The sequence below is a fragment of the Ictidomys tridecemlineatus genome, unplaced genomic scaffold, assembly GCF_052094955.1.
Source record: "Ictidomys tridecemlineatus isolate mIctTri1 unplaced genomic scaffold, mIctTri1.hap1 Scaffold_54, whole genome shotgun sequence".
Classification (NCBI taxonomy): Eukaryota; Metazoa; Chordata; class Mammalia; order Rodentia; family Sciuridae; genus Ictidomys; species Ictidomys tridecemlineatus.
In genome coordinates, this window is record NW_027523576.1 from 2468106 (window position 1) to 2593522 (window position 125417).

Consider the following 125417-nt stretch of genomic DNA (forward strand, 5'->3'; position numbering starts at 1 on the left):
AGCACAGTTATATGGTAAGGTGAGCATGCCCAGAAACCTGCCTTGGGAGCATGTGCAAAACCTAGCCCCGCCCAACTCCTCCTTTGAAGGTGGAAATGGAGTTGCCCGCCCCTTGAGCCTGTACTGGTTAATGGAAGTGAACCAGGAACTAACAATAGGCTGCTAACTTTTCATTTGTTTGGCTAGCGATTTACATCATTCTGTCTCATCCAGAAGGTGTAAGATTTCCATTGCAAATAGAGATTGTGGAGAGGGGTCAGCAGCTGGACTAGGGGAGTAAGATGTTACTTTTCCTGGTGGTCCTTTGGATTTTGCTTCGCTTTCCAACGTCCTGTGCAAACGGAAGCATGGCTGATGGTTCTTAGGAGAAAAATACATGAATAGTCTTTTAATTGGTTCCTTGATCATTCTTTTTTATTACAATTTTAGCTTTTAAGTGACTCGGCTGCCTTCTCTACTATTTGGTCATGAATTTCTTTTTTTCCTTCTCAACAAGGATTGTTCTGGGGACCCAAGTGCTGTCAGCTTTTATAAGGAATGTTGATTACTTTATATGAAATAGGATGGAAGGAGGTTGATTAAACCCTGTGAAATGAGAGACAGTTGGGGAATTCTGTGAAAGATGGCCATGGACAAAGATTTGTGGGATCACAATGTACTTCTACAATATTTGTGAGAGGGATGTGTGAGATAAGGATCAGATTTTTTTTTTAATAGCATCAGGTATCAACCAGCATTAATGAGTGAAAGCTAAAGGGAGGCAGCTTGAAAGTCTTTGCAAGAAAGGATTTTGTTCATAACTATGACTTCACAAATAATGACTCTCCCAGGATTCTCTGAATTTTCCCTCTGAGAGTGGACCATTTGAGTAGAACCAGAGTATCAAAGAAGAAATTTTAAAGTCTAGTAAAAATTTATATGTGGATTTTTCAAAATGCTACAAAGAGTTGATTCTTTGCTGTCTTTAAACAATATACAGTAATCACAAGAAAAGTTCCTTCTGTTCTTTGTGTCATTAGTTCTTGGCCTCACTCAAACCTAAGTGATGATGTGGAGGAAGAGAGCACACAAGATAACATGGCTATTAGCTTCCAGTTTAGAGGCTTGCCCTGGCGAACATTTCTTCTCTTTTCATGAGGTATAAAAATATAACCAAAACCCATCAGGACAGATTTTATATGGCTAAAAATTCATGAAAATAGGAAAGAGTATTTCTGATTTTTCTTAAAGTTCTCAAATACATCTAAATAGTAGATAGAAAAGACAGTGGAATGAGATTACCATCATTACCCTAAGTACACATATAAAGACACAACTAGGGGCTGGGGATGTGGCTCAAGCAGTAGCTTGCTTGCCTGGCATGCATGCAGCCCGGGTTCGATGCTCAACACCACATACAAAAAAGATGTTGTGTCCGCCGAGAACTAAAAAATAAATATTTAAAAATCTCTCTCTCCCCTTCCTCCCTCCCTCCCTCCCTCCCTCCCTCTCCCTCTCCCTCTCCCTCCCCCCCTCTCTCTCTCTCTTCAAAAAAGACACAACTGATGTGACTCTGTATACAACCAGAGATATGAAAAATTGTGTACCATATGTGTAATATGAATTATAGTGCATTCTGCTGTCATATATAACAAATTAGAATTAAAAATAAATAATTTTTTTAAAAAAGATTTTAAAAAGTGGGAAAATCAGAAACTAATATCGTTCCATGCTGTACATATCACTTCCCTTTCTCAAGTACAATCTGGCACAAAATGTGTTGAGAAGAGATTCCCCTCCAAAAAAAAAAAAATCCACTGGGGCTGGGGATATAGCTTAGTTGGAAGAGTACTTGCCTCACACGCACAAGGCTCTGGGTTCAATCCCCAGCACCACCAAAAAAACCCCAAAATCTGATATTACATCCAATGGCATGAACAAGATTTAAAAAGCCACATAACCATAATGAGAGCACAAAGCACACAAAAGGCTTTCTAGATTCTAATCTAGAAAAAAAAAAACATATCCCAAGGAAGGAGAACAATGTTCTTGCAATTACTTTTCTCTAAGGAGTGTCTTAGTATGGTGATGAATGACCTTTTTTAACCCCCAGCACTGAGGATTGAACTGAGGAGTGCTCTACCACTGAGCTACATCTGCAGTCATTAATGTTTGTTTTCTTTTTATTTTTCTTGAGACAGAGTCTCACCAAGTTGCCCAGGCTCTCCTCAAACTTACCATTCTCCTACTTGTCAACCTCCTGAGTAGCTAGGATTATAGGCATGCACTATTGTACTGGCTACAAATTATTTGTTTTTAAATCAGGAAGTTGTCATTTAGAGAATATTATTCCCATAAGTTTTTTCTATATAAATTATTATAGAGCAAGCTTCACACAACCAATTGAAGAGACATTATCGTCAATAGATTATCCTATATTGTAGTTAATTGTATGGAAAAGAAACAATGTAGCAAAAATGAAATCATGAAAACAAAGACATTTCACATAGTAATGTAGATTAAAATGTCATCCAACTATAAATTCCCCCAAAATGCATGGACCAAGATCCTACCCAAGATTGAGACTTGAGGAAGGACTGACTGTATCCTTTAAAGGCACAAACTCATTTTTTCTTCTCTGTGGTACCCTGTGCCACACTGTAAAGAAGCCCAGGCTATCTTGCTGGAGGGAGAGTCCATTTGAAGAAAGCCCCTGACATATGAAAGACCACATGGAAAGGGAGACTACATAAAGCCAACAGTCAGCACCTTAGTTCCGGACATACAAAGCCATCTCAGACCTTGTAGTCTAAATCAGGCGTGTGCTGTATGGGTGAGCCTAGGTGACACTGGAGCAGAACCTTGGTTAAAGTCTTGACTTACAAAATTATGAGAAATAAAATGGTTGTTTGGTAGTGGGGATTGAACTCAGAGGCTCTCGACCACTGAGCCACATCCCTAGCCCTATTTTGTATTTTATTTAGAGACAGGGTGTCACTGAGTTGCTTAGTGCCTCGCCATTACTGAGGCTGGCTTTGAACTCTCGATCCTCCTACCTCAGCCTCCTGAGCCACTGGAATTACAGGTGTGCACCACCACTCCCGGCAAATGGTTATTTTTTAAAGCCACTAAATTTTGGAATTTTTAAAAATATAACAATAGATAACTAAAACACTGTTTATTGATGATTTGTAGGGCTTTTATTTAATGACCAGTTTTATTAAAGAATACCCCATTTATTTCTACTGTGATCAGCAAACAAACTGAAATTCAATATTTAAAATTTTTTGCCAAGAATATAACCTATCTTGCAAGTTTCCATGAGGACTAGAAAAGAATATATATTCTGGAGTTTTTGGGCATTGTCAGTCAATGTCAATAAGGTTAAGGTGGTTGATAGTTTTGTTCAGACTCTTGTGTATCATTAGTGATTTTTTTATAGTGTTACTATCAGTTGTTAAAAGGGTGTTAAAAATTCAAAGTATAGATTTGTCTCTTCAGTTTTGTCAGCTTTCATATATTTGGGGCATATAAATGTTTGGTTGTATGGTGTCGTGTTTCTGTGTTCTTAAAAACACATTATGGTATTATGAAATGTCTTTCTTATCTCTTATAAAACTCTTTATCTTGAATTAAATTCATCTGATGTTAGTATAGCATCTACATTCTTCTTGGCTTACTATTCATGATGTATTTTTATCTATTTCTTGTTTTCGTTCTATTCATATTTTTATTTAATGTAATTAAATAAAATTACATTAAATAAAAATTAAATTTTATTTAATTTATCCATTAGCGTTTAGCTTTATTGCTTTACATTATTGTTTTAGCAATGTTTCCAGGAATTATGAAATGCATTCTTCAATTTATCACAGTTTTCATAATTTAAATTGTGATACTTTCTCACATCTCCCCAAGTCCTTTGTGCTTTGTCGTCATACATATTACAGCTGTATGCCCTATGTTTTTTACCTTAGTCATGTTTCCAAGTAATTACAAGAATAAATATGTATACATATTGCCTTTTATATTTACCTACATTTTAGTATTTCTAGTACTTTTCATTTCTGTTTATGGTGCATTGTCTTTAAAAATATCTACCCCAAATTCTCCACATTCCTGTATCATGTTGCTTCTCTCATTATGAAGTAATATCTATTTTCCCACCCGCTGAGTCTGGGCTGGTCTTTTGTCTTGTTTTAATGAACAAAATATATTTTTGGTGAAAGTGATGCCATGCCAATCCTAGACCTAACACCTTGGGAAGGTATATACCTTCTACTTTTATCCTCTAGAAATCTAATCAACAAATAAAAAATTTTAGAATGACTGAATGACTAAAAGCATTTGAGGAGATAAGCCTGACCCAACCAGTTGAGCTAGCAGACATGTAAACAAAGCTATTTTGTCAGTTCTACCTTTGGTTAAACAATCCCTGCTAAAGGAAACCACATAAGCACTAATAAATACCTAGAGCAAAGGACCCATCAGGTTATGTAAAGCCAAATCATAGAATAAGGAGAAATAACAAAGAATTTTTATTTTAAACCATTAAGTTTATTACACAGTGAACTAAAACACACAGTGCATCTGTTTCTACCTGATGGATCATCTCCTTTTATCCTGAAGAGGTTCTTTTAGCATTGTTAATAGTAGAGATCTATTGGTATTGAATTTTCTTACTTTTTATTTATTTGAAAATGTCTATTCTGCTTTCAGTTTTGAAGAGTACTTATCCTGGATTAGCAGTTTTTGTCTTCTAGCACCTTAAACCTTTCCGTTAACTTTAATCTCTCATTTCTGATAAGAAGTCAGCTATCATTTTAGTCATTTTTACCTATGCGTAACACACCACTTTTTTCTAATTGCCTTCAAGACCTTTTTTCTCCTAATTGATTATTTACAGTTGACTCTGGTGCATCTAGATGTGATTTGCTTTGTAACTAACTTTAGTATTCACTGAGTTTCCTAAATCTGTTAACATCTTTTTTGTTAATTTGAGATAATTTTAGCCATCATTGTCTTAAATATTTTTTCTGTACAATTTATGCCTCTATTCTTCTAGAAATCTAATTATATGTATGTTAGGTCACTTTGTCCTGATAGTAACCAAGTCTCTATTTTTTTTCTTTCTGATTTTTATACCAGATAATTTTTATTGGTCTATCTCCAAGTTAACTTTTTGCTGTTTTTGCACTATATAATCTGATGATAGATTTGTTTCATGAATTTTTCATTTCAAATACTATACTTTTTAATTTCTTTTAAAAGAAATTTTTCATTTATATGTTGACACCCATATCTACTTATTCATTATGATTAAGCTTTTCTTTAATTCCTTGAAATTAGTTATAAAAACTTTTTAAATTTTTTTTCTGCTAATCCTAACATCTGGGTCAGTTCACGGAACTTTTTTTATATGTGACATTTTCTCTTGTGGTTCTCATTTTTCTATCTTCTTTGCATTCTGGCAAAATTTAATAATATTCTACATGCCTATAATCCCATCGACTCAGGAGGCTAAGGCAGGAGGATCAAGAGTTCAAAGCTAATAAATTATGCATGGCACACATTGTTTAATTTTGCATGTAACTTCTTTTTAGTGTGTCAATGAGGTTTTAGTGACATTGTCACCCAACACTTGGCCTTTGTTGTTCAGGGAATGCCTTCATGATTTTAATACTGGTTTTCCTATTCAGACTGTGGATTGGGTTTGAATATACTGTTATCAACCACCTGGTCTTTTAATTACTCATCCCAGTAAATTTATAGTTTGTGAAGCATTTGTTTCTCAGATTCATGACACTGTTAGAACCTGAAGTAGTAGCTGATGGGTATCTGTGAATTCTTTTTTTTTTTTTTTTTCTTGAAGTAGATTGTCTGAAATAGGCATATTCTCCTCTGTGTTTATCCAAACCTCCCTGTTATGTGCACTACAAGTTACAATTTGGAAGTTACTGTATTAAAATTCTGTCTGTTCATGGTTCTAGAAGAGTGATATTCTCTCCCAAACACTGGTTACTACAGCAGCATTTTTAATGTTGTAAAATAAGAATAAAGGCTCTGAAGGCCAAAGATTTTAAAAAGTCATTTTACAAATGTTACGTTAAATTAAACCTGAGCTTTGCTGTAATACTGTTTTCTCTTCAAAATGTGATGGTACAGGAAAGGTGTTATATGAAGGGGTGGTATTGCAGGGGAGCATTTTAAATTGCAGAAGTAAAAAAGTTATAATATTTATAATTTTGATGAGTTTATTTTTATAGGGAAGATTTTTCTCCCCTGAAATTTTTTCTGGAATAGCAAAATGTTTCCATTATTAAAAATTGAAATTGTTAAAAAAAAAAGAGTTCAAAGCTAGCCTCAGCAACTAAGGGATGCACTTAGCAACTCAATGAGAGCCTATATCTAAATAAAATGCAAAAAAGGGCTGAGGTTGTGGCTCAATGGTTAAGCACCCCTGGGTTCAATCCCTGGTACCAAAAAATAATTTTTAAATTATATTCTGGTCATTTATAGATGATACATCATAGGAAGTCTGGATTATATTGTCTTCCTATAAAGGATATTCTGTTTTATGTGTCATGCAGGCTAATTACTGGTGAATTGTTTTGATCATATTAGATTTGGTATTATTATTATTATTATTATTTGGTACCAGAGATTGAACTCAGGGTACTCAATTACTGAGCCACATCCCCAGACCTGTTTTGTATTTTATTGAGAGACAGGGTCTTGCTGAGCTGCTTTAGCACCTCGATTTACTAAGGCTGGCTTTGAGCTCGTGATCCTCTTGCTTCATCTACCTGAGTCACTGGGATTATAAGCATATTCCACCTCACCTCACTAGGTTTGGTATTTTTCTTTATTTCCATATTTCATGGTGCATTATACTTGTACATAATGGTGGGATTTGTTGTTATGTTTTCATACATATGTACAATATAGTGATAAAACAGCCAATATCATTCTCGAGTATTTCTCTTTTGCCTGCTTTCCTCTCTCCCCTGATCCCTTTCCTCTATTCTACTGATCTCCCTTTGATTGTCGTCAGATTCCTTTCACACACACACACCTTTCTTTTCCTTTTTTCTTTCTGGCTGCCACATACATTTTCAGCATGAATCAATTTTGATTTCAAATTTAGGTCTACCATTTTTCCTTTACTCTTTTGTGTGTGGTTCTTTTTGCTAAGGCTTATTCCTGAACTCTTAATTAAGTACCTGATATATTAATGAAGCTGCTGCAACCTGACTCTGCTGGAAACCATTTCTTCCAACATTGCCATTTAGCATCATCTTCAGTCTCCTTTATAGTAGTCAAACTCTGCTAAGCCTTAAAGAGTCTCATCTGGTACATTCATATCAAAAATGAATTTCCTCCAGGCTTTTAGTATTCTCTCTCTAACACACACATAATTACATTGCACCCACCATAAATAGCTCAGACATTCTTGTCCACAAAATTCCAACCACTATGATAATCTTGCACTTTGATAATTTTCTCCTTAACTCAGTATGACCCCCATCTTACTTGAGCTTCATCTCCCTAATTGTGTTTTGTGCACCAGGCCTACAGTCATGTCTGAAATTAATACCTGAAAATGTTTAGTTTTTCTAGTTTTATACTCTTTTGTGTCAGGAAAACAAATCAAGTACATTAGATCTATTACAGTTTCAAGTAAAAATACTAACTTACTTTTATCTTTGCCCATCAATAGTGGTAGAGACACTTAGGTCAACTTACATAGAAACTGCAACATCTTATATACATACCAAAGAACACATGTGTATGATTACACTGTATAAAGTAACAAAACAGGCAAATCTAATCCTTGTTATTAGAAGTTAAAATAGTGCCTAAGTCTGGGGGAGTGGAGGGAATAATTAGGGGAGCAATGAGAAAGGGCTCATGAAAGTGCATTTGATGTCCAATTTCTTGACCTGGGTTAGGGTTCAGTGGATATGTTTACTTTGTGATAATTCATTGTGCTATACGTGATTTTCTTTTGTCTGTTATATTTAATAAAAGAGAAGCTCTATTAACAGTAAAAAAATCAATCTCTACATTCATGTAAGAGTTAGTAATCAAATGTCTATTATATGGTTAATATGAGTATAAGGGTTCTGAGGCATGTAAGACAGACATGTTCCCACAGTCCAACATTGGAGATATTTTGACTATTACAAATAAAACCACCATGAATAGTTGTGCAAAAGTCTCAGTGTGGATGTATGCTTTTATTTCTCTGGAGTAAATATCTCGACAGATTTGATTTAATTTGTAAAGCAACTGCCAAACAGTTTTCTAACAGTTTGTGCCATTGTTTGTACTACATATTATAGTCTGCAGTTCTAAGAGATACCATAGTCTTCATCTTTGTCAACATTTGTTATGATGAGTCTTAAATTTTGTCCATCCTACTGTATGTGTAATAACATTGCAGTTTTTATTTACATTTCAACTTATGTTGGATATCCTTTCATGTGCACATTCACCATATTTGTGTCTACTTTGGTGAAGAAAAAAAGTCTTCTGCCCATCTTTTCAAATTGGGTGATTTTTCTTATTAATAAGTTATAAGAATCATTTGTATATCCTAGATATCATTCTCTTGAGAGAGATATGTTTTGCCAGTACTTTTTCGTAGTCTGTCAGCTTACCTTTCCATTTCCATAACAATGAATATACAATAGACAAAGTTTGTTGTTGTTGTTGTTTTTGGTACTGGGGATTGAACTCAGGGTCATACCACCACTGAGCCACATCCCCAGTCCTATTTAGTATTTTATTTAGAGACAGGGTCTCACTGAGTTGCTTAGTGCCTCACTTTTGCTGAGGCTGGCTTTGAACTTGCAATCCCCCTGCCTCAGCCTTTTGAGCCACTGGTATTACAGGTATGCACCACCACGCCCAGCATGAGACAAAGTTTTTGAGGAGAGGAAAAAAGAGAGCGTGAGGCAGAGAGAGCTAGTTAGTTTTAAAAGCCTCTGCCAAGCAGCTTTTTATATTTTCTTCCAGAAGTTGTATAGGTTTAGCTGCTACAATTAGGTCTGTAGTCTATTCCTACCAGTAGTGTGTGAGGGCTCCCATTGATCCACATCCTTGCCAACTTATTATTATCTTTTTGATTATAACAATCTTGATAGATGTGAAGTAGTATCTCACTGAGGTTGTACATTTCCCTAATGGTGCTGGGTATCCTTTCATTTGCTTATTTGCTTTTGCATATTTTCTTTGGAGAAATGTCTATTCTAATTTCTTGCCATTTGTCTTTTCATATTGAACAATAATAATTGCTTGTATATTCTAGGTAGTTATATATATTCTAACTATATGAATTGTAAATGTTTACTTCTATGATTGTATTTTCACTTTCTTCGATGGTAGCCTTTAAAAGTTTTAAATTTGATGAAGTTCATTACTTTATTATTTTTTCTTTTGGTACTTGGGCCTTTGGTGTCTTAAATACAAAGTCATTGTCTACCCCAAGATTTACCTATGCTTTCTTACATTTAGTTTTGGTTCTTACATATATATGTGTTGTCCATTTTGAATTCTTACATTTATGTCTGTGGTCCATTTTGAGGTAATTTTTATGTGGGGTAGGGCTTAACTTAATTCTTTTGCATTAAAGACTATATCATTTTGAAATAATATTTTCATTTGGAATGCAATTCTAGGATATCAGTTTTTTTTTTCTTTCAGAACTTGAAAATGTTGATGTACTGTTTTCTGGTTTGCATGGTTCTTGAATGAATTTTGACATTTTACTTTCACTCCTTTGTACATAATGGTATCTGTTTTCTGTAGATGCTTTTCAATTTTTTTCTTAGCACTGGTTTTAAGCATTTAGTGTAAATTTGTGTCATCTTTATCATTTTTCTTATTCATTGAGCTTTTTGAATCTGAGTGTTCATCAGATATAGAACATTTTTATTTATTATTTTTTCAAATGTGTTTTTCCCACCTTTTTAGGAACTACCATAACATATATATTGGACTGGTTGAAGCTGTGCATACTGATGCTTTGTTCAGTTCAGTCTCTTTCTCCGTGTTTGATTTTGGAGTCTTTATCACTGCATATTCAGTTTGCTGATATTGACTTCTTCAATGTTAAATCTGCTGTTAATCTCATTCAGTGTAATTTTCACCTTAGCCATTGTTTTATCTGATTTTATCTAATTTTATCTGTTTTATCTAATTCAGACATTTTTATATCTTCTTTTTCTCCTTTACATGCTTATGCTTTTCCATAGCATCTTGAACATATGGTATACAACTGTATTAATGTCCTTGTATAATAACTCTATCACAGTGTAATTAATGATCATTTTTATTAATTTTCTTTTCAACATGGGTTATATTTTCCTCGCTCTTTGCATGCCTCATACATTTTTATTGGATTCCAAACATTGTGAATTTACCTTGTTCTGTACTGGATATTTTGTATTCTTTTAAATATTCTTGAGCTGTGTACAGCTTTTTTTCTGAACTATCTTGGAAACATTTTTATCTTTTTAAGATTCTTCTAGACAGGAGTTACCTTAAATCTTGGGCTATTTTGTCCCTTTTACTGACTATGTTACTTGATGCCCTTTTATTATAGATTTTCCATTCTAGCTGGTGATTACAAAAATTGATCTGCATGCCAACAATCACCACCACCTTCCATTCTGTTCCTTTCTGAAGGTTCTTTCTCTGGCCTTACATGTGAGCCCATTGTTACATAGCCGCAGACTTCAGGGGAACCCTCCATAGATGTCTAGAGAGCTAGTGCATGTACACACTCTCCCTCCATCTGCAGTTCTCTACTCTCTCCTTTATTCTGCTCTGGGACTTCTAGCTGCGTCAGTCTCTTCAGACTTTAAAATCCATCTCTTCAACTCAGGAGATTTTCTATTTGAGTTTTCCTTCTCTGGATGTGGCCTGAAAAATTCTTTCCAGGGAGTAAATTGGGATAATCCTAGCACTCATCTCTCATGCCTAACTTTATCTTAGAGGTCACTCTTATGCTGCTTATTATCTAATATCTGAGAACTGTTGTTTGTATTTTGTCCACTTTTTTTCCAATGTTTCATATGCGAGGGTAAATCTGTTGCCCCTCTTGGAGAGATTTAGTCTTCCATAAATGTTTAACACTATTCTCTGGCACATCATTTACAATAGATGAGGTTCTTCCTGGTAACAGCAGCGGTAGGCCTACTGAATGCTCCTAGGCAAGTGCCTTCACAAATTTCCAATGGTATATGTTATTATGCTGCCAATTATTTGTTTCAGATATGTTTTTGTCTCATTTAGATTGTACTCTGACTTTAGGAACCCTTTATATCTTAGAATTTTATGTCCCCTCCACCCAAACTGGTCACATTTACCTTTAACAATTACTCAACCCTTACCCCGTAAGAATTCCCTTTGAGGTATTAAAGAATAATTCACTTGAGATTATTTATCTCCATGCCAACAATCACCACCACATTCTATCCTGTTCCTTTTCTGAAGGTTTTTAATATAACCTTATATTAAACATGTTAAACATCAATGCCACATATTTAAATGCTATGAGTAAAAGTGAATGCTGATTCATCCACTAATTGTATGTATCCTGGTAGAAAGAACCACCACTACTTTATTGTGGCCAGTTGAGAAATTTTCTTCTCATTATCCACCAGACTAGTTAATATGTCTTTAAGGCAATAAGTTTAAAAAATAATACTGATAAATCAAAATATTGAAAACTCTACAAACTAAGCAGCTAGTTCTTCAGTAACTGGAAGCACTGACTATGCATATAAAAGTATATCTGATTATGAGTCAAAGTAAATATCAAGAAGGTAATATGCAATTAGATCATTTTGGTCTTCTGATTTTTCCACCAATGAATTATCATTAATTTCTATTCTACAATAAGAAAAAATCTACAACATACCATATTCTATAATAAGAAAAATAAGAAAAAATTAAAACTAGTTTTAAAAGATCTACTTAAATATTCCAGTATCATGTAACCAAACAACTACTCTCCACACAAGTATGTTTTTATTCAACAAACACATTCAGGGGTACATTCCTGGAGTTGAGGATGCATGCTGCTGAGAGGTGGACCTTAAATGCCTTGTTCTCATAGCTTATTTCCTCTCAGTACTATTTATATATGGGGGCTTAATAGTTAATATATGTGTTTAGGTTAATAGTGTAGTATATTTATAATATTATTGGAACCATGAGTTTATCCATCAAATCATTTGTTAACTCTCTCATACATTCTAGGCATTTCCCTAGTCACTGATGTAACAGTAGTGAACAAAATAACTAATTTCCTGCTCCTGTTGGAAATTGTGTTTGAGGTTGGGTCAGAGCAGTCAAGTAGATAAACAAATGTAAGGCAAGTGGTAAGAGAAGTCTAAAGTGGTAAGGCAAGTCTTAAGAGAAAGAAAGGCAGGGTAATGGGCTTGATAGTCATGACAAGAGGCTATATTTTGTGTAGGATGACCAGGAAAAGTCTTTATCACATGAAATGCCACTGTTACAGAGACATGATAAAGTGAGGGGGTAGTTAGCTAGTTAGATGATTTGGGCAGTTAAGGTTGAGGCAAAGTTGCAAGTGTAAATGCTCTGAAGCAGGGGTGGGATTGGTGTATTTAAATGGAACTAACAGACAAGAGAAGAATGTTAGGAAATGGGGAGAAGAGGATGAGGGGAGTCACATTGAATAAGAACAGTCCATAATAAGGCAGGGCAATCCATAATAAAATCATGGCTTTTTTTTTTTCCTGATACCAGAGATTGAACCCCCAGGGGCACTTAAACACTGAGCAACACCCACAGTCCTTTTTAAAATATTTTATTTAGAGATAGGGTCTCACTGAGTTTCTTAGGGACTCACTACATTTCTGAGGCTGGCTTTGAACTCAGGATCCTCCTGACAGCCTCCTGAGCTGCTGGGATTACAGATGGGTACGACCAGGCCTGGCTAAAGTCATTGTCTTTTATTTGGAAATGGGAAGCTATAGGAAGATTTTGAGCAGAGAGACACAATCAAATTTATATTTAAGAATATCACTCTAGTTGCCATCAGGACAATAGATATTGGGGAAAATGAGGGCAGAAGCAAGGACAGAAGAAGGCTATGGGAATCATTCAGTTGACTTATGATGTGGGTTTGGCCTGTATATTGGCTTAGCAGATGCAGAGGAGTGGTCAGATTCTGGGCATGTTTCAAATGCTTATTTGGAAAGAAGGAAGTCAGAAAAATAAATAAATAAAATGCTTTATAATTTATATCAAATTCTAGAAAATGCAAAACAATCTATGATGACAGGAGATGTTTGGAGACAGCCCAGAAAAGGAGAGGGGAGGGATTACAAAGAAGGATGAAATACTTTTTTGATTTTGGTGATAGTCTCATGGGTATATTCATGTCAAAACATATCAAATCCTACACCTTAAATGTGCAATTTATTGTAGGTCAACTATATCTCAATAAAATTATAAAAATAAAGACATAATATTGTCTAATGGACTGGAGTTGGAATGTGAGAGAAAAGAGATCAAAGGTGGTTTGTAAGTTTTGGGCTTTGAGCACCTGGATAATGGGAATTAAATTGTCATTCTTATTTCTGAGATAGGGAAGACTGAAAGCAGATTTTGAGAGAAAAATGAGTTCAGTTTTCAACATGTTGTTAGAGATGCCTACTAGATACATTTTATAACATAATAAATACATGGTAGAAAAGAAATGAAGAATGACTCAGACAGACAGTTTCTCTGTATGATCCACTGGTTCTCCAGAAAGCGCAGAAGTACACTGGACCAACGGGGACCTCTCATGGCCCCTGTAGACAAATGTTTGTGCACACCTTTTTTTCCCATCGTTTTCTTTATTTAACATTGTGAACATGGTGGACTACATTCTTTTTTCTAAGTTTTAAAGATTCAGTTAATTTGGAGAAACAACTGATGGGTTCATTGTTGGAGGTTGATGAATAACCTTAGCAGAGACTATAGTAACAAGCCCTTGGTCACAGACAAACGAGAATGGCTCCACCCAGGATGGGAGCATTGCAGACACTCTTCCTTGGGCTGGCTAGCTTGTGCCTTTCCCCCCTTAACTGTACATATCAGTAATTCAGCTATATTATGATTTAAATCAGATTTTGCTCCTCTTGTCAGAAAGTACAATTGCTTGTTAGTTGATAGGTTGTGATGAAAAGGAGTCTACTCCTTGGGCTTGATACTTAGCTCCATTAATCACTGGATGTGTGACTGCCTCAATTTACTCTAAAATAAGGATTGGAATAGGACCTACTACTACTGTAAGGTACTATTGTTATGAAGATTAAATGAATTGATATGTATAAAACCTTCAGAATAACAACTGGACATAAAGAAAGCATTCAAGAAATGTTAGCTACTAGCTTTCTTCTCTGACAATCGGTTTTGTCAGTTGGTTCCCACTAAGTTGTGGACTTTTTTGGACCAGGACCAGATATCTTGTCTTTTGATTTTCATTCACTCCCACACCATGCTAGGGCTTTGTCCAGCGTCTGGCATGAATGGTAGCACAAAATGAGAGTTAAAAATATGCTTTTGAATTAAATAATTTCTTCCCTTACGGATAAAGATAAGAATCTCAAGATCTTAGCCTGAAGACTAATGTCCATCTCTCTGCCCCCACCTGTCCCCGCCTTAAAAAAAAGCAGGCCACTGTCTCCAGTTTACACCCTCACTCACAGTTCCATTCACCTTCCCCTTTCCTAATCAGAGGGATCTTGGGGTGGGGCTTCAAGGAACCTCTAGGAGTTTGAAGGGGAGGGAGCCTGGAACCATAGACTAGCTGTGACAAGTCAGGGGTGGGATTTGGTAGTTCAGAAAAGGAGGTACCAGACCAGGAATGGGGGATGGGAGTGATGGTGGAGTGGGCTAGTTCAGGATGAACCAGAAATGAGACGTTGAGGAAAGCCAGAAAGGACCAGTTGGCAGGGGGGGGGGATGGGTGGGTGACTACTAGAATCATGTGGAGGGTCGCTTGTGAGGGCACAGAAGCAAAGGCAGGTGATTGGACGAGAAGGAGAGTCCTAGTTGCCAAGGCAGCGACTAGAGGAGAAGGTCTTCAGTTGAGGAGAAGGTCTGGACTAGAGAAGGACGGAGCTCCAGCTCCGTGTGTTCTCCAGTAGAGTCTGTGGACTGACCCCCAGATATCCCTGCTGAAGTGTCACCCGGGAAAGGCGTAAGCCTTTCCTGGCGCCACCCCTCTGCGCTTGGCTACCCACACGCCCCCTGAGCCCCACCTCCTACGCGCCCACAGACACCCGCCGCAGCCTACTTCACCGGCTCACCCAGGTGACCACAACATGGCTGTGGCGCAGGTGCTGATCTTCTGTCTGTTCATGGTGCTCTTCTGGCTGTTCGTGCTGTGGCCGAACTGGCGAGTGCCGGGCCAACCGGACCCGAGCACCGGCCAGCGCTGGTCGAAACACAAACTCTGTGCAGACGACAAATGCAGCAGTGAGTGCACAGGCGGGTGGGCAGCCCAGGGTCTCCACTGTGGCTCTTTGGGGCCGCATGGGGCTCCGATCTTCCTCGTCCCCAGCCCCAAGGGCTGGGTGAGGGGGGTCGCAGGATGACGGGTGGGGAGCAGGAGTGACAGAGCCTCGGGACCCTGCGTGTGTCCCCTCTGGCTCTGCTGGCGCCCCAGCCAGCCCGCTCGGGTTGTGGGGGGCTTCGACTCCCACTTGTTGCCAGCGTTTTATTTTTCTCTACTGACTGAGGCGGGGGTTGGGAAACACGATTCCCCAAGGACAGCTCTCAGTTTATTCCCTTCCAGGACTCGCCTAGGATCTCAGTGGGTGATGGGGTTGTGCCCACGCTGTAGCAGAGCGCTTTTCTGCCCCCTCTACAGGGACCTGGGCCGGTGCAGTATCAGGGCAGATGCTCTCCAGGGCTCGGTGGCCCTAATTCCCGCGGCAGGTTGATGGTGGGGCTCCTTGGGAAAGGCTCACTGGCCCCTTTGTCCTTTTGCTGCACTGGGGATTGGGCTGGTTTTGCCTTTTAACAGGGACTAGAGTTTAGGCTTGGGAAGAGCACCGAGTCCAGGCACGCAATGTGTTTCGAGGTCTCGGCCCCGACTCTGCTTCAATCCTGTCATTTCTGTGCATAGAAGCCTCCCTTCATATTTGAGGTAGGGTAGCAGGTGGGCCAATAATCTTTTGCTTTTGAAAGAGGCCAAGGATCTGCACCAGCCACCTGGGAACTGCAGCCTCTTCTGTGTGCAGGAAGCGGACAGAATTCCTGGATTGGAGGTGGGCAGTGGGGAGGATGTAGCCATTCAGATTCAGATGAAGAGGTTTGTTGCAATAACAATAAAAAATACTCCAAGATTTTTATAAGCCAATTCAGTTTTAGACTCAGTCACTAGTGTTGTTGGAACCTCTTTCCTCTATATATTTACTAGCCCAGAATACTTCTTATGGACTCCCGCTTGGTTTCTAGTAACCTTGCAACTTGATGACTGTGTTGTCCATAAATTGTAAGCAGTACATATTTTAAAATATTCATGCTAAAAAGGCCAAGAAGTTTACCATTGAGCTCTTTATGTCTAAATTGGTGTTACCAAAACCAAATTTTGTAATTTGAATTATTTGTTCCACTCCAATAAAGAAAAAAGATGTCTCCAATATATGTTAAGAAGTTCCTAGAGGTAACCCTAAGGCTGGAATAAATAAACACTCAGAGAAGCAAAGCAGCTGCCATGATATTTTCTTTCATTTTTGCTATTCTTTGCTATTGAGCGCTATCCTACGTGGGATACCTGGACAATCTCATCACTGATGCTTCGTCAGTACTAAGACATGGTGTTGGTTAGGTTCAGTGGGGTAACATAACTTGAGAAATGGCCTGTGTCCAAACAGATGTGACCAAAAACAACAGGTGGGTCTGTGTTGCGTTGTAGGAAGTAGTGAGGTGTGTATGTAAGGTGTCCTTGTGTGCCTTCCAAATAAGTGCTCCAAAAAAAAAAAAAGAACTAAATAGGTGCTCCATAGTATGCATTATGTTGTCACCTAATATATTACTGATTTATAAATCCTCTATGACCTAAGGGGGAACAAGAGAAACATTGCCATTTCCACTTGTGATGAGAATTCCCCACCTTAAAGTGTCTCTCACTTTCAACTTGGCCTCTTAATTACATATGAATTAGGATGCTGACAGTTCTGAAAATAGTCCTATTTTAGCTTCAAAAAAACAAGTTACCCTCTCCAAATCTGTGTTTGTTCCTCAGACATATATTTTTATAAAACAAACATTCTCGTGTATTTTACTGCTAATTGGCTTTTAGAAAAAGTGTTATTTCCATTTCTTTGTGCTTTTTACATACATCTATTGTCCATTTCATCTTAAATCAGAAACTGTCTATTTGGTCAACCAAAAGAAAAATGTTGCTTCTACCAGTTTCTAGATCAATTGTGATCCTAGTCCTGCATTTTAAGCATGAAGGTATTGCCTGACCTTTTCTCGTGGTTAAACTTGTTCCTTGTCAGATAGGATACCCACTTTTGATTTTGTTTATTAAAAAAAATACGAATGAGGATGTTTTGAAACAATCTTAATGTTGGATATAGTCAACAATATTTGCTCAGAGAAAATATATTTCCTGGTTATTTACCCAGATCCTGAACCCAGAGACAGCAACTCTGCTGCAAATGAAATTGACAGTGTTTACGGCTGCATGGTAGCACTTGCAGCCACTTAAAGGTAATGTCTTTTAGCAGTTAGTTCAAGTTAATTAACCCCTTGGGGGTTCCTGGATATTCTAACCTCTTCCCTATTACCTCTGCATGAAGCCATACTTAAGCCTGTCCATGTCTACACTTGGATTTACATATTTGCAAAATGAAGCTTTCTATGATTATGAAACAGAAAAAAATTGAGGAGGCCTGCAAGAACCAAGAGTTTCACTGAAACCAGCTATGGTTGGTGGTAGCCACTTTGCTTTTTATTTCTCAGCACAGAGAAAAATAGAGAAGCTTCCTTTTCCCTCGTCTAATTGCAGGGAATATTGTATTTTATAGCAATAAAATCTCTAAGGATTTTAGATACTTTGAGCAGGTGAATTAAAAGTGATTCCAGAGAGTACTGGAAAAACTTGATTTTTGTTCATAGTGGGATTCATATTTCCTGATGAGTCAATATGGACTGTGAAAAATCAAATCCTAATGTTTGTTTTTTTCTTTTTTCAATGTTTATATACAGTGTTAATGTATCGAGGTGAAGCTGTTGAAGATTTCACAGGACCAGATTGTCGTTTTGTAAATTTTAAAAAAGGTGACCCTGTATTTGTCTACTATAAACTTGCAGAGGTATCACCAGAACTTTGGGCCGGAAGTGTAAGTAAAAGTTTGACAGGTGTTATATTCTTAATTTTGATGGGTAGCAGTGTAGATTTAAATGACTGATTTCTTGGGGTCTTTGTAGAGTTAACCTGACCTCTTTGCCAGGCCCTGTGCTCCTAACACACCTAAGGCCTGGCACAGCATAGAAAGTCAGGAGACTTTCTGAAACAGAACTGAACTGGTTGTGGTTGCTACCCCTCACATCAAGTTCCAGAAGGCTCTACACATCATAAAGGTCGTCATGGTGAAAACATGACAATTCTTAGCTTTGCTGTTTCAAAAGGGAAGGATTCATGGACATTAGAGTTAATCCTGTAAATTAAGTCAGAGATAGTAACTCAGGCATGCATATTTAAAGTTGATTTTTTGTGTATTTTACCTAATCAATTGTGCTGTTTTTACTCTAAAAAAGCAGAATATTATGTCCATTGTGTGCTTTTTTCCCCCCCTTTTTTTCTTTTTTGCAACTTCTGGGTCATCCATTTTCTGCTTTTCCTATATTCTATGCCTGAAGGTTCCCCCAGGGGTTCTACTTCCAGCCAGTTGTATGGATCTTCTGATGAAAGACATGACATTGTTTATATCATGCTTTGATATTTTAAATGGGGAGATTCACTAGGAGTGTCCTCCTAGTGGCTTATGAGTATTGTCCTTTTCATTTAAAAAAATGTGATATGTGTATTGTTTACGTAAAATAGTAGCAAGGGTCTTTGATGACTGTAGGAATGTTCTAGTTTAGAGACATTCCGGGTTGCATCCTTGAAAGTTCTCACCCTAAATAAAACACCACACAGCAGAAAATAAGACAGAAAATAAGAGTAATCCCTATGGAAAACTAGTTTCATTTTGTTGCCATTTCTGACTCTTAGGGAATGATCTTGAAACATGGTGCCTCTAGGTACAAACTTTATATTTAGACAGAGTCCCAGTTGCAGTACTCCATATAAAGAACCATCTATTGTTTCTTTCAAGTATACCAAATAGGATTGGTAACCTTTAAACTTGGAACTGTTTTTCCATGTACCTAAGTGGCATTTTTCATGTAGTAGTCGTCTTTCTTTCCTTCTTTGAGCTTTTGGATAAATGGGCTTGATTTGCATTTTCTCCTCTCACATTGTAGCCTGTTAACTCTGTTCATCCCTAGGACTCTTGCCATTCTGGGTGGCAGCACTCATCCTGTCTTCCTGAGGAGCCCTGCTTTCAGCACCTGACCAGAAAGGATCTTTGCCGACTGATGAGTGTTTGGGTGGCACCTTGTTTGCATTGCTCCTCTGGCATTCATTTGTCCTCTTTGCCTTCAGTCAGGTTGTGTTTTATCTTAGCTCCCTATAAAATGAAAAACTCAGTTAGGAAAGGACCCCTGTCTAATCCATCTTCCTTTTGAATATTTCCTTTCAGGGCAGTGGCACTTAAGTACATTTGTTCTGATAGTAGCTTATGCAGAATTTGTTCTCTTGTGGCAGTTCTTGGCTCCCCACCCACAAATCAAATCAGCAGCACCTTAGCAGGGATGATGTATGGAAGCAAAATTAGATATAAAAATTATTTCCAGTAATGAGCCTCCATGATTCTGCATCATTTTTTTCATATCACAAGAAATGGGATACCACCAAGTGTGTAATTATGGAGCTTTATATAATCTATGGTCTCATTTGACACAGATTAAGAAGAGATAAATGTGTTCCCTTTCTCCATACATCTCTGGTTTCTTTCCCTTTTCCAAATTTAACCTTAATAGAATTTTCATCAGAAGGGAAAAGTATATTTCCCCTCAGACTCGCCTCTCATGTCATAAGTGTTATACTTAAGAAATTAAAAACTCTTTAGTTTTCAAAATGATTCTCCTTTTGAGTTTTCAGTTTTCATTCTGCAATGTTGTTGGTTTTCTAGAGTCTCAGACTTTATCTGCAGTGATGAAACTTTTAATTGCTCCGTCTTATCTAATCTTCATGGCAGTATTCTACCACTAATACTGGCTCTCAGATGGTTTCTAGATATAACAAGAACATTCATGAATGGGGATATTTTAGAGGTAGTGATAAGATGCCTTTTTTAATTTTCTTTTTTGTGCATTTGATTTGCCTATCAGTTTCCTTTAATTATTGGCAAGAATCTTCTGTTCCTTTTAGTCAGTAGTTAGTAATAGGAGTGTCTTTCTCAAGGGGAACTTTATATACCTTTTGTACACTTTATGTAACTTCATATAATTTAACTGTTGGTGCTGAAAATAAATGGGGTTCTTTTCTGCAGAGGATTTATTTTGGGTGAAACTGAAGCTTGATATGTGGTTTCATATGCATTATATTGTAATTTTATTTTCTCCCCTGCTGAGGGCCATTAGGAATGAAGCTTCAAAATTTCCTTGCCAGCGTACCCCATGTTAAATGGATTTCACTGTTGACATTGCATGTAAGGTGACCTTGCTCAAGGACCAAGGCGGATCCGGGTTTAGAGCTGATCAGGTTTGAGGAAGTATCCCACTCCTTAGGGTGTTCCCGGTTTAAGACAAAAGGAGTTTTAGGGAAGTTGGAGGTTGAAGATTATTGCTGCTGGGAGTAGGGCGTGCCTGCAGCCTGAGTTCCCGCTGAGTTCTCCTGGAGAAAAAGTTTTTAGGAGGTGAATTGTTCGGGAGATTGGATTGCCCCCGAACCTGTGTGGAGGCGGTGTGAGTCGGGAATAAAGAATTTCTGTTTGAATCTACAAGGCTGTGAGTGCCTCCTGATTCTGTGCCCAGCCAAGACTGCAGCATTAATTTTCTCCCCCCTTCTGATTAATTAAACAACAAGCAATGTGGCTAAAGGACCGTGCCTGGTAGGTTGTCCAATTCAACATATGGTTCTTACCCGTCATGGGAGAACTGACCTTTAGACGTCAGTTTCCTGTCTTGGGTTGAATCCACTGCAACCAGATCAACCCGTCACTGACTACCGGTCCAGCATTCAGCCATGCTTGTGGATAGGCCTAAGCACCATTGTGGGTGGGTGAGGTTCTTGCCTCACCTCTGTTGGCCCCCAAATTTAACCTTGGTGCCAGTGGGGAGGTGAGGTTCTTGCCTCACCTCTGTTGGCCCCCAAATTTTAGACCATCACTAGTAGAAGGGAGGAGGATACAGAAATGCCACGACACCAAGCCAATTGACAGCTCCTTTGGAAAAATTGTGTCACTGGTGACACCATCAGCAAAGATGCCAGCATTACCACAATTAACATGGGGTGCGCTGGCAAGGAAATTGCATCACTAGTGACACCATCAGCAAGGATATGCCAGCAGTACCACAATTCGCTGCACCAGACGATAGTTCACAATGCATGCAACTCATATATAGTCCAAGCAAGTTCTGCAAGCAGTTCAAATCGGAGGAGTCTATCAATATGTTCATTTCCTTTCAAAGTAAATCAAGTCCTTGATTGAGCATTACTTGTTGAGTTATATTCATTGATGCATCAGTTTATACAGTTTACTGTGATAGCTATCATAGAAGCTGAAGTTTGGTTTTCTTAGTCTTCACTGGCACTGGGATGGAGATGGGAATTCTGGCAATGATGTTAAAGAGACATTATCCTGAAGAGAATTATTAAATATAATGAAAAGGAAAAGTGAAAGTAAACAAACAGATCTGTTAATCACCTTTAAAAACAATAGTAAGCAAACAGATCTGTTAACCACCTTTGAAAACAATCATTAACAGCTGTTTACCTAATTTAGATTAAACCACTTAAATCACGTGAATAAAAAAAAAGAAAATTCCGATCCATTTTTTCATGAGCACTCCTCATATAAAAATATGGACATACACACATACTGACATGCAACACAAAACAGTGCACTCATAACATACAACACGTAAGACAATAATAACAGCCTTGTAGCTTTACCTAGGTAAAATCTCCATTGCAATTTTTATAAACTCCACAGTCAAAAAATAAAACAGTCAAAAAACAAAGCTGATCAGAAAAACATTAACCTAGGTTTGTATGAGCTCAAAAAATAAAATAGAACTTTATGATGTGGGAAAAATGCAATAATAAAATAGATATTGAAAAAAGGCACCGTGGTTAATCACTGTTGCAGATGTAAGAATAGCCAAGCTGGAGCTCTGGATATCAGCTGTTATGGATTTGAGTCAAATTATCTTCTTTTTGGTCTGTAGAAATTGTTTTAGTTAGTGTCTCTCGAATCTAAATCGGCTGCTGTTCTCCCTGTGGAAACACAAAAACAGAACCCCGACTCCAGACAAACACTGGGTCAGGAGCTTTCCAATGTCCTGTTAGAATATCTTTCCAAAGTACCTTAGGCTTATGTACATTTTTTGGATACATATGTCTTTCCGCAGCATTAAGTCCTGATGAATCCAAATTTAAAAAGTTTAGAGTAAAAAAAGGGTTATTTTAAGTTTATCTTTGGGGGATATATACCCCTTTAAGATCCTTTTAAATTTAAGTCTTTCAAAAGCATTTTGCCTTAGTTTTTAGAATTACTTTAGTCCTTTTAATTTTTAGATGTGGTTTGAAACCATAGTTGTCTTAGCCCTTTGTATTTTCTATCTGAAATACCTTTACTTGACATTTTTAACCATTTTCCATCTTATTTCTATCTTCTAGTTTTCTTCTAAGGTTTTTATATTTACCCTTAGTTGCTTTCTTCTCTCCTAGTTTTCTTTCATTTCCTATATTGTGGGTATAAAATTCTTGTCTTTCTACATCTTTTTATCTTCCTATATCTTTATCTTTCTACATCTTCTCCCTTTTTTTTTCCTTTTTGTACTTCTGTTTTTGAAGTTTTCCACTTCAAATTTTTAATCTTCTTTATCTAAATCTTTTATCTTATTATCTTCCCATTTTCATGGGTTATATTTTTTTTCCTCCATCGTGAAGGCATCTTAACCACCTTCAATTTAACCTTTTAAAGCTTTTTGCAATGTACTTAGACATTTTACAACTTTTTACTTTACCAAACAAAGATTATCTCATCTCCTTCTTTTTAGTTTAATAAGTACATTTTAATAGTTTGATGAGTAAAGCAATCTTCCTTCAATTTAACCATTTAAAGCATTTCATTTATCATCTATACTGTACTATTAAATGTACTTTTTCACCACCTACAGCTTCACTCTTTTAAACGAGGCTTAGATTTTGTTTAAATCGCTTAATATTAGTTTACATGGCTGCCCTTCAACCAAAGGCTCTTTTTTACTCCATTAAGAAGCTTTGTCTCAATCTGCCATGTACAAATACCTTTTTTTTCTTTCTACCTTTCTCAAGCTTTTAAATTAAATCTAGTTTCCTCAAAATCTTTTTAAATGGCATTTTACAAATTTTCACTTTACCACACAGAGATTATCTCAACTAGAAACATTTCTTTTTCCTTTAACCTTTTATATTAAAATATATTTCCACATCTTGAATCTTTTTATACCTCTTTTTTAACCATTAACCCTTTTTATAAATTCACATTCTAAAACAACCCTTATAAAATTACTCCACTTTAATAAGATGAAATACTTTCATGTTTTTTAAGGTACTGTTATACTGTAATTGAAACCCAGCTGAAACTTCTTATACTCTCTGTATATAAATTACACATGATAGAATCTTAACACTTAGTAACCTTGTTTCAGCAAAGACACAGACCAAAGCAATATTAAACATTTTTCCATTTGCCAATTTATGAAAACACACATAATGTTTAAATATATTACCTTATGGAACTTAATAAGTAAAGAGTACTTGATTTCATATTTAGTGGTTGATATTTTAACATTTTAGCTTTGTAAATGAATCAGCTGTCTGTAAAAACCAAGACAAGTATAGTGAACAGAACTAGTCATCTCTTTCTTGTTGAAGAAAAATCCTTCTACAGGATACCATAATGGTCCCATTGATATACTTAATAACTCATCTTTATAAAGCCATGGGCTACATTTTTGTATTGTATCAACATATGCCATAGTTTTTCTTGGTCTTACTGGGGTACCTCCTTCCTCTTAACAATTTTTCTTCCTCAGAGGCGAACAACTTCAAACCTTGAGTCAACCATTTTCCTTAGTTTGCCTGAGAAAGTTCTAGGAACAGGCCACTTGAAATGAAAACAAAATAAATCAAAACAAGAACACATTGTTTTTTGAAATGGTCACCCATTTTTTTGCTCTCTTTCAGGAGCGAGCAAATTCACTTACCCCCAAGCTTCAGACATCCCACGTATGGGCCACCATAATGCCGCAGTCTTGGCTGGGCACAGAATCAGAAGGCACTCACAGCCTTGTAGATTCAAACAGAAATTCTTTATTCCCGACTCACACCGCCTCCACACAGGTTCGGGGGCAATCCAATCTCCCGAACAATTCACCTCCTAAAAACTTTTTCTCCAGGAGAACTCAGCGGGAACTCAGGCTGCAGGCACGCCCTACTCCCAGCAGCAATAATCTTCAACTTCCAACTTCCCTAAAACTTCTTTTGTCTTAAACCGGGAACACCCTAAGGAGTGGGATACTTCCTCAAACCTGATTAGCTCTAAACCCGGATCTGCCTTGGTCCTTGAGCAAGGTCACCTTACATGCAATGTCAACAGTGAAATCCATTTAACATGGGGTACGCTGGCAAGGAAATTTTGAAGCTTCATTCCTACTTGACAATGGCCCTCAGCACTCCCCAAGTACTTGTAAAAGTAGATTTGGACAAAGCTAGGAAAGCATATACTATCAATACATCTGCTATAGTGTAACATTTTAGAGATTTTTGTATTGTTTTTACTTATTAATTTTTATGACTGTTGTGTATTGGTTAAGAAAGACATAAATATTGGTTTATGAGCAATGCTACAAAATGTACAGGTAAATTCTTGCTAGAGGTTATTTGGAATTGCATTTATAACCAGCTTTGATTTACATAGTTTTAACCATATAGTATCCAATAATCTTCTATGCAGATCTTTTATTTACTTCAGAAGTCTTAACTTTATATGCTCTGTGTTGAGAATTAAGCTAAATGTTAAAAAGAAAACTTCAGTGGTTGGAAATGTTGCTTTTTAATAGTTCTGTACTTAATTTTTATTTGGAATAATAATCTCAGTGTAATTGTTATAGCAACTTTCTTTCTTGGTTATACCATATACCTATCTATTATGTGTATATTTCCTGCCACTTCTGAGAAATCTCTTATTTATATTCCTTGTACAGAATTTATTTGATATTTGTCTCTTTTGCACTATAGGTTGGCCGTATGTTTGGATACTTTCCAAAAGATTTCATCAAGGTAGTTCGTGAATATACTAAAGAAGAGCTACAAATTCCAACAGATGTAAGTTATGGATTTCTTTTTTGTTCTCAATTGTAAACTGGCTTATAAATCCATCAGTTATATTCAGTTAACTGCTTCTGAATGTTTTATAATGTGTTTGGGGGGCAATCTAACATTTGTGTGTCAGATTTTCATTTGAAATCAGACTACCTGTAAAAAAAAAAGTTTGAAAGGCATTCAAGGGTGATTATATTATAATCTGAGAGTTGTCTAATATATTGAAACAGATATTCTAAGAGGCAAATAATTTCATTTTACAGGCAAAACTCATTGGATAGTTATTAGACATTTTAAGTATATTTAGGTTAAATTAATAAACTCTAACTTTTATACTAGGCTAGAAATATGTACTTACAAAGGTTTCTTATTCTTAGTCATATACGGGATCATAGTCATGTTATAGATTTGGAAAAGGGGACCTGAGCGTTTCAGGTGATGTTCAGTCTCAGATCTTTTAAGGCCAGAACTGCTTCCTTTATACAACATTCCTGTATGGTGCTCTGACTTAAATTGATTTTGTGACTGAAAGGATTTCGTGTTCTAGAATTCTCACTTCAGCTGATTATTTTCTAGAGTTTTAAATTGTATAGTAATTGATGCCCACCAACACTGAAACATCTTTGGGCAGCTCTTTGTAGTGGCTGTAGAATATGCAAACTGCTAGGCTAGGACAGTTCTTAGATTAGATGGACTGAATGGATAAAGTCATCCTGTTTGTTGTTGCTGTTCCTAAAATTTCTTTATAATCTCAGGGGCCATAAAATCACTTCTGTTGCTTGTTGGACTTCATTGTTGGTAAAGAGAGTTCTTGGGATTTAAGCTGTGACAGCAGTTCACTGATTACAGAGAACTCATTTGTTTTGAACTCTGCCTTCTCATTGTATTTCCCATTACATGCATCCCTCATGGCTTAGAAATGCATGTGATGAGGAGAGGAAATCACTCATCCCTACTACATTGAACTGCCTCCCCCACCCCCGGAACCCCCGCAGAATATTATGAAGATTTAATTAGGAATGGAAATTTTTTAAAAACATGTCCATTCATACTATGGCTCCTTTTATATCAATTTGCTTACTAGTAGCAAGAAGGAAGACTAGATAATATACACATAATCCTGAGAGAGATCTTAGTGACTGTGAAACCCTGATGAAGAGAAAGGTGTATACCTTGTTGAATCTTGTTTTCAGTTTGTTCTTGTGGTAATAATAATGTGAGGAGCCTCCTTAATATCATTCTTTATTCCATCCAATGTACTTGTATCTCAGTAAGATACTTTAAAACTGATTCATTTTTCTCAATGCTGCAGGATCTTCCAGCTTCTCCCGAGCAAATGATTAAGAGTTAAATTTCTGAAACATAGGTGTAGATATTAAGAGCTGGAGGATCCTATAAGTGATACCTTGCCTTTCCCTACTTATGTTCAGAGCAAATTGAGAGAGACCCAAGAGTCAGGCAGTTGGAGACCAAATTGTCACCATTTTTACTCATTATGCTTTTTAAAGAATATGACCCATGTTAAAAAAAAGAAAGAAAGAAAGAATAGACTTTCTAACACTGTAGTCTAGAAAAAGACAGATTTACTCAGCCATAGATGGAGTTAGGCAGTGGGGGTTGGAGGAGGGTAATGTGGTTGACCTCAAAGATTCTTTAGAACCAATCCTGAATTTGGGAGCATGGATGAGTTTGCTTTTGTGATACTTTGTTATTGACACATTAATGGTTTTCTTTTCCTTACAGGAGAAAGATTTTGTTTGTTTTGATGTTGGAGGAGATGATTTTGATAATTATAACGTAGAAGAACTTCTAGGATTTTTGGAATTGTATGATTCTGCAAATGAAGATTCTGAGAAAGCTATAGAAAAAGTGGGACAATTTCCTGAAGTCTCCCAGGATGTTGAACCTGAACCTAAACCAGTAGTAGCAAACTCACAAGAAATTGAAAGTGCATTCTCAGAAAACACTGTGGATCTTGAGGAACAATTTTTGGCTCAGAAGAACCATCCTCATGCAGATAGTCAAACAGATAATGCTCAGGGTGAACAAACTTCACTTGAACTTTTTGAAGAAATACTACCAGATAAATTGAAAGTGCCAGAAAGTGAAAAAAACAAAACCAGCAACATTTCTCAGGTCTCAAACGAACAGGAGAAGACTGATGCTTATAAACTTTTGAAAAAAGAAATCAATCCTTATCTAGAAACCAAAGAAAACAAACAAGAAATGAGTATAATTTGGAAGATTTTAAAGAAAACTGAAACCACAGCCAAAAGGGTAGACATTTCTCAGGTCTCAAACGAACAGGAGAAGACTGATGCTTATAAACTTTTGAAAAAAGAAATCAATCCTTATCTAGAAACCAAAGAAAACAAACAAGAAATGAGTATAATTTGGAAGATTTTAAAGAAAACTGAAACCACAGCCAAAAGGGTAGACATGATGGACAAGGAACGAGGTGATATGGAAATGGGAAAGGAGGAAAGTTTTTTGGGGAAGAAAACAGTTGTACATTTAATCAAAGCAGATATATTTTGGATAAGAATGCAAAGTGCAAGTGAATGTTCAGGGTAGAATATGAACCTGTAAAGAGATAATCTTTGCTCTGGATCCTATTGGTCTATGTCCTGAGCTCAGGAAGGAGATAGGTTCACCATTTGGCTCCTAGGTTACTTTGAACATATTTGAAAGGCACATTAAGCAAGCTAGACTTATGGAATTCCCTTCTCTATACTGGCTCATTGAGACCAGCACACTTGTAGATGAAAGAGTTCCTGTTATTTCTGAGCAGAATAGACATTTTGCACTTTTGTTCTGGACCAGAATTCTCTTCTGCACATTTATTCATGTGAGTGTATGTTGGTTTGCCAAGGGAAGGTAAGTTATTGAAGCCTCTATCATAAATGTATTTGTTTATGAAATACTTTGGATTAAATACTTTGGATTAAAGGCTTCTTTATAAATTTGACTGTATAGTTCAGTCATCCTTTAAATGGGATGAAAACAATTAACCCTCCCGTATCCTTGCCCAGTTGTTCTCATGGGCTCATGCCAGGACATGGAGGGCAGTGTTGAGGTATCTGGAACTGTGTGCTGAGGGGGAGTGCTGATCATTGAGCTTAAGTGGGGGTAGATAGTGTCATCCATCTGGCTCAATGCATTCTTCTCCCTTGTAGAGATGCAGCCACCCCATGAAGATGATTTTCCTAAAGAGAACACAAATCGTCCTAATAGAAATCTTCATGAAGAGCCAAACCTCCTGCGTCATCATTTTAATATGAACCATCCTGAAGAGCCCAGCCTCTTGAATCAACCTGTGACTGAGGACATGGGTGTTTCAGAAGTGTCTCAGATCCCAAATACTGAGAAAGTAGACCCAGGTAAAGCTTGCCAATTTTTCTCTACAAAGTAGAGGCATTACCATAATGAAGGCTTTCAAGGATATTTGTTGCCAAAGGTACGAAATAGAGCAGAGAGTGATATAGGTACATGTGAGTTCAAAAAAAAAATATCTTAAGTGAGAGAAAAGCAAGAATAAAGATGACTAGAAATCAAAAATAGGCCAGAGACTGTAACTCACCTAAAAGCAAATGTTTAGGTATGACTAGCTTGTGTAACCATTTACAACTAAAATATTTTTCTTCAAAGGCCTTATGCTCTAAAACTGTAGTTTTCAACTAGACCAACAGCACCAGAAACTCTAGGGGTGGGACCCACAATCTGTGTTTAGCAGGCCTTCCAGGAAAGTCTGGCCTAGTACAAGTTAGCTTGAATAATCACTGTTCATAGTCTCATAAATTCTGTGTTTTTCTTCCCTTTTCTTCTAAATGGAATATAATATAGCTCAAGTCCTGTTTTTACTTGCTTCCTGGACATGGTAATTAAACTTTTTCAAATGCAATCAATGGTCCAGATCTTTATACTATATACTTACAGCAAACAGTACAGAACTGCAATCGATTTTAGATTGACACTTACGAATACTTCATCATAGTGCACAGTATCCAGTGGGAGATGAGAAACAATTTTTCAAAAAAATCCCCAATAATGGCATCAACAGCATTCTACTTTTGTGTTGCTCACTCTCATTTTATCAGTAAATTAGATGATGACTAATTGTTTATTTTAATCCATCCAGTATGGTGCTATGAAGCCATAATTACTGTATTTTGTGTTTTTAAAGGTTCTGGTCTGTAAGCATAGCTATAAGCATTATCCTGCACCAGTGCAGGGCTTGGCAGCACTGATCTGAACCTCCCCCCCACCATCTGCACACACAGAGTGTAGGAGAACTCATAGCAAGGGGGGATTCAGTTAATTTGAGAAGGAATAACATATGAGTTCTCCCATTTTCCAGAAGACATTGCATCTATATATGAACACTACTGACTTCTGAACTGTCTTTAACTCTATAAGGTTATGAAAATGAATCATGCACCATTACGATTTGTTATTTTCATGCTCCAAAACTTTCAAGAATAGGGAAAACTTGACTTACAAAATTAAGAATGAATTATTTCCCTGGCCTTTTAAGTTCCACCACAAAATGATGTCAATGACCTTTAATAGGTAAAATCTTCCCAAATGTCATTTAATGTGTCTCAGGTGCTGAGATGCTGAGCCAATGGGGCAGACTTCACCAGCAGTCAAATTCATAGACCAATAGTGAATGGAGGGCCTGGGGTTGTAGCTCAGTGGTAGAGTGCTTGTCTAACATATGAGGCACTGAGTTTGATTCTCAGCACTGCATACAAATAAATAAAATAAAGGTCCATCAAAAACTAAAAAAAAAATTAGGAAAAAGCTTAAAAAAATAGTAGTGAATAGAATCTCAGGGTTGAGAAAGACCTTAGAGGCAACTGGTCCAACTTCTTAATAACTGCATGCTGGACTCCTGCTGTTTAATCAAACATACCCCAGGCTCATGTAACTCATACTGAAATTCCACCCCTACAAGCTCTCAGGTCTAACTGGAATTCTACCTCATTCACAGAGCCTCAATGCAGGTCTGTACCCAATTCCCTTTAGTCTCTCTTGGTACTACTGTGTTCTTTTTAAATAGCTGTCATCTGTCCATTCAATAAATAATTGTTGAGTATCTCTGCCAGGTGCCAGATACTATGTTAAGCCTTGGCCCATTCCACCTGCAAATCTGCAAACCAAGACTCCATCTCTTTCAGCTTTCCTAAAATTTTAAACACAAAGTTTCACCAGCACTAAATCCATGTTTTTTGAATGTGACCCTGTCTATATATCTCTGGTTTTAAAAATTTTCCTTGAGTAAATATTGTTCTGGTAGCAGTTGTATGGCCATGGAAGTAGTGAAGAGTAGACTGGAGATTGTTCATTTTATAATTGAAGGGTTTGACAGCTCTAATTAGGATTTTGAAGTTTTCTTCTCTGTTGTGTTAATTGTCTTTAGGAGAGCCACATATTCTAGGCACTGTGACTCATATATTTAGTGAAACACTCGATGAATATTGAAACTGAAGAGAGACAATTCTTATTCTATAGCATAAAATAAAATAGCAATTTCCCCTTTCAATTTTAGAGCTACTTATAACAGAAGGTACTCCTGTTGATGCTGCTGATACAGAAAACCAACTAGAGATAAAGGTCGAAGAGCCAGCAGATGCCACCCTTTTGGACAACATACTTTTCTTGTTATATTCATTCTTGCTTTATTTGTCTAAGATGGTAAGTTTGACATAGTTTCTTCAATTAGAATGTTGATTATTTATTAGTTTTTAAGTGGCTTCTGGTCATGAAGTGAAAAACTTAAAATGTCTTTATGAAAATGACTCTTGACCCTTTGAGTAGATAGCTCCTGAAACAAAAGCCATAGGGGTGTGGCTTTAATGGTTACTTGGTTTAGCACATGAGGAAGATTTGCTGTCTACCAAGGCTAGACATTTGCACACCTGTAAAAACTTGGTTCTTCCCCTCAGAACCCTTCATTCTGGCAGGGAGATAACAGCATTCACTTGAAACACAGTAAGATAATGGCAGAAAGAGAGGTATTTATTCGATGGTAGAACATTATTGTCCATAAATGCATTTATTATGGTTGGAAGGGTGATCAGTAAGGTCAGAAAGTGGTTGAGATGTGTTTGAAGCACAGGCAAAGGGCAAACAGGAGTCTGACATGTGGTTTGTTGTTGATTAGACAGGCTGGGGTGGTGGGGGAAGCTGGCAGTCAGAAGAAATGTGTTCAGAGAAATGGAAACATGAAGAAAGGATATTTGGGGAGGGCAGGAGAATGTGAATAGTTGGTGTTGTAAAGTGTGAAGTTGGAGGGGGATGGGCCTGTTGGAGAGGCCAGCAAATCTTAAAGGAAGTCATGAGCCAAAGTAGCATTAGACCATTAATAGTGGGGATCCTTAGAAAGTTTTAAGAATGAAAGGAATTAGGTTAGATCTGTTTCTTAGAAAGAGTCACTTAAGGCTGATCTTTCTAAAGAAAATCATGATCCAAATAAGACATTTAATCTGTCTAGAAGCTTATCTAAGCATTTTAGGACTTACCTCCCCCCTATTGGTATTTGTTGATATTGGACATATAGAGTTTAATTATAGGAATGAGAAAGCTTTTAGAGGTTGGAGGATAAGATGGTCCTAGGGCCATTGTGACGGTAATCCTCCTCAACTGAAGTTGTTTCCTGTAGGTTGTATTATTTCAAGGCTTGTGTAAGAAAGATGATGTTGTTGTTTTCCTTGTAAAATGTATAGATTTTGAAGCCAGGTAGATCTGGTTTCAAATCCCAAGGTTATCATTTAGACGTTTGGGCAAATAACTAAACTTTTGAAAAAAGTTTTCCTCATCTGAAAAATGTAGATAATGCTTACTCCAATCATAAGAATTAAATGATTTGACAAGGTAAAATGTCTGGTGAGGTGTCTGGCATTTTGAAGGGTTTTACCCCTACACATGCCCTAATTCTTATGTAGACAGTCAGAGGTGGTATAAAGACAATGAATACCTGGGGAGGAAAGACCACCAGGGTGGAAAAGATGTGGTGGGGAGAAACTATTTTTCAGTTGGCTCCATGTTTGTTCATGATGGTGGCAGCCACCTGGGTAAGGGGTATATACGAGCCAGGCAGTTAGAATAATTATATTTCCAGTGATTAAAGCAGTCTTCCACAGTCATAATTTGATTATCAGAATGAATCAGCATCACTTGGAAAGTTAACAGCCTCACGATATGGGAAGGATTTCTTTATTCATATTTTTAGGTATGCACAGAGCCCTCCTCTAGGTCTAGGTCAGGGGACATGAATGTGGTGCAGGTATGGTCAGTGATTGTACGGTGATAGGTAAGACATAGACGTGAGTGGCAAAGAAGAGGCACAATGTTAGGAGACTGATTTGAAAGGAGATTTCAAAGAGGCATTTTGATGGCCCAGTATGTACAGGACATTGTGCGAGGACTAAAAGAGTCTAACAGGTGTAAGGCATGATTGTGATTTTTGAAAGCCTTAAGAAAAGGACTTAACAAATATATGCAAAAATTATGAACAAGTCAATGTAAAATCTTAAACAAGTAGTATGATATCTGATAGGACTGGAGAATAATAGACTCTGATGTGTTTGGGAGATGTGCACCAATCAGATTCATTGATCAATGGAATCTTAGCAGAATCTTAGTGTTAGAAGAAACCTTGGAAGGCTGTTAGTCTAGTTTCTCACTCATTGCTGTTATTTTCTTTACTGTGGCCCTGACGAATAGTTATGAGGCCTGTACACCAGTATTTCCTAGCATGAGTCACTCTCTTACAAGGCTATATGTTCTTCTGTTGTCTAGTTCATCCTTGTATTGACTCCAAATTTTCCTCCACATGATTTCCTCTATAAAATTGAATTCTTTTCTACATAGAAATCCTTTAAATATTTGAAGTTATATCTTAATTTAAAAATTATTTTTAGTATTTTTATCATGGAAACTTTCAAATAAGAGCAGAGAGAATAGTAGGGGACTATAGGTAACCATAACATACTGTATATTTTAGAATACTAGAAGAAAAGATTGTGAAAGTTTTACCATAAAGAAATGATGTTTGAGGAGGTAGATATATTTAACTGATTTAAACTTTACATAGTGTATACATGCATCAAAATGTCATGTTACCTAATTCAATAATTATAATGTTTGTTTCTATGTACTAGTTAAAAAATAAATTTAATTAGAAAAGCTTTAAAGAAAAGCATAGAGAATAGTATAATGAACCCACGGGCCATCACACAACTTAACAGTAATTCCTTGATAGCCAATATCAGTGAGTTTTTTAAATTTGTTCTAATTGGTTATACATGATAGCAGAATGCATTTCAATTCATTGTATATAAATGGAACAAAACTTTTCCTAGTTGTACACAACACGTGTAGTCCTATATGTACCTCGGGTAATGAGGTTCATCTCATTCCACCATCTTTCCTATCCCTCTGCCCCCTCACCTGTCCTACCTCCCCTTTGCCCAAAGTTCCTCCATTCTTTCTATGCCCCTTACCACCCACCTCACCCCCATTATGGGTCAGCATCCACTTTCAGAGAGAACATACAGCTTTTGGTTTTGGGGATTGGCTTACTTCCCTTAACCTGATATTCCCATTCACCCGCAGATGCCGTAATTTTTTTCTCTTTTAATGCTATAAGTAATATTCCATTTCATATATGTACCACAGTTTCTTTATCCATTCATCTGCTGAAGGGTTGGTTCCACAAAACTATGGAATGCTTCACAAATGTGGGTGTCATCCTTGCTCGGGGACTATGCTAATTTTTTCTGTATTGTTCCAATTTTAGTATATGTGCTGCCAAAGCAAGCACACTCTGACTTTTAACAAATGTAGATACCCAGGTAAAAACTACCATAATCAAGATATAGAACAGTTTTTTTTTTCACTAGAAAAGGGGTTTCCTTGGGATCCTTCCCAGTGAGTGCCTTCACCACCTGTTCCAGGGAACCATTGATAACTTTTTTTTAAAACTATAGATTCATTTTTCCTACAGTACTGTTTCATATATATGCCACTATAAGTGGACTCATATCTAGGAGTGCAATTGCCTCCTACGTTTAATGTATGTTTTTGTCTTATGTGATACTGTCAAGCCATGCTAAAAAATGACCACAATCATTTTATACTTCCACCAGCAATTTAGGAGACTTCCACTTGACTTCATCTTCACTAGCACTTGGGCCATTCTAGTGGGTATGTCTTTGTGAGTTTATTTCCTGATAATTAATGATATTGAGTGAACTTTTTTTTTCTTTTGAGATAGGGTCTCACTAACTTCCTTAGGCCCTTGATAAGTTGCCAGCCTCACACTTGGGATCTTCTTGCCTCAACCTGGGATTGATTGCTGGGATTACAGATATGTGCCATGATGCCAGGATCAAATACTTCTTCATGAGCTTGTTGACCATACTGTTTTTGTACGTCAACTCTCTCTGGCTAGCTGGAATCCAGACTTCTCCCAATTCAGTGCCAACTGTGGGATTGGTTAGCTTATAGTTGTTCTTGGCCCTCACAGGTACTGCTTAGAATGTAGCCCCAAACTGAAGACCACCTCCATGCAGATTTCTGGAACTCTTTTTCTTTGTGGCTCCCATGTTTCTGGTAGTTTTCTCTACATATTTTTGGCTGCTTAATCTCCTGGAACTCTGGTCTCTCTCTCCTCAGTGAGACTGTTGTGCCCCATTTGTGTTCCCATTTTCAAACTGAGGTCTAGAGGGTGCCTCCAGGTAGAATGCTCACCTATTTGTTCTCCTGCTCTTAGGGGTGACAGTTGCATGTTCCCTGTGGCTTTCTATCTGAAAAATAGCTCTTTAAAAATCTTTTTTGACTGGGCATGATGGCACATGCCTTAATCCTAGTGGCTCGGGAGGCTGAAACAGGAGGATCACAAGTTCAAAGCCAAAAGTGAGGTGCTAAGTAACTCAGTGAGACCCTGTCTCTAAATAAAATACAAAATGGGGCTGAGACTGGGGATGTGGCTCAGTGATCAAGTGCTCCTGAGTTCAATCCCTGGTACCAATATATATATTCCAACTTTCTGGTTGCGTTCAGTGGGAGAACAAGTCTCATATAAGTTACTCTCTATTGATTTCTCCTTTTGTTGTAACTTTTTGCAATAATTGAAAAAATATGTTTGTGGGACTTCTAGGATATATTGTAGTTTGGGTGAATAAATGACATCCCCCTGGTACAACAATTTAACCTGTTTTCTCTATTGCCTTTTTTTTTTTTGGTGGTGCTGGGGATTGAACCTCAGGCTCCATGCATTCTAGGCAAGTGCTGAGCTAACAACCTCAGCCTCTCTCTGTTGCTTTATATTTCTTGGAAATTGGTAGTCAGGTTTAGGTTCAATTCTGTTTCTTATGAAAATTTAATAGGAAATATTGCATTGACATCTGCATGTCCTCTCCTTTGATGTTGACTACTAGTCAACAGTGACCTTGGTGAGATTCGCTAATATATTACAGATTGCAAAATAGCAATGGTCTGAATTGCTGGGATTTTTCTTTCTTCATTTAAAGGCTGGGATGCCTATACAAATAAAAATTTATGATTGATTATTCTTTCTTTTTTTTGGTACTGGGGATTAAACTCAGGGGCACTTGGCTAGTGAGCCATATCCTCAGCCCTATTTTGTATTTTATTTATATACAGGGTCTCACTGAGTTGCTTTAGCAATTCACTTTTGCTGAGGCTGACTTTGAACTTGCTATCTTCCTCCTCAGCCTCCCAAGCTACTGGGATTGCAAGTGTGTGCCACAGCGCCTGGCTATGATTGATTATTCTTTACACAGATATTCGGTTTGTATAGTTAAGGCAGGAGATAAACATTTGATTCCTTTTCTTCATTTAAACACTTTTCAGAATAGTAAGGTATTATTCTAGCATTATCAAATGATACCCAAAGGGGCTTTTGAAATCTTTTTAACTTTTATTTAAGAGTCAATATGATGTCATGCATTTAAAAATATTTGGTGTGTTTAATCCAGTTAGGAATAGTAATTGTTCTTATCTGATGCTCAATTTCTCCCCCTTTTGCCTTGTAGAAGCCTCTTTATCTTGGCTCCTGGGACCCTTTGCCACCACCTAGTGGTTAGTGGTCATTGTTACCTGTTTCCCTTGCTTTTGAACTATGAGATGTTCCAAGTTCATCTTAAACATTCCCTGTCCAGACCTTGAAGGAACTATTTCTCTAAAAGAACTTTGGTTTCTTTCAATAGGAAATGATATTTAGAGGCTACATTCCAAGTACTAGGATTGCTTATTGCTCAAATTGACTGTCATTTGTAAGCCTTTTTAGTGAACAAAGCTCAGAAATATGTGGGGATTTTTGATCATGTCATTTAGATAATTCCCATGAAAATTCAGGATGTTAGAGAGATTTTATTTCACTTCATCTATCTTAGATTTGTGTTTTCTTTCTCTGATGTTGGAGTTCCAGTTTTCAATGACATAAATATAATTGTTTACAGTCTTGTGCCACTTAATGACATTTTGGTCATTAGTGCATAATAATGGAGGTAAAAAATTCTTGACACCTAGTATTTTTAATCTTTTTTGTGTTTTGATATGTTTAGATATATAAACATTTACAATGTTACAATTGTCTACAGAATTCAGTATAATAATATCTTATAGGTTTTTATCCCCAAAGCGATGATATATCATATATGAATACCTACGTGTGGAAATGGCTATATTTTCTAGGTTTGTATAAGTATACTCAATGATGTTTACACACTGAAATTGCCTAAGATGTGTTTCTCAGAATTTATTCCCATTATTAAGCAACACACGAATTTATGTTGTTTAAAATACTTTCAGGAATGTATTCCTGAAATGAGATGAAATTCTCTTGTCTTTAAGCTATATCCCACTAAGGTATGTTTGAAATAATTCATTTCTGTGGTTTGTCACCAACATGATATCACAGGTTGTTTCATTTTTGCTTTCAATATTTAGGTGTTAATTTTTAAAGATTTTTTTAATTTATTTTACAATTATTTAAATATTTAGAAGAGCCAAAGTTAATTTGTGAAAATAAGTTGTTTCTGTTTTCTGGTACTGGTGATTGAACCCAGGGCTCCTATCCACTGAGCCACATACCTAGGCTCTTTATTTTTTATTTAGAGATAGTTCTCACTAAGTTGCGTAGGGACTTGCTAAGTTGCTGAGGCTAGCTTTGAACTTGTGATTCTCCTGCCTGATTTTGAAAGAACTCTAGCTTTTGTCCCAGTTCTGTCTACCCTGATATTACTCTCTTTTATAATTAACTTTTAAAATTTATTTCATTATGCATTCTGCTATTAAAAAAATAAGCAAATGAGAAAAGGGATATGCAGCTCAGTGGTAGAACACTTGCCTACCACACATGAGGCCATGTGTTCAATCCCCAGCACCATAAAAAGAAAAAGAAAAGCAAATGATTTTTACATCTAGCTATGATAGCTTTATATAGGTACTGGCTTCACCTTCCCAACTGAAACAACTAAAATAAATATGAAAAAAAAACCCACAAACATATAAAATTTTAAGATCCAGTAACATTGAAGATCAAGCAACAAAGAATGATTCTGGAAACATAAAGAACAAATGCTATGAGCTCTTTAGTTGCCCCAGCTTTTACTATGTTAAGAGATTCCCAAGCCATGACAAAGAAGGGGAAGTCAGGCAGAACCAGAGGATACCATGAATTGAGAGATGGTGCTGAGATTCCAGGAAAACCAAAGTGACTAGAATTCACAGGGTGGAGTACCAAAAGAAGGTTGCTACATTGAGAGACAATTCTGGAAATCTGTGAAAGGCTCTCTGAGTGTTCAGCAGGGTATTGATCTGCACATAAGTGTGATGAAACTGCTTAGCAAGTCAGAGAAACCATCTTAAGTGATTAGAAGGAACAGGTCTTAACACAGGGACCAGAATAGCACCTGGAAAAAACTATCTAAGGAAGTTGGGTAGAATAATCAGAAGGGTGTTACCTCGGACTGACTATTACAATTTATGTCATACCTAACAAATATTCAGACCCAAGAGAATCAAATTGTTTCCAGTAATTTAATTGTATACGAATTATTAAGAATAGTAATTCGTAATGTATGGCATCGAATCAAAGCTTACCAGGCATGCAAAGAAGCAAGAAAAATACAATCCACAATGATGAGGAGAAGAATCATCCAATCAAAGCCAACTGAGAACTATCGGAGATGTTAGAATGAGGTAATGGCATTTTTTAAAAAGTCATTACTACTATATTTCGTGTGTTAAAAAGGTAAAAAGAGATATAGAAGATATATTTTAAGAAAATCAGACTTCTAGAGTTGAAAATATATGATAAACACAGTGGATGGGATTAATGCCAGAATAAGCATTGTGATGAAATTGTTAGTGAACTTGAGGACATAGCAGGAGAAGTACCCCAAATGAAACAGGGAAAATTTCTTCTGTTAAAGAAAAGTGAACCAGAGCATCAGTGAGCTGTGGGACAGTTTCAAGTTGAGCTATGAGAGGTATTCAGAAAAATATTTTAAGAAATGATGGCCAAAAATTTGTGAAAACTGTACATCTGCAGATCCAAGATATTAAATGGGACTACAGTACAAAAAGCAAGAATAAAGCTATATCAAGGTATATTATATCATAAATAAATTGCTCAAAACCAGTGATAAAGAGCAATCTTAGCAGTTAGAGAAGACATTTATGTAGAGAAGAACTAAGGATGACATCAGATTTCTTGTCAGAAATTAGGCATAAGAGAATATAGTGGAGTGATACCTTTAATATATTTGAAGAGTAATAATGTTGGCCGATAATATCATGCCCAGTGAAATATCTTTCTAAAATGAAGACTTGTACTGACATACAAGCTGAAAGAATTCACCTACACTTGCACCAAGACAGCAGATGGAAATAATGGAATAAAGGAGTAAAGAACACTGAAAATGGTGACTGTGTGCATAAATATTTAAAATAATTTTTCTTATTTGAACATTTTAAAAAGTCATTGACTGTTTAAAGACAAATATCAGTGTAGTATGGGACTTAGAAAACATGTAAAGTAAAATACATGACAACAGTATAAATCTCAGAAGGGTAGTAACTATTGTAACGTTCTTATTGAATATGTGAAGTAATATAGTATCATCTGAAGGTAGATTGTGACAAATTAAAGATGTATATTCTAAACCCTGAAGCACTAAGATTAGAAAACAGAGTTATAGCTTAATAAGCCAATAGAGGAATCACTAAAAATACCGATAGTGGTATTTCTGCAAAAGAAGACAGAAAGAAAAGAAAAAGAACAAAGAACAGAAGGAACAAATAGAAGATTATATTAAGCTTACACCTATGCACGGCAGTAATCCTATTAAGTGGAAAGTATCTAAATACATCAGTTAAAAACAGAGATTGTCATATTGCCTAAAGAAGCAAGACCCAAATAGATGTCTAAGGGAATAACACTGTAAAGACACAAAGAAAGACACAAAGAAGTCAAAATTAAAATGATTGAACAAGGTATCTCATGTTAAACACTAGTCAAAGGAAATCTGGAGTAGCTACATTAAACCAAAAGAGGTTGTGGGGCAAAATATATCATCAGGACTAAAGAAAGTTATTTCCTAATGATAAACGAATCAGTCAAGATTATATAATAAACCTAAATGCTTGTACTTTTAATATTAGAAATTCAAAATACATGAAGTATCAAAATTGATAGAATTATGAGGAAAATGATGAATCCTATAGATTACATTTAGAGATTTCAATATCCTCTCCTCAGCAATTGGCAGAAAATGAAAAATAAAAGTAAGGTTGTAGAAAGTGTGAATGACATAATCAATCCATCCATTTGAAATTAATTGACATTTATAGAAAACCCCCAAGGAGCTTAGTGCACATGGAACATTTACCAAGATAAACTATATTCTAGATCTTAAAAAAATTATCAGTAAATATAAAAGTATTCAAAGTCAAGCAAAGCTTATTCTCTGAACACAATAAAATGAGAAATCAATAATGGAAAAATCTGGAAAATTCTCAAATATTTGAAAACTTAAGTGCCAGGCTGCTATCTGCTATCTATCTATATCTATATGTATATCTGTATCTATCTATCATATATATATATATATATATATTTGGTATAAATGGACAACACAGTACATTTATTTTTTATGTGGTGTTGGGGATCGAACCCAGTGCCTCACACATGTGAGGCAAGCACTTTACCACTGAGCTACAACCTTAGCCCCCACTGCTAAATAATTTTTGAGTCAAATAAATCAGAGAAGAAATTCATATTTTGAGTTGAATAAAACTGAAAACAACATATCCATTTGTGCAATGTCACTAAAGTGTTATTGGAAAATTTATAGCACTACCAGGCCCAAGATAGCTTTATTAAAAAATAAGTCTCCAGTCATTGACTTAGTTCCTACTATGAGAAACTAGAAAAGGAAAAATAAGTTAATCTCCAAGTAAGCAAGAAAAAAAGATATAATAAAGACCATAAGTCAGTAAAATTTTAAAAAAGGGAAAATAAGAGAAAATCAATGAAACCCAAAGCTAGTTCTTTAAGATGAATAAAATTGATCAACATCTAGTGAGGGAAATAAAAGAGGAGACACGGGTTACCAATATTCGCAATCAGAGAAGGGATATCACTACAGATTTCACAGATACTAGACTGATAATGGGGATATTATGAACAGTTTATGTTAATTAACTTGACAATTTAGATGAAATGAAGAAATTCTATTTAAGCCACAAATTGCAAAAGTTCACTCAAGAAAAACAGACAATTTCATAAACCTTGTTGACTATTAAAGAAATTGAAGGTATAGGTAAAAACCTTTCTACAAAGAAAAAAATATAAGACCAAGATAGCTTTATTGGTGATCCAATTAAACCTGTAAGGAAGAAATGATACTAATTCCTAATAGTAGTAGTAATACTAAACCCTTGTAGAATATTAAAGCAAGGAAATATTTCTCCTATGAATCCAGTGTTATCACTACACCAAACCAAGACAAAGATATAATAAGAAAAGAAAACCACATACCTCTCATGGGATCTCCAATGAATCTGTACAGAAATTCTAAACAAAAATTTAAGTCAAATACAACAATATGTAAAAGGAAAATACATCATAGACAAAAACTAGACGGATGATGGGGATTTATGTCAAGAATCCAAAATTTATTTAACATTTGAAAATCAATGAAATTTACCACATTGATGTACCTAAAAGCACAATCTTTGTGTTTAGCTTGAGAGATACAAAACAAGCATTTAAAAAATATAGCAGAGGGGGGAAATGTTGGGGAGTAATATTGGCCAAATTATATTGTTATTTTGTGTGCATGTACAAGTAGGTGACAATAAATCGCATCAACATGTAAAAAAAAATCAGCCCTGATTATTATTTAAAAAAAATTTTTAGATGTTGATTAACTTTTATTTTATTCACTTATTTATATGCGGTGCTGAGATTTGAACCCATTGCCTCACACATGCTAGGCAAGTGCTCTACCACTGAGCATCAACCCCAGCCCCTCAGCATTGATTATTGATGTAGAAAAACAAACAACAAACTAGGAATAGAAGGGAGCTTAAAACATCCTCTGAAAAAATGCAGCTAACCTCATACTTAATGGTTGATAATTGAATACTTTTCCCCAAGATCAGAAACCAAACAGAGATGTCTACTCTCATTACATCTATTCAGCATTGTACTGGGGTGCAGTAAGGAAATAGCTAGTATACTGAGGCAAGAAAAAGAAATAAAATGCACTCAGATTGGAAAGGAAGAAATAAAATTCTCTTTCTTTTCAGATAACATGAATATATATAGATACAATCTGGTATGATCTAGAAAAAAGCTATTGTAAGGTTGACAGATAAAATTTACATCTAAAAGCAATTATATTTTCTATATATTAACAATGAATAATTAGAAATTGAAATTTTAAAGATTTCCATGTACAATAGAATAAAAATATGAAGTATTTAAACATAAACGTGGCAAAAACTAAAATGTATATATTAAAAACTATAAAATATTGCTGATAGAATTTAAAGAGAACCTAAATGGAGAGATATACCTAATTTATGAGTCAGAAGACTAAGGTGTCCATTCATCCCAGTTTAATCACCAGAGTCAACATTATTCCAACCAAAATCATTGCAGAGTTTTGTAGAAAATGACAAGCTGATTGCAACGTGGCTTCAAGACTTAATCTAGGGCTGGGGATGTAGCTCAGTGGTAGAGGACTTGCCTAGCATATGCAAGGTCCTGTGTTCAATCCCTAGTACCATACGAAGAGGAAAAAAAATATTCTAAAGCTACAGTAATCAGGATTGCAGACAAAACATATTGAAACAGAGCCAAGAATTCAGAGATAGATACACAATATATATGGCAACAGTCATTGACAAAGATGGAAAGACAAGTAGAGAATGGAAAGTTTTTTCAGCAAATGGTACTGAAATTACTGCATATTTATATGCAAAATATTGATCCATGCCTTGCATTAGACACCTGAATTAACTCACAGACTTAAATATTAAACTCAAAACTACAAAACCTCTAGGAAAAAAAATAAGAGAAAAATTTTTGTTGAACTTAGGTTTGGCAAAGATTTCTTAAATTTGACAACAAAAGCATTAAAAAGGATTTGACAATGTGGGATTCATCAAACTAAAACCTCTGTAATTCAAAATACTCTTTGATGTCAATGAAATAGACAAAACACAAGCTGGGAGGAAATTACTCTAAAGCATTTATCAAGACTTGCATCAAGGATATATGAAGAACTCTTAGAACGCATTAGAAAAAAATATAGTCCTGTAAAATAACACTTCATCAAAGAAGATAAACAGATAGTAAATACATTAAAAATGCTTGACATAATTATCAGGGAAATGCAATTTTGAAGCATAAGAGTTACCACTACACACTTATTAAATATCTAATATTAAAGACAATTGTGCTAAGTGGTTGGAGAAGAGATGGAGGAACTGGATGGGTACACATCTGGTGGGGATATAAAGTGGTAGAATCACCTTCTTAAAAAGGTAAACATACACCAGTCATATCCAACCATTCTTTTCCAAAGAAAAGATAAGTTATAAAGCAATAGGAGGAATTTTATATCAGTGTTCTTGGCTATTTTATTTGTAAAAGCCCCAAACTGGAAAAAAATCCAAATGTCTATCAATAGATGATAGACAAATTGTGGTATGTACATGTAATGAAATGCTACTCAGCAATAAAAATAGATGATAGATAAACTGATGTAGATGAATCTCAAATTATGCTGAATAAGAGAAGCCATAGAAAATACAATATATTATCCCATACACATAAAACTTGAGGAATACAAAGCAATCTATTAAGATAAGACATTTTGCTGGAGGAATGGGAAAGTGGGGGGCAAGAAAGAAGGGTGACAAAGGGCAAAATTACCTAGAGAATGAGAATATTTTTGGAAGTAAAGGATGTGTATATTATCTTGATTATAATGGTGATTTCATAATTTCATGTTAAAATTCATCAAATTGCACACTTTAAATACATGTAATTTATTGCATGTCAGTTTTACCTCAAAGCTATAAGAAATAATATATTCATCTTTTTTCACTTTCTAAGATACAAATAGTATTCTATAAATATTTTTCTCTACTTCATTTTTAAAAAATGTATTCCGGAAACCAGCTCTTAGCAGTATTTAAAATTATTTTCTTTCTTCTTTGGTTTATTCAACAACTTTCATTGATGACGGTTGTTTCAGCCTTTTGTGACCATCTTGTATTGTTATAATTAATGCTTGAATAACATAGTTTTGTAAATACAAGTTTTAAACATTTGTTGTTGTATTCCCAGTATCTTTAGAAATTAGGGCTAGTGGACTATAGCTCAGCAGTAGAGCACTTGCCCAAGATACCCTTCCCCAGCACTGAAAAAGTTAAAAAAAAAAAAAAGTGGGATTGTTGAGTTAATAGGTAAATATATAAGCAGTTTTGGGAGATGTTGTCAAATCTCATTCATAAGGGTTGTATCATTTTGTATACTTATTAGCAGTGTCTGAGAATTTGTATTCCCCCACATTCTCTCACCTACTGATTATGTTGTCAAACGTTTGGATCTTGCCAATGCAAGTGAGAAATGGTGTCTTGGTGTGGTTTAATTTGTATTTTGTTCATTATGAGCTAAGCAGAGCATGTTTCCATATGTTATAGCTATTTGCATTTCTTTTCCTGAGATCTGTTTATTTCTTCAGCCCATTTTTGTATAGGTTTGCTGGCCATTTTATTTATAATGTTCTTTATATTTCAGGAACATGATTCTTTGGACAATAATATGTTGCAAATATTTTTTCTCAGTTTGTCATTGTCAAACTGCGTGTGTGTGTGTGTGTGTGTGTGTGTGTGTGTGTGTGTGTGTGTGTAGCAGGTTTAGATACAGCCAGGAAAGATTTTTTTCAATGAGGCAGGTTTTGCCCACTCATAATACATAGAAAATTTTCACTTAATATTTTCTAGTACTTGTTTATTTTCTATTTTTACATTCATGTTTCTTATCCATTTGTAGTTTATCTTTTGAATAAGTAGAGAAAAATCCAATTTTATAATTTTCCATGTGGTAACGCTACTTATTAGAAAGTCTATTTTCCCCAAACTAACTTTTATTGTACCCCAAATGTCCAGTTGGTTCTGTTTCTGGATTCTCTATTCTGTCCCACAATCTCTATGTATTCCTGGGCTTGGACGAGGGTACATGAATTAATTATATAGTCTGCCCTCCCTGTACCCTTCATTGCTCTTCTTTTTCAGTGCTTTCCTGCTTATTCTTGTTCTTTTGAATTGACTATATTCAACTTGACGACAGATTTTTAAAGATCCACAGATGTTCATTTCCTCCCCAAGTTAAATGTCCCCAGTTTCTTCAATTTTTAGCACGTGCTTTTTGGGCTATTCATGATTCTGTTCTTTTCCACAAGTCATGCAACCCTAAAATGTGGCATCCAGAAATGAAGCCACCAGCGTGGGGTGATAATGACATGATTCCTTAGGGTTAGGCTTTTTTAAAAAGAGTGTCATCCACAATTGGAGAAAGTAACAGGACTAGAGTGAGCAGGGAAGGAAAGCCCAGTCCGAGCAGTAGTCCTTTAGAAGGGAGCAGGAGAAGCTTCTCCTCTTCTGTCTGCACTTTTGGGGGCAGGTAGGTACCTGGTGTCTCAACACGTTGACAAAAGGGTTTTGCTCTGGGAGGGGCTGGGAGGCCTGACTTTCTCCTTTTTCCTAGTCTCTGCCTATAATCCCCTTCTGATAGTTTCCCTGGCTTCCTCCAGGGCCTTCTAAATCGCCGGTCCTCTCCAAGTTCCGGGGACAGGTGAGCCTCTTTCCTTCTGGAGTCCTTTCATTTGGACTCTTCCACTTGGCTCTACTGGCGCTGTCCCCCGCTGGGCTCCGCAGTTGGTTCTTCCCGCTCCCTGCCACGCCCCTCAGCATCCTCTGTCTGCTCACTGCAGTCCACCCAGGGGCTTCCTCTGATGACTGGTTTTACGTGCCTTGGGCGGAAAGCGCCTGTGGTGGAGGAAGGCAAAGTTCACTCCCAGTACCCGCCCCCTGCGCTGGGTCCTACTGAAGTAGGAAACGGTGAAAGAGAGGGTCCTGTGCTGTTCTGCAGGGAAGCGTCGCTTCCACTCAGCCGTCCCTACACCATGGACTCAGTACCTGCCACTGTGCCTTCTGTCACTGTTTCCCTGGGGGACCCAGAGCTCCTGGGACCCCTGTCGGGTGGCTGAGTTCTGGCGGAGTGGGTGCACTGACTGTCGTGGCGACGGAGAAATGGAGTGTGTCAGGCCCAAGGCAGGCAGGACGTGACTGTATGGTTAAGCGAGGCTGGTGAGAGTGTACTTGAGCTCTCCCCACTTGCACTTTTTTTTTGACGGAATAGAGGTGACAACCTCATGGTATGTTCTGAAATGCAGCCAACAATCCAAACAGCTAATGTTACTACAGGTCTTTTCCCTAAGGAGACTGCTGGGGAACTGGGCCCAAGTGACAGTTATCTCGTATTACGTGTAGAGGGTGGTGAAAACAGGGAAGAGTTGGCAGGTGTTTACTGCACTGCCTTTGAGCAACCATTTAAAATTAGGCTCTGAATTTTATAGAAGGATGTTAAATTCAGAGAAGTTTATCCAAGCCAGTTTTCAAGAGTTGTCTGAAATTATATGTCACGTATCTGTATATAAGAGTGGAATGGAAGTAAGATTTAAAATCTTATACATATATCGTCATTGTTTTTATTTGTTGCCATAAAATTAATTAGTTCTTTCATGTATTTAAGTTTTGTCTTAAATGAATATTTTAAATTATAAAAACCAGGTTATCTAAGAGAAAAGAATGATCCAGAGGGATTCTAGCCAGGTGTTAGACAATGTGATGATATAGGGCCTGTTACAAACTGGAAATGTATGCTCAATTTAAAGTATTTAGATTCGGGCTGGGGTTGTGGTTCAGTAGAGCGCTTACCTAGCATACATGAGGCACTGGGTTCGATCCTCAGCACCATATAAAAACAAAACAATGTGTCCACCCTAAAACTAAAGATACATAAATAAATATTTTTAAAAAGTATTTAGATTCATTATACTTGAAAACACTGGAAGCGAACAAAAAATATGAGACTGCCAGTATCCTCTCTCTTGAAGAAGCTATTGGAAAATATTGAGGAGGTGGATTTCTGATGAGGAAGTTGGTTTAGAATTGCCATGATTCTTTGTGACTGTTTTGTTATAAATTTAAGGTTTCCCATTTCTTCTAATTTGTCTGTTTAAGCTGTTTACTACATTGCCTGATGATACTCAACCTGGGCCTGATTTTTATGGACTACCATGGAAGCCTGTAGTATTCGCTGTTTTCTTTGGGATTGTATCCTTTGTCATTTTCTCTTGGAGAACTGCTCTTGTGAGTAAATTAACTTACTTATACCTTAGCACATAAGCACAAGGATTATTTTATATAGTCACTGCCCCCCCTTTTTTTCTTTTTCAATTGCTAAAACACAAAATAGTGGTTTAAGTCAAACTAACATTATAAAATAATTTAGTGTGGGTGCAGTTGGTAGAACTGGTAATTCTTACAGCCATCCTGACCAGTAGTTTCATATGTATCAGAAGTCTTAAAAGTGGGATAAAAGATGGGATAGGTTAGATAAATATCCTTTTATGTAGCATATATGTCTAGTAATCTATCTTAAAGAAATAACTATGCTTTGAAGATTTTGGTAATGTTTTTCAATGGAACAGTGTATTAGATTGAAGACTTAGCACAACATAATTCATTTAGGGGTTATTGTATGTTCGATTAGTGGAATAGTAGGCAGATTTATTTATTTCAAAGCTTTGAGGTACAGAAAATGCTCACAATTAAATGTGAAGTGGGAAAAAAAAGCAGAAACTAAGATTTAAATGTCGATGAACTGTATGTTAATATAAACATACAAACAGGGGGAAATGCTGCAAAGAAATACAGTAAAGTGAGAAAAAGGAGATGATATAATTTTTCCAGTCTTTTATATAAATTTTTCCCAGATTTTATGATTTGATCATATGTACAGAAAATACCTTTTTATTTGGAAGTATAGATTATGTGTTGTCCAAAAATCCATTAAATGTTTTGTTCATTAAGGTTTTTTTTTCCTGAGCAGAATTAGTCTATCTCTGTGTATGTGTGTACATATATGTATAAGAGTGTGTGTGTGTGTGTGTGTGTGTGTATATATGTGTATATATATGTGTGTATATATATATGCGCTTATACATACTTATGTTTGTACTGTAGGTATATATGCGCTTATACATACTTATGTTTGTACTGTAGGTCATTCTGTTTCATAGTTATTTAACATAATTGGAAGAAAATTATTTTAGGTAAATGGACTTTGCATATGAAAAGCCTAACAGTTAAAGAGGCCAAAAGCATTGGATACAAATCTTTTCAAATCTGAGTGTTCTTTTTCTGATTTCTTAATTATTTCAGACATATCATTGTTAAGTTTCCTCTCCTTGTACAATTGAGTGTAAAATCTCTTAAAAAGTATTCCCTTCTTAAATAGAAGAATTGTTTGCCTGGATTCCTGTGAGGAATTTTCTAATCTCAATGAACTTTTTCTCAGCTAAAAGTAAAAAGGAAATAGAAGGATAAAGAGAAGGGAAAACATTTTATATTTCTCTCTCTTGTTTCTTTCATTTCAAGAACCCTGGTACCTGTTTCTCTTTTCACTAGGTTATGTGGGATGTGGTTCCTAGCTTGTTGCTCCTCAGTTTCAGCATTTGACTTTAAAACTTTAGTCTCCCTACCTTAGATGACTGCTTTTATGCTACTTCCCATTTTCCTCTGTTGTCATTTTGAGTAAAAGGTTAGCAAGGCTATGACATTAAAGAAATGTTCATTTTTTTCTGTGTTGGAGTTTTCTGAATGCAATTTCCTGTTACGAAGATCTCCTGGATGATCCGTGGACACATCTGAATATCCCATCACCATTTATAACATTTGAAAGGACAAGTAATATGCTAAGTTACAAAGAAATTTAGTGATGTTTTAAAAAAATTTCTGCTTAGGTTTTATTATCAGGTAGTTTATTGCTGTTTTTTGGAAACGATTGTTTTTGTCCTTTCCAGAATATGTTAATTGTCATTTCTCTTATTGCTTGTGCATTTTCTTCAAGCAGTCTTTCCTTTCAGATTTCTTGCTATATATTTAGTGGTTTGCAGAAATAAGATGATGTAGCCTCTTAGTTTCTAAATTCAGCCAATAGCCAAATTTAAATTGGAGTTCTAAGATGTTTTCTGGTGAGTGAAAGTGGCATATCTTAGTACAAAGATTATGCATTTAATATTGTTTCCTCAGATTTCTTTTGAATAGTCATTGTTTCTAGACTTTATCCTGGTTATTTAGAATTGTCAAGTAAATGATTTTGAGTATACACACACACACACACACACACACACACACACATACACACATCTTTGCTGTGAAATAAGGTACATATCTTAGTGTTTTTATGTCAGAGTCTATTTATGAAATATCACTACCAATTAAATTTAAAAGGCTTGTTAACCTTTACTTATTTTTAATCCTATAAATTATTATCCTGAACCAGAATGTTATTAAATTCTCACTTGGTTATGATTCTGACTGTTGTTTTAGGAATGCTGTTTCTATTGAGCAGATGTTTGACATCAAATTTAATCTTTTTTCTCTCTTCTAGGTAAAAGATAGAGTATATCAAGGTAAATTTTTAGGTTTATTAAACTTGTAATAACCCTTTGTATTGGTGTTTGATGTGTGTTTCATGTATGTTAGAAGTAGATACAGTGACTTTTAATGTCTATTATCTTTTTTACCTCCTGAAAATTTTACTATTCCTAGGTTGCTAGCATGGATAATAGAGTAGATGATGATGGTTCCAACTCTGAGATAGGAGATAAAGAGGAGGAACAAATTGTGGATAGGGAGATGATGATAAGTTTTAATTTGGGGCAGATTAACTTTGAATATTGATGTAATGCAGATGTATTACATTTGAAGAGTATTTCTATTTTAATGATTTAATCATGCATTAAGTAATTGAGTAGATAATTTGAAGAATGGTAATGTGAATCAGTATGTTTTCATTTCTGTTTTTCTTTGCAAAGAATTAAATGATTCCATTTTCGGAAAAGAAAGTGTTTTGAGAAGGGGGGAATATCAAGCTACAACACTTTACTGTATTTCCCATCTGTGAAATAAGCTTAAATTGAAATATCATTTTGGATGGGAGGGGTTCCTGGGATTGAACTCTGGGGCACTCTACTGAGCCACATCGCCAACCCCCTATATTTAGAGACCAAGTCTCACTTAGTTGCTTAGTGTCTGGCTCTTGCTGAGGCTGGCTTTGAACTTGGAATCCTTCTAGCTCAGCCTCCTGAGCCACTGGGATTACAGGTGTGCACCACTGCACCCAGCAAAATATCATTGTTCTTATATTTTTCTTAAATTCTAATAATTTTTATACTCTTATTGCTAATAAGCATAGATTGCTTTTTAAAAGCATAATAGTTATGCTAAGAAGTATTTCCTCATAGTACCATATAACATGTCTTTGCTTTTAGTAGATTGAGTAATTGAATTTCATTTAGTGATTGTAATAATCTTGTGTATTTCCCCCTTTTAGTCAATGAACAGCAAATTTCCAAAAAGGTGAACAATTTCATGAAAGAAAATGAAGAACTAATGCAGAAATTGTCAAATTATGAACAGAAGGTATAATTATTTTTTTGTTTCTTTCTCCCTTGGTTCTAGCTTGAATCATTCCTACCTGTTTTAATTTAAAAATCATATTTTAAAATTTTTGTTTCATTATTTCCTACAAATCATTCAAATTCTAAACAGTCATATGTATTAAGTACTGCTTTCTTCTGGAAAGGGTCACTTGTTTGGAAGTAACTTGTATGGTAGCACTATAATTTGTGTATCTTAATTCTGAATGCTTTATTTACATAGATGAAGGAATCAAAGAAACAGGTCCAAGAGACCATGAAACAAAATATGATTCTTTCTGATGAAGCAACTAATTATAAGGTAAAAATCCCTTCTTTGGGGGGAATTACATTCTAAACTCAAAAGTAAATGTAATGAGTGAGTAATCTTGACACCTTTTTTTTCCAGGATAAAATGAAGCTTCTTGAAAAAGCTAAAGAACTTCTGGATGAGGGAGCTAAAAGTCTTCATGTTATGTTAGAATCTGAGAGAGAACAGAAAGCTAAGAATCAGGACTTGGTAAGAGTTTTGCTGCTAAGTATTACTGCAATTTGGCTTTTGAAATATTTTGTAAAATTGGTTAAGTTGAACTTAGTCCAGCTGTTAACTAAAGTAAGATTAGGAGTCAAGGAAGTTGAACCCACTTCTGCCCATTTTGTGGAACTTTTAAGTACTGATACAACAACTTAAAAAATTTTTACTTACATATTTCATTTTCAATTTCTATAAGTTTCTGTAATTACATAAAAGTTGCAAAAGATGGTAGAGAGTGTGTTCTGAAATATCCTACCCCCAAGTAAGCTTGATCACCTAGCTGAGGTAGTATTTATCAGATTTCTCCACTGTAAAAATTCCTTCCAATCCTTTTCATATTGTATTCTTTGGAAGTTACCATGCACAGCCCACAGTTAAAGTATGAAGAGTTACAAGCTCAGGATGCAGCTCATGGTAGAGCACTTGCCTAGCATGCATGAGGCCCAGGATTCAATCCCAGGCATTGCAAACAAAGATTGCAGATTTATGTCCACTTCCTTAAGGAGCAAGTATCTTTATAATTTTTTTGGAATTCTTCTGTATGTGAGATTAGTCTATTCTTCCTTAAATTTTATCATTTTTTACTTCAGATAAGAAAATTTTAAAAATGATCTTGGGAAATTTTTTCTCTATCACTAGAAAAAAAATTACTAATTTGAACTGGTTTACTTGAAACAGTAATTAATTAGTTAATTTTCTATGCTTTAAAACATTTTATTTACTTATTGCATTATGATTTTCTATACTTTGAACTTTTTTCTGGTTATTTCATAAACAGTAAGGTTGTGGATGCCATGAAATATTGATGACTTCATTTTCCCTCATCTCTTTCAGTTCTTGATTTTTTGCTTAGTCCAAAGCTGGATCCCCTGCATTTACCTGAAATGTCATGGGATGGCTTGACAAAAATTTTGTTGTGTTTATCTTTTTTAGTGTATATATGTATGTGTACATACACACACACACACACACACACACACACACACACACACACACACACACACACATACACATATATATCAGTATTTCTACTGAAATCCTAATGCATATTTTGTGTTCTGTTTTCACCTGGCAGATAATGGAAAATAAGAAATCTATAGAGAAGCTTAAAGATGTCATTTCAGTAAATACTTCTGAACTTTCAGAGGTAAAGCTGCCAACTATTGCTAACGGATATTAGTACTACATCTTAGTTTTGTTGCGGACCAAAAATTTGAGGTGTGCTAAAATGTGCAAAAAATGAGAACTATATGATGTCTTGTTTGGGAAAGTATAACTTTGTTTCTTCTTTGGAATTAATTCACTAACTGTAGTGTTTTTCATTAGCTTCAAATTCTCCTTACTGAAGCTAAGATTCGTGAAGAGAAGGTGAAGTTGAAATGCTGTCAGCTTCAGAAAGAAAATACCATGCTTAAGAAGGAGAAAGAGCAGGTAAAGAAAATTTGATGTCATACATAATGTAAACTAGAGAAGTGAATATCATTATCTTGTATATTTCTTGGATCTGTTTCTGAGGTAAGGAATTTTCATGTAGGACCTTTTCTAGATATGCAAAGTTTAAACAATGCTCCCCAAATTGAGTGCATATATATGGTCTCCATCTGTTTTGGATTTTTGGATTATTGCTTTTCTTATCAAATGTCAATCAGTTATTAACTTGCATAGCCTCAAAGAAACTTTTTAAACCAGAAAATTAAGTATTTTATGATCCTCTTTTGAATAGTTACTGATTCACTGGCCAAGGGAAGATTACATGATAAGGAATCTAAATTTAGGAGACAGTCATATGTGCCCAGCCATTCCTGCTGGAGATAAATTATTTGAATTGGCAGCAATTTTCTGGGGAATGCAATAAACAGGGTCAACTTCCTGATAGCTCTGATGTTCTTACTGCAGCTGTGAGACTTGAGGCCACTCTGCCCTCTTCCTTAACCAAGGTCTCAACCCCCTCGATTGAGGCAGGCCACCGAGGAGTATGGCTCTCTATTTCTTTGTCTAAGTCTTGTAGTCCTGATATATCCAGTGCAGAAACCCCTCCCTAACCCATAGGAATTCATGTGTTTTGACTTTTCAGTTGCAGCAGGAAGTAAAAGACTGGAGTACATCACACGCTGAGCTCAGTGAACAAATGAAATCATTTGAGAAGACCCAGAAAGATTTACAAGTAGCTCTTAGTCAAAAAGATGATACTATTAATGTAAGTTTATACTCCAAATACATGTTTCATCTCATGAATTATCCTGAAATCTTCTGAATTAAAATCGAGAGTCTTCCAACCTTTTGCTTCTTTTCTAGGCTTTGACTAATCACATTACACAGTTGAATCGGTTTCAATGTGAATCTGAATCTGAGGATCAAAGTCGAGATGAGTCAGATGAATTAACCAATGGAGAGTTAGCAGGTAAGATCAGTCTCAGGGAGGTTGAATCCTTTTTTGCTTTCCTGTCTTTAATTAAGTATACAGATGCCACTTTTCAGCTGGCTTAATTTTTTCTTAAGCTTCAGGGTTGTAGACACATATCACTGGATCTATAGATATGTCTGTTGCATTGGCAGAGGTGGGTTGTTGGGGTATAATGTAGCAATAGGCATGTGAAGAACACTGACTTTTTCTATCCTATTGAAAACTAGTAAGTACACTGCAGCTACAATAGTCATATCCTATACCTCTAAGTATTGAACATTCTACAGTAAGATAAATTTATTTCTTAACTTATGCAGATGATACTTGATTTTGATACTCATCATCTCTATGGCTCTGTGATTTTAAGGTCCACAGTCAGTCCGGAGGCAGTTGGAACCATAAACTAAGGCTGTGAGAACAGAGGCTAGAGACTATCAGAAAGCTAGAGAGGGAGTGTAACAGTGTTTACTGATGAGGAAAATATTTCCAGATGTTTTCTCCCAAGTTGGATTTTGCTTACATAGCAAGTATTTCAAACCACACCTGGTAGTAGATTCAGGGAGAAAATAGAGGATTGAATCTTTCTAAACAAGACACTTATTGCCCAGGTGAAGATAGATCTGAGAGAGAAGAAAAGCTTTTATCTTACAAGAATAGCATAGATAACATTTTAGTTGTGCAAACTAGAAATTCACTTTTTTTTTTTAAGACAGACACAGTACTTTTATTTATTTTTATGCTGAGGATCAAACTCAGTGCCTCACACATGCTAGGTGAGCACTCTACCACTGAGCCACAACCCCAGTCTGAAATTCACCTCTCTTTTTTTTTTTTTTAAATCTAAGCTTGCAATTCTCTTAAAAGTCATTAGTCTAATCAGTTTAATTATTTAATTGATTTTTTTCTTCCAGTGTTTGAAAACAATCATTCTTTAGTTTAGGGAAGTTAGGAGAATATAGAGTTAAAAGTAAGGAAAGAAAAAGCTAAAGTCTTTTGTTTTTTAGGTGATCGGAATGAGAAGATCAAAGATCAAATTAAGCAGATGATGGATGTCTCTCGGGTATAGTTCTTTGTAAGAGTCCCATAGTACCTGTGAATTCTTCCTGTGCCTCACTTTTAAGAATACCTCTCTTTTCTGCAATTTTTAGACAAAAACTACAATATCAGTAGTTGAAGAGGATCTAAAACTTTTACAACTTAAGCTAAGAGCCTCGATGTCCACAAAATGTAATCTAGAAGGTGGGTTCTTCTTGAGAAGAAATTGCCATGTTGGAAAGCCTTAAAAATTTATTGGAAAGATAAAGAATGGCTTCTTGCTTTCATGCTTCTTACTTTTCTTGGCACTACTCCCTCAAACAAGTTCTTAAGTCCTTGTACACATATAGAGATAAGCTGTTTTATCCTTTACAGACCAAATAAAGAAATTAGAAAGTGACTGCAATTCACTATGGTCTTCTAAAGTTGGACTGGAAGAGGAATGCAAAACTCTTAGGCAGAAAGTGGAGATTTTAAATGAACTCTACCAGCAAAATGAGATGGCACTAAAAGAGTAAGATTTCCATTGTTTGTTATTGTTATCATTGTGTGAACTAACAGATAATTTTATCTAGTAGATATTTGTCTTTTTTCCTTTGTGTTTTGTTTTCTATAAGTTGCATTTTTCTTTTCATCATCAGTCTTAAGAGTCCTGAGGTAGTTGGAACCATAAACTAAGGCTGTGAGGACATCATAATCAATTGTCAAATTCATATGAAGGCAAGAAGTGGTAAACTGGTATTAACAGTCACTGATGTGGAAATACCTCTCAAAGATCTAGACTAGACCCTTTCTATGATCCCACTATTTATTTTAATTTCCTTTCATTGTGATCAGTTATGTAATTCTAATATTTTGAACTTGTATCTCTAACTCTGGACCTTTAAAAATACTGAGTGTTTTGGAATGGCATGTTTTAGTAGAATAAAAACTTCAAAAAGGAATATTTACTTATCGATGGTACAAGTTTTGGACTTGAGTATCTCAGATGTTCACAGTAAAAATTGAACTGTGGCAAGGATTTTAGGAGTTACGATTACAGAAGTACTTGTTTGTAGTATATATTTATATATTAATCTTCTCAGTGTGGAGCTAGTTTTTTTTTGGAAGTTCATTTGAAGTTTTTAATCCACAAAATACTTGAATTCTCTAAAAATAGTTTTTTTTGTGTCAGATTTTATTTGTTTGCACCTGATTTATTAACAAGATATATATATATATATATATATATATATATATATATATATATATATATATATATATATATATATATATATATCTTGTTAAAGCAAATACAGACCTTCTTATAGACCTAACTATTTTTAGGTATTTTGACTTCTGTTGCCTAATTAATGCATTAAATATTGAAACCTTTCCATTTACTTTTCTAAAATTCTGTGATCTCCAAGCGACCTTTTTAGAATCTCAAATTTTTGTTCAGGCCAGTTCTAAATGCCTGGCCTGTTTCAAAGAAACATTTCTCATTTTATCACTTTTTTTTTCAAAAGAACACTTGTTTTCTCTGTCCCTACTAGTAATATGAATGACCTAAATGGCAATTAATTTTCTTTGTAATGCAGTTAAATTGTAGCACTATTTTCCTCAACTCCTCCAAAATTCATTCAGTCATCATCTGTGGTTTGTACTCTTTTTTTCTCATTCCCAGGTACTATGTTAGTTCATGCCTGTGTCATCTTTTCTGTTTCTAACCTAGGTCATCTGTCTTCATTCTCCATTATTTATATTTTTATATAATTTATTTCAAATTCTTAGTAATTTTCTCTATAGCCGCTTGAGTGGACTTTCTAAAATATAAGTCTGTCCATGTCAATATGTGCCTGTGGTTTATGAAGAATTTGCTTTCTATTTGATGACCTGTTCTTTTTTTCTTCCTTGTATCTTTTTAATAGTTTAAATATTTTTAATTATTTTCCTCATCACCTGTATAAGCTTGATGTAATCATAAATTATAATGGAATTATAATTATATAATTATAATTATAATTTTATTCATCTTCTCATAATTTAAAGGCCTTGGTATATATTCTGGATTTAATAAAAACCTGACATAGATTAATAGGTTTATTACTTGTTTTTATGGGCTTTAAGTAGCTCCTGAATCAGATAACTGTTGTGGCATCGTATGTTAGTACTTCATATACTGTGAACTCCACAAGACATTCATTCAATTTATACACATATTTAAAGTTTCTGTAGTTCTGCATTCTACACTGTTGGTTTCTTATTTGAAATTATTTTCATTCTATTTGAACATTGTCCTTTAATGATAGATTTGATTAGTGTATCAAAGTAGTACAAGGATAAACAGAGAATAGTATTTTATCCACTAAATATTGCTACCTTTATAATCTGTATTAGGTTGACATGAACTTCATGATTAGAGTTAAAACCAGTTTCCATTTTTAAAGGATCTTTATTTTGGCTACTGAATTTTGACTGTTACTTAGTTTTAGCAATTTGAAAATATCCAATTAATTACCATCTGTTTTAATTTTTTTTCTTTAAGGAGTCCATTATCATTGTTGTTTGGTCTTATCTCCCTCCCCTAGTTCCTGTAGTCATTTCTCTCTTTTTTTAACAGTTGTATTGGGAAGTGCCTAGGTGTAGTTTTCCCCACCCCACCCACTTTTTCCTCTTGCAGTTATGTTGCTTGGGACCATTAAACATTTCTTGAATTTTCGAGTCTTTTTCTAAATGTTGATTTTACCTCATTCTCTCTTCTGATTATAATAATGCATATTAGAATTTGATTTCCCCTGCCTCCTACATTCTGGATTTACTTCTTCTGGATATTTTCTTCTGACCTGTCTTAAAAGCGGTAGGATTTATTTTACTTCCCAAATCTGTTGTTAAAATCATTCATTGAGTTTAGGATTTTAAAAAGTTCAGGGTTTAAAATATTATTTTAGTTGTAGATGGACATAATATTTTATTTTATTTTTTATAGGATTTTTTTAAGAGAGAGAGAAAGATAATTTTAATATTTATTTTTTAGTTTTTGGCAGACACAACATCTTTGTTTGTATGTGGTGCTGAGGATTGAACCCGGGCTGCACACATGCCAGACGAGCGCCTTACTGCTTGAGCCACATCCCCAGCCCGACACAATATTTTATTTATTTTATGTGGTGTTGAGGACTGATCCCAGTGCCCCACACATGTGGGGCACGTGCTTCACCACTGAGCCACAACCCCAGTCCTATTTCAGTACTACAGCTCAAACCCAGGACCTTGAGCCATGTGCTCTACTATTGAGCTACCTCCCCAGACTCCTTGCTCTTTCTCATAAGGGACTAGTGTCTTACTGCTTTCCAAGCTATCTTTAATCTCATCATTCTTCCTCTGCCTCCAAGTATCTTCGACTGTATGTAGGTCACCACACCCAACTATTTCTTGGTTTTATAGTTTCTAATCCTTTGACAAAATTCATAATCTTTTTTTTCCTCTTTTGTGGTGCTGGGGTTTGAACTCAGAGCCTTGTGCATGCAAGGCAGCACTCTACCAACTAAACTATATTCCCAGACCTGAAATTCATAATCTTGACTTTACTTTTTTGACTATATAAAGCACAGTGATTTTAAAACATGTGCGGTTAACCCCATTAGGTGGCTTCCTTTTCTGTGGGATTTTTTCTCACAGAATTTTGTCTTATGGAGTGCCTGGTCAGTTTTGATTGGCTAACATTGTTGTGATAATTATACATGAAATTTGAGGACTAAGATGAAGTTATCTTCTTATAGAAAAGTGTTGAGGTTACTTGAGTAAGATTGTCACTTCAAACTTAGTCAGCAATTAAGATAATTCAAAAATGACTTGTCTTTTCAATGTTTCAGTATTGTTCCTTTTGGATTTTTTGCCTGTTCATCACTTAAGTGTGCAGTACTTTCTAATCTAAACTCAAAGGCTAGGGCTTTTATTAAGGGTCCCTTTATTTGTAGCCCCAAACACTTCTTTTTTCCTCTAAGCCCAGGAATTTGATGAAGGCTTAGTTCAGACTCATTATATCTTTGTGTTATCTTCAATATGTGGGTAAACCTAGGAGAAAAGTACCTTAAAGTGCCAGCTTTACTTGTAATTCTGAGATTCCTTTTTCTAATGCATCTTGGCCACATACATATATCTTCACTGCCTTTTTAGCTTGTATCCTTTCAAACACAATTTTATATTCTTATAAAGATGTTTTGATTGTTCTTAGTGCTCTCAGACTAACTCTTTGGTAATTGGAAACAAAATTCTCTCTGTCCTTCAAGATTCAGTTTTCTCCATATTCCTTCTTAAGCCAGTGGGGAAAATTATTATATTCCTTTAGGCGTCATTTATACCTGAAACAGTGAGCTCTTTTATTCTTTAGCATCTTACAAGGTAACTAGTATATTATAGCCACTCATAAAATACTTGCTGAAGAATTAAATGAGAAGCTATATAAGAATATATAATCCCCTTTTTCTATTTGGTATCAATAATCTTTTTTTACTATAGTTCTTCTGATTTATGGAAAATTAAGTTTCAAGTTAATTATCTTTTGAATTGGAACTATGGCTAAAGTAGTACAAGGATAGCAGAAAATAGTATTTTTAAAATCATTAAATTTGGCTACCTTTGTCTCAGTAGATGAACATCTTGAGTTTCATGATCAGAGTTAAAACTTGTCAGTAGATAATACTCTGATCGTGGGTCAGTTTGGCTTCTTTTTCTGGTTGACAGACATTATCAAAACTCAGATTTGTCTTTTTGCTTAATTGCAATTCTTTTGAAATATATATCTAAAGTGTGAAAAATGTTCTGTGGCTAATTGCATAGCTAAAAGACATATTCTAGAAGATTTTTTCTTTGTGACTATATCTTTATTATGGTACCAGTCTTGGATTGAGAAAAGAGTTCCTCCATGACAAAGATATACTTAGTGTCCTACCCATGGCAGAAATGAGAAAAGAATTATCCCTTGCTTTATCCTAATATGTTTAATTATGTTAGGTTTATCAGTCCTGATCTTCCACATTGAAGTAAAGTGAGTTTTTATTATCTTACACACAGGAGACTTGCCCTTGGGGCACATGTTGTTTTCACATTTATTTTATTTACTGGTAAATAGAGAATTAAGAGGAAAAATTAGAAAATGTAAGTGATTTGCCAGAGTTTGATTTACGAAATTGCAGGTTTGAATTCCTATTTTATGTGCCTAAGCATTTTATAGAATTGTGGGAAGTGATATTCACAGAGAGAAACTTTTGATTTGATAACTGGCTTTATTTTAGGAAAGTGAGCCAAGAAGAATATGAGAGACTAGAAAAAGAGCAGCGGCTGTCAGCTGCAGATGAAAAGGCGGTTTCCGCTGTACAGGAAGTTAAAAATTACAAGTGAGTTCAGTTTCTAAAGGAGGGTGTCAATGTCTAATAAACTAGTGTTAGCTTTCTTTTTTAATCTTTTTTTACATTATGTAGATAGAAGAAAATAGCATGGAAGTATAAATAACGAGAGGATATGAATACATTCAATTCACACAGGAGAAAAAATAAATTTCAACTTTACAAATGAAAAATGTTAACAAAAATTTACTTATAGCCAATGGGCAAGACCATAGGGAACTTGGTCAATGCAAACAGTTCTGGGGGTTTTGTATGTTGTAGTAATTCTTTAAGAAATCAGTTTGCTGTGTGATGTATCAAGACCCACAAAAGTGTGGCATTTGATAGACCTTGGAAATCTTTTATGGATATAATTTGAAAAAAAGAAAAAAAGTTTTAAGGAGGAAGATATTTCTAGCAGAATTACTTGAGAACACACTGATGAACAGTTAAGGAAATTATAATTTATCATTCAGAATCTCTAGCAATTAAATGATAAAGAAGTTATTAGTATTGGGTCTTTATTTTATTTATTTATTTATTTATTTTTGGTGCTTTACTACTAAGCTACATCCTTAGACCTTTTTTTTTTTTATTTTGAGACAGGGTCTCAGTTGCATAGGTTCCCACTTAATTGCTGAGACTGACCTCGAACTTGTGATCCTCCTGCCTCAGCTTCCCAATCATTGGGATTACTGGCATGTGGCATTGCACCTGGCCTGTAGTATTAGTTTTGATCACACTGGATTCATATAACTATAGAAATGTTTTTCTTATGTATGATAAAGTCTTTAAAAGTATAGCTGATGGAATAAAGGGAAAATGGTCAGAAATGTTTCAAATGTTATTCAATTGTTGTAATTCTTAGGCGGAGAATTGAAGAGATGGAAGAAGCATTACAGAAAACCAAGCACTCGTTTAAAAACCAGGTAGTAATTAATACTGTCCTGTAGTTGCAGAATTTCTTGATATCTAATACAGACAATTATAGGCTATTATAATGAGTCCCTAAAAACATATTTTTTAATGTATTGTCTTTTTCAGATTGCTATGCATGAGAAGAAAGCTCATGATAATTGGGTAAGATTTTTTCCCCCTTTTCTTTATTTTGTGCATAGCCTACTACAACTGAATTTGAATATTTTCTCTTTAATAGCTCAAAGCTCATTCTGCAGAAAGAGCTATAGCTGAAGAGAAAAGGGAAGTTGCTAATTTGAGACAGAAGTATGTGATTTTGGTATCTTCCTATATGTTTTATAGTGTTTTAAGGTTATGCTAGATATTATCTATGAAGGAATAGATTGCTGTTTCATAATTCAGTCCATTCTTTCTCAATATTCAAGACTATTGGAAATGACCCAAAAGATCGCAGTGCGTCAAGATGAACCCGGGATTGTAAAACCTATGCTGGGAAGACCAGATTTACAAAATCCTCCTCAGAGAGGTAGGGGGCACTTTGTAAAAGGAGCTATTTTATTTCTTGGTGCAGAATGTATGTAAATTACTTTTTATTTCTGTGTGTAATGGTTATGAAATAATCTGAATGATTTGCTAAAACAGGAGGTGAGGGTTGGTGTCAGGGAGAAGGCTGCCTTAAAGTAGTAACACGGCATTGTTTTCTTTAGGTCCACTGATCCATAATGGCTCTTTTGGTCCATCCCCCATGAATGGTGGAGAATGTTCCCCTCCACTGACAGCAGAGCCAGCTGGGAGACCTCCTTCTATTACTCTTAATCAAAAAGATATGCCTAGAAATGGATTTGGTGAGCATTCACATGTTGCTTTATAGTAAACTGCTTCAAGGTTTTTTTTTTCCCCCTTTTGAATATTCTAATGAAAACATTGAATTTGGGCCTGTACAATATATAGAAGATAATTTCTTACTTTATCTTAGTGTATGTTTTCTGGAAAATCTGTTCTAGTATAGAAAACATTTTTTTTTTTCCTGGAGGTCCCTGTATTGTTTTTTTCTTTTAAATTTTACACTGCGAAGTGTAAACCTTTATCTTTAAATTAAATCTCTATGGTGTTCCTTTCCCAAATATTATAAAAGTAGCCTTAAACTTTATGTAGCATACATATTTCCAACATGAAATACTGAATCTTATTTCAAATTCTAAATAGGACTGTAGTCTTGGTAAGATTGGAAGTCAGGTTATACAGACTAAAGAAAAGCCAGCCTACACATACTTCAAGTCTATAGCTTAAAGTTTAGGACCAGTACTTATTAATCTCCTGTTCTATCAACCCAAGGCAGTTCTTTATTTTACTTAAGTCTCTTCATAAATTGTGATTTACGTATTGGGCAACCCATTTAAAAAAATATTTTTAATTGTAGATGGACATGATATCTTTATTTATTTTTTAAATGTGTGCTGAGAATCAAACCCAGTGCCTCACACATGCTAGGCAAAAACTCTACAACTGAGCTATGACACCAACCCCTGGGCAACCCATTTTTCATGTTGCTTTCTAGTTATTGTTGAACACTGACCTGTCCACCAGTGGTTTATTTCTTCTGAAAAATACATACAAGGGCTCTGATCTTTCTTTCCCAAGGTCAATGGATGGACCTTTACCTCGTACTGGTCTTCTGAGGCATCTGGGAAACCCGTTGCCTCTGGTAAAGGGACCAAGTAATTTCAAAGAATCTGTAATTGTGGATGGAGGATTTTTATTCTTTTCATGTTAGAATAGTCTGAATCCATTCTTTGATCTCTAACAGACTCAGAATGTGGTCCAGCTCACATGAACAGCAGCTCCAGAAGTTCTTCTCCAGCTAAGGTGACGAATGAGGGCAAGGTAAGTTCTGTAGTTACTGTGAATCATGTGGTCATGCAGGAACATGTAGCTTTCCTACAGTACTTGCTCTTTGCTTTATCCTTCTTTGTGTTCTATTTGTACTATCCCATTTGTTTTTTAAAAAGCAAACTGTTCCCCAAGAACCTGAGACCCCCTCAGTCTCCACCCTTACTTCTTTGACTGAGCATCCAGTTGGAGTAAGTACTTAGAGGTTGAGAACTGAATTGGGTTTTATTCTGTGCATTTATGGGAAGGATATTCAGAGCATGACACTGATCTTGTTTGCTTTAAACTGCATGCAATATTGAGCTTACTTTTCTCTTTAACTTGGGAATGTTGCTTAAGTGTGTACAACTATAATGAACTACAGAATGTGAAAAGTTATCACTCTAACTTTATATGGTGTTTTGTGTTGAATGTTCTAAGGCAAAGTAAATTCATTATAAATTATATAATTCATCATTTTTATTTTTGTTTGGAAGAATGTTATTTAAGAATTCCTCCATTTGTGCAAACCCTATTTTGAGTGATTTGAATTAGATTGGTATCAGATTTTCTGTGAAACAATGATCATCTGAAATGACCTCTTGAGCCAGTCCCAAGAAATGGTCTCATTTGTTCACATAAGTGTATTCTCTTGTAACTGTGTTGCTATTATATCTGGTAGGTCTTCTGCAGCTCTATAATAAAATAAATTTCTAATTGTTTAGTTTCAAACCCACTACTCATAGGAAATGATAAATCAATATCTCAAATGGTGTACAGTAAATGAAAGTAAATATTAAAGGCTTGTCTTCCTAATTTGTGTATATAGCACTGTGATGGAAAATACTTCTCAAGTTCCAGTGTATATATATTCCAGGAATATACATCTCTGGAGAAATCTAAGGGCAGCTTAGATAAGACCCCAAACCCCTTTGTAGTAGAAGATTTAAAAGAGAGCAAAGACCCATTGTTAGAGAGGAATAGAGGTGGGAAAACATGGCTTGGAGGCAAACCTGGGATTGAGTTCTTTAATATGCAGTGTGGCCTTCAACAAATTATGATATCCCATTTGCTTTTGTTCCCTCTTATTTAAAACAAGACAGTCTACTTAAAGATCTCAGAGGTTGAATAATATATGAAAGACTTACTGAAGATATAGTAGAATAGTAGCTATTATTACATGAGTAGAGAATGGATTTTTCATTTTATTCTGTTCATTCTTAATATGGAAGTAATGAGCTATTGTGATGAAAGGGAAGTGATGGGGATGGGGGGACTCCCTTTGAAATAGATTGTAGTGAATACAGCATGACATACTGGTCAGAAATCACCTCTGTTAATAACCCCTGCCAGTCCTCTTGCCTTTCCCTTTCCTGTGCAGATATAATCAGTAACAAACTGCTCCCTCTTGTGGCATCCTTCCAACTTCTGTAAGCTGTCAGTGGGAATACACAGGAGGGGTGGGTAGAGTTTTGTTGCACTGATGGTGTTCTCTGGACAGGTTTTGGGTTTTAGCTTTTATAGGTATTGGTACTTTGTCTTAATACATAGGAATTTTAAAACTTTTAACTGCTTTCAAATCTTAAATTGCAGGTTCATATGGCTATGAAAGGGCCCCCTCCTTTCTCAGGGGTACCCTTTATGGGACCCCCAATGGGACGGCCTCCACCACCTCCCATTTGGTATGGACCGCCACTTCAGCTCGGTGGGCCTTTTGGGCCTCGGCCAATTCCTCCACCATTTGGTATGATGATCTGAAAAGTAGTGATTGACTTATAAATCACATTCATCTTCCACTTCTATTGCTTGCTAAAACAGTTGGTTGCTATCTCAGGTCTTAACAATGAAAGGATAAAGCTGAGTACATTTTAACTTTTCCTCCAGTTTTCTGGGACATATGGGACACTACATAATCTTATACTGAGATAGGCAATAGCTATCTCTCATAGACAAGGATAAGGGGCTATATATAGAAAAGCCAGAAATATTACTTCTGCAGATGTTTGTTGAAAATCTGTTGATATGCACTGCAATAGATGGAAAGGTGGATGAGATGCATGCCATAACTTAAAATTTTGTCACAGATATGAAAATCCTATAACATAAAGTTTGTAAACACCCATAATGGAAGCATAAGCAGTAGGTTATAGAATATAGAAAAGGAAAAGTCAAACCCTCCTTACCTTGAAAAAAGTCAGAGGGAAGTGTTAAAGAGGATTTAACAGTGACCTAATAAATGTTCCTGGTTTAATTAGGTGGCTGTGGAAGGCCTTTTCCAGGAGGGCATGCGTGCACTTTGATTCTGATGGCATGTGTAAAGTCCATGCTGAAATACTTCATGAATTTTTAATGGATACAGTAATAGATAGTGAGATTTCCTTTTATCAAAATTTCTTTGATGTAGTAAAGTTCTTATTTCATAATCTATCATCTTGTCATGGTAATACTTCCAAATATAAATGGAGCTCTTGTGAGATAGAAATAATTCTGCAATTATATAGTAGGGAAAGAAAAAAGACAAGCCTAGAGCTAGGTAGAGCCATGTTAAATCCTTAATATGTTGCTTCATGGCTGGTTGGTCAAAGGCTATAACCTAAACTTGTTCCATCTCAGTTTGCCTCATCTGGCAAGTCAGGATGTTCACCAGCTGATGTTCTAGGCTTGGGAGAAATTAAAGACTATATTAACATACTTGAAATCACCCTAGTTCAGAAATTTCTGGTATTTACATAACTTCCTTTTTATTTTCCAGGTCCTGGTATGCATCCACCAATAGGCTTCAGAGAATATGCACCAGGTGTTACACCTGGAAAATGGGATTTGCCTTTTGACCCTTGTGATTTTTTTCCAGGACCTGCACCAGCACCATTTAGACCTTTAGGCTCATTTGGCCTAAGAGAGTACTTCATTCCTGGTGCCCCATTACCACCTCCAACTCATGGTCCCCAAGACTATGGGCCACCACCTGCTGCAAAAGACTTAATGCCTTCAGGCTTTAAAGATGAAACTCCACCTAATTCTCAAGAGTAGTGAGGGCTGTTCACAGGCCTTAAAAACAGGGCCCATAAAATTAACCTTTGACACTTAGTCAGAGTTAAAGGATTATTGGCTTCAAAATATAAAAGTTTATTTTAAATGGTTTATGTTTTCAGAATGAAGCTGCCTTGGCGCAGTATACATTTTGAGCCAAAATATTTTCTCCCTAAATATCCCCCACTTAAGCTAGAGTATCCTTCCAATTTAAAAATGTGCAATAAGGAATACCTTTGTTTTAGTTAATGTAGCATATACAATTGCTAAATGATTTAGAATGTCATAATTATGGACATTTCCTGTGGAAATGCTTTAAGAACATGTATTTCCATTATCCTATTATTAGTGTATTCCAGTTGATAACAGAGAAATGGTGTTTTATAAGCTTGATTTTTTTTCTCTTTCAATATCTGGTCGCAGAGACTATTGGGCTAAAAATGTTTACTCAAAGATCATAAACATCATTTTCCTTATTGCTGAAGTTCTTTGTTGTAATAGTTCATAAAAATTGTTTATTAATATTTCCCAAGTGTCTGTTGATTCATTGGATCGTCATGAGATTTTGTGCCATTGGGGAAGCATGTAAATGCACTCTCAGAACTGAAGATAGTGACTTGGCAGCATATTCCCTGTTGCTCACTGTTAAGGAGGCTGGACCTTGGTCAACTGTGGACTTCTACAGAGGATTTCTTTTACTTGTGAGAAGTCTTGTGGCTCTATTTTTGTAGCACATTCATGTACTTTTTTCTAACCACTGTCCATGTGAGAATGCTTTTCTGAGAATGAGTTTACATTAGTAGCAAGAGCTACTGCTTTTGCCATTATTGCATTGTAACAGTAAAATATAAGGTGGTATGTTGTGTCTATAAAAAATAAGGAAATTTCTTTTTAAAAATGTACACAACACACTCTTCTCTTTCCCATACCTTCCCACTGATTTTCAAGGAATATGATAAAAAAATTAGAAAAGTATAATCCTCTAAGAATGAATGAAACTCTAAGGCTTATAATGTCTTTACTCAGCAACTACGGGCTGAATTAAATTCTTTTTTTTTTTGATAGATACTCAAACATATTTTATTTAAAAAACAATTAAAGCAAGTCCTGGATCTGTAACTACTGTCTTTAAAACAATGTTTCTAAGAACTAGCTCTCCAGAACTGTAATTTTAATTACGGCAATTTTAACAGTACATTTTAAGAGGTTTAAGATTTAAATAAAATTATAAAATCCTGATACTTTTGTTTACTGCTAGACCATATTCTTCCATTCTTTTAAATTCTAAAAAGTAATAGGATTGTTGAAACCTAGAACATAACATATCATTGTTTTTTTATGTCCCCTAAGTATTCTCAAAATAGGGGCAAAAGCTTCAGTGTGAAACAAAATCTCTGTGAAACAAAATCTCTAAACTACTGAAGATAACTCAGAATAAAAATGAATTCTTCCTAAAGGACTCAAATTCTATCTATATAACCTCCATTTAATATTAGAAGCAGCAGCTGTGTGTAAGAGGAAAACCATATAATAGCTTATGCCATTTTTAACCATGTAAAATAAAATTTAAGTCACAAACACATTTTGAATGTATCTTTCAACCTCTACAGGACACAAGGCAATGCTGAAGTTACTTAACTTCTAATTTTAAAATAGCATTTAAATAAAGGTGATGTCAGCTAGGAAGATAGACTTTCAAGAAAAGGCAGATTTATTATTTTATTCAAAGCAACAGTAGTTTTCCCTCTAAAGCCTTTTTTGTATTTATTCTATTAGTAAGTTATAATGCGTTCTATGTAGTTTATCTGAGCAGTTCTGAACCCACCCATAGTTGCCTCTCCTTACATCCATCTGATTGATTGTACCACTTCTGTAGCAAAGCCCAAGGTAGCTGCCCATATACAGGTTGTGTAGAGAATACTGTCCCTTGATTCAAGTATACTTTTGTATCTCAAAAGTTTTAGAATTCCTCTCCAGCAACTTGTGTTTGAATTTAGTTACTAAAATCATTTCATTTGTGAAGCAGTAGTGTTTCAACCTGAAAGTATTATTGCTATAGTTATAATTATTGTCCAGTAACTCATCCCCTCCCACACTAGAAAGTAAATTTAAACAACTAATTTGTGAGATACAGATTGCTTTGTGTTAACTGCTTCAAGATAAAATCACCTTTTTTGGGGGGGGGGTGAGGTTTGGTCATTCAGGTCTGAATTAAAGCTAAGCTGATGACAATGTTCAATTTAAGTTTGTTTAATGCTGATGAAAGACATTCATACAAAGCATCCTCTTTTTTTTTCATAAAACCCCATTCTTTGGTGGAAGCTGGGGTTGTGGCTCAGTGGTAGAGTACTTGCCTAGCACAGGCAAGGCCCTGGGTTTAATCCTCAGCACCACATAAATAAATAGAGGTTAAAAAAAGCATTCTTATGTGAAGGATGCTAAATGTTTCTTCATATAAATTATCATTTTGAGGGGCTGGGGTTGCATGTGAGGCACTGGGTTTGATCCTCAGCACCACATATAAATATAAAGGTACTGTGTCCATCTACAACCAAAAAAAAAAGGTTTGTTTTTTTAAAATTATCACTTTGATATACATGTTTTATAGTATGAGAGAACAGAAAGAACAATGTATCCGTTTTGCTACATTTTAATAGCAGATTTTAAGGGAGCAACATCAAACATCAGTAACATCAAACAAAAAGGTACTGAGTACTCCACAGGGTACAGAGTGCTGCCAAGCACCTTGGAAAGTTTACATGACATGGAGAAGATGAGGCCCTTCTCTTGAGAAGTTTACAGTCTGGAAATTTTGACTACTCGGAGTTTCAGTTGAGTGAACATTTTATTAAGGCAAATTCTTCATTTCCTAGAACTACTGTAGACTGAACTATTTTTGCACTTGTGAAATTAACCCAATCCAGATGAAAGAAAAGACTAAATTTGGTTGATAATTCTTTCAGGCTCATATAGTTTTATGAGTCTAGTAAACAAAACTGACCTAACAGACAACTGAAAAATTAAAGACTAGATCTCTTGAAGTGCAAGGGCTAAAACAACTGTTATTTGTTTTTAAAAGCAAACAGATGGTATGATTAGGGTTTACACTAGTTTAAAAATAGGCCAAGTATTGCATTCCCTTCATGCATTGTTCATTTAAAATAGTGAATATTAAAATACGTGGGTTCTACATGTAACCCACAAAAAAGCTCCTCACAAATCTTTATGTTCTGTGTATCAAATATGCACCTTGTGTACTATGAAAGTTTTATTTATGTCTCATCAAGTTAAAAGTAATGTAAATAGTGAAATTATAATAGGCTAATGACCTGCATATTTTTATATGAATGTCAATATATCTAAATAGGAAATAAATGGCAGTCATATCTACCTATATTAAAAAAATATATATCTTTCCAGATTTTTCATACTCATCACTTTATAAAGACAAGGTATGCAGGTTTTAAGGTTTCACAATCAGTTGTCAGAAAAACAGCAGTTGTTCCTAAAGTATCTCATTAGCATCTGACTCAATTTTTTAGATGACATGATTTAGAAGACGTAAACCCACCCCAAAATTTGTAATTATTCTGAGAGAGATGGTTTTAATGTTAACCCTAGAATCATTAATGTTAACCCTAGAAACAATAGCAATGTGATGTAGAACAACTAATCAACATGACTAAAAATGTGCTCACTTTCAGAAAAACAATCTGGTCATCTGGAAAAAAAAATCACAGCTACAATCTGGGAACACTCCCATATAGGATATTGATCTGATCAAGGCACACTATTTCTAAGTAGAACTATCAGATGAGGGTGAATTTAGGCCAGCTCTAAGGAACAGCCTATAAGACAGACCATAACTGATCCAATTTCCTTTCAAAGCAATCTGGTACTATCCTACCCACTTCAATTCAAAAGTTTGAAGTTAATTCAAATCAAAAGACCATATTGGAGCAAAAGTGAGCAAATGTGTAAATCCTAGCACATTCTTATTGCTGTATTAAGTTTGAAGATGAGCATACCTACCACAGCAGTATTGTTCCAGGAAGCAGGGTAGGAACAGTGGTAAATTAGGAAACAGACTATTAATTGCACAATTAATAGGAAAGTAAAAACAAGTTTCAAAATCTACAATAAACCTGTATCCAAAGGAGTCATAACAATGAGGTGCTGGACTTTAGTTCTGTGGTACAGCTTTGCAATGGACTCACTGGCCTATAGGTACGGCTCACTTCCTGCCTCCTGAAGGATGAATATGCTACACAGAGCTATGATGGTTTCTACTGAGTGGTAAAATTCACAGAAATTAGACATTACTCATGTCAGAATCATTCCTTGTGCAAAGTTTGATGTAGATGAAGATAAAGTGGTTTCTTGGTCAATAACTGCAATTTCTTTTAAAGTCAGTGGGTTTCTTGTATCTGTAACCACAATAGATTTAAAATACTTTGATGATTGATCTACTCCAATGTTACATTCTCGATAAGAGGGACTAAGAAGAAACATGAACTAGTAACCATTAGAAAAGTATGAATCCTATATGTATATCACTTACAGTTCTATTACAGTTGGCCCAGGTTTAATCTCATCCATCTCCATGAAAGCAAAACATTTGGTGCTGGTAAACCTTTTTGTAAGCTTGTAGTGTTTGAATTCAAAGAAGATAGCTGCACCTAAGGAATTAAAACAAACAACATAAGCCAGAGACCACACATTTCTTATGTGTCACCAGAAGCCTATGATTTTACAAAGTAACGTGTCAAACAGTCTGATGACACAACTGTTGATAACTCACTGTGGCTGTCACTCCAAGCTCTGGTACTAGCATGTCTGAGTGACATTTCTCCATATCATTTAATTCTACAAAGTACAACAAAATTGTATAGCAAGAATGTAAGTTATGTGCACAGGTAGAATCATAAACTACCAAAGAATATAAAATATTAAATACCACAAGAAAAACAGAAGTTACTTAAGTATCAGCAGTACCTATAAAAATGGTTTCAATAAGCACCTATATTAGATAGAATAGAAATTTAAGAGTTCCTTTAAAAAAAATTCTACCTTATATCATTTCTCTCCCTCCTGAAACAACCACGCCCAGATTGTCCTTTCCATATTCTTACAAACTAACTGCCAGTTATAGTATCTTTTTACCCAATGCATCTTATTGAAAGAAAAAAAATAATTTAACTGTTAGAAAGTAATCATTAGGTTCCTAAAAGGACTTAAGGTAATTATTAGGGAACCTGCTTCCTTAACTCTGTATTATGAGAAAAACTTCCCTATCAAATAATATTTAACCACATTATTACACAACTAGATAATGCAACTGCTAATTCTCATATTTTAAAAAAATTGATTTGACTTTAAGTCAATATTCATAACTATGTGACATAAGATCTTGTGTTAAGTACACTATGAACACAAACCCAGATAAGTACTGTGTCCTTAAGAAGTCAGTAACTGATAATTACAAACCTTTGGTTAATTTTTCAATATGCTTCTGGAGCTCAATGTCCACATTAAAATGAACATATGTATCTTCTTTTCTTGAAGCCACAGGAGTATCTTGCACAGGAGTTAAATCTATGCCATTCAGATCTGGAGAAAAGTTTCTGCTTATGAGCATTCACATATACAGACGGAAAATATAGAAACTGCAAAGGTTACAGTTCCTAAAGAGGCATGGAAAGAGCTGAGAGGAGATTCTCAGGTTAAGAGATTCCTATTTGGTGTGAGCAAGTATGTGACAGTTGTTGAAGTTCATGGGGTATGTGGAGAGAAATGAATATAGACTGGATAGGAGACCTCATGAAGGGGACAAGGAAGCCTTTACATGGCCAAGTGGACAAAACTTGATCTTCATAGTAAAGTGGTAAAAAGAACAAACATGTTTTTCTTAGGGAATAGCCCACTATATTTTTCTATGCAAAAAAAAAAATCTGGAGTATTTAATTTGCCACATGGAGCTCTGCCACCAATTTCTAACTTTGATCAAGTATGACTTATTTAGAAAAGCCTTTAAACCTAACCTTATCATAATTTCCCTGTTAAGAACCAAAAATGGATGAGAACAGCCAACAAAAAACCTTTTGTTAATGAATAATTTTTCATATATATAAATTCTGGTTATACTGTTTACAACATACCCTGAATTTACAACAACCAGATGGTACGTTATATATAGTTTTAATTTTCTGGTTTTCAAAATCTCAGTTTAGTCAAATGCAACATGGACTCATTTAATAACTCCTCAGTGTTTATGTGTTATTCATTTATGTGTCTCAAAAAGCTCAAAAACAATTTAGTACATTTAATAATTAAAAAATATTTACATAAAAATATTTCAGTTTAACATATGCAAAGGTAATTTAACATTTACAACATCATTAAATATTTTTGTGTTTTAAGTATACTTTCTGAATGAGTATGCAGTTTTACAAATGGCCTATGAAACAATGTAAATATTTTCCAGTATACTATATATTTGATAACTGGTAACATCGGAATTTAAAAGTGTACCAGTATTAGTGCTGTGGATTCTGTTCTTTAAATAAATGTTTTTCTTTGTGGTCAATTGATAAAAGTTCCTCCATTTAATTTCAGCACCAATCTGTTCCTTTGGTGCAAAACTATAGATTAAAATAAGCCGTTTGTACTAACTATAGTTATTTCTGTAAAATGGTATAATTTATTCCTTAATCACATCATCATCCCACGGGATTGCTTTCAGGGCATGGATGTTATGGACGCACCCTACTTCCCTGTCCCCTGATTTTCATCTGCCTCTGTAGGACTCACCTAAGTAGATACCTCAGTAGCACAGGAAGAAGAAGGGGTTGAAGCAGGAGAGATGGGAAAACAGGACATGGGGCTTTGTGGAGAGAAATGAATATAGACTGGGTAGGAGAAGGTGAGGGGTGCTATTGTTAATCTACATCCTGAAGGCTGTAGCTGCTTTTAAGGACAATGTGTATGTTTAGTCTGCACGTTAGATGGAATATGAAGAGCAAAAATCTATACAAACTCAAAAGCAAAAGTGAGTGTATAAGTAGGAAATATTTTTTGTAAGTCTTTCGAACTATGTTCTGTTATGATCTCTTCTAGGATTTTGCCTCATTATAGAATGCATTAAAGTAAGTTGTCACATATACAAGATCATCCCCTGTCAAAAACTTTGTCCCATATGAGAAAAAACATAATGCAATTTGCCAGTTATTTACCCTTTACACTAACTGTAATATAGGGATCGATGCACTGTCCAGCGTCTTTCAGACCAATTTTCTCAATCCTGATAGTGAGTAATGTCATTCCCGGTTCTGATGGCAACCTTGGTAATAAAGTACCTGGCAACAGAGAAACCTCAATAAAAGTTAGCTCCACCAATAATGCAGAGTAAATACTTTGACAAACAGAAGATATAGCCTACCTCTTAGGAACTAGCTAGGCATTATGTATTTTTATTTCCAAAATTCATGAACATCTGATGTTATACTTTTTTAGAAAAATATTTAAATTTACACATAATATATCTGCATTTCCCACCCATACAATCACCTTTAAGCAGAAATAATAATTTCTATAATAATAGTATATAGTATGTATAATAAAAGTATGTTAAAAACATCACTTGAGGAAGCCCAATGATACATAATAGTATAATATGCTCACATAATATTTATATTCAATATGTACTTCTATATTATATTCAGCATCTTAATATGAAGTGGTAGAACAAAGACAAGAAAAGCTTTTAAAATACTTGTTATACTGTTCTAAAGTCTGAGACATTTAATATCACAGTTGATCAATACATTCTTCTCTTTAGTTACTCCTAATAAAGAAAATAATTTACAATTTGATATTTATGTTTTAATTTAACTATATAGTCTAACTTCTATTCTTCATTCTATTTTGTATGATTTATTCCCTCAGAAATTAGTACTATACAGACTGACATATAAAATGGCCATTTGTATAACTGAACATTTTTTCCAAAACCAACTAAAATTTTTAAAACTAAAACCCACCAGAACAACATGACAACATTCACCCACCAAGAACATATGAAGGAAGAAATCAACTGTTCAGTATGTTCCCTTTTTTGAAACTACCAATAGAGAACAGATGCAAATAAGCTGATTTTAATCAAGTATGTATACAGAACCTCAAAATACACTTAACAAAAGATTTTGGTTGATGTTTTTCAAGTTTCTATTCAACAATGTGTTATGCTACTTTTAATGATGAGTTATTTGAAATACATGAAGTAATCAACACACTACATTTGAAAATACACATTTGATTGATGGCAAATGTGGCTTGAGGAAATTTTGGGAGGTGATGGGAATGTTCTGAACTTGTATAGTGATGGCAGATGCAAAACTCTATAGAGGTGTCAAAAATCGATGAATTTTATACTTACAGAAGGGAAATGTTATGAAATGCAAATTGTACCTCAACAGTGCTGTTAAAAATGTATTACTTTCTAATTTAAACAAATATGAAGACAATACAGACAAATGCAATAATAGGAAGGCCTGGAGGCTGCATTCCACTGTTGCATTAACAAACCTAAATGGGCTCAGGCTGATATCATTAAATATATACATAATACCTTTTATGCATGTTCTTTGATTGACAAGTGAAGGTACTTTTAGAAGAGGGGCTTGTACCTGGACATCTGGGATGAACTTCAGAAAGTTAAGAAACACTTCTGAAATTTTATGAAAAATGTGAATATGTATACATTTATATTTATATATATACATACATATTCATATGTATGTATATCATATATGAATTTTTCTGCAGAAAAGTTCATTCTATTATGTAGTACATGGCTGTATAAATATGCTACAGTTTATGTACACATTCTTGTGTTGATAGACATTTGAATTACTTCAAGTGTTTGGATATAGTTAACAGGCTATTATAAATACTCTTCTAACATCTTCTAGTGCCCATAAGCACCCATTTCTGAAACAGGGGAATCACTAAGTCACCTGGCATGTTACCTCCATACCTACTATGTAATGACAATCCATTTCCCAAGGTGGTTGTGCCAACTTTTATTCCTAGCCCAAGTGCAGTAGTGTTCCCATTGCTCTACATCCTCACTAGGTACTGTTTTCTCAGATTCTTCATGTTAGCCAATTTTGGTATAAAGAGATCAATCATTTTAATTTGCATTCCTCTGAAGATTAATAAGGTTGAGCACCTTTTAGAATAAATCAAATGTATGATTTCCTCTTTTCTGAAGTGTGTTCAATTATTTTGCTCGATTTTCTATTGAGATGTCTATCTTATTGAGCTGTAGGAGGTCTCTATTATTTTGCTGGACAAATGTTTTACAAATAGCTTCTTAGTAGTTTTCCTTTATAAAGACTTTTTGTTGAAGTAGAGCATATACATTTTAAAATGCACAAATTGTTAGTACAGTTTGCTGAACTTCCACAAAGTGAATACACCTGTATAACTAGTATCAGATCTAGGAAAGATATGATCAGCCTCCTGGGAGTGTCCTTCCCCCCACCCTATCCAATTCACTCTTCCAAAAGATATTATTATATTACTGCTAGTAATATTCAAATTTCTTAATATCTTCCTTTACAATCAGTACTTTTTATGTCATATTTAAGAAAACTTACCCCACTCCAAAATCATAAAGGTATTATCTTGAAAGCATAGTTTTGCCATTCACACTTAATTCTATATGTCACATAGAATTATTGACTACGGTGTATAGTAGGAGCTTTAATTTTATTCAATTTCACATAAATACTCAATTGTCTCAGCACTACTCATTAAAAAGACTGACATTTTCCACCACTGATCTGCAGTCCCACCTCAATCATAAATCATGTGGCAATCACTTTCTGAGTTTTCTATTCTGTCTTACCGGACTGTTTATCCTCTTATCACTAATACAGTATCTTAATTCTATAGCTGTATAAAAGGTCCAGGAACTGCAATAAAAATTCAGATGAGTTTCAGAAAGAGTCTATCTTTATAAACTGCTTCTTCTAATTTATGAACTAGTATATATCTTTACATTTTAAAAATCATAACAATTATTTAATAGAATTTTATTTGACCTAAAAGCCTTCAGAAATAAAGACCTACAGATCCAGGGAAAACTCCTGTTTTTTTGTTTATGTTCCATGAAGAATGTATGGCCATGTAGAAATGACTGGAAAAGGGGGTGTGAGCTAATGGTAAAAGGCTGCCAGGGTCCCAGCAAGCCCTGTCTGGTCAGATTCTTCTTGGCCTCTCTGTATAGCTTTCTTTCCTTCTGGACCTAAGGCAGGTCCTGTCTGGAATGAGGGTTTGTAAGGGAGGGGTAAGGGAGGGTAGGGGGACAGTAAGGGAATAGCAGGGAGGGAAGGAAAGAGAAAGAGAAAGAGAGAAAGAGCGCTTTCTAGGTTTTATGACTGGCTTTGGGAGAAAAGGGTGAATGGACAGGAGGGCAGGAGGAGAGCAGAGGCTTTGCTGCTGAGGTTGCTTTTGGGATTCCAATCTCCTTCAGTTAGAAGTTCTCAGCAGGCAAAAACCTCACCCTTTGGGCTATCATATTCTGATCTGACCCTACCCACCTTCCCCCTCTCTCTCTCCCTCCTCCTCCCTTTCTCCTTTTAAGAAGGGAATGTGTAGATCTTTCCATCTTCTAAGATCTTCTTTGATTTCTCTCTTTAGGGTTCTGTAGTTTTCATTGTATAGATCTTTGACTTCTTTCATTGATTCTCAAGTATCATTTTTTTGAGGTTATTGTGAATGGAGTAGTTTTCCTCATTTCCTTCTCAGAGGCTTTGTCACTGATATACAGAAATGCCTTTGATTTATGGGTATTGATTTATATCCTGCTCCTTTGCTGAATTCATTTACTATTTCTGGAAAGATCGACCTTGCTCTTGGATAGGCAGAATTAATATTATCAAAATGACGATACTACCAAAAGTGCTATATAGATTTAATGCAATTCCAATCAAAATCTCAATGGCATTCCTCATAGAAATAGAAAAAGCAATCATGAAATTCATCTGGAAAAATAAGAGACCAAGAATAGCTAAAGAAATCCTTAGCAGGAAGAGTGAAGCAGGGAGTATTGCTATATGAGACCTTAAACTATACTACACAGAAATAGTAACAAAAACAGCATGGTTTCAGCACTAAAACAGACTGGTAGGCCAATGGTACAGAATAGAGGACACAGAGACTAACCCACAAAATTACAATCATCTTATTTTAGACAAAGGTGCCAAAAACATGCACTGGAGAAAAGATAGCATTTTCAACAAATGGTGCTGGGAAAACTGGAAATCCATATGCAACAAAATGAAATTAAACTAATAACTCTCACCATGCACAAAAACTTAACTCAAAATGGATCAAGGACCTAGGAATTAAGCCAGAGACTCTTCGTCTAATAGAAGAAAAAAGTAGGCCCTAAACTTCATCATGTGGGTTAGACCACAACTTCCTTAATAAGACCCCTATGGCACAAGAATTAAAACCAGGAATCAATAAATGGGATGGATTCAAACTAAAAAGTTTTTTTTGTCAGCAAAAGAAAACAATCCGTGAGGTGAACAGAGAGCCTACATCCTGGGAGAAAATTTTTACCCCTCACACATCAGATAGAGCACTAATCTCTAGGGTATAGAAAGAACTCAAAAGCTAAGCACTGAAAAAACAAGTAACCCAATCAAAAAATGGGCCAAGGACTTGAACAAACACTTCTCAGAAGAGGATATACAATCAATCAACAAATATATGAAAAAATTTTCAACATCTCTAGCAATCAGAGAAATGCAAATCAAAACTAAGATACAACTCCAGTCAGAATGGCAGCTATTATGAAGACAAACAACAATAAGTATTGGAGAGGATGTGGGGAAAAAGGCACACTCATACATTGCTGGTGGGACTGCAAATTGGTGCAGCCAATCTGGAAAGCAGTATGGAGATTCTTTGAAAATCTGGGAATGGAACCACCATTTGACCAAGCTATTCCTCTCCTTGGACTATACCCAAAGGACTTAAAAACAACATACTACAGGGACACAGCCACATCAATGTTTATAGCAGCACAATTCACAATAGCTAAACTGTGGAGCCAACCTACATGCCCTTAAGTGGATGAATGGATTTTAAAAAATGTGGCATATATACACTATGAACGTTTTTAAAAGAGAATAAAATCATGGCATTTGCAGGTAAATGGATGTTATTGGAGAAGATAATGCTAAGTGAAGTTAGTCAATCCCCCAAAAACAAATGCCAAATGTTTTCTCTGATATAAGGAGGCTGACTCATAATAGGGTAGGGAGGAGGAGCATGGGATGAATAGATGGATTCTAGATAGGGAAGAGGGGAGTGAGGGAAAGAAAGGAGGCAGGGGATTAGCCTCCTAATGAATGTGATGGACATCATTATCCAAAGAACATGTCTGAAGACACAAATTGGGTGTCAACCTACTTTATATAGAGAGATATGAAAAATTGTGGTATATATGTGTAATAAGAATTGTAATGCAAAAAAAACCAAGTACATGAATAACGTGAATTGGCGTGAACATACTTTATACAAAGATAAAAAAAATTGTGCTCTATATGTGTAATAAGAATTATCCATTGTCGTGTATTAAAAAAAATAAAATCAATAAAAGAAAAAGAAGGGAATGGGGAGTGAGTAGGGAAAAACTGTGGAATGAACCCAAACTAACTTTCCAATGCACATATGTGAATATACAATAATGAAACTCATCATTTTGAATATGTATAAGATACTAATTTTAAAAAATGTAAATAAATATATCAGTAAAGTGGATGAAAGGGAACAGTGGGAGGGAGGATGAGGAGGGTGAAGGGACTGAATTGGAGCAAATTATATTCCATGCATTTATAATTAGTCCAAATGAATCTAATGTCAAGAATAACTATTATGAACAAATGAAAAAAAGAATAATGACTTCACTGTTTTTATAAAATGCATTCTCATAAACAATTCAATTGAGAGAAATGAAAAAAAATAAAAGAGAATGTATAATTCAACATCTCACAAACCATAACAATTATTAAGTCACTCTTCCATCTTTTTCTCTAATTTCAAGATGGCTCCAGTTTCATTTTCTTTTGATATTCTTTTATTTTTTCAACAAAGGTTTATTTTCTACATAAAATTCTTATATTTCTTTTGTTGAATTTATAATAAGGTCCTTGATATTATTTAATACTACTATAAATATTATAATAGTTCATTTTCTAAGCAACTATTACTTGTTTGAGATAGAATTGATTTGTCTGTACAGATTTTATATCCAGGAACCGCATTATCTTATTAATGAGTTATGAATAGGTTTTTGCATATATTCTCTATATATTCATAAATATGCAAATAAAGAACATCCCCCCTTTTATATTTCATTTTCTTGTCCTAGTGCAGTAGCTAGGGCTTCCAAAACAATGCTGATGAAAAGAAGTAATAGATAATCTTGTTTTGTTCAAATTCATCATTAAATGATTTTGGGCTGTAAATGTCATGTAGCCATGTTTTATCAAGTTAAGGATGTTTTTCTGTTCTTTGCCAAGAATTGTTTAAAATCAAGGCTGTATTTCAAATTTAACTGAAAACTTTTTCTGCATTGTTGACAACTTTATGAAATCTTTCCCCTTAATCTGCTAATGTGAACTACCTTGATAAATTCTGCTAACAATAATTTGAAAAATCACTCATTAGTTCAGGGAGATTTTCTGAATTATTTTCCACAGCATCCTATGTTTATTCAGTCAATCTTCATTTGGCAGTTACATTATTTCTAACTTTTTATCATTATAAAAAATACCTAAACAGAGAATCTTGTGTATTTGCATATGTTTTCCCCTCTTTTTCCTGTATTTTGGGGGTGCATCTTCAGAGTAAATTCTCAGGAATGGGATTGCTAAGGAAAAAATATGTACTTATATGTTGTTAGAGAATGCTCAATTCCCCTCCAAAGGAACTGCACCATTTTTCTATTCCCACCAGTGATTAATAAGTATCTATTTCCCCTAAGACTCTCCAACAGTAGCTTTAATTTATGTTTTTATTAAAAATAAAGTTGAGTATCTTTTTATATGTTTAATGGGTATTTTTAAAATGTGTGTGTGTGTGTGTGTGTGTGTGTGTGTGTGTGTGCATGCTCACACGCTTGCTCATATTGTCTGTTCCTCTCATGTATTCTGCTTTGGTTATTACAATTAACATTTTTCTTTATACATTAAGAATGTTGGGTTGGGATGTAGCTCAGTGGCAAAGTGTCTGCCTTGCATTTGCAAAATCCTGGAATCGAACCCCAGTTCTAAAAAAGACAAAAAAGAACCCACCCCACCCCACCCCCAAAAACCCCCAAGAATGTTACCTCTTTTATGTATTACCTCTTTACTACCTGTTTTGACATTCAAAAGATGATTGCTTTACAACTTTCAAAGTCTTTTTGATGTTAAGATTATTTTTTGCCAAGTTGATATTAAACTTGTTGTTACTTTGGGGTGAGTCAATTTTATAAGCTGTCATTATCTAGATCTTTCAGTTGAAATGATAGGGCTGATGCTATATTCCTTACCAACAATCTTTTTGCCTGAGACTACACAGTAAGGTTTAATGTAATCATTATGCTTCAGATAATTTAATATGGAGGCAGTGATTTCAAGTCTGAATTTCTTGTTTAATTCAAGGTAGAATGTCAAACATTGTGTTCCATAATGAAGGAAGCTGACTGTAATTAAGATCATAGATTACATAGAAAGGTGCCTATTTAAGGTGTTTCAGAATGCTCTATGATGTGCTCTCTCTACATGGTCAACTCTTACATACTCAGTGAGTCCTAAATCTGGCCAGATTTATTGAACTCCCTCAGCCCTTCTTTTTTGCCAACCTACGACATTGGTGCACATCTCTAATCATAATCATGTGCTTTTGGCTCTGTCTTGCTGACTACACAATAAGCATCCTGAAAGGTGTGGGAACTGTTCCTTTTGTGGTATGCACAAGGAATAAACAGATCTTTGTTGAAGAAATATTTTATTGAATGAATGACTGAATTTCCAGTTCTAGAGGTTATCATGCTCTAGTAAACAAATGGCTAGAGAATCTATATCAATGAGTGAAGAAATAATAAACATAAAAGAAGATCAAATACTAGAATAATACCATACCATCTATAGCTCCCAGGTAGATGAAAAAGGGTGCATGTTTTTGCATCAAAGATAGAACCATGATAGTTGTAAATTGAGCCAATGCATTAAAAGGAAGATTTCTAAGTGAAGAATTAACATATCCAATTACATAGTGTAATATGAGAACAAGTCAACTACATTCATAAAATTCGAAGACTAACAAGGATAAGAAAGAAATAACTACACACAATCCAGTGTAAACTGTGCTATTCCAGCTAGATCATCTGCTCTCAGATCTAGAGCAAAGATCAGAAGAAATGTTCTTCCAAATGGAACTGCTATGTAAATAAGAAATAGCTAACACTTGTGAGTATTTGTGTTGTGCTACATACTATCCTACTCCTCTCATCTAATCCTCACAACAATAGTTTAGTTCTATTTTTCAGAGGTGAAAAGTGAGGCATAGAAAAACAAATTATCCATAATCACACAGCAGTTTGGCTACAGAGTCCATGCTTTTAACCATCATGTCTCATTTTAACATTTTTATTTTAATTGTCCCTAAAGCCTTAAAAGGAACTGCAGGAGAACCTCCCCATCTCAAGCTTCTGCAAAGTTCCTTTTGCCATGTAAACATAACAGTCACAGGTTCCCAGGATTAGAATATAGACATTTTTGTGAGGCCACTATTTGTGCCTCATACTTTTAAATATGGAAAACTCTAAATGGCTACAGCTGTCCAAACCAAGTTTTCAATAACATCCCAGGGATGTTATTGAGCTGTCACTAAGAACTCCCAAGTAAGGGATTGATTAAAAAATAGTAACATTTGAACTTTGTACACTGAGCAGTGCACATTCACAGGAATGGACAGAGACTGAGTAGCCCAGATAGCAATATGATAGGTCTTTAACACTCATATAGCAGTGAGCAGCAGGACTGTGTTCATTTGGTTAATTCCACTTTCAGTTTTTACTGCAAGACAAAGGAAGCCATTGGTAGCTGGTGAGCCCCAAGTTGTACTGAACACAGAAAGCACGTCTTTTTCTGACTTATCTGCCCCCAACCACCTCTTATGCACCAACCAGAGTAAGCATGCTCTCACTGGTGTCAAAAAGAGTTGGAAGGAATTACTGAATTCAGTGTGATTTTCTGTGAGAGGGAGATTCTAAGCCTAAACCTAAAGACAACTCTGATAAAATAATGACAATGAATTGGAAGGTTTGGAACCATTTTACCACACTACTGTAATAGGGGATACCAAAAAGTCCATCTTGTTGATGGAAACTGTTTATTAACAGGTGGTACTTGGGTAAAAACTTAGGTTGCTCTATTTCATTGTGCTTCATCTGTGGAAAATAATTTATGAAGGTAGCTATGGATCCCCCAAATGGCTGTTTGTTAAACATAGACAAGTTTGCTTAAGAATGTTTTAAAAACTGTGTAAAAACATCTGACCTAGCCAAGAATGTTACAGCCTCTGCCACTGTGGAGAGGAAAGGGAATTGTGCAAGTAAGGCCTCTGCCTCTGCTGGGCACCCAACAGCACTGACACAGACCCAGCAATGAAACACCACTGTACCTGCAACAGGTACAGAAAAACAATGGGAGAACATCTGAAGCCCCTCACCCCCCCGCACATAACTTCTTTGTTCCAAGAGGGTGCTGAGAAAAATGAAGGTCTAAGTATCAAGTAGGATGGCCTCACATTCAATAGTCTCTGTGTAGCCATAGAGATCATGGAGAATCAGACAATAAAAGGACCACCAACCCAAGGATGAGTCTGGAGTGACATGGATATGAAGGTCAGTGGGATCCTTAAGGCCCTGTCCTCACATGCAGAAGAGGAAGTCATTCTTTTCTTTCAACTTTTTATTTTTGCTTTTTAAAAATTTCTATTGTTTATATTTCATATCATACCATAAGGACAATTTCTAGTCCAAAATTGGAAATGGCATGACAGTCTTTGTTCCAAAATAGTACATTATTGTCTAGGTAAGAACATTAAAAGAGGAAAATTACCAAAGATTATATTTTTTTAAAACACTGATTTGAATTTGCTTTTTACATGATATTGTACAAATGTTTGTCACAGGAATTTACTTCAATAAGAGGTGAGTCAGTCTTCATTTTGCCTTGGTGCTTGGTGAATTAAATGTCATGAATAAGGAGTACAAAATTTGTTGTCCATACTTTTAGGACAGAGATGGACCTGATATCTAAAATGTAAACTAAGCACTATCATATGTGTGTGATTATATATTTATGTCTTCTTTGTTTTAGATTTATCATACTTGCAATTAAATTCAGATGTTTGATACTACCAATTCAAAGTCTGTCACACACATTTTTAAGTGCACATTTCTTTGTAATTTTAAAATCCAATAAAAAGGATATATATAAAATAATATTTTCTATTATTTTGGGATAATTTTAACATAATTTAAAATAATGGTATTGTCAAATCATTATTTGGTCATAACATTTTGTAAATGGCACAAAACATGAAATGGGTCTTAAAAATCTAGCAAGAGAAAAATTTTGCAATTTGTACTGCACATCTGCAATTTGTACACACATACAAATTGTGTGAAAATATGAAAACACATGCACAATTTCTTTTGGTTGGTAACTGATTAGTAGTTGAGGAACTGCTCCAACCTTTCAAGATAAAGAGTAAAATCATAAGAAGTTTATTCACTTTGAAATTATATTAAAAGTTTGATAAAAATCTTAGGGGTCATTAGCATTCAAACAATAATATTTCTAGGTCTGTCAAAAATTATACTTTATTAAAGTTGTTTGTATATAGGTTATATGAGTATATTCTTGTTTTTATTTTCTTTATTGACTGGTACTAGAAATATGTATTTTTCTGTGTTCAGAAATATGTGATTTGGATAATGGCTGAATTCTTAAGTGTCACCATCATATCTGGAATAAAATAATAAATACTCTCACAAAACCTAAGATGAATCAGTGGGTATATGCTTCATACACAGATGCCATTTAGCATGCAAGGAAGAGTTACTACAGGTGTTGGGTTAAAAATTTGAGTGGCCAGAGGACTTTCAAGAAAAAGCAGGCCTGGGGCTGGGGATGTGGCTCAAGCGGTAGCGTGCTCGCCTGGCATGCCTGCGGCCCGGGTTCGATCCTCAGCACCACATACAAACAAAGATGTTGTGTCCGCCAATAACTGAAAAATAAATATTAAAATTCTCTCTCTCTCCTCTCTCACTCTCTCTTTTAAAAAAAAGAAAGAAAAAGCAGGCCAGATGTTGCTTAGAGCTTTGATGAAGAGCCTACTCAATAGACATTTCCTATGAACCAATTTCTGCAAAGCTCTGGAGAAAACCTTTTGACTTCAAGTGACAAGATTCGTGGATTAAAAAACAAAACAAACAAAACAAAACAAACTGAGCCAGACATAGTGCTGCATGCCTGTAATCCCAACAACTTGGCAAGTTAAGGCAAGAGAGGCCAGCGTGGGCAACTTAGCAAAACCCTGTTTCAAAATAAAAAAATAAATCAAAGAGCTGGGGATGTAGCTAGGTGGTAGAGCATCCCTGACTTCAATCCCCAGTACTACAAACAAACATGTAGAAACAAATTATAAAAAAGAAATCTTTCAAAACTGCTTGAGAGTAATAGAATATTAACAAGCCTTAAAACTATTGAAAAACAGCTAGGAGAACTACCAGATAACATTGAATGGTATTTTCCTTTCCTTTCAATATAAGTACATGACTGGATGAGGGACTCTGGCTCTGACTGTTTGGCTCAGTCTGAGAATTTGAGACTTTGAGAGAAAGGATGTGCTCGGAGAGCCAGAGTCTATCTGCACACTTTGGTGGTATTTACTGTTTAACCCTAAATATATTCTGAAATTCTGTGAAATAAGGATGCCCTAATATTCATGGAACAGCAATGAATATTTTGTTGCAGTTTTCAACTTCCTATATGCATGGGTAAGAAAAAAACTGCACTTTAGCTGAAAATGAAATACATATTTGCTTAACTCTCAAGTTCAACTCAGAATTGAATATTTATGCAGGAAAGAAACAAGTACAGGTTTGATATTAAAGAAGTTAAATTCACTCTTCATTTTGAGTTTCAAAAAAACATTTTTTGTACATATCTAAGACTATATAAAAGATGAATAACCAATACAAATCTAGAATAATGTTGAGATTGCTAGGCTTATGTTTAGGTCACTCAGAAACGTTTTTTTAAATTTTGTCTAAAATTGTGACATGGCTATTTGTGCATGTGGTACTAGGAAATGAATGTAGGGCTTCACACAGGTGAGGCAAGCACCCTACCACTGAGCTACATCCCTAGTTCTTTCTATTTTGAGACAAAGTTGCCCCCACTGGCCTCAAACTTGCAATCCTCCTGCCTCAATTTCTCAAGTAGCTAGGATTATAAGCATATAATCCTGGCCAGCTATTTTTTTTAAATTTGTATTACTTTGGTTTATCATTTAGAAGCTTTAATATTCAACATGATAAATAAATTTTCAGGTAATAAATAATAGGTTATAAATGTTTATCCTCTATTTAAATGAAATCTACTGAGATTACCTTAAGAAAATTAAACTACTATTTGGACTTAAGCCAGTTAGTGTTTAAAGCAGTACAAAAAAGTTACTGTCTTATGAGAATTGAAGGCTTTGAAAATGATAATAATGTCAAAGAAAGGTTCAACAATTTTTTATTCTTTTCAAGAAAGGTTGGATAAAAATCCATTTTTGATTTTAAATGGGAATAAACTACTCTTGATCATACCATATTCATATATTATACTTTATCTCATTAGCTTAACAGTAGTAGTGTTTACCATGTGTGTTTGTCAAAACTTATAAAGCTGTACATTAAAAAAGATGCCTTTTATATATGTAAGGGACACCTTAATAAATCTTTTTTTAAAAAGATCACAATAAGCTAGATGCTATAGCACAAGCCTGGAATCCAGGTGACTTAGGAGGCTGAGGCAGGAGGATCCCAAGTTTAAGACTAATCTCAGCAACTAAGTGAGGCCCTAAGCAACTAAGTGAAATCCTGTCTCAAAATAAAAAATAAAAAGGGCTGAGAATGTGGCTCACTGGTAAAGTACCCCTGTGTTAAATCCTCAGTACCAAAAAAAAAAAGTACAACAAACTTACAATTATATAAATTACATAAAATAAAGGTAATAAAAATGTTATAATTCTTAGAAGCACCCTGCCATGATAATGTAGACACAACAGCCTTATCACGAATGAAATCTTGGATGTCCACAGTATAACAATTTTTTTCCCATTCTATAATTAAGTTAAAGGTCAAATTGTTCTTCAATGACATTTTCAATTTTATAATGACACAGGCCCTGGAAAATATGATCAAAAATCAAATATAGCCAATTGAACTATATGTACTCTTTCTTACTTTGAGGAAAATAATTCATGGAATAGAAAGGTTTAGTTAGCTTTCTGTATCTCTGAAATAAAATACCAAAATGCTATATCAGAATAAAAAAATGTAATTACTTTGGGCTTAATCTTTCATAGCAAATAGACTTAATTTACAGAGTTTCTTTTCAACTCAGCAACCTGAACCCCATAAAGACCTGTCCATTTCATGACTTACATCATCTGCTTTAAGGATCTTGTTTGCTACAGAAGTATAACTAGTGAACAAATAACCAAACCCAGAAATTTATAGAACTGGAATCTATTTCAATTACAGCATGTGGTTTGAAAAGGAAATAAAAAATGCAGAAAAATTTTAGCAAATTTATTTACCACATCATCTCAGCAATCTTGAATTTCCTACAAATATAACAAGTAAAATATAGCTCTTTATTCATAAAGACAAGCATATTGGAAATAATTACCTTGTACCAAAGAAACACTAACAATAACATTTTATAGTGATTGTAATTTTTCTAATAATCCTATGGTGTAGGACTGTTAGCATCATTTATAGGTGATAATGAAAATACAGTAGCCACCACTACCCCAGCAAATGAAAAGTATAATGCCAAATGATTTGTTTGTGGTGCCTAATTTTCATTGTAACCCTATGAATTAGACATTGTCAACATCTCTTTTTATAAAGAATTAAGTACAGTCACTTAACTACTGATTGGCAGATGTTAGACTCAAAAGCGCAGGTATGTTATTGGTCTAAGCCTATACTGTTTATATTTCAAACGTCTTCTACCAAAGAGTATTTAAATTACTGAAATATGACTTTAATTATGAAGTTTTCTGGATGATATGTATATTATATTTAATTATACCATAAAGCATAGAGTCTTTTAAAAAAATGCATCACAATAGTACAGTGCTATTTCTACACTTCCAAAAATGAACTAATTCATCAGAAGTAAAAACTGTGCACTGTATAAGAACAGAAGAAAGTATAGAAGTAGAAGAGGCAAATAATTTACTCAGGGTGCTTGACTAGGGTATTTTACAACCTTGTCAAGATCTTCCAAAAATAAAAAGGACTTGCTATGTATTCTTTATTTCCCTGTTAAGGGCAACTGTTTAGTATCTATTCCTCCAGGTCCAGGTTTCACAATCATATATGATTATTTAAAGAACAGCTAGATATATAAAGAAAAGAATTAACATAGCAAACAGTTACTCTAGAAAGCCTACTTACAATGTTGGTCTATGGCTAGCATCTGGGAACCTGGATTTCAGCAGGAGTCCCATCATGCCCTGTTAAGAAGATCACTGTGCCTAAACCGTCCATGCAAACAATATGGTTTGTGCTGAACACTTGCTTTCTTCCTGGAGTCTGTAGTTTTGGTTCATGCTAACCCCAATAAGTGTCTTGTGCACTGAATCTCTACAGTGCTTCCCCAATAGACAATATTTTTTCATTTCACAGGTGTGAAAGAATGTTGAGAGAATCAAATACATATTTGACTCTGCTGGGAGAGGACTCTTAGAAGTATGGTTTCCTCTGGAATTTGCCTGTGTGCCTTTACCCTTTGCTGATTTTGTTCTTGTGTTTTCTTGTTGTAATGACTCAGAATACAACTGTGAGTACAGCTATATGCTGAGTCCTGTGGGTATTCCTAGCCAATCACTAAAATGGGATGTTTTGAGGATCCCTGACACAAATAGTAAGATACTTTCACAATAAACCGATAGCTACCGCTAACAGAATGGCCATGATAATTTGCTTAATATTGGCAAACCTGGAGATGTTTTACCCGCCACTAACAAGTACAAAAGTAAGTTCCAAACACCTGACCTTGAATTATATAATGTACATTTTTTGTACCCACCAGGCACTCTAGCAGGAAAAGAATTAGGAGACCCTGCTCCAGCACCACCTTCTTCTTCATCTTCTTCAAATTCCAAATGCTCTTCCTCACCAGGGGCTAAAATTCTCCTATATAAAAAAGGACAGAAAAATTAGTGAGCTACTCCACTTAATACACCAGCTAACCCTCATAGCCACTAACTTCCCAGATAAGATGCTGATTATTAGGTTGATGTTGATATAAATGTCAATGTCAATCATCTCATTGCTACCAGTCATATCACCAATACCAAATTTGATAGGGAAAAAATACATAAATATTTGAAAAACAGGCATAAAATAGATAATAAAATCAGAAGACAAAATATGGATGCTTATTTATTTACCTTAATGGGCTAGGCTGAACATCAAATGGAAATTCTTTATTATATTTGAGAATATTTTTTAGGACTAGAATAAAGACATAGACAAACATTAGTCTTATATCTTAGTCTTACATGTTATGTAAGTCTTATATATTAGTTAGTCTTATATGTTATATCTTAAATTGATACTTTTAATCTATTTTATAGTGTATTAAGCACACATTAATATATGTATTTTAAATTCTGAGCTTCACTATCATTTTAAGACTCTGCAATTGACTACTGAGTGTCTTAGCAAAATAAAAATGTCCATAGTGGACTGCAGGTACCAGTATTTTCAGAGTACTGTAAGATCTCCAAGGAAAGTCTCAGAGCCCTCATAGAAAATGAACCATAAAATAGTTCTCCAATGTACAAGGTCCTAGGTGATATGGGGTACCAGTGAAAGAGAATACCTCTTCTCCTGAAGTATTTTAATTAAAAGATTGATACTGAAGATGATTAATTAAAGAGAAATAGATAATCACATCTTATTCTTTATCCTAAATAGATTTCCCTCAATACTTATCACACTGGTAAGGTTTGTAGCAGCAAGGTTATAATTCCAATATTCCTTTTATGATGAAATTTATTGTATATGTGTGCACACATATATACATGCATATATATATGTGTGTTTGTATATATATATATATATATATATATATTTACACGTGTGTACACACACATACACATACACACACACACACACAGCAGACTTTCTCCTCAGGGAAGTCATCAAACAACATAATGCTATCACCTCTTGTGTCCTGGTTGATTACTTTCTGGCATGTAAGCCTACAGACAGATGTTCTACAATTCTATCTGTATCTGGAAAAGTATTTTATGAAATTTATTGTTTCATTTCCCAATTTATGGGTTCCTAGTGACTACCTGCAATTATTTCAAGGTGAATATTTAGCATTATTAATTGGGAAACCCATGGTTTTTACTCTAATTACTCAGACTTTAATTTTGGAGTCTTGCAGATTTCAGTTAAAAGGAGTATGGCATATTGGGTTCCTAAATAAGGAAATTCAAAAAGAACAGGTTGTAATTACATAACTTATTCCAATAGGAGTCAATCATCCAGTGAGAAAGAAGTTGGAAACTTGTACCTAGATTCTCATTACTCACTCTTATTCTCTCTCCCTTTAGCTCTTCTTCATCCTTTATCTCTTTCTTCTTCTCAACAAATGCATACCGAGTACTCACAATGTTCCAATCACTGTTTTAGGTGCTAAAGATACACAGTAATCAAGAACTCATATTTGGACCTTAGACCTTACTAAGGAAAAGTAGACAATAAATATGCCAACAAATAAACAAGATAATGTAAGATGTGATTAGTGGTATGAAGGATACAAGCAGGATGCTGTGTAAAAGCAGAGAGAACCTGGTAGAGTAGCTAAGGTAGACAGGGTGCCTTTCAAAACTAAACTGTAAGAAGACATTTGAGCCAAGACCTGAGATGAGAGGAATCATCCATAAGTGGCTCTAGCATAAGGCTTCCCAGGTATTAAAGAACAGGCTGGAGCAACAACAAAGGTTCCAAGTAGGAAACAGTTTGCCTTATTCAAGGCACAGAAAGGACTGTGGGAACTTAAGTCTGACAAGCAAAGGGGAAGCAGCAGGAGATCAAAGTAGAAGGTTTAAACCAAAACCTAGCCCTACAATTACAACAATAACTTGAACATTTACATAAATACTCTAATCTCCCAGTTCTAAAATGAGAATGCTACTTCCTTTACAGGCTATTGAGAGAATTACAGCCTAAATAAATGTATACAAAATGGCAAGGGAAAATCTAAAATGGACATTCACTCTCTTCATGACCTTTTTGATCTAGTTGACTAGAATCCTAATATTTCTTATCTCACTAAGAAGTACTGTTTATTTTTTAATACAAGAACATATTTTCTATACTTCTGCATGATCATTGTTACTAAACTATTAAATCAACTCAATATTAATAAGTAATATTAATAAATATTGATCACTTACACAACAATGGAATAGATACCAAGAATGGGGAGCAGGTAACAAAAAGATCATGTCTCACTCATACCAGAAACAAACACACAGAAATGATCATATTGCAATAAGAGTTTAATGAAATGAGCAAAAAAATCAACCATTAAAAATGTATATAACAATAATTTTTAAAAGCTGATCCTGCTATGGTGGCATATGTCTGTAATCCCAGGTACCAAAAGCCTGAGTCAGGAGGACTAGAAGTTCATCTGCCTAAGCAATGTAGGGAGACCCTGTCTCAAAATAAAAATAAAACAATAAAAGGGCTGGGGTTGTAGTTCAGTGGTAGAGTGCTTGCCTTGCACATGTGGCAATGGGTTCAATCCTTAGCACTACATGAAATGAATAAATAAAATAAAGGTATTGTGTCCATCTACAACTAAAAATGTTTTAAAAAATAAAAATAAAAAGGACTGGAAATATAGCTCAGTGGTAGAGCACCTCTGGGTTCAATCCTCAGTACGTCAAAAACAAACAAAAAAGTTGAAAAATATCTTGGTTATTAAGAATATCTTGGCTGAGTGTGGTAGTGCACACCTGTAATCCCAGAGGCTTAGGAGGATTAAGAATTCAAAGCCAGCCTCAGCAAAAGTGAGGCATAAGCAACTCAGTGAGACCCTGTCTCTAAATAAAATACAAAATAGGGCTGGGGATGTGGCTCAGTGGTTATCTTGCATTTGTATTGTAACAGAATAATTAAATAGTATTTTCATTTCTTTGGTATCAAAGCTCTGAAGAGGAAGTATTTGCTTTAGAATAATAGCTTTGTTATATTATTTTTACAAGTTAAAGTACTATGAAACATTTAATTTATGTGAATAGCTTTAGAACAAATTTAAATAGCTTTAAAACAAATTCTGTTTTACTTTCTATAACTGTATTATAGGTTTACATTTTCAACAACTATGGAATAACAGATTCTATTGTTCTTTTAAAATAGCTTAAACTTTACATAGAGTTTTCTTTATACCAATACTAGCAATGATGTCTTAGGAGGAATTGAAGAGGAGCTTGAATTTTAGAAAAGACATTATCATAAGTATGAAGCATGTCATGGGTTGGAGATTCATTGGCTGATTTGGTAGGACTTACACACTTTGGATCACTACATGGCAGACATCTGATGCTACTCCACCATGGAAAATTCAGCACTCCCAGCCTTTCTCTTGGAGCACAGACCTACCAACCTCCTGAAGCTAACCCTCAAAAGATGACACACAGGCAAATATCAAAATGCATTTTGCTTTTGGTGACTGACGCGTTTCATTTTTGTGGTAGGAAAATGGGCAGCTGCCTCAATTTTGAAAGGTTATTTTTTAAATTATAGGAAAAGATTCCTTCAAAACATTCAAATCTATTTAACTCAACACAATCTTGCCAAGTTCATACTACACTTAAAGCATTCAATAGGCTCTGGGGTGGGGGAAGAGTTCATTCAAATCTCTTTGAGGACTAAAACAAATACAAGTGAAAATAACACATGTGAGAATCTGACAATGGATAGTTAAAATGATTCTATACAGGAGAGGAGGCAGAGTTTAATTATGCCTCTATAGAGACAGCAGAGAAAGCTTTCAGGGAGAGGTGGGATTTCTGTGAAGCCTTGAAGGGTGGCTTAACAGAAGGGAATTTTGCAGGGTGGTGGTGGGGAGATATGCTTGAGTAAGCAGCAGTACATTACTGCAATTAACATAAGAAAAAATGGCTCAGACTTTCACAATCATAGTTTTAGTATTTTCAGCAGAATTTAAAAGATTTCAAAATGTTCAAGTAAAGAATACATCAGCCTAATAAACCAGCCAAGAGCTAGTGATGTAGCTCAGTGGTAGAGGATTTGCCTTATATGGGAAATGCCCTGGGTTCGATCCCCAGCACCACACACACACGCATTAAATTTAAAAAAACCTTTTTTTAAAAGAAAGGAAACCAGTTAAGTTCAACATATTAAAAGTTAGAATTCACTATTTTCCTTAGAAGAGGCTTAACATTTTAAAAAGAAAGCTTGAATAAGTATACTTAATCTGAAATATTACTAAATACCAATTTGTAGAAAATATTTAATTCCAACTCAATAATTTACTCACAACAAGTGCCCTGCTTGGATAAATTCCAAATTACAGAGTCTACCCTACTGAAATACAGAATACTCACTTATGTTTCTTTGAGAAGCAACAGCAAATTAAAATCATCTAAAAAGATAACTATCAAGAAGGGAAAAGTACAAATGAAAAACATTATATAAAGTATAATAAAGTGAATCTCCAAAATACTCTTTCCATTTCTATTCCAAATCTTTTTTAAAAAGCCAAAAAAGTAATAGATTTTAACCTGATCTTCGACTAATACATGGGTCAATAATTTCTTAGGAATTTGAACTGGAGAGCTGTACTTAGGAATGATGTAGTACAGCACCACTAGAGATATTACTAACAGCATAGTGAAAGAACCAATCCAGGTGACCCTAAAACTCATTGCTGGGATTTACAAGCTAGTGTCAGTGTTGTCCTTAGCAGAATGTTACTTAGAGGATTCGAGTGCTTAGCATATAGATGCTATTCTAAAAAAAAAAAAAAAGGCAATTAATGAAAGATCTTGTGAGGCAATAGAAGTACTTGAGTATGCTCAGAGGAAGAGAAGAGATAATAAATATATGAAATAAACATCCACAGTCTTTACGGCCACTCTGTGTATCTATAAGATTCTTAAATTTTGTTTGGAAACAAACAACTAATAGGAAATCGTGACTGAATAAGAAGCCAAAATCCTAATAATTTTTATCATAAAAAACTGAGGGCTGGTGACATAGTTTATGGTAAAGCACTTGTCTAACATGCCCAAAGCCCTTAGTTCAATCCCCTGCATCATCTCTCTCTCTCTCTCTCTCTCTCTCTCTCTCTCTCTCTCTCTCTCTCTCTCTCTACACACACACACACACACACACACACACTCACACACAAACATAATTTTCAGTAGAACCACCATATAAACAACTGTTGCAATCTTCTATTTAAAGCCATCAATGTGTTTTTCTCAAAATAATCTTATATGTAGTCAGTCATAAAAGATCATATATCATATGAGTCCATTTCAATAAAATGTCTACAATAGGACAATTTATAGACAGAAATCAAACTAATGGTTTCATAGGGCTGGGAATTGGAAGGGATTTTAGGGGGATGGCAAGAAGTGAATGACTGCTTATGGGAATAGGGTTTCTTCTTGTGGTGATGAAAATGTCCTAAAATTGATTGTGGTGATGTCTGCATAACTCTTCCAATTTACTAAAAAAATTGAATGATACGTTAAATTGGTGAATTGTGCTTTATATAAATTATATCTCAATCTTATACAAAGTATTTATTAATGCTTTTGAGAAATAAAGTTTTAGGTACAAAAAAACCCCAAAATTTGTGAGAAATATTACATTGATTAGTATCCTTATATACATTGGATATAGGCATAAGAACTATTTCTGAATATAAGTTGTGTCTCTTATAACATCTCCAACTCTTATGATCTAGGGCTGGAGATGTAGCTCAGTGGTGAAATACTTGCCTAGCATGTGTGAGGTCATGGGTTTGATCCCCAGAACCACAAAGAAAACAAAACTTTATGATCTGGATTACATAAAGAAACCAAAACTATTAAAATGACAGAATTCTTGCCATATTCAGAAGAATGGTGTTCTGAAGAAATGAAATATGATCATCTAAAACTGTGGAAAAGCCACCAGAATCACAACAAATCTGCTATGCATTCCTTTGTTGTTGTCTGTTGTTGTTGTTAACTTCTCTTTTCCAACCCAAACAACAGAAAATCAGATCCCCTTCAGTATACTCTGAGAATCCTTTTTCTATCCTGGATCTGCAATACAATCACATTTCAGCTATCTCAATAATATATGTCTTTGTTAGAATTGCTATAATGAATTAGATATTGGCAGTTTGTGGAATTTATAGGAACATTCTATTTAGTTCTTTTTTGGCAGGGGGTACTGGGATTAAACTCAGGGGCACTTGACCACTGAGCCACATCCCCAGCCCTATTTTGTATTTTATTTAGAGACAGGGTCTCACTAAGTTGCTTAGTGCCTTGCTTTGCTAGGGTTGGCTTTGAATTTGATATCCTTCTGCCTCAGCCTCCCGAGCGGCTGTGATTACAGGCATGCGCCACTGTGCAAGGCTCTCTTTAGTTCTTAAATTAATATTTTATCTCTTACTCAAAGCATGTTTACATTAAAAGGATTGCACTAGTGTGAACTGAGATACACTGACAAATGTTCTGAGATTTAGGCCCTGCTCAGTTACTGGAGATTGAAGTGAAACAGGACAAACAAATCATTTCATTTCTTTCCTCAATAGAGAATGTGATCACAAGTCTGAGACTCCTTTCTGTTTGAAAATGCTTTGATTTTATGATTCCCTACTTAAAAATCTTACTTAGTTGGATAAATAAAATCTACTATTTCCTAGTCATATAAATGCACTGAGATGTGCAATCTTATCTCAATAAAAAAAGAGTACAGGAGCTGGGTTATAGTTCAGTTGGCAGAGCATTTGCCTTGCATGTGTGAGGTACTGGATTCGATCCTCAACACCACATAAAAACAAATAAATAAAATAAAGGTATTGTATCTGTCTACAACTAAAAAAGTTTTTTTTTTTAAAAAGGCTACATTAACTTACATTCATTCAGTTATTCACACTGTGCCTTTGCCCATACTGCAGACAGTTCTAAGAGAGCAATCATTTGAAGCAGCAGAAAGGCTTTATTTGGGAATATCCTAACCAACAAGATAACTGAAGGAATTGTTTACTTTTTAAAATTTTGAAGAAGGGAAAAAATGGAGACAACAAAAAAAACACTTTGTAATGCATTCCCAACATTCAGACTGTAGTTTTCAATAACATGTAATGTGAATGGGCATTAATGACTGTAACCTTATATTCTCTACTGGACTCTACTGAAAATGTTTATCAAAATAATTATAATCTTATTAAAGCCATTAAGACAAATTAAAGGTTAATTTGGATATTTAGATGAAGTACAACATATATATTCTATAATAAAGATTAAATCCAAATGGTAATTAAAAATACAAATATTGTAGGAATTTTAAAAGCACCAAAAAATAAGAGAAATAAATCCAATCACTTTCTGTGCTAAACAATCTTAATATTCACAACAGACAAAACTCTCTTCCTAAAAAAATATCACTAAAAATATAAAACAAAACTTACTTGGTTCTAGCTTCTTCAGGTCCTCCAGTTTAAATTCTTCCTGGGACTGTGTGGAGTAAATTTAAAATATGCATATTATATCTTTTCATTACAAAGATTTCACTGCACCCTATGTCTTTTAAATGGTAAGAATAAAATATTTAAAATAAATATATTTCTTGTTTTGAAGGTAGAAAATGAAAAGTTCCAAACTGATTTTTGGAATATTCAAGCTAATAGAAACAGAAAAAATTAGAATCATATCTTTTATTTCTACCGTTTACAAAGTATGAACTAAATCATTTAAGTGTGAGTTCAACTGATCAATTCCAATTGTTATAAAACCCTTCTGAGATAATATTGCTTTGGGCATGAATGTCTAATATCTTATCAGAATAATTTAGAATAATTCATTTAAAAAAATCCATTTATCTGTAAAGCTGCACTTCGCAATTCCAAGCATGTTGCAATTTTGCCTATGGTTTTCTGTAGGAAAAAAAATGCTATAAATCCCAAGATAATTTTAACTGTCAGTTACTAAAATCAAGAATTTTTATTTATAAGAGATCTATAGGGACTGGGATTTTAGCTCAGTGGTTGAACACTTGCCTCACATGTGTGAGGCACTGGGCTCGATCCTCAGTACCACATAAAAATAAATAAATAAAACAAAGATATAGTGTCCATCTACAATTTAAAAAATTTACAAAAGAGATCTATACTTCTTTAAATAAATTAATCTTCCTTTTCTAGCACCTTGCAGATTTTAGAGAAGAGAATCAGAAGACAAAGGGCTGAGAAGTGGGAGAGAGATGAGTATATATTCTGTTCTAAACTAATATGCCACAACCAATTCTAAATCAAGTTTGGTTTGGTGATAGGTCTAGATATGAGTTAATTATATATAATTTAATTATATATTATTTTAATTATATATAATTTAATTATATATAATTTAATTAGATATGGTCTGCAGTTACACCTGGCAGCCAGAAATGCCTCCTGGGCAGGTATTATAAATAATATGTTCCTCAGAAATCAGGCTTCCAGGAAAGGAGGAGGTACAGACCACTTCACAGGTAGAGGTCACTGGAGTTTTAGGAAGGAAAGACCTTTTAAAGTCACTTAAGAGTTCTCTAATCTCTCATTTCTTATATAAGGAAAACCAGGCCCAGATCCAAAGCCAGGATGCAAGACTTAAGTCTTCTGACTCTAGGTCTCAGCTCTCTCCCCTAGGTCCTGCAGCCTCCTGGATCTTTTGGAGTACAAGATCTGGGGGTTTTTATAACCAATGACAAGCTGGACAGCTATAAATTAAAGAATCAATAGCATTATCAACAACAACTCTAGTCTCAGAATAATAAAGAAAATGAAGAAAAAGTTAATTTTTTCCTCATCACTTAACAAGGTTCATTTTTTGATATTAACCTGTTTGTTTTGTAATTTTAAAATGTTTTAGGAGGTCAAAAGACTTTAATCTCAGGCCATGTGGCTCACATGTTCTACTCCTAAGCAACAAATGCTGGAGAAATCTAACTAATTGAAGGCAAATAGGTGACTAAAATATGGGATCATTAAAACTTTTTTACATTTTTTATTGTCTTCATATTCATAACATACTTCATTAACTATTAATTTATGTACCTGGATATCTAAGATTCTATTCATCAAGATTTAGATATTTTAAGTCTTAATTCAATGATGCCAGCTGATCACTTCCTAATCAGTTCCTAGATAGATTTCACAAATCTTACAGAAGTGGGATAGTGTATAGTCTTTATTCCTTTCCTTAAGCATATCAGCTATTTCCTTTGTGATAATTATTTTCCAGGACTAACATCCTAAGTCTCTTAAATCTATTGTGGATATTAGCACTTACTAAGGAAAAACGAAAAACACCCTTTCAAATTGTAGTAACATAATTTTTTTAAGTAGATTTTAAATATTTTAAAAATACAAATATATTTGGGCAAGAAATACGGCTAACCCTCTGGGGGCTTTTTCTCCCCAAACTCCTGGAACTAAGAATCAATAAACACAGGCCTATGGATTAAAAACTTGCTTAAGTTTAATTAAAAAGTTATGCAAAAAATTACTCCCATTTCCCCTTGTGCAAAAAAAGAAAAGTATTAATAAGACTGAATTAGGTCACCAGGGTTTTCACACTGCCTTTTCTTAAGAGATGAGGAAAAGGGGGATAGTAGAGGATAGGAAAGGTAGCAGAATACAACAGTTACTAATAGGGCATTATGTAAAATTGTGGCTGTGTAACCAATGTGATTCTGCAATCTGTATTTGGGGTAAAAATGGGAGTTCATAACCCACTTGAATCTAATGTATGAAATATGAAATGTCAAGAGCTTTGTAATGTTTTGAACAACCAATAATAAATAAATAAATAAATAAAAATAAAATAAAATTTATTCAAAAAAAAAAAGAGATGAAGAAAAGACTAACACATATTTTTCACTATCTACAAGATTAAAAATTGACTTAACACTACTTACTCTGAACCAGGAGAAAATGGGTGTTGTTTCCTCCCATTTCTTCTCTTCTTTTAGAATAAGTTACTTTAAAGTATCCCCTTTTACATAATCTCTATCAGGGAATCAACTTGACATACAAAAATTTTAATTCAAGGAAGAAAGAACAGTAGTGAAACATTTTGCAATCTTATATGTTTATTTAGCTGACAGGTCTGTATGCCAAGTTCTTGACTTGACCTAATTTTTTTCCATTTGTTTTTTGGTTTGGGGGGTTTTGTGTGTGTTTTCTTTTTTGCTTTGAGAGGTGATACATAAAGAGTTATGAAAATTCAGAGTTAAGCATTGAGGTGGAATGCACTTATTCCCAATCCTTCTGTTTTTCCAAGTGACTCGGAACAAACTCCAGTCTTTGGGTTACCCATGCTTTTCAACTAAAGTGTGGATGACTTCCGTTAGAGTTAAATAAGGCCTAAATAGTTAAGAAAAGAAATTCATTAAGTGATAAGTTATATATCTGTATAAATGTTCACTTAATGTTAGGCAAAGCATGATCAATCTGATTTTTTTTTACTTAAATATAACAGTTTTTTGTTTATTTTTCTGCTTAATGGACTCAAGAGCAATTTCATTTGGAATTGAATATATCTAGATATTATTTGATGGTACCTTTTGCTCTTCTGTGAATTCAGAATTGTTGTGTTGAGCTTGGGCCGCTTTTTGTAGATGTCTTGCTAATCTGTAAGAAAACATTTTTTTTAAAAGGACTGAAAGCAAACTATCTCAACTGCAACAAAGTAAAACAAATTAAATCTCTTAAAAACAATAAAGTACATAATACTTCGTTCTGTTTTTGAAGTAATTACACATTTTCAAGGCAAATCTACATTACCCTGAGAATCAAACTTTTTACAAAAAAAAGTTTGTACAAAATAATGATGCAATAAGATACTTTTCATACCATTTCACTGGGACAAATTTCAGAATCTTAAAGCTGAAAAGAATCTCAAAAAGCACATAATTCAACTTTCTTTATTATGCACTAATTTCTTCTATAAACAACCAATAAATAGTTTTCTAGATTCTACTTTAACACTTCCAGTGAGCACCGATAAGAGTATCAACCATAGATACGTTATCATTCTATCATAATTAATTTCCCAATAAGATTTGCCCAAATCCAAATTACAGCCATGACAATAACTCCATCAAAATATGCTTTTGAAACATTTTTAATGGAAAATAAAGAAAAGCCGTCCACCAATCAAAAACAGAAAATACTGCTTGCCCAGTTATCATCATATCTAAAAATGGCAGGTAGGCCTTGAGTGAGTTTTCCAGGATGAATTTATGATGCTAGTCCAAGCTCAACAGTGAAGATCCAAAGCTATTTCTGAGACAGTAAAAGGCAAAAATTTACTCTTATGAAGAAAGAGGGGAAAAAAAGACCAATTTTAGACAGAGTATTTGATTAGACATGTTTCTAAACAAGATATAAAAATGGCCAATAAACACATGAAAAGATATTCAGTATCATTAGACATCAGGGAAATGCATATCAGAATCATAAAATAATTACTTAGCACCCATGCAGATGGATATAATTTAAAAAAAATAGAGATGAAGAAAATAATAGGCGTAGGGAGAGTACGGAAAAAACTGGAACCCTCATGCATTGCTGATGGGAATGTAAATTGGTGCCAGCCATTGTGGAAAAGTTTAATATAGTTAAATACAGAGGAACTGTATGCTCCATCAACTCCTAGATGGATATATCCAAAAAACTAAAAATAAATGTTCGCACAAAGCACATGTACACAAATGTTTATAGCAGCATTATTTGTAATAATCAAAAAGTCATACAACCAAATTGTCCATCAATTAATGGATGAACAAAACGTGGTACATATATTCAGTAGGATATTATTCGGTCATAAAGAGGAATGAAACTCAGATAATATGCTAGCTACAGTATGAATGAACTTCAAAAAGATTATGCTATATAAAAGAAGTCAGATGTAAATGGTCATGTTATATGATTCCATTTACATGAAATGTCCAGGAAAGGTAAATTCATAGAGAAAGAAAGCAGATGAGTGGTTGCCAGGATATGGAGAAATTTAGAATGATTGACACCAGGTATGAATTTTCTTCTGGGAGTAGGAGAAATTTTTAGGAATTACAATAGTGATGGTTATAACACACTGTGAATACATTAAAGACCACTTCACTGTACACATTAAAATAGTGAGTTTTATGGTATATGCTAAAAAAATGCAAGAAAAAAGCTAGCAAAAGATTTTGAAAATAAGATTGCTATTTTGGTTGAGGTATAGGAGTAGGAATGGCAGCAAGTGCTAGCTAGAAAAAGGCAATTAAAAAAGAGAGTTTATCACAGTTCCAAAAAACAAGTACTAGATAAGAGTTCTACTCTATGCAATCATATCCTTAAAGATCAAGTAGTATTCTCAATGGTCTCTATCCTCTTTATGAAAAGTCTGCATCCTTTATCATTAAGCAATAAATTCTTACAAGAAATCTTAACATTTGCTAAGATAGCTCCACCATGTTACTTAGTCAAATTTTCATCCATTTACTTACTTGCTTCCAAAGCTAGAAACCACACAATATATTTTCCTAAAATGTCATTCACTTACTCACAGTCTCACAGTTTTATGAATTCTTATGCAGAAGAAGGTACAAATAAATATGGCCCATTGTCCTTTTTCTGGATTTGCTTTCTTTTTTTTAAACTCTTGCTGACCTATGTGGACTCTTAAAGGAATTCATGGTCTATACACCCTTAGCAATGTCAACTATACATCCCTGAGTTCAGGGAAGTTATAGTGTAATAGTTTCTTTATTTGAATATTTCTACATATAATTTGCTTAATGTGGCTATCAACCTAAGCAGGATTCTTTTTTTTCTTTAAATAGTTTTGTTTTGTTATTTTTTTAGTTGTAGTTGGAACCAATACCTTTTATTTTATGTATTTATTTTATGTGGTGCTGAGGATGGAACCCAGTGCCTTGCACATGCTAGGCAAGTACTCTACCAATAAGCCCAAGTTCCAGCCCCAGCCCCTAAGCAGGATTCTTGTCAGGAAAAAAAAGTATAGCTTTCAACTCCTGTTTAAATACTAATAATCAGGGCTGGGGTTGTGGCTAAGTGGTAGAGTGCTCGCCTAGCATGCACAAGGCACTGGGTTCGATCCTCAGCACCACATAAATGTAAAGAACACCTACAACTCAATAGGTAAGAGATAATTCAATTTAAAAAATAGGTAAAAGATTTGAACAGACATTTCACAAACAAGATTTACAGAGGGAAAAATAAGCATATGAAAAGACATTCAACATTATTAGACATTAGAAAAATGTAAATTAAACCTATAGTTAAGTATACTGATAATAGCTACAATCAAAAAAATAATAATAAATGCTGCTATACAGAGAAACAGAAAACCCCTTCATACTGCTGGTAGAGATATAAAATGGTACACCCAATTTGGAAAATTTGACAGCTACTGTAAAAAGTTACAAACTGAACATATGACTCAGCAATTCTACTTATAGGTATTTATTCAAGAGAAATGAAGAATGTGTCCACATAAAATATTGACATGAATGTTCAATGCAGTTTTATTGATAATAACCAAAATTCAAATGTCAACCAACAAATGAGTGAATAGGCACATAAAACATGAGACAGCCATACAATGTAATACTGTAAATTCACCAATAAAAAGGAATAAAATCATAATACATGCTAACCCTAACCCTAACCCTAACCCCCTAACCCTAACCCCCTAACCCTAACCACCCCAACCCCAACCCCAACTCTAACCCTAACCCTAACAACCCTAACCCTAACAACCCTCACCCTAACAACCCTAACCCTAACCCTAACAACCCTAACCCTAACCCTAACCCTAACCCAACCTAATCCTAACCCTAAATGCCTATTCTGTCTCTAGAAGCAGGTTTCTGCTCTCAAGGTTCTTGAGACAAGATTTACTTATATAATTAACCAGAGAAGAAAATAAGGCTATGTATAATGAAATGCTGAATTAGCTAAATGAACACAAATGAAGTAAATTCAGAGTTAGGACAGGATCCAGGCTTGAAAAAAATTGGCTATTTGCAGAGATAGAATGTGGATAAATAGGTACCTTAAGATAAACAATAAAGCTGGGCCTGGTGGTATACACCTGTAATCCCAGTAGCTTGGGAGGCTGAATCAGGAGGATCATGAGTTCAAAGTCAGCCTCAGCAAAAGCAAGGTGCTAAGCAACTCAGTGAGACCCTATCTCTAAATAAAATATAAAAAAGGATGGGGATGTGGCTTAGTGGTTGAGTGCCCCTGAGTTCAATCCCTGGTACCATCTCCCCCACAAAAAAAAAGATAAATAAGAAAGTTTTCAAACCCTGCTCTACAGGAATCCTCAGGATCTTGTGAAGGGCAGGGCTACTATGTAAAAGTGGAGAAAGGACACTGGCCCTGCTCCTACCCTGGACTTCAATCAAAAAAGCTCTACTTTTTCTTGAAGTCTGATACTGGGGCTGGGGATGTGGTTCAGTGGCAGCAAGCAAGCCCTGGGTTCATCCCCTGCACCACCAAAAATAAAATAAACAAATAAATAAATAGCGTGACAAGCTCCTTAATTTACAAATGCATTTTTTTTAAATCCATAGAGAAATGTCTCAAAGCTATGCAACTAATTAATGATACAGAACCCAGGTCTGAGGAGGGGCTTGAGGGGTCCTCTGGGCAGGGGCATTGAAGTCACACTTCTGTCCCCCTCTGGACTGCCATAGCCTTAATAACTGGCTGTTTCAAAGGGTCTTGGATGACAAGAGCCCTCTGCTACCCACACCCCCACAGGAGTCTTTCTTTTCCCTTCACCAGATTGGAAACTGCAATGGTAGGTGCGATGGCTGGAGAAGGTGCTCAGAACCCAGAATAAGATTAGCTCACAGTCACTGACATCTCAGGGGCCCTGCAGACACAGAGGGGTGGTCCTGTGCATATGTATACACGTGGTCCTGTGCATATGTATACAGGTCCTGTGTTGTTGACCGGTGACTGTTGGCCGGTGACGAGTCCTTGCTTCCCTGAAGAATAACACCAAAGAAGCATGCCGAGGCAAGGTCAGAGTAGAAATTAGAAGTTTATTAAAGGACAGCAGAAAAGACTTCTCCCGGAGGAAGAAGGGGACCGAAGAGGTGGAATCTGTGGAAGTGCGGTTGTCTCCCCTTTTTATAGTTTTGGTGATGGAATGTAGGTTGGAGGGCCCAAAGGGTGGGACACAGGTGGGCCAAAGAAGTAATCTGATCAGGAAGGACTTCATTATCACTTCTTTGGGATGGACTTTGGCATAGGGCCTTTTTGGGACTTCATTAACATTCCATGAATTGTCCTGTGTTTTCCCTGAGTCATTCCCAGCATGGCCTCCATTTTGGATTTCACTCGATATTAGACCCAATTTACCTAACTACACTGACTACCTAACTTTAAATCTGGCTTCAGCATCACGCTATGATCCACTGAGTGACTGCAGCAGGCGGGAACACAGGCCATGCCCCTGGGGATCTAGCTGGAGGCCATGCAACCGCAGCTGCTTAATGGCCCAGTGTTCTTGTCCCCATCTTCCTTCGGCTACCCCCACTGGTCACCTGCTCTTAGTGCCTGCCTGGGACATTCTAGTCCCCATCCCCTGGCAGATGGGCTTGGAGTGGTTGTCACAGCTGAACTGATGAGCTTCTCCCCTTTTCAAGGTGATGTCCCCTCTAGGCCCTCTATCTACCTGCACCTGGGGGGACATGGGGCTCTAGTAGCTCAGAGTTTTTCAGAGACATGCTCCTCCCAGCTGTGGCCATGCAGGCCAGTGTGTGTGATGCACAATGACAGACGCAGGGGTACATGAGCTCAGGCTTCATTCCTCCCCGCCACCTCGGTGTCTGTAGGAGACACGTTCTGGATCCCTCAGAAAGCCAAATGTGTGGCTGCTCAAGTTCCTTATGTAAAGTGGCCATGTATTTGCACAGGACCTGTGTAAATCCTCCCGTGGGCTTCAAAGCATCAGATTAGTTATAATACTCACTACGATGCATGTGCTACATAAATCGTTGTTTAGGGAAAGTCAAAAAGTCAAAAAAAGTCAAAAAAGAAAGTCAAAAGTGCATTTTGGTTTTGTTTTGTCTCTGCCAAGGATTGAGTGTGAGGAGGCAGAACCTGCCAGCAGGCGGACCAGCTGTGGCAGTGGCTATGCACAACCTGTGCTCCAGGTGGGTGACCAGTGTTACTATGGTTCCTAGTACCTACCGGAGTCGGATGAAATAATTTGTGGAAGGAGAAGGGGCAGAGATGACTTGGTGATGGAAGGTGTTCCCAGAGGGCTGTCACAGTATTTCCAGAACCAAGGGTACTGGGGTATTTCTTTCCAAAATGAGAAAAGTTTTCTCAAATAAAAGCTGGAGTAGATGAGAGATTTTAGAGGGCATGACCAACTTTCCTCCCTTGGTGACAGCTGCTTGGCCAGCATCCCACCTGCTGAGAAAACATGGTGCCCCGTGGGCCTGCCCCCATGCATTTGGAATGAAGGCAAAGGTGTCCTCAGTCCCACGTGGTTTAATGAAATTCAGGTGTCACTAGTTTGTTATAAATTAAAGATTAGTTTATGTTTTTCATTTGGCTCAAAAAACAAGGTGACAGCCAGTGGATTAATGTGATAGATGTTCAGGAAATCACATTAGCCCGACTCCTGTAGCCCAAGGGAGGGTGGTTAATAAGGAAATGGGTGTGAGTAGACAGGAGAGGTCTCAGCAGGCATCATCTGCTGGCTCCCTTATGCCAAGGCAGGTGTGGGGCAGGCTCGTGAAACTCAAGGAGAGCCTGGTGGCACAGGGCTGGGTCAGCAGCCCAGGCTGGGACTGGAGGGCCCAAAGAGCAGGGATCAGCAATGCACTTCCCACATTTCCCTCTCGAGGGGGCCTCAGAGCCAGGGAAGCAGGGGCTGGTGGAGAACAGGCCAGACAGGTGGCCCTGGGGTGGTTCTGCTACTATCCGGGGATGGCAGCTGGGGGGCATGGCCACAGGGCACAGTTCTGCCTGAATTAGGAGGATCTGAAAATTTGGTCTATGAGGATTCCTGAATTTTAGATTTTTAATTTTTTTTAAGTAGTAGACAGAAACAATACCTTTATTTTATTTATTTAATTTTATGTGGTGCTGAGGATCCAACCCAGTGCCTCCCATTTGCCAGGCGAGTGCTCTACCACTGAGCCTCAGCCCCAGCCCCCAACTTTAGATTTTGATAGCTAATCCTGAAAGGGTAAAGTTTCTAAACTGCAAAGCATGGGTTAATTCCTGAGGCAGTTAGGACAAGGCTCCACTGGCCATTTAGTTGAATTATGGCCTGGAGTCCTGTGCAATTCCTCACGTAGATATTCAGGGTCCAAACCAATCAGTTTAAATGTAACCCCCTCCTTAGGAAAGACCTATCACTCCAGCCAGCCCTGTTCCCGCCAATAAATGTACTAATCAAGTCTAAGAATTATTGTTTGATTTTCCCGAGGTGTAAGGTGATTTGTTAAAGGAGACTGTGATGTATGCAAAGCCCCCCCCCCCAGTCCTCCCCAAAAGGTGTACTTAAGCATTGTTCAACTCCTGCTCTGGGCTTTGGGCTGCTCTTGCTTCTTGAGTGGGCCTAGAGTCTCAGCGCGCTGAATTGGATCCTAAATTTAAAAATCCCCTTGTGTGTTTTTCATGAAGCCAGTCACTTGTGGTCTCTTTCTCCGACGCTCCGCCGGACCCTTACAATCCAAAACATTCCCTGGCCTAGAACCTTCCAAATGATTGACACACTTGATCAAGGAGATCTTAAATTACAGTCATCTCTTAATGGCCCCCTTACAGGACCCCCCTGTCTCCAGTCCAGTGGTGCCATCTGAGAATGGAGGTGGGTGTTGTCAGACCTTCCTGGCAGGAATCCCATAATTAAGGAGGAGAGTGCTGCCCAGGGCAAGGCAGGCTGGGGTTGCTGCCCTCAGCCTCGGGGGCAAGGTGTACCCACTGAGCGTCCCTGGCCTGCTGTGAGGTGTGGCTTCCTCCTTGGAGGAGGCTGGAGGGGGAGAAGAGCTGAGAGGAGCAATGGTCAGCCCTGAATCAAAGGGTCCTGAGCTGTTCACACACCAGGACCATAGAAGACTGCCATGGGGGCCCAGCAGGGCTGCCCAGCAGGTGCTGGGGTTGCTGCCCTTGTTGTCCTGGCCCCGCAGTAGAACCGCTGGCTCACTACAGCACATGTCTTCCCCATGAACCACCCAGCCTCACAATGCTCCCCACCCCAGGGTGACTTTGAGGCCTGCTGTGGCTCCACTCCCAGGACACCTTGTCCTTGAGGTTTCTCTGGACCTGATGGCTCACTTACCCGTGCTGGATCCTGTGCAGGAGTTAATAGAGCAGGCCTGGGGCTGCCACCCTCAGAAAGAGGCTTCCATGACACGTGGGACTTGGTTCTCTAGAGTGTGGCACCCCTTCTGTGCAGGATGGTGTAGTACACCCTACTGCTGTCACTGACAATGTGGTTCATGCTGAGCACCTGCTTCCAGAGGTGCCCGAGTGACCCACGTCCAGGACAGCCCTGGACCTTGAGCCTCTGAAGCGCAGCCTGACACGCAACTTGAACACGAGTGGTCACAGCTCCTTGCTGGAGGAATGAGGCTCATCCTGTGGGACCCTGCTGGGAGGGGACTCTGGAAAGGTCCTTCAGGTTTGCTCTGGACCTTGCTGATGTGGGCTGAGTTTTCTGTGCGTGCTTCTATGGTCACTCAGGCGGTTGGAAGCACCCAGATTCTTGCCCCTGTAGGCACAGGTGGAGGCTGCAGAGCCTCTGACAGCCCATGCCTGTCTCAGGGTGTCACTGTGGGGCCTTGGGAACAAATTGCAGGTCATCCTGAGCTGCAGCACGGCCAGCTTCTTCAAGGACCAGGCTTGTTCCACCCACGCTCTAGATCCCTTGTTAGCAAGGGAACAGGCACCCAAATCTCTGGCCCCAGGGGACTCAAGGACACAGGTGGCAAGGACACAGAGTCTGCTTGAGCCCTGCCTCTAGGGTAGAGCAACATAAATTTCCTGCTGCTGACATTCACTTGCTCAGGTGAGTATGACAGAGAACAGGCAGGGGAGAAGAGGCAGAGACCAGGACCAGTGCAGAGCTGCCTAGTGATGACAGCAGGCCACCCTCACATCCTGACCCCGGAGCAGAACAGCTGGCTCATTACATCGTATGTTGTTCCTTTGGAAGGAATGATTTTCATGTTTTATAAAATACACTGTAGGGCTGGGCACCTCGGACCACAGTTTCCCACAGACTTTGGAGAACACCCACAGCAAGAGCTAAAGCCTTTGGCCTATGGCCCTAGTGACCCCAGGTGTCCTGCAGATTCAGTCAGGATGCCTTGGTGGCTGCCACAGTCTGGCTGGGCACAAATCACGAGCCACTCAAGAAGGAACAAACTTTATTTCTGTTCTCCCTCAAATGCCACCCACATGGCCTTCTCCCGGGACACACCACATACCAACTGGAAATCCCGGCACTTCTCCAACCAATGAGAACTCCCCAGGAATCCCCACGAGAACTCCCAAGTAGCCAGCACCTGAGGCGGACAGCAGGGGTCTAATATACAATTGTATACACAGCTTAACATAACCATCCCTGGCTTCACGTCTCAACCACTCCATTCTGGCAAAAATGCCATGCATCATTCCAACTCAGCTATGGCTCTCAGCAGGTGGCCCTGTGCTCCTTGGTACGCAGCCATCTGCAGTTTCATACATTTAATTTAGTTGACTTGTTTTCTTGACTTAAATATTTACTCATGGTTTGTCCCATGAAAGGATGCATTTGATGTGCTAATTATACTTCCCCCTCAACCTACAATTAGAAAATGGCGAGCAATTAAAAAGGAGGCTTGGAAGCGAATACAGCAAGGTGTTCTCAGTTGTAGAAACTCGGCGAGGGCCATAAGCACATTCACCCTGCTGTTACTTAAGTTCTTATTTCATGTTCACAAGAAAACGATGTGAATTGAGAAGCAAAGCACATGCCCACACCTCCCCAGGAATTCTCTCTGCTCTCCAGCGCACTCGCACACTGGAGTAGCAATGACTGGCCTGCCTCCCTGTTCTTCTCCATCTCCACGGAAGCCAAGCAGTGTTCTGGGGCTGCATTCCCAAGCTCCCTGAGGGCTCTGATGGTCCCCAGCATGTTCACCTGCCTGATTGCAGCTGAGTGGCTCCCCGCCTGCTGCCTGCCCCCCAGAGCCCCAGTTTCCTCATCTGTCAGAGGGAAGGGAGGCCTGCACGGGCCCTGGGCTCCTTTCCCAGGACAGCAAAACAAAGGGAGGCAAACAGGCTTGTCAGACCTTGAAGCGCGGTGAAAGTTGGGGTGTTCTGAGACCTACTGATTCCCCTGTCCCAGTTCTTCCAGGACTGTGCAGCGATGGTCCATCGGTTGCCATGGCAACCAACTCTAGGGAGCAGAGGAAATCTCCACCTCCTCCTGTACTACTGGCCCTGAAGTTGAACAAACATCGAGCCTCGCCCATGAGTGGACCCTGCTCGTGCTAAATGACTAGGTCATCACTGTGGTCAGAAAGGCTCATACTGTGCTCATACCTAGCACAGCCACATGATGACCAGTGACCAACACCATCTGGAGATGTAAGATGCTGCCCTCAGCCACACACATGCTGCCCTTGTTCAGAGGGCGGCTTAGGTGTTTTTCCAAAGGACTCAGCAATGGGAGCAGCTCATCCTGCAGGTGCCTGAGGCCTCAGAAAAGAAAAATCAGCCCAATGAAACCAAATCAGGATTCAAGTCCAAATGATGGACCCATCATCATTCAGCAGGAAGCCAGTACCTCTGCACCCTTCCCTCTTTCCCAGCTCCTGACCCTCACTGGTCTGTTTTCTTTCCCTCTGGATTCACATATGCTAGACATTTCACACAGGCAGAGTCAGAAATAGGGGCTCACAAGGCAGTGCTGGTCACCATGGACTAAACCTTCCCAAGATCCCTCAGCCAAAGAATGGCTAAGGAAAGGGTAGTCATCCACATTCCGGGGTGTCCTCCAGCCCTGGAAAGGAAGGAAATTCAGACCCGTGCTATGGAATGGGCAAACCTGGGAACACCCAGCTAGCTTAAGAAGCCAGATCCGAAGGGTAGATATTTCCATGATTTTTTTCACAGTTAGTTTTCCACAGAACATTCTATTAATTGAAAAAAAAATCAAAAAAATTAAAAAGTAGGTGTCTTAAAAGTCGTAATAATATTTTTAAATTCAAATACTTCACTTATACCCCACACAGATGTTATTATAACTGCTTTCTTGACCTCTTGAATCATCAAAATCAATTTTGTTAAAGCTTTGGTCACTGAGACATCCATGGAGCACACATGCAGAGGCATATACAGTGCCTTCGGTCTCGGGCTTCAGTACGACCCACAGGGAACCTCACCTTGTCCTTATTTGACATTTTGACATTTTGTCCATCATGGATTTTTTTCCTGCATTTATTATAATGACCTGGATCTTGATTGCTAGTGTCTGTGACACCCCTTCACTACTGTGTCTCAAGGAAAGCCCAAGTTTTCTTGCCAATCCCAGCATCTGCTGTTCCCCAGCTGCTGCTGATGAGATGCACTGATCATGAGGCTCAGGGAGAAGCTGCCCAGGGCTGATGCTGGGCCAGGCCTATTCAAGGTCCATTTACTCCTCACCATGGTACCTAGCAGGAAGAGCGCAGGCATATCATGTTGAAGATGCAGCAGTTTTAGTCTTAGAGAAGCAAAGTCACTTGCTAAGCGGTAGGAAAACTGGACTTTAAACACAGCCTTTAGGTTCACGCAGAATCCACCCTCCTCTACCCCACTGTCCTGCTGTCCCCACAGCTTTGAATGCAGAAGGACGGTCACCTGGTCCCAGATTGTCTGGGACATTTCTGGCTTTACCACTCAAACATTTTTATCCCAGGGAAGCCCTGAGTCCTGTCAGAGGGGACTGTAGGTCACCTTGTCAACAGGGCACAGGGACAGGGGTTTGCAGACCCAATTCAAGTCCTTGTCTCTGTGGCGAAGTCCCTTCGTGATGGGGCTTTCCTGTCCTTCTGCAAGGATTCTTCCTAGGATAGTCGTCCTTTCAACCCCTGTTTGGCCCTGATGCGGATTCATAAAAGAACAAAACAGGCAGGTTAATGTAACTGGAAAAAATAATCCAGCTTAGAGGAGAGCGACGCGGGGGTAACAAGTTTAGGATTTTTAGTACGAGGCATGTTACTGCTAAATATGAAAACCGATGTCTGAGAAGGATGGGTTCTCCCCAGAGGTTCCCAGTCCCAGGGGCTGGAAGGGGGAGCAGGGCGAGGAGGCGCTGGGGAGGTAGATGCTGGGCTGGAGCTCAGGCATCTTCTCCCCTGTAGCCAGAAGCCATGCACAGAGGCACGTGCAGAGGCCAGGGCCGTTTAGGAGGAAGATAGGTTTGGTGGCCGTTGAAGACACACAAGATTTACAGGGGAACAGAAAGCACTGGGAATGGAGACAAAGCCTGTAAGGCCCAAGCCCTCGAGAGGAGCAGCACGTAATGGAGAGAGTGGGGCCTGAGCCTTCTGTGAGAATGTTCTGGAAGGTCTCTTGTTCCCATGACCCAAGCCTGACAGACCATCAGATGTCCCATGTTCCCAATATCCCTGCCACTGGCTGATCCCTCCAGTGGTTGTGCTGCTGTTGCCCCTGGGTGGGCCCTTGAGTGCCCACGCTTGTGGGGTCTGATCTTCAGAGCTGGCGAGTCTCGCCCCTCCCCCTTCCTGAGGTCCAGCCCCACCTTCAGGAATCCCTCAGGAGAGCCCATTGATCTACTATGACACAACTCGTTTTGTTCTTTAAAGCCTAAGTATCAGGCTGCCCCCCCCAGCCCCATACACTCTGGTTCCTAAGCAAGACCTGCTTCAGAATTCCCTGGAAGGCTGTAAAAACAGGGATTGATGTGTTACCTGTTTACCATCCGAGTAGCACGTGCAGTGCCCTCCTCTCCTGGAGGTTGTCAATTGCACTTTGCAGCATGGGGTGGCTTTGACAAGATGGCCTTTTGTCAGGTGTGGCCACACCTGGCAGGTGGAACCTGAGATGATGGTCAATTGGTACCTTGGGGAACATTCACTATGTTGAATGAAGATATTTTTCTTCTCTGTGTTTTTCTCTGGGGAAAAAAAATGGTTTCAGACAGCAGCTCCTCCCCTCATTGAACCTGCCGCCAGCCCCCCTGGTTGCCTGGTGGAAGGGGCTCCTTCTTGGCACCTGTTATTTGGGAGCCCCTGAGACCAGGAGCTGTAAGTGGAAGAACAGAACAGACCAAGGGAGGACTGTCAGAAAGCGACAGCCCAAGTCCCTGGCTGATGAGAGCTAAGCCTGCCTTCTTAAAAGGCAGAGAATCTGAACAAAAGAGCTCTTTACAAAAAAAATTTAAATGACTTCACAAATTTGGCAAGAAATTCCAAACTCTGTTCGAATGCCTAAGAAGCCATAGCTGCCCAAGGCCGTCCCTAATTACACTTCTGAAGTGGGCTTGAAACAATCCATTTCCATTATCTTTCTTTCTCAGTGGGTTCTGGTAGGGCCTGGGGAATCAATTGCAAAATTCAACTTCAAGTTTTCTTTGCAAGAAACCTGGTGACACACGATTTAACTGAATTTCACTTGTTAGATACTAATGGCAGATCCGAGCAGGGGCTTGATAGACTGGGGGTTTTCTTTTTGCAGCTAACAAAAGCCAATTCCTGGGAGGTCACGAGTGTGAAGCATGGTTGGCATTCATCATTAGAGCCCTTTCAGTTAATCTTCGGTAAAACCTGGGTAAAATCACAAAGACCTAGAGTCAGCCTTGCAGTCATCATTGCTGGACACAGAAAAGGGGGAAGTGGAGTCTCCTTGGTGTCCAGGGACAAGAAGCCTCTAAGTCAATTATGAAATTGAGAATCCTGAACTTGGATTTACACAGGCAAGTCAGAGCAAGCCTGCTCCAGGCCTGGAGAATTGCCAAGGTGCGGAAGCTCCTGGAAATCACCTTGGAACCATGACCTGGTCCTAAAAGGTCAAGCTCCAAGGTGCCTCACTGGTTGGAAGTTTGTTAGCATGCTCATAATGCAAACCACTCAAGTCAGTATGGTTCAAGCTTATGGGTCTTAAGTCTTTTATTATAAATATATGTTTCATAGTAAATATATGAAATAAAAATTACTCAAGGACCAACTCTCTAAAGTCCACTGCCAAGGGCAACCAATATCATCACTTAGAAAGTATTCTACAGATTTTCTCTTGATCAGCCAAAAACATTTGGTCCTTAGAGCATATACATTTTAAATTACATAAGCATTTTGTTAATATTTATTATTAAATATGTACCACTTGACTCATTATTTCCAGCTCCATTACTATTCCAAATGATACACTGAATTATAAATTAGAAAAATCTGCCTCTTTGGTAAGATACTTAGCAGTAATCTGCAAGAAAATCACATGATACATGTTGAATGTTGCATGGACTATCAATATGAATGATCATCCCCCAGAGTTGTAAAGTGGGAAACCTGCCCAACTGGACTGTGGTCATCTGCCAATGTGGAAAATGTGTCATGGCCCCCCGTGAAAGTCTCAGGCTTAAAGACCTGGGTCGGCTTCCCTGGGTGAAAATGTTTCTTATGGATTGCTGAAGGTCACGGCTAGATGAGAAAACCACTTCCCATGTGACTCCCTGAGGAAGGGCTCTGGAGGTCTTAGCTCGCTCCTCCATGCTTGGTACACCTCTTGCTGTCCCTCCTGTCCACCTGCAGGCATGAACCTTAGCCAGGACAGTGACTTTGAGTCCTTCTAGCAAATCATGGTGAATTGGTCTTGTGAGTCCTTCTAATAAATCCCAAGACTTGAAGGTGGTCATGAGACACACTTCATTTGGAAAATGGAATAAATATCCCCCAAGGTAAGACATTTCTCCCAGAATTATCCATTATCACACAGCCACCAACTGAGCACACTGCAGACTTGCTTAACGTGGTGCTCTGTTGTGACACCACAGGAACCAAAGGGAACGAAGCCTGGTGGTGTTACAGCACGGTCCATCCTGACCACACAGGCAAGTGTTGAAACCAGAGGTGACAGACAGCTGCAGCTTAGGTCCTCGGTGGGCATGACGAGCTGGCCCTTACCTCCTCATTTTACAGATGAAGTGATGCAGGCGAGGGAGGAGTCCATGTCCCCATGCAGCCTGATCAGACGCAGCTGGAGGGCCCATGGTACACCAGGCTCCGAGCATCACCTGGAGATAGAAGTACCCATCACCAGGACATCCATGTTGTGTCCAATCCATCAGCAGAAGGACCCCAACCTCCCTTCCCTTGAGTGACCACTGACACCTCTTCATAGATGGGTAGCCATGTGCCTTCCTGTCATGTCCTGTAGTCCTATGGACCCAGTCACCTCTTGGGGGACCTCACTGCTGCCCTGTAGTGGCGCCCCCTTCTCCGCCAATGCATCTTAATTAAGCTTCTACAAAGACCCTCACCATAATTGTTCTTTTTTTTTTTAAGAGAGACTGAGAGAGACAGAGAGAATTTTTAAAATATTTATGTTTTAGTTTTCGACAGACACAACATCTTTGTTTGTATGCGGTGTTGAGGATCGAACTTGGGCCGCATCCATGCCAGGCCAGCGTGATACCGCTTGAGCCACATCCCCAGCTCACCATAATTGTTCTTGTTAACAAGATGCCAGAAAAGATATCTGTAAAAGAGTTCCGTGTGTTTAGAACGATCTATTTCCTGTTTCTCTGTCTTACAAAAAGCTCAGTTTAACCATGGACTTGATGGTGTTGCTCCCGCTTTTGTGGTAAAACATGTAAAACCTCTGACTGCTCCAAAAAAAAAATGAGACAAAACTTACTTTCTGAGAATTCAAAGAAAAAAAATTACTCTTATGTAGACTCTGGCAAAAATGTAGACGCATGGTCCAGAGAGTTTTAGGCAAGAGCCCCTCTGACCCGACAGCCTTGGCCATGTCCTTCCTCTCCCAACCTTGGTTTTCTCTGGCTTCCTGATCCTGCGTGATTGCACATCCACGGACCACTTTAAGAACCTGCCACCAGCCGGACACAGCGGGTATGGACATCGATGCTGGGGTAACCACCACGATGGCCTTCTCTCTCCTTCTTTTAATGTGGAAGCACGTCTTTCAGATGCCAACTCAACTTGGGAAAGAGAGCGGAAGGGAACGTCCCCTCCCACCAAGCCTCACCTGCCTCCTAAACAAATTCTCTGCAGAGCCGGCCCTGCGTAGCTCTGCGCCTGGTGAGGCCCTAGGCTTGCTGTGCAGGAAGGAGGCACACTTAACACTCATTGGTCTGTGCAAGACATTCGGCCAGTCCTCCAGCTAGGTGGTCACTGAATGAACAAGGAAGGAGACCAGGTTCCAGGCTTCCAGCTTTCTGTTCTGCTGAGATGGGAGGGTAAACTCTGGGGACAGTGCCTGAGGACAGAACCTCACCCACCACCAGGGCAGCACCAGAGGACGAGGTCTGGATCCCCACTCTGTTGACAGCCCCAGGAAAACAAGTCCGGGAGCCTGGGCACCCTGTTTCCTGCTCAGCTCCCACCCCATGGTCTGTAGGACATGATGAGGGCTCTGGGCTCTGTTCTGGGTGGATAGAAGGTATTGGAGAGTCTGGAGCAAAGGAGTGAGGCTGTTTGTATGGCATTTAGGAAGCAGCCCTGTGGCTGCTGTAGGGAATAAAGGGGAGATGCAAAAGCAACAGCCAGGGACTGCCAAACCCAACCTTGAATTTTTACAAAAGAAAGAAGATCATATGTTAAGATACACTTAATGAATCTAAAAAAAATTGTATAATCAGTATAAGAATTTAGGATTCTTTTGTAATTTTAGTACTTATGGCATTAGGAATTTTGAAATATAGTCTGTAGTACTTCACTTTCACAGTAATGAAAAAAAGTAAATGTTGTATATAAAATTTAGTATTTGGATGTTTAATTTTTTCTTTTGAAAGTCTGGAAATTTAACCCATAATTTCATGTATTCTAATAACCGTGTGCTTTACCACTGGATTACACCCTCACTCCAACTTAATATTTTTGTCACTTGATTTGAGATAGTTCTCACTTGAAGAAATTAGGAATTAGAACTGTGTAATCATTGAATAATCTTATATTCATTTTTTTATTAGGGATCCTGTTTGCCCTTTTTATAATCATCAATTAAGAAGCAAGCACCTGGCCATCAAAAAAACGAAAGAAATTCAGAAAAACATAGATGGATGGGAAGGCAAAGATATTGGACAGTGCTGCAATGAATTTATAATGGAAGGACCATTGACAAGAACTGGTGCTAAACATGAACGACATATTTTTCTCTTTGATGGCTTAATGATCAGCTGTAAACCTAATCATGGCCAGACCCCGCTTCCAGGTTATAGTAGTGCAGAATATAGATTAAAAGAAAAGTTTGTCATAAGGAAAGTACAAATCTGTGATAAGGAAGATACTTGTGAGTGCAGACATGCTTTTGAATTAGTATCCAAAGACAGCATAATATTTGCTGCTAATTCTGCAGAAGAGAAAAATAATTGGATGGCAATCATTATTTCTCTTCATTATCGTAGTACTCTAGATAGAATGCTAGATTCTGTTTTATTGAAAGAAGAAAATGATCAGCCACTGAGATTACCAAGTCCAGATGTGTATCGTTTTGTGGTAAAAGACTCTGAGGAAAACATTGTTTTGAAGACAACTTGCAAAGTAGAAGTGGAATCCCCATTATTAAAGGAGGAACTGTGGTGAAATTAATTGAAAGGTTAACATATCATATGTATGCAGGTATGTGAAACTCATTGTGAGTACTTACCTAGGGCCTAATTCCCAAAAGCTTTTAAATGGTGTTCAAAGATAATGTATAAACCCATTTATCCATCATCCAACTTTAATAATTGTCAACTCATGTTTCATCTGTTTCATTACAGATTTAAATACCTACTCCCAGAATTATTTAGAAGATCTCAGGAAAAAAAAATGAATTGCCTCCAGAATATTAAAATACTGCAGAATCAAAAGGGATAAATAGCTAATTAAATATTGTTAACTTGATTAGTTATTAAATAAGTGCTCATAAAATTTGCATATTAATGCAAATTTTAAAAATTTGAAAACAATCCTTATTTATCAAGAAAATACCACAGTTGGCAGGAAGAACCAAACTAAAAAGGAAGGGAAATATGGTATTTTGAATTAATTAAACTGAAAAATTGAACATGAAATATGTTTATGCTCTACTTTTTCAGATCCCAATTTTGTTCATACTTTTCTTACTACATATCGTTCGTTTTGTAAACCAGGAATTGCTAAGCTTACTGATTGAACGGTGAGAAAAATGTATATTTTACTTGCATTAATATTTTATGAAAAAAATTAACTGTTCTGTACCTTGCAAAGTGCCTAGTAGCTGGTACCTACTCAGGTAGGTGTTGACATAATTTATTTGGCATTACATTAGATGTATTACCATACTTTTTAAGTAGTGTTTGCTGTTTGTAACATAGTTCTTTTCGGCTATTAGCAATATTCCAAGAGGTAATCTTAAATACCCAATTTAATACAGTTTTTGAAAATATTTTTTAGTTGTAGTTGGACACAATACTATTTTTAAAATATTTTATGTATTTATTTTTACGTGGTGTTGAGGATGGAACCTAGCACCTCACATGTGCTAGGCGAGCGCTCTACTGCTGAGCCACAATCCCAGCCCCTTAAAGACCCAATTTAGAGAGGAAAAAAACAACATTATAGTAAAATTTGTTCTGTTATTTAAGGAAATTTTCCACTTTTTGATTTTAAAACAAATTTGTTATGGAAAATTTCAAACATGTGCAAGAGTAGACAGAAAATATAATGAACCCATTTATCCATTATCTAACTTCAATAATTATCAACACATGTTTTATCTGCTTCCCTACAGATTTAAATATTCTACCCCCAGGATTATTTTGAAGTAGATCTCAGAAAACATATTTCGTCTGTAAATACTTCTATGTGTATCTCTGAAAGTTAAAACTTTTTATTTTAAATAAATCATGTATTATTATTAAGCCTAAAAACAATTCCTTTATTAATATTTAAACATTTTTTGAATTGAAAAAAAATTTTTTAACTGAATGTTTTTACTTAGTGATACTTTAAATGCTTTGTAGTTTAAAAAGAAGAACCTGGCTGGATGTCATGGAATGGGTCTATAATTCTGGTACTTGGGATACTGAGGCAGAAGGATCATTTCAGACTGCCTGTGCAACATAGTGAGATCCAATTTCAAAAAACAAAATGTACTAAAATACATATATACATACACAAATATGTATATGCATATGTATATACACACATGTATATGAATATGTACATATATAATCTGAACTACAAAATGATTTTTGTTTTACGTTTATAAACTTAACTAAAATTTTGTCTTGACCCCTATTTCCATTTTGTTCTATGAAATTAAACTTACAAGACTTAGTATAATATGTTCTGAAAATCTATTGTTCTATTTCTGTGTCCAAAATAAGGAAAGTATATTTGCTAGACTTACATTATAGCTATATTTCCTAACTTACATTATAGCTATATTTCCTCTGGTTAGGCAAGGTTTTTGGTTTTTTAATTTTGATTTTTTACCTTACCCACTTAGGTTATGTTCTTAATTTAAAAGTTCATCTTGGGCTTCCTTTTTGAATTTCATACTCACGTATTTAAGGAAATTGATTAGTCCGCTTTCATTTTATGATATAAATATTAAGGATAGATGGTTAGATAAGTCCTTTCTTTCACATTATGGTACTGGGGATTGAATATAGGGACTCGCAGAAGCTAGCTAGAGCTCTACCACTGAGCTACATGCTCAGTCTCTTTTATTTTATTTGAGACAGTCTCACTGAATTGTTGAGTTTGACTTTGAACTTGCAGTCCTCCTGCCTCAACTCCCTAGTAGTTGAGATTACAGGCATACACTAAATCTCCCAGCTCTTTATGATCTTTAGAGAAGTTATATTCCTGTGGATTCTTTTCTTGGATCTTTTCTTGGATCTTTTCCATGAACCCTTTTTTGGTTGATTAATGCTAATCATAAAAAACTTTTTATAAAGATTTGATATAAAATCTTAGGATCATATAGCTGAAGGCAATTTTTGTACTTGTGTAGTATGGAGTACTGCAGGGAAGGCTTAACAGTAATTGCACTTTCTACAAAGTGATAGGAAAGGGGATTCTTTGGTCAATTTTTTTGTTGTTGTATTTAAAATATCTTTCATTTATTTATGAACAAATTCCTGTCCTTTTGGTTTTCTTCTTAGATTTGAAATTCCAGAGCCAGAACTTACTGAAGCAGACAAATTGGCAATAGAGAAAGGTGAGCAGCCAATCAGTGCAGACCTTAAAAGATTCCGAAAGGAATATGTCCAACCAGTACAACTTAGGTTTGACCTGAATATTACATTTCTTTTGTGCCATTTTCAGTATATAGTTAACACAAAATTCTTAGCTCTTAATTAAATATAAATATTATTGTTAATTTTATGACAGTTAAATTTCCAAATTTCTTTCACTGTGAAGCTATTTTAAATAAATATCCTGAAGAAATTTATATAAGTATACCATGTTATTTACATCAGCTCTCTCTGACATGTGATATATTTACAGATCAAAATAAATGTGTGTTATTATAAGTAAAACTTACATATATAAGCTTGCTTACTGTCAGCTTTCCACTTTATTTCCCTTATGTCCCTTTGTAATGGTACTTGGTCCTTGTTTGTTTTTTTATAATTTTTAATATTTATGGAAGTTCTACTGCTTTTTCTACTCTTTATCTTATGTAAAGTTACCTAAGGAATCATTGCAGTAATTTCTATAATAGATTTAATTATAGAGTTGCCAGTTAGGTACTTTCTGTGCTAGATATTACCCTAAGTGCTTTATCTTTTTTTAATCTCATCCTCAAAACACAATTTTTTTTATGGTGCAACACAATGATTATTCTAACTTTGTATATGAAGAAATGGAAAGCTTAGTATGATTAAGTAATTTGAACTTGGGTCATGTAAAGGGAGTGACAGGATGGGACCATATATGACCTCTTGAGCCATTGTGTTTTTGTTTCACTAAGCATTAAAATTTGGAAGCTCCTTTAACCTTCTTATAATCCAAATGAAAACTAAAGTATTATCTACCCCTTATCATTGGATATTGAGTTATCATATTAACTATATATGATCTAAATATTTTTTCTAAATATTGTTTCCTTGATTACTGTTAACTAATAAATTATAGCTTTGAGCTGGATTTATTATTTTCCAGGATAATTACCATAAATAAATTCAATTTTAGAGGAATATTGGTGTTCCTAGCTATATGTCTTTTAGCCAAAACTTTTAACATGTCATTCTTTGTATAAGAAAATGAGATTTTTTACCTATTACATTAGCAAGAAAGAAGAATAATTTTTCTCAAGTAACTGTAATGCATTTGCACTAATCTACTCAAATGAGGCATACATTTATGAGGTCCCTATTATAGGGCAGACAGGAAATAAGATCTTAGATCTCAGTCATGTGAATTCTTTAAATGTTTATATCTAAGCATGTTCTCAGTTGTATACTTGTCGACTTATGGTGAATACAAAAATAATAGACTGTCATGATATGGTTCCATAATATTATGATTTTATTGGGGTAAAAATATACATGAAATAGTTATACATTATACTACTTTGAATAGTTCAATGGCTCACAAAAATATACTCCTATAAAACTTCAGGAATAGCTAAGATTAGACTCCAGTAGTTAGGGAAGACATCTTAGAAGAGGTAAAATCTGAGATTGTCCCGAAGGGATGTGTAGAATTTAGATATGCAGAAAGGTGATTGAAGGTATGGAGGGTACCTAGAAGTAGTATGAACAAAGGTTAAAAGACAGGATTGAGAATGGTGTGCAGAGGAAATAGGTAAGGAAATTGAACTTAGAGGAATGAAGACATTGTATTGTAAGTTGTAATAGAGGAGATTAACTATATTGGGGTAGAGTTGAAGATGGCTTTGAAATTCAAGCCAGTTTGTTAAACTTTTTCTGTGAGCATTGAAGGAATTTTAGTAAAATGTAAGCTAATATATTTTATTTAGCAATTTATTCTGACATTTTAAAAAAGAGAAAAATTGAGAGAATTTCATAGTGAACAATGATAAACCCACCAGATCAACTGTTAACATTTTATTTTACTTACTTTTATCACATATATTTATTTTTCATTTTTCACTCAGTTCATTAATCACCTAATCTTTTGAATGTGTTTCAAAATACACTATTTCTTAAATACTTCAACTTATATATCAATAACATTTCAGTATTTATTATTCATTTGTTCTAAAATGTTCATAACATGAAATACACACATTTTAAGTGTACTTTGGTTAAATTTTAATGTCTTTGTAATTCAAACTCCTTTCAAGATACAGAATGATAGACCACAACCCAGAAAGTTCCCTTGTGCTCCTTCTAGTCAATTTTTGTTGCTACTGCCCAAAGGCAGTATTCTGATTTATCCTGCTATTGACTCTTTTACTTGTCTTAGAATTTTGTATAAATTGATTTTTACACTTTTTTGTTTTTGTTTTGAGGAAAAGGAGAGAGAAGTTTTATTGCTTTGCTAGCAAAAAAGAAACACAGGGGACTCCAGTCCCAGAGGCTTTGATTCTGCTAATCAGGGGGAACAAGAGTTTTTAAAGAAGCATTCAAAGGCTACATTCCTTGTTCTCTGTTCAGGAGTTGTAATTCACTTGTTAATTTAGAAGATAATAATTTCTGAGATCTTTTGGTGCCATCCCCAAGTCTGAATTACTTCATTCCTGTTGTGGGTGTGACTCTGACTAGTATGGGAAAGAAAGGTATGGATTCTATAACTTTCATGCCTGACTCAACATGCTTTTGAGGTTCATCCATGTTGCTTGAATCAATGTTTTTTTAAATTTTATTACTAAGATAGTTATTTCCTTATAAGAATACACCACAGTTCATGTATTTTTTCCCATTGAAGAATACCTGGGCATTTTTTCCAGTGTTTGATTATGAGTAAATTTGCTATGAACTTTATCTTAGAAGTCTTATTGTGAATGTGGGTGTGGGTGGGTGTGTGTATTTCTTTTTTTCCCACTTGGGTAAATAACTCAGAGTAGAATAGCTAGGACATAATGTAGATGTGTGTTTTCTTTTAAAAAGAAACTGTCAAAACTTCTGAACATTCTCACCAGCAATATATGAGTATTCCATTGCTGCATATCTTCACCATTGTTTAGTGATGTTATTCTTCATACCTTAGCCATACTGTTGGGTGTATAGTGGTATCTCACTGTGGTTTTAATTTGTTCTTCCCTATTGACTAATGATGTTGAGAACATTTTACTGTCTCTTATTGGCTAGTCATTCTTCATCTTTGAAGAATAGGTTTGACTCATGTCTATCATTTGTTGAGTTATCTTTTTATTACTAAGTTGTATAAGTATATCGAGTAGGACTGGATATAGTCCTTTGTCAGAAAAAGGTTTTGTAAATATTTTCTCCCAGATTGTGGTTTGCCTGTTAGTTTTCTTAATGATACTTTGATGAGATGAAGTTTTTAAGTTTGATGAAGTCTGATTAGACTTTTTTCTTTTATCTGATCGTAATTTTAAAATTACATCAATACTATAGAAACTAGAAAGAAAATATAAGCAGAACTGTTTGAACTGATATAAGTGGAAATTAGAAGCTAACAATTTATGATCTTTGATATATTTTCTAAGCTCCTGAACTTACCAGACCATAATGACTTAATGTTGTTTTAATATAAATAGCATGATGAAGACTGGTAATTAAATGTACTTGCATAGTCTGAGAGAAATATAGTTGTCTGTGGTAGGGAAATAAAAATCTAACCTGCAAATGGCCATTTGTTGAAGTAATGAAGAAAAGTAATATTATTAGGATGTCTCTGGTAGAGAGCATTTTATATTTGTATAGATAATTAAATACTTGCAAGATCAGGAGTAATCATTTTAGTGATATGCAAAACAAAATCACTCTCTTGACAAAAATATTTTTGTCTTTTAAAATGAAATAAGGTTATAGGCATATTTGTAGGTTACAGGGAAATTTGATGATAGCATTTGAATTTATTTATTTATTTATTTATTTATTTATTTGGGGGGCGGTACTGGGAATTGAACAGAGGGGTGCTTTACCAATGAGCTACATACCCAGCCCTATTTATTTATTTATTTATTTATTTATTTGTTTATTTATTTATTTATTTATTATTTTGAGACAGGGTCTCACTCAGTTGCTTAGGGCCTTGCTAAATTGCTTAGTCTAGCCTTGAAGTTCAGTCTTCTTCCTGTAGTCTCCCAAGTCACTAGGATTATAGACATGTGCAATGACACTAGGCTAGCACTTGAATTTAGAACCAAATACAATAAATCTTAGTTAATTTTCCATTTTATATGAAAAATACATTAAAAATTTACAGCTTAAAATACTTTTTCAATTTAAAAACTTAAAATAGCTTTTCTATTATAGAGCATGTATTTTCTATATATGAATAAATAAAAGACACTTTTCCTTAACATTAATTGGTGATTAAGCACAGAAACCATAATCTTTATACAAATACATATTTTAAAGTATAACTTTTATGTTTATTTTTATTTTTTTGCAGTACTGGGGATTGAACCCAGGGGCACTTTGCCACTGAGCTACATCCTCAGCCCTTTATTTTTTATTTTGAGATAGGGTCTCACTAAGTTGCCCAGTCTGGCTTTGAACTTGCAATCCTCCTGCCTCGGTCTCCCAAGTAGCTGGGATTACAGGTGTTAGCCACCACTCCTGGCTAAAGTATAATTTAAAAATAATGTACAGTTTGGAGATTGATTTTCTTCTTCTTATTGAAGCACTTAAGGTATTCATTAAAAAGGGAGACTCTAAGTATTATATTGATTGTTGCATATAAAACTATCGCCATGGCATTAGAAAAATGAAAGAAGTATAATGAAGAAGTATAGAAGTAAAAACTGTATAATTGAAGATTTCACTAAAATGTGATTCTTTTATTTTACCAGGATTTAAATGTATTTCACCATTGGGTTGAACACCATTTTTATGACTTTGAAAGAGATGTGGAATTGCTTAAAAGACTGGAATCCTTCATTTCAAGTGTAAGAGGTATATTATTTAAAGTTTTGATTGGCTCTTATGTTGCATTTGAGCTTATTTTCAAAATTGTATGACTAAGAATGTGAATTGCTTTCCATTTTTAAAAAGCTGAAATAACATTTGGAATGATCTTTATAGACTCCAGTAAGCTCACATATATTTAGAACCATATAAAGTCTTAGAACCTTGTCTTCTCATATTTTTATTTGTCTGCGATGCTGAGGATCAAATCAAGGCCCTTGCACGTGCTAGGCAAGTGCTATACCATTGAGTTATACTCTTAACCCCCTTTTAAGTTTTTTTTTTAATTTATTTTTTAGGTGTAAATGAACACAACACAACGCCTTTATTTCTATGTGGTGCTGAGGATCAAACCTGGGTCCCGCCCGTGCTAGGAGAGCGCTCTACCACTGAGCCACAATCTTAGCCCCCCCTTTTAAGTTTTAAAGGAGAATATTGCTTTTTAAAATGTCAAAAGTCCTTTTTAATAAATTAAAGCTATTTAATTTTATGTCCCCTCAAGTTTGCCATTTGTTTCCATTAAATAAATAATATATATATAATTTTATGCTTTTTGTTGTTGTTGTTTTGGTACTGGGGATTAAACTCAGGGGCAGGGCACTTGACTACTGAGCCTAATTCCCAGCCCTTTGTTTATATTTTATTTAGAAACAGGGTCTCGCTGAGTTGCTTAGGGTCTTGCTAAGTTGCTGAGGCTTGACTTTGAACTCATGATCCTCCTGCCTCAGCCTCCCCAGCCACTGGGATTATAGGTGTGCATCACCACACCCAGCAATTTTATGCTTTTTTATTCTCCTTAATCTGGTACTTTAATTTTAGATGATTATCAGCTTTTTAAAATAATATTTCCTCTCAGAAACATATTCCAGAGGAATACATTTTTTAAAAATATTGGTTTTTTAGTTTTAGGTGGACATATATCTTTATTTTACATTTATGTGGTGCTAAGATCAAATCCAGGACCTGCGATGCTGAGGATCAAACCAAGGCCCTTGCACGTGCTACCTCTGAGCCACAACCCCAGCCCCCAGAGGAATACATTTTTGTGTCTAAAAGATAGGAATTTCCAACTTGAAGTTTCAAACATAGCCTATGTGATAAAATTCCAGGCTATAATATGTGTCATCAAACATATGTTATATTAAGAACATTTGTGTTTTATCTAACAGTATAAGATATTGGTTAAGAATCCTATTAAAGTATTCTTGGCAAGTATTCATGTAAAAACATTGATCTTGCTGGGCACAGTGGCACAAGCCTATAATTCCAGCACCTTGGGAGGTTGAGGCAGGAGGATCAAAAATCAGCCTCAGTAACTTGGCAAGTCTCCAAGTAACTTAAGAAGACCCTG

The 125417-nt window shown here is 36.1% G+C and overlaps 2 protein-coding genes and 1 non-coding gene across 5 annotated transcripts; 1 reads left to right on the top strand and 2 right to left on the bottom strand.

Moving 5' to 3' along the window:
• Positions 1 to 17592: 17592 nt before the first annotated feature.
• LOC144373978 (transport and Golgi organization protein 1 homolog) lies at positions 17593 to 66669 on the top strand. 3 transcript variants are annotated; one of them, XM_078036950.1, is made up of 27 exons: positions 17593 to 17733; positions 18232 to 18365; positions 25580 to 25666; positions 27407 to 28121; positions 28840 to 29043; positions 31215 to 31360; positions 47522 to 47650; positions 49956 to 49977; positions 50901 to 50989; positions 51230 to 51307; positions 51395 to 51505; positions 52596 to 52667; positions 52847 to 52951; positions 53595 to 53717; positions 53816 to 53921; positions 54929 to 54984; positions 55073 to 55163; positions 55335 to 55473; positions 60236 to 60337; positions 61194 to 61254; positions 61370 to 61405; positions 61482 to 61549; positions 61669 to 61769; positions 61951 to 62088; positions 63051 to 63127; positions 64706 to 64856; positions 65865 to 66669. In XM_078036950.1, exons 2-27 carry the CDS (start codon positions 18237 to 18239, stop codon positions 66140 to 66142), a joined length of 3414 nt encoding a protein of 1137 aa, XP_077893076.1. In that variant the 5' UTR covers positions 17593 to 17733; positions 18232 to 18236; the 3' UTR covers positions 66143 to 66669. The 3 variants fall into 3 exon arrangements, with proteins under 3 accessions (XP_077893076.1, XP_077893077.1, XP_077893078.1); XM_078036951.1 differs by lacking the exons at positions 17593 to 17733; positions 18232 to 18365; positions 25580 to 25666; positions 27407 to 28121 and adding an exon at positions 28136 to 28540; XM_078036952.1 differs by lacking the exons at positions 17593 to 17733; positions 18232 to 18365; positions 25580 to 25666; positions 27407 to 28121 and adding an exon at positions 28136 to 28511.
• On the bottom strand, positions 34384 to 34490 carry LOC144373997 (U6 spliceosomal RNA). Its single transcript, XR_013433528.1, has one exon. It is a non-coding gene; the product is annotated as a U6 spliceosomal RNA (small nuclear RNA).
• A 3600-nt stretch (positions 66670 to 70269) lies between the features above and the next one.
• Positions 70270 to 99461, bottom strand: LOC144373977 (axin interactor, dorsalization-associated protein-like). The gene is made up of 9 exons (XM_078036949.1): positions 99378 to 99461; positions 96658 to 96711; positions 96247 to 96301; positions 88955 to 89018; positions 88591 to 88697; positions 73375 to 73497; positions 71630 to 71752; positions 70704 to 70821; positions 70270 to 70569 (listed from the first exon to the last, which is right to left on the bottom strand). Exons 1-9 carry the CDS (start codon positions 99459 to 99461, stop codon positions 70527 to 70529), a joined length of 771 nt encoding a protein of 256 aa, XP_077893075.1. The 3' UTR covers positions 70270 to 70526.
• Positions 99462 to 125417: the final 25956 nt, after the last annotated feature.

Bases quoted from the DNA above. Each gene is read 5' to 3' on its own strand.
- LOC144373977 (XM_078036949.1), bottom strand. From the start codon at position 99,461: ATGTTTTCTTACAGATTAGCAAGACATCTACAAAAAGCGGCCCAAGCT. The intron at 73,498-88,590 runs GTGGGTACAAAA...CTCTGTTGCCAG, and splicing joins TTTTCCTGCTAGAGTGCCTG to GTACTTTATTACCAAGGTTG. The intron at 71,753-73,374 runs GTAAATAACTGG...ACTTTTCTCCAG, and splicing joins TATTACAGTTAGTGTAAAGG to ATCTGAATGGCATAGATTTA.
- LOC144373978 (XM_078036950.1), top strand. From the start codon at position 18,237: ATGTATCGAGGTGAAGCTGTTGAAGATTTCACAGGACCAGATTGTCGT. The intron at 47,651-49,955 runs GTGAGTAAATTA...TCTCTCTTCTAG, and splicing joins TCTCTTGGAGAACTGCTCTT to GTAAAAGATAGAGTATATCA. The intron at 52,668-52,846 runs GTAAAGCTGCCA...GTTTTTCATTAG, and splicing joins ATACTTCTGAACTTTCAGAG to CTTCAAATTCTCCTTACTGA.